At 39.1% G+C, this 144,179-nt stretch overlaps 1 protein-coding gene and 1 non-coding gene across 6 annotated transcripts; one reads left to right on the top strand and one right to left on the bottom strand.

The window, feature by feature from the left end:
* The first annotated feature begins 3,138 nt into the window (after positions 1 to 3,138).
* On the top strand, positions 3,139 to 3,222 carry Trnal-uaa (transfer RNA leucine (anticodon UAA)). The gene has a single exon. It is a non-coding gene; the product is annotated as a tRNA-Leu (tRNA).
* Positions 3,223 to 27,076: 23,854 nt separating this feature from the next.
* LOC138943573 (fibroblast growth factor 18) lies at positions 27,077 to 138,753 on the bottom strand. Of its 5 annotated transcripts, XM_070314504.1 has the most exons (6): positions 138,232 to 138,248; positions 83,313 to 83,716; positions 41,827 to 41,872; positions 38,462 to 38,594; positions 30,985 to 31,091; positions 27,077 to 30,331 (listed from the first exon to the last, which is right to left on the bottom strand). In XM_070314504.1, the coding sequence occupies exons 2-6, from the start codon at positions 83,330 to 83,332 to the stop codon at positions 29,882 to 29,884; spliced, it is 756 nt and encodes a 251-aa protein (XP_070170605.1). In that variant the 5' UTR covers positions 83,333 to 83,716; positions 138,232 to 138,248; the 3' UTR covers positions 27,077 to 29,881. The 5 variants fall into 5 exon arrangements, with proteins under 5 accessions (XP_070170605.1, XP_070170607.1, XP_070170608.1 ...); XM_070314506.1 differs by lacking the exon at positions 83,313 to 83,716 and having other exon boundaries at positions 138,232 to 138,753; XM_070314507.1 differs by lacking the exon at positions 138,232 to 138,248 and having other exon boundaries at positions 82,741 to 84,298.
* Positions 138,754 to 144,179: the final 5,426 nt, after the last annotated feature.

The following is a 144,179-nucleotide window of genomic DNA, read 5'->3' as shown; positions in this document are numbered from 1 at the left end:
AGTATCGTGAGTGTGTTGAATCGAATAGTCGGGCAAGGTGAAGTCAATCATATAGTCACTTTGAATATAATGTTAGTTTAGAAATGTCATAATTGTCGCGATAACGTTTCGCGCGCATTTCTCCCGCCAAAAATTAATCCTGTCAATATCGAGAATGTCATATACAATGTCGCGAGCGATCTTTTTTCTCGTTACGTATTCGCATCGTTATACCAATTCTGATTAGATATATTCTTGTGATCGATTTGAATCTACGTGCTGCCAAGGAGAATCGACTGACAAAATGCTCCCAATGCTTTAGAACATTTGTTAGCGGATGAGTAAATTTATTTGTTATATTCGATTAATCATTTATTTATCTCTCTGTCGCAATGTATAATCGACTGAAATGTACGCACACCCGAGAAATTTACATCGATGCAAATTTATCTGGACATGCATATACGGTTAGTTGCGATACGAATTGTGTCGCGAATTGGATCAGGGTAAGCGACCACGTCGATAAAAAAAAACAGAGCTGATAGCGCTATTAGCGCCGCGCGAGCGCTAGAGGAACGAATAATCGGGAAAGCGGGAAGTCGATCATATAATCACGTTGAATTTGGCCGCTAGACTAGAGATGTCACAATCGTCGCGGACGTTTCGCGCACGTTTCTCCCGTCAAAAATTAGTCCTGTCGAGTATCGGGAATGTCGTACACAAAGTTGCGAGCGATTATTTCTTTCGTTACGTATTTGTATCGTTAACTTACGCGATCCAAATCGACTAGATGTGATTCTTGTGATTGATTTCAATCAATTTGTGTGCGGTCAAAGTGAAACGACTGACAACGACAATGCTGCTTTTGGTGTCTACGAACATTTATTCGTGCGTGAGTAAATTTCTTATATTCGATTATCGTTTATTTATCTTTCTGTCACTGTCATTAATCATAATCGATTAAAATATGTAGATATAAATATCTTCTCTCTCACTAAAATTTTATTGTAATAACGGTCGTATAACTTTCGACAAACTTCTGTCCAGCTCTATATGGAGAACAATCGGATAACCATGAACGTACATTCTTATGCAAGAATGCATACATGTCAACGCGTCGATTTTCTCTTTTGGCACGAAAAGAAAGGCGGGAGATCAATTTATACTCGATGATAGGTAAGTGTTAATTTCGCTTTATATTCATGCATTGATATCTCTCAATCATTTTCCAAGTCATTGCACGTCATCTCGTTTATTTTCCATGCTAACAATAAACGTATAATAATTATGCCTAGAGAGGTATTTATACATATAATCTAAGTAAAAATTAATGTTCGTATTTCTTTATCCCTTCGGGAATATTCATTTCGAAAAATTTACTCCTTTTAAAAGAAGCGAGGAAAAAACTTTTGCGCACGAGATCTAAAATATAAAATTCTTAATTATATATAAACTTTTCTTAAACAATTTTTTACGAATTATTTTACAAATAATTCTATTCCCTGATGTCGTTAGAGATACATATACGTTGCATTTATATTGTATTCGAAAATAATTATGTACGTCCAGATTAGATTAAATGGGAGAGAGATAAACCAAGGCAATAGATTCAATATATTAATTAGTTAATCGGAAGGCAAAATGTTATCGAATGAAGATATTATTGCCAGACAGCAATCAGAAACGGTTGACGCTTGATCGTGACACAATGGTTACGTACTGTAAGACATGTTAGACACTAGACAACACGTGTTACGATCGAATTACGTCACGTACATGCTGCGGAGAATTAAATAATCTTCATTGCTCATAGCGGCGAATATATATATATATATATATATATATATAATATGTATACACACACACACACACACAAATATTTCATTTTATATACTAGTATATATTTTAAATCAATTTTAAATATTTTAAAGATAAATTTTTTCGTAATTCCGGCTTTTTATTTAAAGTTCTGGACATCCCACGAGATATAAAAGAAACTCTTAACATTCTTACGCTTCAACCAATATTGCAAGAGATATCGCGACTTTTTTAATCATTTTTATCTATTATTATTTATAAAAACTAAATGGTGCATTTTATAATATTTTATATATACATAATACACACATACATATAATATTCTAATAATATACCGTGAGCAGTTCTTATTCAGATATCTACTTTTAAAAAGGCGTGTTAAATTGATACTCGCAACTATTATTATCTCTTTCTGCGATGCTGATTGATTATCTCAACGCTGCGCTGTGCATTACTTTATACTTTGTATCAATAAAAGCCTGTCACAACTGAGCGATACATTTGACAGTTTAAATATTAAATGTGCGTGTAATTTTTATTTAATTTATTTTGAAAAAACGGAGAATTAGAATTAATATGTATAAATAATTATACACACAGATATACGCAAAATAAATGGCGCGCGCTTATAATGTTTTAGTGTTTAAAAAAAAAATTAAAAAGGCCATTTAAATGAAATCGGTATTATAAATGATAACGAACAATCAAAAATAAAATAAAATCTATTGAAGACAATAAAATAAAATATTATAAACAATATACGATATTATAGACAAAAATTAAGATTTTAGAAATAAAAAGGAAGAAACACTGATATATTATTTTACTGATTAAATATCATTAATAGATAATTTCTATTTGAGATTTCCAAATAATCAACATTTCATTCCTTTTCTCTCTCATGTATATTTCAGTTGTTTTATTATCTCATTTAATTTTTATTTTAATTATTTATTATTATTATCACATTATTAATATATTACTTCAATATATATGGTAAACATTGAATAAGATTTACTATAATAATTTCAAGAACAATTCAAGTAAATTTTATTTAATTAAATGTCTGAAAAATTTCTTAATATTTCTCAAAATAATTCTAGATTATAATATTTCATAATCAAGTACAATTGTTTTTTTATTTATTTCTAAATTTAAACAAAACTATGCGCTGTGTGCTAGTTTCACTAAAAAATAAGAAAAATAATATCGTTGCAACTGTATAATTAAAAAATAATTGTTATATTATAAATAATTTATTACATGACACGTAATATATACATACGATATATACATTCCACATGATTATAATACGCTGTGGAAGATTAACTAACACATCAAGCTAGGTTGGCCGAGCGGTCTAAGGCGCCAGACTTAAGTTCTGGTTCCCGTCTGGGAGCGTGGGTTCGAACCCCACACCTGGCAAAATTTTTTGTTACGGAGTATTTGAAAATGAATAAAATTGTTATTAAGTTTTATCATATTTTTATACATTATTATAATTAAATCCTAAAATATTATAATTAATTAAATTATTAAAATAATTTTTATTTGAAATTTTTAGATATTCAATATTTCATCTTGTATTTAAAATCTTATATTTTCTCATTCGTCAATATATTTCCAAGACCTTGAACTTATATAACGCATTACTAATACAAGATCAATGTGTTATCAATCTTGAACATTTTCTTTAAGAATATATGTGTGTCTATATCTTATTATTTTTTTTTTTTATATTTTATTCTTATTATATTTTTAGCATCTACTTTTTGTTTCATATACAGAGCTATTTTACAATTTGAAAATATCCATAATATATTTTATAATGTATTATAAGTGGCAAACAAAAACACTAATAACAAAAAGAATTAAATGATAAAAATAACATAAAGTGCCATCTATCTTAAAAGTACAATATCAGAAGAAAATGTTACACATCGGCAATATAGACATCTGCATGCTTATTTTACCTTGTTACCTCTAATAGATATTTCAGATATTCTCTTCAGATGAAGTCACAAGTTCCCTCATCCTGAATAGACATTGAATTCCTGCACTAGATGTCAGTTGTCTATATTTCCAATTAAATTGATATTGATTATATTGATCAAAATTATTAAATTTCTATTAATTATTTCTCTCGTTTTAAACAAAATGCATTTAATTATAAATATATATTTTGATATGCATACAACAAATATAAACAAAAGATTTAGAAATCATTGTTTCGACATTTTGTTTCGTAACAATTATTTTTTTTTACAAAACATATTATAAGTTAATATAAGCTTTAAAAACGACCAACTCTCTCTGTAAGAGATAGTAATAGAAAAAAAAAAAACGTTACACGTATTAAATTTATAAAAGCATATAGTATACTCTCTAAAAAAATTTTTTCAACAACTATTCTGCTCACAAATTGTCGCGATTTTGACGCAATTGATGTTTTTGATCTACTAATTATGACCAATTAATTTTAAAAAACACTATCCATATTACAAAGATGATTCTTTTATAATTTTCTGCTCATGATATACAGAAACCATACAAGTTGTCTAAGAAAACAAAAGATTATTTATAGTAATGTGTTTGTTTATAGCAATTGTTAATATATAATTAATTGTTGAATTCATTCCTTATGCAATTGATTCTTTAACACAGTAAAATTGATATATGCATACATGTAACATTACGAAATCGAGAAAAGAATATTCAAATTAAAAAAAAAAAAAAAAAAATCTCCCTGGCTTTTTAAAAAAAATTAATTAAATTAAATTTCAAACGAATCAATATAAGTAGAAAAAAAAGAAAGATATAATTAGAGATTAACAGAATAAGAAGTTCTTTGTACGAGATGATTAGACATTTCGCTTTCAGCAAAATAGTCGCATTGCATACTCAACATTCTTATATTCTATTTTTTAATGATAAAAGTATATTCTTTTATGCAATGCAAAATTAAAGTAATTAAATGTTTAATTGCAATAAGCAATTTAATTATAAAAAGTCTTATATATTCAATTTTTTTTATAGTTTTTAATTAACTATAACAACACAGGCGCGCGCTTTTATTTACGAACATTTTTCAATTTTTTTAACTTTTCTTTCCTAACTTTAATTTTTTCTTTCGCAAATTGTCAAACTGTCAAAATTCGCATTATTTGACAGTTGCAAATAACACGAATGAAGCAAGTCGCAGCGCACAACCGAGACAGCCAATCAGCATCGCGGAAAAGAGGCCTCAACGCTTCGATATATTCGAGTTGGAGGTTTCATGCCTTTTTTGAAAAGAAAAAAATTCAGATAAATTGTATCATTTAATTATTTTTTATCCGAAAATTATTTCAGCAATGAAATATTTCATAGAACATTTCCTCGCATTGCTCGCACACACAAATGCATGTTTTCTCTGTAATTTTCACATCTCGTCAAGGATCTTACATCGATGCAGTGGCAATCGACAACGCTTTAATAACATTTCTACATTATTCGGCGATCAAATTTTGAAAGATCATTAAACGAAACAACATAAAGCGGTCGTAAAACCGCCTTGGTCCAAGTTTCCGCGTCTCTTTCGAGCAGCCTCGCGTGTCAAGCGAGATGCGACACGACGGACGAAGCGAATACGGCAACGCGAGCATTGGCCGTAAAGGAACAGCACGCTCTTACATTAGAAAACGATGAAACTCTGGTATAATATTATCGTGCAAGACATCGGCCGCGCCGAAGTCATAAAATCACCGTTCGTACGGCGAATGATTGCGGGGATCCGCGTCAATGATCGCCGGGCGTTTTCGGGATCGCTGAATATATACGGGAAATATGACAAGGAATCGCGGAATATTAACGAGAGAAACTGGTCCGCGCCGTAAACACTCGACGTAAGTGAATCCAAGGCAGCGAGCTCTCGGACCGGGATCCGCGCTAATTTGGTTTTACGTTACACAATGATTATACGTATTCCGACGACGACGGGGTAACGCAACACGGTCGGCACCTTAATCCGAAACAAAGCATCCGTTTCGAGAGAGAGAGAGAGAGAGAGAGAGAGCATACGTAGGTGTACAACTGTGTGTGGGACCGCACACATTGTCCTGTAAGCGAGCTCTCCGTTCTCCAGCGCGATTGCGATGGATGAAACGTTCCGGGCTAGAGAGATCAGAGGGATATGGTATAATTATGTCGAACCACTTACGCGTGACCTCTTCCACTACCTTGAATCAGAAATCGATTATTCTCGCTCTTCTCTGAATTTCAGAGTCTCCTGAAAGCGCGCCTTTGCAACGGTAAGCCTCCTAGATACGAGAGTGTTTGTACTTTTTTGCTCGGACGAGATAAAATGATTGGAAGAATAAATAATGTAAACCCATTTCACATGTCAATCGATCATGAACAAATTTGCTAACTTTGCCATCGATAAGAAAAAAAAGAAATAACTTTTTTAAATATATCGTAAACCCGACGATTGATCCTTTCGTACTCGCCAAAGATATTAATATGCCATTTTTGGCAATTTAAAAGTCTCGTCACTTTATACGAGCTTAGAAATAATTTCTTACATTATCTTAACGTTCTTACTTTTTTCATAGAATAATCTATTTTATCGAATTACGCATCTTTGTAAATAACTACATCATCGATAATATTATAAACGTAATAAATGTCGTATATATTCGCGAATCGGAATACGTATATTACGCAGTTTGTTCCCGTGACTATTACGTGAGCTGGAATGAGAATAGTATATGAGTACGGCGGCATTCCAATAATAACTTACAATACGGAGAAACCTATCCTCGCACGCGAATAACAGGTAACGACGGACATTAACGAGTACGGTATAGATTCCGCGTAGGTAGGTATATACGACGTAAAGAGGTTCAGGGTTCGAGGTTCAAGTGCTGCCCGTACGCACGTTTCACGTGCGCCGTCGAGGTGTGGGTCGACGTGAATTCCGAGTACTTGACGCACGCGTCTAATAGTACGTTCAAACACAACGGTAAATTAGCGCCAGCGTGACTCCATCCCGAAGGGCAAACTCCCACATTAATCGACCATCTTGCCAACGGCAGGTCTCAAATGGCTCGTAAGACTGACTTTACGACGTAATCCGAAATTGTGTCGCTATCGCCGATTAAAATTGAGATTGCCGCTATCGCATGATAAAATACGCAATGGAATTTATTTATAATACATCCTCGTGGCTTCCTATTGGCCGGCCCGCAAAGGCAGGAGTAGCGTCGACTTAAGAGATTACACATATACTTCCTCTGTAATTTCCTGTAAATTCGTGATACGTGTCCAGCGTGTCATGCATTAAAGTGAGAAATGCTTCAACAATGTTACCACAGCATTGTAACACAAAACACATTCCTTCGATAAAAGGTGTTACTAACTAAAATCAATATACACCGATGTGCCGCGCATGACTTATGGATTCTAATCAATAAGGATCTCGCAATAGAATATTTACAGAAAGATTACTGCATGTTGATAACCATTTCGCAATAACTCATATGACAATGCACGACAATGTTAATCAATTAGCTTAAACATTTTATGATCGCGAACATATTAAATAATAATTATTATTTTTTATACATATATATATATATATATATATATATATATATATATAAAGATATAAAGATATATATACATATATAATTATTTTATTTTTAATATAAAATAAAATAAAAAGTATATTTTCTTGATAACGCAATTACATTTTACGTAAAGTACAATAGCTTGAAATAATGTTTATGTGAAATAATGTCACAAACATTTATGATGCTGCTTGTTCCATCTCCTATATAAGATGGACCTCGTTATACCGAATTTGGTAACGACCACCTTCGAAGTGGCACGACGCCACTTTCGTTTGCGTTTGACACTCTGTGTTCGCTGTGTCTACCGCCGAGTCGTTCCTCAAAGAATCATCTAAGAATCATCTGGAGAAACCCGTGTGACAAGTGTCCGTATGTGTACGTGTAAAGAGACATATAAGCCGTAGCAGCTCGTCATCGACTCAAAGCCTCATTTAATCTCCTTTTACATATTTAACTCTGTTTTAATAATTTCGTTTTCAACGAAAATTTTGCTCCATTTTAAATTGCATATTTGTGTGGAAAAATGAAAATTTGAAATGAAAATTGTAATTAAGCGTCACATATTCACATTTTGCATTTCTTCTCTCGACGTAGGCATCGCGAGAATGCTGTGTTTGCCGCCTGCTATAAAATAACGTCGAAGCGATAAAACACACGTACGACGTATGTCTGCGAGATATCGTGTACGCGCGTGGGAAGGTGGCGTCGCAGGTAGAATTGGAACATATTGATACATCGTGATTTAAGACAAGATCGCGGCTTTGATTCGCCCGCGATGTACCATACACTCGTGCCTATTAATACTACAATCGGTGCGTTATCGTCTCATAAATACGGTTGCCGATACGAAGAATCACGCGTCGCCGCGGGCTTGACGCGAAGCGTTAAATCAATCCCTCCCTTTTCTCTTCCCGCTGTTGTAAAACTCATTCATGCAAATAGAGCGCATTTGTCACGGTCGTTAAGAAACAAATCGGTCCGTTCCATCAATATCGAGAAACCGTTCGCGCTGCTATCCCGATCGAAATATTCATCGAATAATTTTCATCGAGATATTGAAGGATCATTATTGCAATATTGTATTGCAGTTATTGTAATTCTACATCTTTTCATGTTAACGCCTATACCACGTATGTACGCGTATCGTTGCGCGTACACAAACATTACATAATATACTATTTGATTGTAAGTGAAATGTAACAGCGACTGTCGTCGTAACAATGTTCGGCAAAAAAGAAAGAAATGCACGACCATTGTGGCAAGTTTTTATCATTGCGATCGTCGAGCGCACATAACACCGTAGGCCGTGTTTCTCTTTGCAGGGAATGCAAGAGTCATGTGGGTTTCGAGAAAACAAGCGAAATAATTGGACCCTAAGATTCGGCGGAACGCGCCAAGACGTATGTGACATCGTTGCTGTTTTTCTTTCGGGAGAATGCAAAGTTTTGCGGGATCTCGCGTGTAAATTCTAAATTTAGCTTCAACTCCAATCGCAATTCCGATCGCTTCCAAATCTTTCTTCATGTTTCTAACATTAAATTATATACAATTAAAATATTTCTCTTTTAATGCTAATTGACCAAAAAAAAAAAAAAAAAAAAAAATTATTATATGCCGCAAAATCAACTTGCATTTAATTTCAACCGAATATTTATATTTTTGTGTTTGAATGCACTTTGACAGTCATGTATAAATATGAAGATTAAGAAGACAAAAATGTTTATGCATATCGCATATCGGTACAGGACGGTGGCGTCATTGGGCAGTGATAAAGTTTTAAGACGCGGAAATAAAAAAATATGGTCCGCCCTTATAAGGCAGGATCTCACGTACGCGCGTATTACAAGACGGCCGAGAGTCGCAGGGGTAATTTATGACGCGGGACAAATTATGCCTCACCGAACCGGTAAGGAATTTGTGCGCTGCCGAAGGTACCAGTTGTAACTGCCTACAACGGGTGTTAATTGAAAGCCACACTCCTAAACAATTATAAATATCCTCTTATTATTATAATCTACCGAGTTTATATGCCACTTATATAACGCGTATAAAATCAAAAAAAGAAGAAAGTAAAAAAGATACGCATGTAAACATGTTCCTTTCATGGTAGATTTGTTTCGAGAGATATTAAAGATACAATATGACTATTTTTTTTAAACTACTCAAATATCGCCAATAACGCATTAACTATACATTGAATTTTATATTCGATGTGTACAATAATAAAGATATTTAGTAGATTAATTTAATAAATTCTGAAAAGAATCTACTTTTTATTAATTCTAAGTAAAATTTTTATAGGATCATAGTATTTATTTTAAAGATTTTTTCTTCAATTTCCTTTTGTTTAAATTATTTAAACGAGTAAACCAAGTTACCCGATTAATCGTGTAAATCACTCTCGTGTGTGTGTGTGATTTATATATAACAACCAATACATAAAAGAATAAATACTATCTTGAGTTGCTTCGTCGACGTCTGACGCCTCTCCTAAACCTGCACTTCCTCACAAGTTATCAGGGTCATCGGGAAAGAGATCAAGCACTTAGACACGCGACATTTTAAACGGCACTCCCGAATTCCGCGATCGCAAAGCAATATGCCGTTTCGCGTGAGAATCATACTTTGATTTTTTTTTTTAGTTTTGAATATATAATTTTTATATTAAAAAAAAAAAAATAAGTCGTTATAATTTTTTTATCACTACCGTTTTGATTTTTATTTGAAACAATACATAATATACACTTTTGATAAGGATCTATTGTCACGATTTCGTGTCATTTATAAAAATTAATTAATCATTAATTAAAATAATCATTGCGAATTATTTCCCGATACTCGTCGCGATCACGTTTCGATAAAGAATTTCACAGTATACGGAGCGTCTTGTACTATTACTTTACTACTCGAGTGTCACCGTGCGAATAATGACAAGACCATGACATGTAAACAATAGCGCCAAGTACTGTATTATTATTAATTCTCGTTGTCGAAATATATTTTACTCTTACTATATATATATATGCAAAATACTGTTTTTTAAATTAAAAAATTATTAAACAACTGATTATTATACATTATTAAACAATATCGTTGTATCACGAAATCTTTCGTTATGTTAATAATTTTATCCTGTAATTCGTGTTTTACTGAATATTCTTAATCCGAATTGTATTTACATGGTCAAAAAATCAAACGATAAACCGAACAAAATATGTTCGACTCTCTTTAAGCATTGTTAGAGAAATAATTATTGCTAACAAACAGTAAGAATCGCAACAAAAAGATAATTTGATCATTATGATGACAGTTATTTCGATTTTTACTTAAAATAATAAATGAAAATCATTAAAAATACGCGGTTTAATATCTATCATTGTAATCAATCATAATAATTATAATAAATTATATTTCCTGATATTTATTGCGATCGCATGTTGAAAAAGAATTTGATAAAATACAGATCGTCTCGTACAACTACCTTATTCACCTACTCGTTTCGAGTATCGCTGCGCGAATGACAACACGCTGAGAGCGCCTGTGATAACAATAACATATTTATACGCTGTAAAGGCCACATAATATATGTGTTATAGTTAATATTTGCTGTCGCTCCAAAATATTTAATGTCTTATATATATTATTTTATAAAATAAATTAACGCACTGAATGCTCTGTACCTTGTATTTCCAATATGATAAATAGGGTATTGCCGCAAATAAAATCGAACGTTTTTTTAAAAGAACATAATCTATTTTATTTTGATTGATAAGAAACTCTATTTACGTAAATTAATTTAGTATTGTCATTTTAGACATCACCAAATTTTCCATTTCCGAAAGGAATGATTTTACTTGTCTTAGTTTAAAAGTCAAAAGTTTTTCCCTTGATTTTGATAAATTAGTATAATAAAATTTAATTACTGCGAATAACATGACAGCGTATTTTTTAAAAAATTTTTTTTCAAAATCACGCAATTTTTTGATAATTTCTACAACGGTTCGCCTACTGCATACTATAGCCAATTTCAGATATTTCAGCACGGAACTAGCGAACAGATGCGATTATTCATTTTTCCTCCCTACTCCGGCAATATCTCTCTTCCTTCTTGAATAATGTGCATATCTTACCACTGCGGTTTATTGCAGCCAAAGCCATTACCGCTGTCATTGCGTGCTCGCACTGTGTGTTTGAGAAGAGTGTCTTTATTAAACGCGTTCTCATACGTAGCATACATAGAACATATGCACGTAACTTTATACGTTGGCTGATATATTAAATAATAATCAAATATTTTATTATAATATTATAATTATACAAAAGTTATTTAAAATTCTTCGTCGTGTAAAATATTTGTGAAATATATTATATTTATATAATATTATAATAAGAGACACATAATCTTCAGAATATAATCCTGTCAAAGTACAATAATTTCTTCTATTAACAATCTAAGCGAAAGACAATACTTTAAATTGCTTCTTTCGCCGATCGATGACCATTGAAAGACGAAGAGCGAGAACACATAACACACATTTCGTGCCTGCGATCGTCCTCTCGAAATCATCCGATCGCAGAGACCGTCTCGTCGCTTCCACTTGGTTCAATGATTTGTAATTACTGCTACTAATACGATACACGCCGGCAGTAGCTCTCATCCGAAACGGCAAGCCAATTACGGGCACGGGAGACGGGAAAGCCCCGCGAAACGTCGCGCGAAGCGAGCTGCTCGCCCGTGCAGACGGGTCCATCAGGGCCTCGGGAGCTTTACGATCTTACACGGCGCCACAGGTTAATCGTCTGAATCTTCCTCTCGCTCCTATAGTCTCCCGCTTGCGGATCTTTTACCGAATGGATCCTCGATTCGTCTTCCCGCGACCGTTCCTACCGATCGCTACTGTCTTTGCTGATTCAAACGCAGAGATTCGAGGCAGCCTCTTTCGGATTCACGGCGCCGCTGATTCGGATATGAGAAGCTCCAGGGCCAATGCACGCCCGGTCCTCTACGTGGACCACCTCCCTACGGTCCCAATCTCGTTTTCGTAAATCACAATCATCGGCGGAAAAAAATCGATTACCGGACTCCGCGCACTCCCCGCTGCCTTCTTTACTAATCGTGCAACACGATACACATCGGTAATTGGATATAAGAGCTGATATATAAATGATTAAAAATAAAAATATATAAAATATATAGAGTGGAGACGCGCTGCAAATATAGCATGTCGCAACACAGTTCTAAAGTAACCTCCTGCGTTTTAATGTATCACCGCGAATTTAATATCGAAGCTAAAATTCTTCTCGTTTCATTCGCCACATGAACCGCTCAATTTTTTGGGCACGCGCGTAATTTACTTTTTAGATTACAAAATATTATTTAAAGAATAGATTTTTTTCTATGCGATTCTTTTTCCGTTGAATTTCATAATTATATTTTCTTGTATCTTTTCCTTAAAATAACAAAAGTAAACGAGCCCTTTTTGGCTCAAATTATTAAGCAAAATCGCGTATTCGTATTCGAGTTACGTAAATGACAGACGTATCCGGCTTAATACGGCAGCGAGCGAAAAAGACGTATTTCTCGGTTTCACCACACGTGTCGCGGAAGTTGGCGTAATTTTCATGGAAGATCAGGTGTTAACTAACGTTCCAATAGGATCGACGTCATTTCTTTTCGAAATGTGCCGCATGATTCCAGGAACAAAGCCCCCGAATTCGTGACGCGCTGCCGCCGTTCTATCGATCCCCGTCATCGCGATTGAGATGACAGGGCAACGTGGCAGTTCCGTTTCGAAATCATCGGTTTCAATCTTGCGAGAGGGATCCGTGTTTCGAACGTGGTGCGAGAAGTGGCGGGGAACGTGCAAATTGATTTGCAGCCAGTCGTATGCGCGATGTACGGTCCTGGCGCCACAGGCTTGGCATTCCAGCATTTCCGGAATGGCATACCGCCTCTCATCGGGTCCAACGTCGCGTTAACGCGGCTCCAAATTAACAGGAAAGGAGATTCAATGAGCGACCGATTGCTCGTGCAATCTCGAGTGACAATCTGCGCATCAAACACGGAACGATATAAATGTGAACAATAAAAACACGGATGCACGACGTTTTAGACAATATGATATTGCGACTTGTAAATCTACGATTTGTAGATTTAAATTATTTTATAATTTAAATCATAATTTTGTTTCGTTATGTTTAATTAACACACGCGCATCTAACGCGTATATTAATTTATATAATTTTCTATAATAATAATAATAAGGTAGACAAAACTTGTCTGAATATAAAAATCAAAATCAAAAATCTTTATCCGATTGACTAAGTAATTTAATTATTATTAATAAGTTTTGTCTCACGGCTCTTCGCGAGAAAATGTAACGCCCGAGCGCCGCGAGTGCTAATTTTCTTGCCCACCGCCCATCAGGAAAACCATGCAAGGGATGGAATTTCCGGCTCGTCGTAAAATTCCGCGACGATCTAACTAACTCCTGAGCGCGCGTAAAACCACGGGTGGCATCGCGGTGTAGTCCCGTAAAGTCCCGTTTACACCCGAAACGCGAGTTGTCTTAAGCCAGGTCGAAATCATGTGTGGGAACCAGGACCGCGCGGCACAATGGCAGGCTTATTAAAATTCCTGGCTGTATTTTATGCGCGCGAGACGTTGGGCACCATCTCGCGAGGAGGCACGTTGAGAAGCTGAAACGAGATGAGAAAGAAAGAAACAGAGAGGACCCTCGGTAAAGGAAAGGGAAGGGGGATACAATTGGTAGGGGAATCGACGGGGTACGAGAGGGGGGAAAGCCACGCGACTCCTCGGGGCCCCGGCTTAATCTCGCCACATCTACACCTACGCTTACCAACCGACATGGCTATAGGTACGACTTCGGGTTTCATCCTTTCGCCGGCCTCGTTCGTTCTCCTTCTTAAGCCAGTCTCCAATCGGCTCCCAAAATTTTCCGCTTTAAAAGACGTACGGAACGAATTGTACTTTGTCAATGAGAGATATCGCACGATCTCTCACCAGTTCTGTATAAGACAGAAATAAAAAATCATATATAATATAATATAATTTATTCAAGTAATATTTATAATTGTGTATAATGTTAGAATCTTATACACTGAATCTTTTTTACATATACGCTATTCAAGTATTGTATTTAATAAAAAATAATTTAAAATTAGTTTTAATTGTATATTAATTTTAGATATATATTTAATTGTATTATTATTATTTTTTTTTTTTCCGCATTTATTGCATTATGTCGTCATTGTAGAACGCGTAATTTTATTCGTTAAAATTCAATGACCAATGCTAACAGCAATCTTTGGATTATTTCACGATCATGATATCTAACGGACAATGAGAGATAATGAGGAAATATCTGCTACGCGTTAACACCCCACCCAGTTATTGAGCAAATTGTGGAAATCCCCTTTTGGCTTATCGTACAACAAACGATAGCACATATGTTGCACCTATGCTAAAGTATCTACCGCCACAGAGAGAGAGAGAGAGAGAGAGAGAATATCGTCGAACATCCTAGTGCGACGCTGGAAGCGAGTGCGTTACCCTCGCGCATTGCGCGCTCTTATCGCGCGACGACCGCTTATCAAGCGCCAGTCTGGCCAGACTCCCTCCGGCAGGTGAATGCAGATATGCAATCTACCTGTATTCGCGTCTCCGACGAGAGTGCGCGCGGCTTAGAAAGAGGACTCTTTCCGTATGTCACCTCCTGTGCGGTCTCTTATCGCGAATTCCGGGCCGCCACGTTGCGCGCCCCGCCATTACATCCGGAGCGGTAATTGAATTCTCGGTACTCGGTACTAGCAGCGACTATTCGAGTCTTACGTTAAAGGGTAAATTTGTTTCGTCACCAGCACACACCACACAAACATACACACGTACGTCTTGTTATCGGTAACAATTCCGCAAAATCAAACAGATATAATCACTAACCGACACGAGTAAAATTGTTGTCAGATAGTAGATAGAGATCAGCGTGCTGACTTACGTATTGGAAAAAAAATATAATTATAATAAATTAAAATATATAATTATATAATTTTTATAATATAATTATAAAAATGTAATTATACAATAATAAGGCATTTTGATTCTATTATTTCATTGTACGTATAAAATTTCGAGTAATAATTGAATTAAGATATTGCCAGTATTCGAAATGATAAAACCGTTACTAGAAAACGTGTCGAGGTTGTTTTCTTGAAAAGCATAAGTCAAAAACTTAATACATAAAAATATGCACCTGCTGCTGAAGCAAAGAATCTTCTCTATTCGCGGGAGGTCGAGAGCGTTGAATGAAATTCTTAATTCGAGGAACATCCGACATCTCGTTGAGCGTTTCCTGCCCAAGGAACCTTGTCCAATTGGCCGTCGGCCAGAAAGAAATTAACCTAACGAGGAAAAGAGAGGCAGTTTCCACCGGAAATCACGCGGCAACGGCGCAGACAAAAGGAGGCAAAGAAAGACGGAGATTTCTCTCGGCGAAAGAATCCGTTGCCAATGCACCTTGGGATGCGTCTACACCCACGACCGAGTGGACAAGCTGCTGGACCGGGCAGCTCGTACCGCACCGGCAGGAGAGAGAGAGAGAGAGAGAGGAATCGAATTCAATGGGGAACCATTGTTATTTATCTTTCTAGGCGTGTTCTGGCCCCGGTCCAACGGCCCACGTGGCCGCGATTATTTATAAAATCGGTACCAAATAGGGCGCCGTGCTGGGCGTTAACGAGACCCGTGTCACGCCGTTGTGCAATCCGGAATGGAGAGGCCTCTCTTCCACGAACAACAAGTAAAAAGAACACGGCGCCTCGCTAATGACATCGATAGTCAACCCACTTGTAAACCCATCGTGCATACATGTTTTACGTTGACGACGTAAAACTTGATACGCGCAAAAGTAGTGGTACCCGACATTTTTCTTCGCGAGATATAACGTCCCTCTCATTTTTTTCTTACGATTACCTTCTTTGCGATTAGATTGTTTATAAACTTGGAAGGAGGGTATATAATTAGAAAATTTATAATATAGATTCATCCTACGAGCAGTAATATTTATCACGCGTATTCAACGATAATCGATTGACGTATTAAACTATTGATTAGCAAAAATATCTTGCTTTCTAACATTTATCGGACGCAATTTAGGATAAATCTTTTACTACGTGATACGTTATCGCTCATCAACATTTAGTATCGCGGAATAGATCAACTGGTACCGCCAAGGTGCATGCGCGACATTAAATATCAGGTGCGTGCACGCATTATCCTTATCGACACGCTATCTAATTTATCTATTCATATAATAAACTTACGTTCAATCTTTAGACTGATTTGTAACTCGCCAAAGAGTCTATACTCAAAACTGTCAGAAATCTAAGCAGCTGTGATACAAGTACCGGTTTGAAGAAAGAATAAGAGTTGGATAAAGTGATAGGTGGAAGAAGGAATGGCCTGTGTTAAGATTAACGGAAAATGAGAGTAAAGTCTGCGCGCACTCGCGCCTGAATTATTCATCAAAAAAACTATATGCTTAAAAGGTAGGCAGGAGATAAGCGGTAAGCAAAATGCATTAAAGCCGCCAATAAACTTCGCGCTCGAGTGGAATGCTAATATATTATTCGCCGCCAATCCCCTTTCCCGCTAGATATCGTCCAACGAAAACGAATATGGTACAACGACCGGGAACGTGGAACATGATAGGATTAAAGTAACCATGCAAATTTACATTGCATCCCTTTATATGTGCGTGTGCGCGCGCACGCGTGTGTATTGGTATCAACACAAGTTTACGTCTTAATCACTAAAGCGATTGATCTTAATCGGCACTCTATCGTTTTCCATAAATCTTCCAAGATCATCGAGCAACTTCCACGATCACGGAGGTCTCGTACGAAAAATAATCCACTTCTCGAACGACACGAATAATATTTACGATGCTCGTGATTCGAAAATAGCATAAAGGTAAGAGATAATTCAGAGCTATTCAGACTGCTGGACGATAGATTATATGCTATCTATAGATTTATTTGACATAGTGAATCGTATATTTTACCAGTGCGATTGACTTGATATCATTGAAAAGGATAAAATCGTTGCATCGCAAATATCATAGCTCTACCGAGTAATATTGCTAAAGCTATATCATTTTCGTTTTATCTTGAATATATATTCGCGAATTTATAAATTAATATACGAAGGTAGAAATGTTATAAATTATATTTTTTCTATTTTAATTTTTACCGAAATATACATGGATTAAAATTAAATAATATGATGCTCTATATCGAATTATTCAATCTCGCAAAAAACTGTATTTTTTGGTACATAAAAAAAAAGAATATATATATATATATATACCTATCGAAGCCTAGTACACGCTCTGTTACGTAACTCATCTTCTCTACGTGAGTTCGAGGGGGTCCCAAAGCTTACGAACGATATTCCTGCGAAGGGAAACCGTTCGGCACGCTTGGTCGGTATTGTGTACGGCTCAAAAATAACGAAAGGGTAAATATAACGAGGGGGATGAATATTTATGGCATCGCTCTCAATTGCTTCATTCGCGAGGAAATCCCGCACGTGCATCGTGTCGGTACATCGAGAACACGTTTTTAAAAAAGAAGAAAGCAGGAGAGAGAGAGAGGTGCGCAACACGAGTAAATATATTGAAAAAAAGAATGCCCTATCACGCAGCATGAACGATACAAAGGCGGAAAATTTACGCCTGTTTTACGATCTCGCTATATAATCGAGTTTCGTTTATTTTACGATTTCGCATCTCCATTCTCCATTGATCGTACTGTCGATAGCGTTATCGTCGAACAATACTTTGACAAACTCCCCGCTGATATCGGAACGTCATAGGTATCATCGTATATCTTTTATTCTTACGATCGATCGAGTAAGATGTTTGCTAAAATTTTCTCATCTTCCGCTTAATTGTTATGTAAATGTTCCTTTGTTTATTTTATTAATCTCTAATCATATCAAAATATTGAAAATTGTGTTAGAACAATGATTTATGACACTGCGGAACAGACTTTGTCGGTTAATGAATCTCTGACATAATGTAAAAAAAAAAAAAAATATTGCATTTCGAAAATAATGTCGACTTTCCGAGTATTTTTTTTTTTCAAGACGCAACGAAAAGGTTCAAGATTAAAATCACAGATTATTTTATTATTTAGCTAGGTGAATGGAAAAGAACCTTTTCTCACGCGATTTTCTTTATCCCGTTCAGGGTGACTGGCGAAAATATCGACAAAATTGGCTGACGCCAGCAGGAAATTTCGTAATACTCATTGAATTTCCGAGTCTGTTGCGGTTCCGCCATTGGAGCTCTATATAAAGTCGAGACTCTGTTGATTTCTTTTAAAATCTATTTCATGTCCCAACGTAATTTTTTAAAAATCAATTTCGATCTTTCGATCTGATCTTTGATTTGTGACGATATTATATTCTCACAAATAACGAATAATTAATCTAAACTTATAAGTTTACACATCTTTTTATCACGAATAAATTTCCATATATTTTTTTCAAACTAAAATGTTATTTAATTATACAAATTAATTAAATAGTATGTATCAATAAAAGTTAAGCAACAACGTAGTTTGATCATAACAAGGAAGTGTTAAAGTAGCGCAATCCTCGATCGATAGGAAGTAAGAGATAAAAATCGATAGCTTTCTCGCACCTTTGTATTTTCTATCGTCATTGTGAACTCCGTAACACGAGAACGTATGTCATCAATATAGCGAATGCCTCTCTACATATACTTTTACGCATGGTAGCTGTCACGTGTGCAAAAGTTGTAAAAGGCGCGAATGCATATATCATACAGGCGTAATGCAATATCAGCCGGGGCCTCTTGGCCCAGGGGCCTCACGTCCTGGCTATATACCCGTGTAAGTATAAGTAATGCCTGTTATTTGCCGGGTATTAGTTTTTGCACCGGTTTAACTTATCGTCCTCGTAAAGTAGCGCACAATTACCTGTCTCTACTGTGCGAGTGCCAACGCAGAAGCTCATGACGACCTCTCTCGTATTATCACTTCCGAGAGTGTTTCTCCGTGAAATTACATTCGCCATAAAACGACGATAAGATAAATTACGGAATCGGGAAAAAGATTCACTTGGGGAAATCAGGCGTATACTTACTCGTAGGATACGGCTTTAGTTTGAGTACCGTAAGACAGTTGGACATTGATAATTTTTTTTGCTTTTTTTTTAAATAACAAATTAAAAGAATTTTATTAGCAAATATATCAGAGAAAACATTACTATCGAAAACAAGGTACTGATGGTCAAAACAAGCTTATTATCTCCGACAGTTGAAGTAAACTTGTCACATATTACTTTGGATGAATAATGCCGGTCAACGATTTTTTTACTTATCTATTGATCATTGATATGTCATATATTAAATTTTCAACTATCGTAAACATTTCAAATAACTCATGTGATAACGATCAATAAAGCAATTCGTCATACTTACCTCATATGATGACTAATGAAGAATCGAATTTTATTGGTGCCAAATTTTTCGCATCGCGTGAATAAATGTCATAAATCATCGACGCGAATTAACAGAAATTCATTCTCATCATTTACGTCATAGATAATAATTCATATTGTTAATATAATATGTGAGACTATATATACAATTTTTTTTTAGTCGAACAATGATCGATTTTTAATTACATTGTGTAACTCTATTTTCGGTTATAAATTGTAATTATTATATACTCGATATTACACAAACAGCTGTCTCGCTCACGCGCGTAAAATAATTTTCGTCTTTCTAATTCTAAATTTAAACCGTCATTAGAATTCTTTGAGAATCATTCAGACGCCTGGAAAGCGTATCTTTTTCACGTTATCGACTTGACGGATCAACCTTTAGCGAGCATCAACGATATTGTCGGTGAGCTTTGTTCAAAATTACGAGTCGTCTTGTATTTTTTCATTTTCTATTTTTCTTCCTCTCCCCATCTTTTACCTCTACATTCGTGTAATCATTTAGGATCGACGATATTTCCGATTACGGGAGTAGCCGCCGTTACGGATAATGAGCCGATAAGGCCAATCGCCGAAAAAGGTCCAATTAAGACGAACCGGTAGCAGCAACACGATCACAAGATTCCAACGATTTTCGAAGATTTATCCGCAGTCAGTCAATGGCCACACATCAAATCGATAACAGGTTGATGAGATAAACTCTATTCGCATACGGACGTGTTTAATATTTCAGGGAAAGTGTAAATACTATAATTAATGGATACGCGCGGTGTCGTATCTCGTGGTATTTAATAATGGAATGAAAACAATTCAAACAAACCCACTCGAATGTATTTAAGCACGTTCGCTCATTGTCATTCTTGAATATGTCAATTATTGATACATTAATTGTTTCCTGTTCTATTATAATATTTATTACAATACGTACCGATATATATGTATATTTGATTTTATTCAAATAAAAAATGTAAAAGTTGTAATTAAAAAATATTAATGATAATTTAATAAATAGAATCGAGGAGAGAAAAACAATATAAAACAATATAATACGTTTTAGTAAAGATTTTCGACTATTAATTACGTTAAAATATTCTTATCTTATAGCGTATTATCTATATGTATATATCGCGTTTATATTAATATTATTGCGTATCTCAACGGGGCTGTGAAAGGATAAGGACATTTGCGATATATATTCAAAATCTCTTTTATAAATGAAATTTGAAACATATTTGAGAACGGCGTCTATAGCAGCAAAACGTATAACAAAGGATCTCGCACAGGCACGGGCAACCGTTTATTCGGATCATCCAAAGAATCGGATACTGGTCGCATTTACCCGGATGAGAATCGGGCTACACAAGGGTGGAAAACCGAGTGAAAGTCCACCTGGTGCGCATCCGTTGCTCATGTGAGTAGGAGGGGCGTAAACGCGCGAAAAATCGACATGGAATTTCCTCGATTTTCTTCGAAGGGCGTTGCGTGACCACCCGGCATGTCCGCACCATAAATCCAGGCACGACGGAAAGCGCAGCGATTAAAAGAGAGGTCGAGGTGACACAATACGGGAGGCTGCCTGTCGAATATTTACCGAGCTCTCCATTGTTACTAGAGCAATAGCAGCTCATCTCCTTTGGTTCCTCGCATTTTTTTTACTTTTTTTCTTTTTTATTTTCTATTTGGCTTCCTATGTGCGAGAACACGGGATGTAAAAAGATATATGGAAAGCGTAAAATAAATTAAGAATCTTATGTAAAAAGTAATTCAAAGATTTTAAATAATCAATACGTGGGATATTTAAATTCAATGATATCCATGGATATGTCATACACGAATTTGCGTGAAAATATAGCAGAATATAAAATTTGTATAGTTATGATCATACGTGATTAAGTATTTGTAAAAAGTATCAAACTTTTCTGCAGAGTCTGTCTAAGTCAAAACGTTTGCGCGACTGTAGATGAATTCGAGTACTTTGATTATGCGACATGCTCTTTGCATGTCCAGAAACTGCTAGATCGCCCAAGTATGGAAAATAGAATCCTTTCTCTTTCCTCTATTCCTTTTTCAGGAGTTTGATCTTCTCACACACACACACATACACACACACATACACGCATATTTGTCCCCTATACTCTCAGATTGTCACTGTTCTTTCGGACCCCCACCGTTCCCCTAGCGGTCAATTTACCGAATGGACGTCTCCAAGTCACTCCTCTTAAGAAGATCAGAACAACCGCCTTTTAAAGCTTCTCTAAATGGAGACGTTTCTCAGAAGAAAACCAGTTTATGCAAAAAGGATAAATTTATTATAATATTATACATCACGCGATAAATACTAAAAGATAACATTTAATATAATTTATATCTTTAAATAGCAAATAGAACAGCGATTATGCTTACGTGATAATTATGTATAGCATTTATGTGTTCAGATATTAGATGCTTGTTCCCGCAGCGGCAAATAATGTGTCAAGTTATGTCGGTTAATTCGACTAGGAATAACCGTTTGAAAGTGTAATAAATGCTCGACACGCAGGATAATTAAGCGTACACGCGCGTCTAATTGCGGAGATACGTCCGAGAGCGCGGCGGCGTATCTGGCTCTCCCGTGAAACCTCTTACGAAATAGTAGGGATCGCAGCTGGTAGCGGCTGAGCACGGAGGACGATCACGGATAGGATCTCTTCTAACGATCGCTGACTTAATATTCTCCCGGCGCGACGGTATTCGATTTAACGAGGGCGGCATCGCTGCGGGCCACAGAACGCACGCGTGCAAGCGGGTGAAGCAACGGCGGCCGGCAAATAGACCGACCGATCCAGGAACTGCTCCAAGGACCGGAGAAACGCGCCGTACCTACTGAAAGAAACGCACGGGAACCTGTCCAGGACAGGCCGGGCGGATAAGCAACTGCGCGATAAGATACGCTAATTGAGAGATCTTAATTGGAGGCTGCGCGCTGGACCCTCTTTCTCGCGCGGGCATACCGCCAACGGCACGCCGGTCGCTTCGCCTGCATTTGTGAATCCACGATGCCCATGTTTGACTCGTTTTCACGTCGTATACAAAGATTATAAAAAATATTGTGCATGCCAAAACCGCTAATAATAAGATAATAAGGCCATACTAACGAACTATCGCATATTTCGATATTAAAATACATTAATACTTTTTAATTTATAAACGTCTTACGATAAAAGAATTTCTATACAAATTAAAAATAAATTCATTCAAATTAAATAAATATAATAAATTATTATAGAGGTATATGATAATAATTACTTACGCACATTTATACGTATATTTATACGTAACAGTGGCTGTACTCTATGCTTCGCAAGTTTGATTAATTCTATCACTTTTATACAATACAATCGATTTCATTAATAAAATTATTATATATGAAATTTTTGTAAATAATAGAAATTTTTTACATAACAATATTAATGATATTTGGTCAATTCTAAAATTTCTTTTAAAAATATAATAGTGTATAAAGTGCAATAAAGGATACATTTCTTTTCACGCTATTTTCACTTCGAAAGATTATTAAGACGAAGAATTATCATGGATATATTTGACGATATTGATCATGCGATCGAAGTTTGGAAGTAAATGCAGTGCGTGATCGTGACCTGCGAGTATTTCAAAATAGAATAGACGTTTTTGAAGCATGATATATATATATATGGTACACGGTCATAATTAGTCATAAATGTATCTCTAATTGAAAGTTAAGGGCGCTATAAATGTGCGATGGGAATAGGACTGACTTTATTCGCGTTACAGTTTATCCGCGTCTCTAAATGTGCCGATAAATGTGAGCTCGGAATAAAAGCCATAATCGACTAACAGAGTGAGTAAAACAATAGTTGGACAAAAATTGAGATCTCTAATAAAAAATACACGGATATTATATTCAATCGCACGAATCTCATAATGTAAATTTTAAACGGTTCATTTATTGTACCGTCGACTGCGTGGCATTTCGTGTGAAATCTTGGGACAATCCGCCCCGCACCAGGACGAAAGCGGATTGCGGGCATTATCCGGTAAGATAGAGTTTCCGAAGGGGGAGCACGAAAGCCGCACGCCGAGCAAGATAATCTTGGGATCTAGATGCGGGAACTTATGCACCATAGAACATTGTCAATCTACCCGGTGACGCGTGAATGTACGTTGATATAGAGGGTCCGGAGGAAGGAAAAGGGGTATGCGAGAGAATTCGACATCGAGGAGAACGAAACGGTCGGTAGACCTTGCGTAAGAATAAGGAGGGTACGACTCACAACGGGCGTTTCGACGGGCCGATTTTAAGTTAAACACTTGAATGAGAGATAGTAAGCGCGAGATTTATGGGAAATAGCCCGAGATTTGGACAGACGAGATTCACGAACATACTTTTCTTTTTACACATCTTCTCCTTTTTCTCTGTATATGTATGTAGAAAATACTGATTCTTTCTCAATCGTCGCTGCAAATAAAGAACCTCTCGGTCGGATCGTGTCGCCGCCGTCGTCAAAACGTGTGCGATGTGTTTGATTTTAGCTTTTCGTCTCGAGACGGCTCGAGTGGATGGATGAGTGTATCGAGAGTCTCGCAAATCCATCATCGGTAAAAATTCCGTGTTCCCTGTAAAGTTGAATTTCTTTCACGACGCTGGGAGATATCCCACTTTTTCATCAAAGGATCTATAAAAATAATGTTTGCTATGCTAATATACAACGGATTTGGAGTCTATATTATGTAACACGCGTCTTTAAATAAAACTATTGGAAATAAATACAGTGATGCTTTTCCCTCCCTTAAAGAAAAACAAATTATCAAACGGCTATCGTTACCGTTAGCGTCTCGCTTTTTTTTTTTTTTTTTTGCAAATATTTCTGCAGTTTGCAATAACTCGTTGAACCAAATCATACGCCCGCTACTTTATCGCTTTGGAGACTGGTTTAGCTACCGTTCCTTCATATCGTCGTTTTGCGAGCGGACTAAGGATTATAGCCATTAGAGGGATAAGAAGTCGGTACGATAATAAATACGACGAATAGCAGTGTATGAGCGTGTATTTGACAGTGTTTTTCTCTCTCGTACGGCGGCACACATTATTAGAATTCGCAGTACGTATGCGATTTAAGTTGGAATGTTATATTATTGCTAGTTGCTGCCGGGCGTGCTGTGCTCGTTCATAATAGACTGTTGCGCATCGTAAATAAAACATGTGCGCGTGTGTGTTTGTTTGTCTTTCGTGTGCTACAGCCAAGATGATTAACGCCGAGCAGCGCGAAGACGCAATCAAAATCAATCTAATCCTAGATGAAACGCTCGTTGAACGTCGGCCAGTTACGAAAACGGCTCCCGATACTTCTCGTAGAAAAATCTCAATTCGGCTAATTGGCCATCGTCCAAAGCGCGATGCATTTGCAAATCTTTCCCCCCTCGGTCGGTCATCCCCTCGGGACGCATGCACGTGAGCACAGCACGGCCGGGATACATCGATACATCGATTTAGTGGGTAACGGGTGGGCCTCTATATTACAACGCGAATTATAATGTAGAATATCATCATCGTCGTCGTTCGTTATACAACAATCATCGTAATAATTATTATCATCGTTTCATTGTTATCGATCGTCATCGGGTGTGCCTAAGACAAGTCGGTATTAAATATCTTACAATACACATCATCTTTCATATATATATATATATATATATATATATATATATATATAATATTTATATTTTACCTTTTTCTTTTTTTCTTTTTATTTGTTATGTATACTATCTATCTATAGGGAGGGGTAGAGTCAGATTCATCTCTTGTATTTTGTTCGTTTCATACCGTTTTCTGGTTCGTCAATGGTGAAGATGTAAAAAAAAGGAGGAGGTTTGGGATAGGATGATGATGATGATGATCTGCTCGCAATCGAGTCAGGTGAATGATAAGACGATCGCAGTATCATATAGTATTAACACAGTTTAATGATCGAAGAAAATTTTTGCCAATATGTAAGAATGTATATAAACAAGCAAATGTGTCAAACCAAGAATTTGAATGGAACTTTTTTCTCAATTCCAAAAAATTATTATCAAAACGAGACTCGATTACGAATAGTTCGATGAGATCGCGAGAATGATCGATAATCACTTTTCTTGTCTTCTTTATATATATATGAAGAACGACAATCAGTGACATATCTCGCTTTCAAAGAGACTCGCAAACTCCATAAAAATTATTCTATCATTTTTTTTTTACACATCGCCATGAACGCCGCGGTGATTCTCTGCACGTCGCTACGTGACGACGCTAGGCTTACACATACAAAACGAGTTGGTTAATTTTTAGAGGTGGAGTTACAATATCCATATTAGAATACAATACATATACGTTTTTTAGCTTAGTTATCTGTTATTAAATTATAAGCGTCGGATTTTATGCCTTTCTCATGGTCAGCTGCTGGCATTTAATTTCTGTTTACACGCGACATCTTATCGTGCTTAGCTTGCACTCGCCACGTGCCGATAACGAATCACCCCGAAAGGTATAAGGCTTTAATACAATTAAAAGCAGTCTGTGATGAAAAAGACAAACATGAATTGTGTCAGAATATAAAAATTGTTGTTCCCAAAGAAATAAATGCCTAATTTATTAACAAATGCGTTGCAAAAATAAATCTTTGATTCGTTGTACGAAACGTGGCGTTACTACGTGTTTTATTGCTCCCTACTTTTTTTTTTTTTTTTTTTTTTTTTTTAAACACATACAAACATCCGTAGGAATAAGCTTTTCTATGCACTGCCACTCGTGTGCAATGAAATTAATCAGATATTGAATATTTTTCAGACATTGTCTAAAAATCGAAACAAGTGAAGAAACGCAAAGAAAAGAAAATATGTCTTTAAATAATTTAGTCATAAAAAAAAAAAAAAAAGTAATTGAAATATATCTTGATAATGTGTATGTATAATTGGAATATTACTCCTTATTAGAACTTATTAGAACGTATAAATGCAAATGTACAATTAATCATTACTTTTTTTTTTTCCACATATGGAGAGAATTTGCAATACAAAAATATCTTTTCAAGAAAAAAAGTATAAATAAGTTAAAGACCGATGAAATACTCTCGAGCAAATAATTACTGATATCGTATCAAACGATTCATAATTGTGATGAAATAATGTTGCGCGAAATGATAATTAAGGAATATGACTGATAGAAAAGAGAGAAGAATGGGAAGAGGGGAGGAAAGGGTGAAAATGATAAAAAGAGAGCAGCGCATATCTTCATATACATACATATACATACATATATATATATATATATATATATATACACACGTACAAGGTACAAGGACAACGAAGAGTCTCTCGGGCGTTTCGGCTTTCGTAGTACCTAAACATGATTTCAATAAATAAGCTACCTATAGGGAGTGATCTCCTTTTTTTTTTTTTTTTTCTTCAAAGGGGAGAGGGAACAGGCGCTCCTTATGTGGCGAATCTTCGAAAATGGATCACTCGAGGGCGCCTCTCTTGTGCCTGTAGAAGATAATAGGGCGCGACGCGCGAGGACGGCGTCCAGTCGGAAAATAGAAGCGAAAAGTAAGATGACACAAGACGTTCCCGCGCAAAGAACTCAGCGTCCCCTGATTCCCCTTCGTCGAGTCGCCACCGCGTGTCATATATTCATGTACCTAGCCTAATAATACAGTCTGCGATAGCATTCTAAAGATTAAGTTCTCATTAACGGTAATGCATTAATATATTACACGCATTCACACGCGTTCCGGAGGCGAAATACGTATGCACGCAAAATGCACGCAAATATAATATACGCTCGCGCACAAACATGCGCAGTTTCCAACCGATCGCCGTTGTCCGAATGCTCGAAAGGAAAAGTGTTTCGAGATAGTTTTCACGTGAAATTATTTAGAAAATATATATATGTCGATAGTGTTGAATCGATGTCATTTTATAGAAATATACTCTGTATCTTTTCATTGCGTATCTCATAAGAATTCTCAAAAATTACGCGTACAACAGCCTTCCGCTGTAATATATTAATATAGAGAGCTCTTATGTAAATATAAAAGTAATTTTTTGAAAACATGACTCTTGTTCATATTAAGCCTTCAAATGTCCCGCATCTGAAACATTGTGTTCCTTGTATTTCAAAAAGCCACGCAATGACATTGTTATTAATCTTGAAAAGATATCGATAAAATCTCGATATATAAAATTGATCGTCGCCGTGAAATATCACGGCGATCCAAGTAAAAGAAAAAAAAAAGAAAAATAAATAAATAAACTTGGATTATGAAAGAAAAACTCGGAGAACTGTCGTCGGTCGTCATATATACTTGGCACGTTCGTAATCGATCGTGCCACATGAGTTTGTGCGTCGGCGGCGGTAAGGCCTGCGTCGCGAGCACGCAGGCAGGCACGCACACATTATTCATACACGCGGGCAGGCACGCACGCACGCACGCACGCACGCACGCACGCACGCACGCACGCTACGTTAGGCGGCGTAATTAGCACAGCGAGCGAGAGAGTCTTGCGCGGCGTGAGCTCTAACTGCGCAGGAGGGCGTAAGAACGACGACGTACGAGCGTCCGCAACGTGACAAATATTTCTTCGCTGGACCAGCATCGACAACGTTCCCGCTTTCATTCGCGTAGGAATGAATCGTGCCCGGAAATCGTGATCCTTTTACGCACATCGCGCGTATAAATTTGTTACGGAAAAAAGAGTCGAATTAACAAATTGATGCTTCGGTGTAACACAAACAAAATTCTCTATTTGTTTTCTGCTTTTTTAATACAAGGTTCAATTATATCGAGATATTAAATATCATCCGTGAATGTCGGGCATTTCATGGAATTTTTTATATCGATATCACATATTTGAGCGAATCACAAGTTTGCGAGAATTATATTAATGTTTTGAAAAAAAATCATATATGTGTATGTATTAATAATTTAATATTTCACGATTTCCGAAAGACGGATTACACCTTTGTCGGGCAAGTCACGAGAAGACACGTCCATCGGCGTGCGTCGTCCGCGCGTCTTTTTGCGCTACCATCGCGGGCCAGTGACCGCGCTCGAAGCACAGCAGCCGTTCGGTTGCGTTTCTATACGACGTGAATTCCTTCCATTCGCATTAAACGATCGATTGGATAATAATGGCTCAAACGAATTTACATGACTGGTATCGCACAGTTTATCGCGACGCGCAGCATCGAGGGAGAAAGAAATATTACTAAACGGCCACGCTTTGACACGAGATTAAGAAAAAAAAGAAGGAAAAATTAGATAGCTAGATAGATAGATAGATAAAAGAGAGGGAATGAGTGTGAGTGTAAAAAAGAGATAAGAACAGAGAGATAACGAACGATTCATCGCGCGAATCAAACTCACACGAGGAATCAATGATTAGGGGAAAAAAAAAAAAAAAAAAAAAACGCTCTTATTGTTACGAGGTACATACTTGCCTGAAGGGGTCAGTCGGGGCAAGTGTAAATCGAACTTAACCGCGTGAAATTGAGATAGCTTCGTCGGGCGGGAACTCGCGCGCTCACCCTTCCCCACGTCGTCTCGCGTCTCGCCCGATCTTCGCGGACGCTATCTCGACGACGACACCCGTTCCCGGGCGGAAACGGAAATTGAACGGGCGCAGCTATAAGGCGTGTATGTGTGTGTGTGTGTGTGTGTGTGTTTGTTTGTTTGTTTGTATGCGAGCCGCGTCCACGCTCTCGATTCGAACGAATACGTGGTGCTTCGAGTCGCGACTCACGAGGCGCCGTTAAGCGGGCTCCTGACATCCCGACCACGAGCGGTCCACCAGCGTATTTGGCAGTCTGATCTCAGGTTCTCACGGGGTAATGGAGGAGGCAGTCTTGATCGGCGAGCTCGTACGCGGCTCAATACTTGCTGGCCTCGACGAGGAGGCGACTCTCGTGCCGTCTCCGGGGCCCCGAGTCCGCTCCGTCCTGCCGCATCTTCCAGCGATTCGAATGCCGATGGCGATGCGTGGACGTGTGCTGCGCGTGCTCCCTCGCACTGTCGGCCTGCAACAGGAAATTCTTCGTAGCCCTCATCATCGGCGATGGCTTCCTCGAGACGACGTACGGCTCCCGCGGTTCCATACCGCCCATCTCCGCGTTCACTAGGCTGTTGTGGTGGTTTATGTCGGCATGGGGGTTGTACTTGATGAAGTTGAAGCACTCCTGTCTGCCGTGGGGATTTTTCATCGGCTTGCCGAACTTGTTGAAGCCGATATACCGCGAACCGTCGACTACGCTCCTGTACCTCAGATACGAGCCGTTGTATACTTCGTAAAACTGACACATCGGTCCCTTTTGCTTCTTAGGCTGAAAGTAAACGGTCAACGATTCATCATATACCAGCTGCTTTTCAATCCTTTGCAGCTCGAGATAATATGCGTAGATATTAAATATCTTTTTTTTCCGTCGTCAAAAATATATTATCTAATGTAGTTTTATTTGAAAAATTCTATAAATTATTAATTTTATTATAATATAAAACGTAAGATTTGAAAAAGATAATGAATGTTTATGCAAATCTAAGAGTATACGAAAATCAATAGAGTTACACTTTTTTTTTAGAATTCGCCAATTGTTTCGCAGTGAAATCGATCGAAATTGAAAATTAAATATAATAGATGATGGTTAGGTTCGCACGTGATCTTCACTCGTAGCGAACAAAAGTAAACGATAATTATTGGACAGCTCGCCCTCGAGACGGATTCAGAAAATTGAGCGGTAAATTTAACGCGCAAGATGAATCGAGTAAGATTAAAGGCTCGTAACACACGTCGTAAACGTTGAAGCCTTAAATCGTCAGACTGTTAATAATCCAATTTCTAAATTAAAGCCTCGCGTATAAGCGATGAATAGAAATTTACGAACAGTGCAACGCGAGGTGTTTACCAGTGCGTGTAAATCTACTCGCTCACTCGAGATGATGAAGTATGTCTATTAATTGCGAATAGGCGAATAATTACCAGGCCGACAAGTTTCCACCGCTTATTGAAGCAAATGTATCGTTGGCTCTTCTCCGCAAAGATGTACAGCTTCCTACTGAAATCTTCCGATTGTGTGGTGAGTTTCTCTGTAATACGCAAGAAGAGAAAGAAACGTGAAACACACATCGTATACAAATTATCGTAAAGACTTTAGTGTATTATATTTTATTATTATATTACGCAAAAAATTGTGCTTAAAAATTGTTTTCAAAATTATTCTCTCTCCGTGGAAGAGAAAATAACGGGAAACGTAAGGCATAAAGCGATGAGCATTGTAAATAACTCGAATAAGAATAAGTCGGAAGAGCCCGAGGGACTTTGAAAAACCCTTGCAATTTCTACCAGCTTCGATCTTGTGGAGGACAAGCGCGACAGGATGCACAAAGCGAACCGTTTTGTGCTTCGGTATGGCGCGCTGGCATATTTCCGAGAAGAGACCTCGTCGGGATTTATGGCGCGAGTTGTACCTACAACGACGCCGGACCTCTCCTCTACCGAGGCGTTCTTCGGCATCGGGAAAAGAAGAAAAGACTCGACTAAGACCAGCGCCGCCGAGGCTAGTTGGTGCTAATGAAGGAGGCACAGACCGTCCGGTGTGTGCTTTGCCACTTAGCGGATCCTGTCGTGCCTCGACCCCGAAGTGCACGTTGCACCGTAGCCAACGCCGTCTTTCCTTCTCGCTCCGCGTCTTCGCGTCTCTTTTCCACCACCCTTCCTACCTGGTGTTACGAAATTTTGTCGAGCGAGAAGCAGGCACCCTTTGTCTGCCGGATGGAGAAAAAAAAAGGGATCGGCCGGGTACAGGTGTGCGCATCGAATATTCTTTCTTCTTCTTCTTCTTCTCCTTCTTATTTCTAATGCGAGAAACATCTGACTCAATATGCTCACATATTGCTGTAACGTCAGAACTGGGTCAGAAGCGATGGAGAAATTCGATTTCTTTCTTATTCTCGCCATTTATGAACGAGAATGTGACGGATATAATATTCTTACATTCTTCGTTTCGCGCAGATTATGGCAGATGAATTTGCTACAAGTATTTTCGTAAAAGAATTTACTCTTCGATTAAAATGAAAAATCCAGAATTTGTAATGATTTAAAAAATGTATCTCGTACATATGTTATCCGCGTAAAAGAAGATCGTAATGAGAAAATAATCAAATTGGGAAGGCGAAAGTTTTGTTTTCTTACCGATAGGTTTGTCTACAACCGATCGCAACATTTCTCGGAAACTTTATGACGGAAGGCGCAATCTTGAGATGGAGTGTTTGTCCATGGGTTAGTAGCGCGGCATGAGCTTCAGTAGTATAGAAAGAATAAAGAAGGTGAGTCTGCAGGGTGGCCCATTTGCCGGAGCCTCGTTAAATTCAAGTGCTTCTCGTCGGATACCCTCCCAACGTCCAAAATCAAGAATGTCCCCGAACTGCCTCGTAAACCCCTTCTTCGGCTCGGTCTATTTTTTTCTCTCTGTCCCTATCTCTTTCTGTTTTCTTCCTCTCGCTTATATCTCTTTCTTTTATCCGCTTTTCACTGCTCTTCGTAAACGAAAAAAGCGAGAGAGAGAGAGAGGACTTAATCTCAAACTGCTGTCTCGCTAGCCGCTTACAGTATGCAGTCTGCGCCAATTAATTGCATCATTTACAGCTAATTAATTAGGTTTACCTCGCAACGGAGCGTCAATTCCGATAGTATCGTTAAAGCGGACAAATAATTGTCTCTCTTTTTCCATCGCTTAAGATAGTCTACGTGAGAAATATCTACATGATTATATGTACCTTTAAAAAACGGCGACCGATGAGTTCTTTGGAATATTAATGCGCCGATTGATAGATGCTATAATTGAGAGACATATTTCGAAAGTGATCGATTTCAACTGATCGATTAATCATGAAATATGCAATTATTATGCAATTTAGATAGACGATAGGTATACACATTTTTTGATATTTTTGAATACATTACTTCGCATACAAGAAACTGCATTAGTAATCAAAATACTTCATAATAAAATTGATTAGGAACGAAAAATTTTATATATTTTTCCATTTATCGTTATCAATAAAAATGTTTTATAAAAGCTTAATTGAGATGAATTTTTATGAGTAAAAGACATATATTACATATATGTCATATTTTGAAATGATCTATTAATCATACGATGCAAAGATACTATGCTTAATAATATGAATGAAATATTTAACAAAAAAAAATTTTTATCTTCTCTACCGATTGATCGCGGTCAATCAAATGCTACTTAATTAACGAAAAAATAAAATCTTGAAATTATTTTTATTATTATTATGAAAAAAGATATTAATACAAATATCGATAAAATTAACAATAAATGTTGAATACTTTCTCAATTTTCTCCGAAAAGAGTTTTTATCGATCGATAAACGGTAACAAATTTTATGAAGGGCGATCGGTACTATGATAAAAGTTTGAAACATCTATATAACTACGTTACCTTAATACATTTATCGGAGCAATTGCGTGAATTATGCAGCATGCATAAAAATTTGAGCATGGCGAAACTGGCAAATCAATGCGGAACATGCGTTACATAATAATGCAAGTATGGCAATAGTTGCAAACAGGTCGGAAATTATATGAGCCGATACTCTCTCTCTCTCTCTCTCTCTTCCTTCCGGTTCAAGGCATCGGAATTTTAGATACGCGTCGCGCAATATCTGCGGTACAACGATGGAAAAAGATACGATGATAACAACCCGATATTACCGCGTTTCGCAAAGTCCGCTGTACGTATTTGCTCGCTCCAGTTACCCATTACCGAACTTTCACATTTCCGGTACTTCGTCGCCGTCGACATGGTCGTCGGCGACCGAAGCAATCGCAGCGAAACTCTGTCGCTTCGTTCCCGATGCGATGGTTATCGTTATCAAAGAAAGGAAGTGAGACCGGGCGCGCCATTCGAGCGCTGACGCGTTTGTTAGTAAAAGTTGCCAGACGCGCGGAGACAGGCGTCTACGGAGCACATCGGATTTCAATCTTCTATCTCTTGATGGATCTCTCCTTGGGCAATGAATTTTTTTTCTCGGAATTTCAAGATATAAATCGAACGAAATAAGAAAAATCTTAATATCAGCGAAGATATTTAGGATTATTTTCAATTATGAAGTACGAGTACGCAGAGAGTCATACTCTATAATTAAATTCGCAAGTTCTATGATCAGTCAAGAGTTAAAGAGATAAAATAAAATATAAAATAAATATATGGAATAAAATGTCAATAATTATATAAAGACGATTATTCTAAAAAGTATAAATTACTATAGAAACGATAAATATAAAATATACTATTATTTTATATTAAATTCATAATTATATGTATTTTCTCATAATCCTATGACGCATTGTATAAAATTCAGAGCGTGTAAGAAGCGGAGCTGCATTCTTTCGCAAGACCTATCCGCAATCGATCGATGTAATATATCTTGGCGGAAGATGCCACATTGGAATTTATTCATGGCGCGCGAGATCGCGAGCTCGGCGGCGCGTATGAGAATGAAGAGAGGAAGCCACTAAATTTTTCGCTTCAAACACCTCTGTCTTCTCTCCCTCAACCCTCCCTTCCAACCCGCCCTATTCCCTTTCGTTCCCCACCGGGTTCCGTCGCCCTCGCTCTGGTTCCCTCTGATCGGAGCCGCCGCGAGATTAGAGGCTGCCAAATGAATTAAAAGCCAATTTTAATCAAAAGCAGGCACCGGCTTTTAGGCACGATTACCCCGGATAATAACTAGTAGGATGGGCCTGCGCACGTAAGAGGAAAAGAGCGAGATAGAAGGAGAGAAGAATGGATCCCATATATTACTCCTACGTGCTCCTCGCGATATAGGAACCAATTCGCCGCTTGTTATAGGTTCGCAACTACCTGCATTTTTCTATCGTGCCGAAGCAAACCGTGCAAACGATTTCATCTCGCAATTAAGCAACGACACAATCCAAGAAATTGAGGAAACTTGAAGTCTTTTCGCTATATCTTGCTGGAGAAAAAAAAAAAAATTACGCGCGCACGCATGATTCGACGCAAGAAGTGTGATCGATGCAGCTGCATAAATAATACTGGCCTTGGTGCGAAACTGAGACGACGCGCCGCGCCGGATCGAGAACCACTGGGGCGCTACAATTTCGCGGCGTCGGCGTTATGAAAGCTATAATACAACGCGCGCGAGGGAGAGATGGTCGGTACCGACCGCGTGTAAAGCGCAAGAAAAAGTCAAAAGGGAAAGGCAGGAGGAGAGACGCGGCTCACTCGTTATGAGCGCGCGCGTATAATAGCGACCCTGTCATTAACACCTAAACGCACGATTGGCCGATGCGAACGCACATCCACTCTTCGACGATGTACAGTAGACGAATACCGGCACATGAAGACGGACGGGAATGCGATGCCGAGGTATCGCGAGATCAAAGGTGCGACAGGTGAAGAGCCTGGTTTATCGGGCTGACGCGGTAATCACAGTCCGCCGCCATTCGAATAATTAAATTCCAATCTGGACGATCGGTGCTGCTGCTGCTGCTGCTGACGCACCGCTCGCATGCCTATTCTTTTCCTTTAGTATACGGATCTCTATCGTTTCTCTCTTTTTCCCTCTATCTATCGTGTCGAAATTCGCGCGAGTATTAGCGCAAAAAGATACCCGATTTTGGGGCATTAAACGTCAAACGAGGCGCTTCGCGAGACGCTTGGGAGATTATTTACATGTGCGGGAAATATGTCGCGTCGATCATATCTGTGTGTATGAAAAGTCGATAATTATTATTTACCTTTATATTGTGGATGATAGTTATTATCGTGTTATTTCTCACGTACTTGAATTATGACTTATCGTTCTCTCTCTTTCTCGCATTTAGAGCTTCTACATTTTCTTGTCTAATAATATGAATTGCAGTTAAATCATAATTTCATATATCAAGTGCATCTAATGCGAGGAATTAATAGGAAAAAAAAAGAAAAAACGATAATGCACATTTACGCAATCTTTTTATCTCTTTATCAGTATATAAAAATGATTCAACAGATAGTTATCGCATTATTCTCACGACTGCATGACATCGCACGATATATTCGCATATTACATAACTCATTTAGTAAGTCATCGTACTTTCATTTAGTAAATCATTTAGTAAATTATCGAAATACAGGGGTTTGTGTTATTCGATAGAAAACATTGTGAGCCATATTAGCTGGCATTTAACTATAACTATTGTCTATAGCACGGCAACGAAGCTTTAAATTCTCAAAGATTCGTCGTGTCGCATTCTTTTTTAAAGCCTCATACACGAGACTCTTCAAGGACGCTCTTAGAGAGTGTCTCAATCTCCCGTTCAGCAACATACGCCGTTCTGCTTCGTGAGAGAAACTTAAGTAATCGCCGGTCAGAAGAGACTCGTCGGCAGTTGAGTGCCGTGAGAGGTGAGAGAGCAGAGTAACAGAGGGAAACGTGCGCAACAAGGCAGGAGGAGGTAAAAAGGGGCAGGAGATTGAAGAAGGAAGGAGAAGGTACGCGAAGGTGATGGATCTCTGGGGAGGTGCAGACGCGGCGCGCAGCATCCGGCGCGAAAACTGGCTCCTCTGTTTGCACAAGCAAGCCTTCTTCCCTCCTTTCGAACCTTCCTTTCGTCCCCTACCTCGACGGCAATCGTCTCGAGAGGAACCGCCTCGTACTCGCGTCGTACGTAGGGCGGACAGCCCAGCCCGGCGGAGGAATCGTTTCGTCTGGGATATCGCGCGCAAATTTCCGCGGAAAAATTCGCGAGAGTCCGAAAAAAGATCGTCGTAGGATGAGCGTTTCGACAATAGATTTCATATGGGGCATCGTAAAGTTTAGGCTATAGAATTTTATATTATATCAATAGCATGTCATATTGATAAAATTTGAGAGAAAATAAAATTATCATATCCAATCATATGAGACGAATGAATGATTCATGTCCTAATTATTCTAAATTTCTTTTAATACAGTTATATATATACGTGAAAAATAGTAATGATAGAAATGTATACTATTATATGGGGGGGGGGGGGGGGGCATAGAAATTTTTTCATTGTCTTCGAAAATTATTAATTTAAATATGTTGCTATTTGCGTCTATATCGGATAAGATTTAATTTTAAACCACTATTAAGGTCATCGACAAATTATCGTAAATGAGCGAGTTATGCAAAGCGAAGACGAGAAACGTCATCCATCATAATCCCGTGCTAACGATCCGCTCGATTTAAGTGAATCAATCAAGGATACGAAATGTCTGACAAATGTCTCGTAAATGTATCATCGTGATACATAAACAAGCGTTGGCTGCGATCATGGTAAATGTATGTCGACGATAAAATACAAGTAGAAAACAAAAGGGGGAGAGAGAGAGAGAGAGAGAGAGGGAGGACAATCATATATATAAATTTTATGTATTTCTATTAAATATCTCCTCCTAGCTTTTAAAAGAATAAAGTTGAACTCTTCGTGTATCCTGCTCGTGACAAGGATTCGAATAAATAAAGAAAGGAGAAAAAGCGCAAGTTCGATGCACGATAAAGCAAACGGCGAGAGATAAACAGTGTCTAGCCGAAAACAATCGAGACGAGGCAGAATTACGTCGTAATTCATCGAGGCTTCTAGGATGGGCTCTCCTCTTTTACCCCTTTCGCCTCTTTTCCGTTTGTGCACTTAACGCTCCATTCGCGAAAATAGAACTGCAGTTATTAGTTCGTAAAAATAAAGATTCATCTGAAAAGACTCCACACCATAGATGCATTCGCTGGTGAAAACTAGAGAGATAAAAGGTTCTCGAGAGATACAAAGTCCTCGACGGAAGTCGACTGATAAGAATCACAGTAAATTAAGTTCTTTAGTTGCATCGTGCCTGGATTTTACAATGCACAAAATCTTCTTTTTATGTACAAAACTATCGATCGGAGCGATAACGAGACGCTGCGAGATGGTAACTGAGAGCGATTTAATTAACGGATTTTGATTAAATCATCTTAGACAATTACATTAGTATGCACATATAACAAGATTTCCTTCACTTTGAAATTATATATTTATAATCGGTATCGAATATTATATTACAAATGAGAAAATTTATCGATTAATGTTAAATAATATTAATCAATAAAATTAAAAATTCAGATAGCCATTATATATTATAAGGGAAAATATTTTTCATGAAAGAGAAAAAGAAATTTATTTTAATGGATCATCATAATTTTTTTTTTTTCCCCCCAACTATAAAGATATAATGGATAAAGAGATTTTTCGCCAAATTGAAAACATTTTAATAAGAATAACAAAATATATTTGAGAGAATTGTATGCGTGTACGTAATATGTGTGCATTATGATGTAATTTTCTTCATTGAAAAAATGTTTTTATCATCATGTTTAGATAATATTGATAATAACAGACATAGCGAATCATCGCGGTCTTACTTACGGTAGGGTGCATTGTGATCGTCGCGGCCCATGGCTTTGATCGAGCGGCCTATTACGGTAACATTGCCGCTGCTGCAAGTCGAGTAGAGACTGACGGAGCGCACCATCGCCGGCACCGCCCCGCACATCACCACCTGCAATTACAAGAACCCGCTCGTGTACTCGAAATTCCTTAGTCGCGTTATTCGTGAAATTGTTTTGCCGGTACTTTGTTCCACGAGAGCCGTGACGTTTAATAAAATGCATAAAGAATCGCCCCTTTCAACGAATCGCAAACGACGTGACGTTTCATAAATGAATTACATAATCGCAAATACTTTGGATCTCGCAAGCACTTTTCATATAAAATCTGCGATTGTACTTTATGATTTGTAAAAGAATCGTATTGAAGACGCTCGTTTTACGATGATATTACTCGAGCCGAGAGCGCGTAGTTTTATTTCCGATAATTTAATGAATTATTCAAAAATGCCGGGAAAAATTCATACGCAAGCACGATTGTATATTAAAGGAAGAAGATAAGTATAAAAGTAGTTAAAAGAGAAAGCAATTCCGATCAAAATTAGAGAATCGCCGCGTTTTATATATTATCCTTCGCGTATTATGCTGATTTCTCGATTAAATAGAAGGCTCGAGAGCTTGGCGAGAGATAAGAATTCGCGTGCCGTGTTTTCAGAACAACGACCGAATCTGAGAATCGTTAAGGACGCCGAAATTCTTTCGCGACCGCCTAAGAAGAACGCTTTTACGATCGGTTCACATATCGCAACATCGAGTCACTCGTTGATTCGCTCGGACGGCGGATAACGTGCGATAAAAGTGCGCCGTGTCGTAGGAAGACGAAAAGTCATCGCGCTGGTTGTTCGAAAATAGCGTACACGTTGATGGTGGAAATCTTAACGGTTAACGAGCGGACACGAGCTACACGTTAATAGTCACCGAAACCTACGGTTTGTTTATATCAAAAGTGGCGCCGACAATGCATAAATTTTTATGTTCGATGCGATGTGTTCTAGTCAGTGAAACGTCAAAACATACTGAGATCACGCTATTTAAAATCACAACGCTGGAATATCGTATAAATCTACATATATGTATAATAAATGTGATATTAGGAAGATATCGCATATATGACGTGTGTCCTTTTACCTATATTATTGGATTCGTATATGGATCTCGTCAGTATGTATAATTGAAATTATAATATCGAATAAATTGCGAATGTGTCGTGACAATTAAATATTAATAACATTAAATTGATTATTCTTGACGCGAATTAACGTTATTTTTCACACGATTACCTCAGCATTTATCGCAAACAAACAAATATATTGTTCAATAATATTATTGTCTAATAAACGCACATTAATGAACAAATATATGTGCGAATAATCGAGTTGCGCTTATCGGTTACAGAAAGCAATTAAATTCACATTGCGGGATTTCATTGCAGTTCCATAATCCCGTAACATCCACTTTTCAATATATAGCTAAAGTGACAAGCGGAGCGTTTCTTCTCTCTATCGTTTTAACACACAATGTTAAGTAACGACTGCACTCGCCGAAACTTTTCACGACGTCACGAGCATCGCGTGCCACAAATTCTGCATAAGTGCATCGCGATACCGCTCACGTGATCATAATGATGCTTGTCCTTACATGCACGATAGAAACTCGGCACGCTGATTGATTCCGCGTCATCGCCGCGATATTCGCATTATCATTTAATCGACAGGACTCTCAGATCGTAAAAAGATGCGCGAAGGATAATGACAATCGTCAAGTGACTAGCTTTGCAATTTTATGCATCGGCCATTCATTAAATTCTCACGTAGCGAACGTATCGTCAAGGTAAGATAGTCTCGAATATGCTCGTCGCGCTATTTACCAGGCAGTTACTCGAACCGGCGACATCTAAATTTATCGCTCGCGATTCAGCCCGACCATCCATTTCATTATTTATTGGGTCGGCGAATCGTTTATTGCACCGCTCGAGACCGGTATCGACTATATATAAATCTTATTTAAATACGATTCAAGTGTTCGCGCGATGGGACTGTCGCCGTAGATTGTCCTTATCATATTAAAAAGCCGAACAACATACATCTCCATCAATTTCAAAGGTAAAATAAATAACGAATGCCATACACGCACAAGCCAAATCTGAGATAGTACTGAACAATTTATATAGTATCATCTTCAAGCTTATCAAGAACAAAAATCATGTCGATATAATAGATAAAGCAAAATTATATAAATAAATAATTATTCCATGTTCTACCAATGAAAACTATCTTTAAACGCATTAACCGAAATTGACGATAAATCTCAATCGTTAAAAATTTAAAAGTCGAAACAAATGTTTAAACATATGTTATAACACTCGGAAAAATAATTTTGAAACGAAAGAGAGCCCACAAAAAAAAAACCTCTTGATATATCGCGTGTACGCAGTTAATCAAAATGCGATGGCAAGCTAGCGGTACCGCAATATGAACGCCGGGTACTTAAACTAATTCAACGTCAAAACTTGTAGCGCTTCGCGGCGCCCACAGCGGGGGAATTAAACGTACGCCGCAATGAGTTAAGGTGAGTCGAAAGCCGGCAGCGAGAGCGCCGCCACGACCCTATATACAATAAATTGTCAGTGTTGTAAACGAGCGTAGGAGTGGAAGCGCTTGGATCATTAATGTATGGCAGGTAAGGTGCGCGCCGACGTAATCGTCGATTTACTTAAATCTTGGCACGAGTCTCCTCGAGAGCACGCGATCCTCACACAGGTCTCGACCTCTTCTTCGTGCACGAGATATCTCACATCTGACCTAGTCAACCTCGCGAGATTGCAGCCTGTGCCGTATATCTTTATATATATTCGCGAGCTATAAAGTAGGTGATTTTGCGACTTCAGCGGAATTGCGGCTGAAATTCTCGGGATATAAACGTCGTAGCGCTCGTTACTGTTCGCGAAAATTAGGCCGACTGATCATCAGATTACCTTTATGCAATTGGTTCGTGCTACAAATGTCGGACACATTCAGAGATAAGATTACAAACCAATTATAGCGCCATGAATGCATCGATCTTGAGCTCTCTGATAGTCTTCTACTACATTTCATTTCTCGATTTTTATAATATAAATATTTCAAAATCTCTTTTTTCCCGCAAGTGTTTTAAATAACGGCGTATAATTAATATATACATATTATAGTCTCATTTGTTTTTTTTTTTTTTTTTTTCTAATAGTTTAATCACAGTATAAAAATATTGTAATATAAAAAATTATACTATATCCATACATATCTCGGTAAACTATAATTTCTGTTAGTATTAAATAATATTTTACAAAAAAATTACGAAGCTACTCACCATCAGGAGGCACAAAATCTTCGCTAAAACGGCAAGCTGTGGTAACCTAGAAACAACAAGAATACATCCATTAGTTAAAAATGTCCGACCGGGAATATGAACTAGAATATGCGATAAGACCGTTTTATCGAGTGCATTCCAATTTGCAGCGATTCCAAGTGATTTCGTATGCAAATAAATTTCACATGATTATATAGTGAACTCGCGCAGTACGGTCATTACTATTGCCAACTGCACATGTCGAAAGTATAGGATGCATTTGATCGGTTATAATCGATAAGAGAAAATGACCGAGATAATCAGTGTAAAAAAAAAAAAAAAAAATTACTGCCAATAGAGTGTCGCACATTAAATTTCCCTCTAACTTGTGTGCACATTAAATTCTTTAGAATATCTTTTTAAAATAACATATATAATATTGTATGTTAAATTCATTACATTTTATAAATTACGCTAGCTGTTATTTAATTATTTATATTTAATTTCTATCAAAATATATATATTAACCATATTAATATATATATTTTGATTCCTTAAAAATTACACAGAACGATTAATGTCAATCTAAAGAAATACGTAATGGAAATAACTTTCAATATATCTTCAAACGACATTTTTTTTTAGAAATGAGAGATGAATTGCACTTTTCGCAAATTCTATAATTAATAATGTCAATAATTTTCATTAGATTTATGATTAGAAAATGTAAAAAAATATATTCATTATGTATATAATTAGATATAATATGTATACAATGTGTATATATCGTATATATATAATAGTAATAAAGCGTAAACCGCGTATTGTCTCACGTAAGATCAACGCGTGTGGCAAAGAGATATCGGAGAGAATCATAGATAATCAAGAATATAGCGTACCGCGGATAGTAAATGACCCAGTTAGACACGCGAGCTCTCTACGTGCGGCAAGCCGCCGCAAGAGCGGTTGCGTAACGCGAATGCATCTCGTGTGTTACGGTAAGCGGGTGAACAACGCGAACACCCGTGCCGGTAGGAGCCCTCTCGTTATCCGTCCGCTTTAATTCGGTTGGGTTATTGGCTCGCCTTATACTCGTGATATGGCGGGCTGGACCAAACATGCCTCTCTTTCGCTTCATCCCGCCTACTCCGTCTCAATGCACTCGATGCACCGAGCGAAATGCCATTCTCTCTCTCTCTCGGGGCGTCCCCGATCTTCTTAAAATATAATTCGCTTCATTCCGTTCAACGGAATCTTCTCGCGACGAATTACGGTGTTTATTTCTGACCTATTCGATTTTTTATCGTCCCCTGCAGTTTTCTCTTTTTTCTCCACGAGACTCCTAATCGCGTGACGAGATTCCGATTATTGGATTCAATTTTTTCGGACGGAGTATCGGTGCAATCTCCACAAGAATTATTCCTCCTATATAGGGGAGAGACACAGCGAGTTCACGTGATAAAGATTTCGCCTCGGGTCCTTTGCCATGCATTCATCATCGCAATCTCCGCGTTATATGCAATACATACATCGGGTCGTAACGTGGAGCACGATACGGCGTACGCAGTCGACTCAGGTTTCGAGGTTTAATTGCACTGGCGCGACTGCAGCAGCGACGCGGCGACTCGATTGCAAGTACGCAACTGTATTCGAAATTTGCTGCCGGACGTGTGAAGAAACGATTTATGCTTTATTAAATCGAAAGGCCTCTACGCGCGCGTAAAACATTCTTTAAAAGAAGTTTGAAAGATAAGGGCCACACAGTGGAAATTGATTTAATCGCGTATCTCGATTGATAATATAGTTATAATTTTTTAATAATGATAAATGATATTTTTCTACATTAAAAAAAAAAAAAAAAAAAAAAAAAAATCTATATAAGTAGACCACATTTATGTTCTATTGCCGTTTGATGTGACATTCCTATTCTTTGTATATTGAGAGCCACTTGCAGATTATACCTTGTAGATTATACTCCACATTCCAAAGTATCTAATTAACGTCAGCGGCGTCAATATCGATTTTTCAATTTTCACATCGACGAAGATCGCCGCCTCTACTAAACCAAGGTGTACGAGGTATCCCACTGGCCGGGATGCCGGTTTACATAATTGCAAACTTAGTCACATCGACAGTCCCGCTGACAACTACTTGCCAGCCGTTTCATTAACGGCCGTGGATCACCTCGGACGCGATAATACACGCGATGTACCGCGACGAAGGTAAACGCGTCGACATGCATCGAAAGGCATGGGATATACAATATTAACATTTCGATCTCCCGGGACGTCTGACGTAAGGAGGAAAAATGTCTGAGAGCGAGGTGTCCGTGAGAATGTTTCACGGACGGATGAGACGTGTCATCGGGATGGAAAAGAGTTCCGAAGAGACTGAGAATCTCATATCGTTAGACCATACGACATTAGTCGCGATTATCGAGCGATATTTTTTGTTCGTCTCGCAAATTATTTTACGTATCAATTTATTATATAATCACCATTTTTAATCGTTATGACGTTATCGAATTTATACATGTCTCTTTAGAATTTAAAGAGATTCGAATAAAATAAGCTAAAATAATTTTGTCCATTCGATTAGCGAGATTATTATCGCGCGTATCGATATCGATACACGTGATCGGTACCATGAGGCGGAATGCTTCGATACTGTCGCGTGAATACACGCGCTCGCGTGCCGAGTCGGAACCCCCTGTTCGGTTGGCGGTATACGCACGATCGTGTCATGGAATTCCGTAGAGTCGCGAAATTCCAGGGCGTCGTCAAATCCGACCGTGACAAAATTCCAACACGCGAGCACGGTCTGCGCACGTCACGCACGTTTCCGTGACGCAGTATCCAGTCAATGTTCGTTACTTACGTCTTGTACCGATAATAACTGTCAATAGCTGATTGTGAGTCTAAAAAAAAATACCGTTACAAAGAAAATCTGACTTGGGTTTTTTTTTTTTTTTTTGCCAAAGAAAATAAACGGTACGCGTGATTCATGTGACAGAGAGATTCATATAGAATTTTTAAGATGGAATTCTATAAAGTTTTATCATATTATGGATCTCACACGATACGTAACACAATTGCACGATGGAAGAAATTATAATCAGGAATAAAAATAACGATTCCCAAATGTTTTTTCATTATCAATTCACCGATATAAATCGGAGTCGAAATATCCTAAGGCAACGCTAGATATGTCAACAAAGTCGCCGGAACTCACCCGATAATCGCCGTAGACATAGCTGCGAATCTCCGCTTCGGCGTGTCATCTCAATCCATACATCGTAAACTACTGTACGAATTACCAGTTAGCAGAATGGCGATTTAAACACGCGGTTTTCGTTGTAGTTGCGGCGATAATATACGATCTACGAATATATATATATATGTTACGCGAAGGATATACATTCGACGGATCGACAACACTCGCACGATTCCGTTCGATTCAGTTTCGATAAATACGAGCAAGTGCAGTTTGGAAAGCAGCGTTATACGTCACACACGCATCTCAGTGAGATGGACTTTGCGAAAAATCGCCGCGCGTGCTCGAGCCAAGCCTATATACGTTATGTATATAAGCGATGAATTCGCGTCGCACACTTATCAAAGCCTAGTCCGCGAGCTTTCAAATCGGACTTAAACCTGGATTTAAGTAGATATCGTGAATCGTAACGCTGACGTAATACGCGAATCTCTGTGGTTATGACGGGGTTTCCCGGCCAATTATCCAGGCATTATTAAAGCGACGAATATCGCTCTTTGCGTCGCCATTAATTCCCGACAAAAAGATCGGATTTTAATGACGATATCACAATCCACTATCGACGAGATGTTGCAGCGTGAACTGCGAATGGAAAATTAGATTACTCTCATGCGCGATGGAGAGATTGCGGTTGATTCGTTGGCGCGCGAAATCACTTTCTCCTTGGGAGTAATTTACTCGAAACACGACGATCCGCTTGATCGCGATAATAGATCCGAAACATCACTCCGCGAGTATACACGCGACTTGGACGGGATCAGCACGGTGAATGCCGACGAGGATGCGACATCCCGGACCACGTGGGGACTCATCTAAAGGGGATTTTGGTGGGGATATTTGTCGCCTGTCGCGTGAAAAACTGCCAACACTTGAATAGGCTCCGACACGATGATGAAAAACGCGGCTACCGACCCGACGCCGATGACTCTCAGCTGGACACCGCCTGTCGTCTAGGCGGGGTACGCGAATTTCGTGCACGACTACACGACGATCCTGAGAAGGATCACGCTCATCGTCAATGTCTCGTTTAATGAGCAACCTAATCGATCATCTAGATTACCGTCCACAAAACTGCCCGACGCGAATACATCGGAACTTGTTTGCGTCACCGACTAAATGAATTACTATCGAGTGGTTTTGACATATCGCTCCGCGCTACAGCCTGCGTATGTATATCGTGTGTATATTGGCATAAACATAACAAAGTTATGAAATCGCGTCGATTGATAAATTCGGATAAACATTTTCTTTTGAAAGAAGAAATTATTTCAGCGAATTTAATTAATTAAATTACTTTTAATTACTTAACATACTCGATATTGATATATTCTCAATTATAAAAATTTATGTTTATTATTATTATTAAGTATTTATTACGTGAAATTACTTGCTAAAAAGCTGAGATAGGCAAGGAATAGGAAATAGAAATAATATTTGATAAACTGTTCTCCAAGTTTCCAGCATTATGGGAGGGGGCGTTATATGGCAGATAAACGACGACGTCTCCATTCAGAATAACCACGAGATTTACTACCTTTGTAGCGCTTTTGCAGCACGAGCCGATCTACGCAAACGCCCCGAAGGGAAAAAGTCACCTGGCATCGCGACACAAAAGCTGGCTCCGAAATGTTTCCTATATAGCCGTGGCAAATTGCGACAAATCACGCGTGTCAATGGATTCCCAGACGGTTACAGTAAATTGTCGTGACCAATCGTGGTGGCAATGCATCGCATCGCCAGCGTATCGTGATCAAGATCAACGCGCGGGTCACGATTTGATTTAGAACCCGTAAATTCGACCGCTAACTGACAAGACTTAATCGGATAATAATGGACACGATATACAATCATCGTAACCATGATAACATGCTACCAATGCATCTGCTGATCGACAAAATTTTTTTTTTTTTTTTTTTAATTGATACATACAATAAATAAAAATCAATACGTTATTTAAAAGTATAAAAATGTTTGAAATAATCATATATATGCAAGAATTATATATAAAATATATAAAATAATTGATTAAAAATATTTTAATTAATTATTTACATTTGCTAAAATTTTTCTGAAATTATCATAGCAACTTGTCGTCGTGATTGTAAATAAAAAAAAATTTTATCTTTTATATTTTCTCATCAATCGATTTATATTCTTCAAAAATAATTATGCTTAATATAAATAAAAATATATATTCATTTATTTCTCATAAAAAAAAAGAAAAAAAACTTTTATCATTATATCTTTTTCAATTATAAAACGGAGCAATCGCACCTTTTTTTAGACAATATCTAATACCAAGTATATTATAAATCTTCCACGCATCAAAGATTAAATTCGGACTTTTCCAAGTGCGTGTTTCGCTAATGATCAAGAGACCAATGAGTAATCGGAAATAGTCGCGACTATACACATTAAATTTGACTATCTAGTGCCGGATTTATGTGAGCGAGTCATTCGCACCGTTTCCATGAAAAGCATCTCTCAATCCAGCTACCTCCAAGTTCCAGGAGATTATCCGAATTATCATCGAATTCGTCATCGTAACATTTATTATGCCGCATACAATGTTACGATTGTCTTCCGCATGATTGATGCGTCAGATCATTACTTTGATTATAACATTTAAATTTTTCCGTGAAAAATTTAACTCTTTCGATTTATATACGCATACTATTATACATATACACACATACTATTTAATTTGGTTGATTAATTATGCAATTAATATTATAACTAATTAATAATCTTCTTATCAATATTTTTATCAACATTTTCACTGGTATTATTATTTTCATCAAGTAAATTAGAATTATAAAGTACATATTTTCTATGCAGTTTCTTTGCTTTAACAAAAAAAAAAAAAAAAAAAAAAAAAAAAAAAAAAAAAAAAAATATAAAAAATAAAAAAACACCATTATAGCAACGACACGATTGATTGTAATCTACGTGTAAATGATCAAGGCACGTCACTTGCGAAAACAACGCTTATTGTCCTGCGGCGTCGGAATTATGCCGGCAGACCAGGGATACAGCCCGTAAATTATCTCATTGATCGAGTCCGACTTTTTTTTCCTCCTAGCACGAGCGCACTCGGGTCTTCAGGCTGGTGCCACGTGAAGTGGTAGATAGCCAGCCGTCGACGTCGTGCGTTTATGGAGAATGGATAAGGAGACGACGAGCGACTTAAACGCGTCCTGTAACGTTACATAGAGAACTGTCGTGTGCGTCAAGTATACCGCGGCGAACGGGATGCAAGTGCAAAGGGGAGAAGGAGGAAGAGAGAAGAGGAATATATAAGAAAGGAAAGAAGAGAAGAGAAGAGCACAAACAAGAAGAGGAGCCACGCGAGAGGAGGACGCGACGTGGTTTTTGCTCGAAAGCCGCGACGTTCCGCCGGCGTCACATTCATCCTGACACGCTCCTCGTCATTCCCCTTCTTCCCCCGTTAAGAAAAAACGGTTAGCGAGTAGCGGGACGAGAGAGCGGGAGGTAGATGAAGAAATATCATCGTTGCGAAAGAAAAATCGTCCGCGACGATCTGTTAATTTTCGTAAATCGCGTATAAACAACGATAAAATGATAAAAATCTCGATGAATTTTCATAAACGATACAATGTTGTATTTTACGTAAATAAATGCTGTGTAATATTTTGTGTAATACCGATACATAATATTTTTGATTTGTCAATTATAAAAGTATATCCCTCGTGCATACGAATGTTAAATTTTGTAATAGTAATAATTCTATAACTATAATTATTTCTCTTAAAGTATCAACGATTTTCAACAGACTTTTAATTCTGATATTAAATCAAAGTTCTGACGATTTGAAAATATTTTTAATTAAGATTCAATCGACGCTCTCTTTAGACAATCGTAAAACGCGTTAATGTTGAAACGGTGTCATCTAGGAACTCACGATGACTCGCGTTGAAATTGATCTTGTACCTCGCCGATCAAGTACCATCAAGCTATCCCTTGCATTCCTTGCGTTTTACTTAGACCTACTTAAAAGGGTTGGGATCACATACGATGCTCTTAGGGCGGGTATCGGTTTCGGATGAACGTCTACGGGATAGCTTAACCCGGTTTGAAACCCAGCGCATCCCGCACTCATCTCGTCGTTCGTTAAGCCGTGGCCGTTAAAGAGGCCACGGTTAATTGAGTTTTAGGAATTCATTTCGTCGCCGATAACCCACGGTACTCTCCCTCCTCGACGTACCGTGCCCGTTGTGACCGACGTCTGACCGAAGAATTTCGAACGTGACGATAAAAAGGAAAGTCGCTATGTATATCGTCGCACGTACTTTCGTGTCTTACGATTCAATATGGGTGATGGCGATAATGAAGAACGATCTCAGTGTAAATCACACGAGACGCATCGAAAAGGTTTCACGTGCACCATTATCAAGGTTTCAATTTATATCATTTCTTATTATTAGCTGAAAAATTATATTTTTAATCAAACTACATTTTTTATTTTATTTTACATTTATTACTCTCTATATGAATACTCTTCGACGCTTCCTATTAACGTTTTACCATTACCATATTTCGATATAATTAAAATAAAATCAATTGTAAAATATGCAAATAATTTGCAATTGTAATTTACGTATACAAATATATAAAAATATATAATCTTTTTAATTTTATACCATTCGGTGTTAAATGCGAGAACTGAAAAAATGATTCGCGTATCGTTTCGACAATAGTTATCATAATACCGAGAATATGATTCATCTACGAATTCATCGTCGTAACAAAGCATCGCTATGAGAGCAATGATAAAGACGCAGCAATGTATATGGTATATGTACGTGAACGTGTGTCCGTATCATTTTACGGACATAATTGTCATAATTCGGTTATGTATTTTTAAACAGAAACAATCAAGAATAAGCTGACGTATACTATATATATATATATATATGTATACACGCATTGCTCGCGATGTGTTTGGTGCGAAATCATTTGAACCCATGCGTGCCGTCTCACGCGAGTAAAGAGGGAAAGAGAAAATATAGTGGTTGTAGAAAATCTTGTTTCGAAAAGCAACACGTATCGCAGCACCGTTCGATTTGGCTCATCCACACCGGCATTTGTTGTTGGACCGTAATCTCTAATGGCTCCTATGGGCATTTAAATAACCATCTCGCCCACCCACCATCACTTAACTCTCTCCGTGTCGTATCTCCTTCGCGTCCTTCCATCTTTCTTTTCTCGGAACCATGGGGCGCTATCAGACGCACATGCTCCGATGATGGAAGAAAAACGAATGCCCTTTCGTTGGCTTTTCATTTTTTTACGTTACGGCTGGTGGAAAAAAACTCGCTATTATTCCTCAATGCTCTGTGAAATCGTATCGTTCCTGGGAGTCCAAGCAATCGTATCCCTCCAAGTATCGTCGAGAGATTTCGATCGAAAGAGACAAACGTTACGGCCAGGACGAAAAGTCACAGATGGACAAAGACAAATGTCTGCGGTAATGTTGAATTACCGAGATGAAAATGTTGCGACGTTGGATGAAAATGGCTCTGCCAAAATCCGTCTGCGACGGATCTTTCTCGCTCGCGGTGCGAACCGGACGATGAGTCACAACGGTGGTTAGTCATACGAAACTTGGTTAGTCGACGAATCCACACAAGAGCAAAGACGCACTTTTAGGGCACTCTCCCAGCAACCCGAACCACACACCTCGAACGCGACGGTATACGTCGCGTTCGATCGATTCGGGCAACGATCCATCGATTAAATTTATATTTACAGCCGATCGTTCGCATCGCGAAGAGATAAGTCGATGCCGCGCGAAATTCCGTCAGCATCCATGAGAAGGGAAAAATCTTCTCAAGAAGGACGATTACATCGAGTCGCTGATGGAACGTACACCGACAGAAAAGATTTCCGGATCTAACGCTATTACTCTTCAATCTATCATAAAATAGGATCGATATAGCGACAATCATATTTATTATTGAAAAAGGAATATTTTAATCTTAAATGGAAAATTCTTAAATCTAGAATAAAATGCTCTTGGTGCTATCCCGTTAATTTTCTCACAAGGATGAAGATGGAAATTTCTAGCGATCTAACATCAAGTTATTCCAAATGCAAGAATATATAAGCTTAGATTTGTACATGTTACTCTTGTCTCAAGATAGTAAGACAATCTTATTTAATTCGAGAGAGAAGAAAAGGAATTATTGATTTAATTTTAAAATTGTTTTATTTTTATACCGCATAAGGTTGCGATACGATTAAATATGTCGAGAATATTTTTTGTCTCGTTATCAGAAATCCTTTCCGAGAGTGTACGCGGAAATTTGATGATCCTCGTTTAACGATCAGACGAATAGTCGTAGAGAATTGAACTTTGCTCTTGATCGGACAACTCGGAAAATAGTCCGAGATATAGCGACGCGCAAGTTGGAGAAGTAGAAATGATTGGAAAAATCATTGGACTAACAATTTCGCTATAGATACGAAGCATAGATACACACATTGGGAAAACTATATATCCGTAAATTGAAACATGATTCAATAACGAAAATGATTAATATGTCAAAGAGAAATTAGACTATTAGATTTTCCAAACAATAATGCAACGAGACAATTATTTCCGATATTTGCTCGTCTAATGAAAAATTTAGCTGGGCAAGTTTAAAATTACATTAATAATCGGTCGTAATTAATTTCAAATATCGCGATCATTTGTATATAAAAAAAAAAAAAAAAAATTCTCGATACTAAAGCAATGCTTGGGAATCGCTGATAACGAGAGCGTGGGAGTACGTGGGAGATAAGACTTGCGAAGTCGGCGATGGAATTCGTGTAATCGTTCTCGGGTATTGTATTTCGTGGAAGCGCTTTGTGGCACAAGTCCGAAATAAGTGCGTTACGTCAATGGCTCAACGTACACCGTCGCGATATCTAAGACCGATGTCGTTCTTCGCGATCAACATTGAACAATCGAATGTTTACTTACTCCAGAAAAGGGATATGATATCGAATCTTTATCAAAAGTATCCTAAGACGGCTCGCCGATGATGAGCAACGTCATGTTTGTTAGCGATCTTTTTAGCCGACGAGTATCATTTACGGCGTTATAAGACAAACTGATGGATACGCAGACAAACTAAAAAATCTCGCAAATGTATTTGAAAAAAATAACTAAAATTCTTACGCATATATTGCAAGTGTGTTTATTTGAAAATTCCATTAATAGATAAAAGATGATTAAAAATAAAAAAGAAAGAGATACATTGTCAGATAACATTAGAATAAATAATGTTATCTAATAAAATATTAATATTAATTTGATAAACATATTCTTTTTTTAAGAGACTAAAAAATTAAAGCTGATGTATCCAAAAGATATATGTCAACGCCTTTGTCGGCGAGTATTTCATTATATCGAGTTATGATAATAAGTTCTCTCTCACGATAACACTTTTTAAACACGGTTTAAATGCTAGAAAGTTAATTTACGTCTAATTATCCGAAGCGTAGATAATTACACAGTTAATAGAAGCTTATCGATACCTGCAAAAAGAAGCATTCGCGGCGATCCTTACGGACGACGAGAAGCGGTCTAGAGATATATCGAGTTAAGAAACGATTTTAAGCCGCCGTGAAATAACCGAGCGGAATCGCTCCGGTTTAATAACTCGACGTACTCGGCCGCCAGCGTGCCGTGCCGTGATAATCTTCAAATTCGCGATACACTTATTGTCTTCGCGAACGAGCCGCTTTCGAGCCATTAGCCGACCTAATTAAAACATCGCTGTAAACGTTACACCGCCGCATCCGTGAAGCGCGCTTGCGAATACGCGGCGGCCCCTTTCCCGATAACGAGTAACGCGGTTGGGTACAATTAGCGATGAAATCAATCGCCCGTATATACCGCGAATCCATCGGTATGCGTAATCGTACGAGCGCCATTAGCCGCGTCTGTATCTATACGTGTGCGCGTGTAACTGTTGGTACGCCACGTGACAAGATACGAAGGTCTCCTACTCTCCAGCTCCTTCGGCTGTCTCATACACGCATGAGTCGTTTTAGATGTAATTAGCGAGTGATTTGCACCGATTGACGATAGCGGAAAGCTGGAGAGAATGAAAGAGATATGAACGAGCGCGTACAAGAGAGAGAGAGAGAGAGAGAGAGAGAGAGAGAGAGAGAGAGAGAGAAGGGGCTTTCCCGCTTTCAGCATAGAACCAGTCCGAGGCGAACGTACCGCGGCTGTTTCTCCGCTCGCGGGAGGGACTTTGTCATGGCCGAGTGATATCCAATCGGGAATATAGTTAGCGAGAACGTGGTATCCAATCGGCGATATCGTTACTAATTGACCCCGATACTCACGGACGATCATGTAACCGCGATCAGGTGGTCTGCCATAGTTGAATAATTTCGACGCCATGAATAATATCGGCAATAATTTCGATCATGGCGTTTTCAACATGTCGGCGCAGCGTGATAATTCCGTCGTATACGTCAATATCATAAAGAGTGCGCGATTGTTGAAATTCAATTCAATTTGCAAGATGTATAAACGTTTAAAATAGTTTATTTCGTGTCGTTCAGATGTAATTCGATGGAATGTAAGCGTATTTATAGACGATTATGTAAAATAATTTTTTTTTTTTCCTCTCTCTCGATCACTTCATTCGTTTCAGTTATGTTGGTTCTGATTTCTTCGTATTCCGTTAGCTCCTTTTGATTTTCCGACGGAATAATGTTTCGGCAAAGGCCAATCGACCAATTCCCGTCTGTCGTTTTAAAAAAGCCGGTCGCAAGATGTTACGATGTCTCGGAATCTACGCGATACGATTAGTAATATTTCATATCGCGTCGTTCGATCTTCTACGTAGCGCGCAGGATGCAAATTATCTAGCGACGTTGGTGGTCCGACTTATTTCTTAATTAGCTTTACTAGCTCGAGGGCGCGCGAGGAACGGCGAACGAGGAAATATTCCCGTTGCTCCTTTTTTTATCGACAAGCTCTAACACCGCTACTCTTTAGCGGGATCTCTCGACAGGATCCTCCCGTACCATTAACAAGCGAACATTCGCCGGAGCGGCCGCCGAATCGCTCGACTCGCCGACATTCAGGCTCGTATCTTTTCTCTCCTGTCGCGGCAAACAAACCGCCCCTACTCGTCAATTCCGAGTTCTCTGTTTGCACTCGGCTTTCCGGAACAAGTGCTAAAATACCTGGCGCTACGCGTATGTTGTTAAATCACGTCGGCGATTACACGCCAGAAATAAGCGACGCCGCTTCCCTCGGTCGTAAAAGAGGAACCTCGAAATCGTGTTAATTGCAACAAATATGGGAAGAAGATACGACATCATCGGGTATATGGTAGTCCAACGGACGGCAAACAAGTACATTTCTCAATGGAATACCAAAAACAGAAAATCTGCGAATCGTATCGTCGGAAATATATCGCCGTATCGTCCCCGCCTGAGCAAACTTAATTAACTAAAACTTTACGCGCGCATGCGCATCTGCTGAAATTTACGCGTGCTCGTGAAAAGCAACTGCATACCTCGATGATATCTTTCCCCTTTTTCGGAATTTTTCCTGCAGAGTGCTTGGCAATTACATTCATGGGAATCGGACTTGACAGATGAGCGCAAGTAGATAGCGCCCGCACTAGTCAGACACAGACTTCGCGCAACTGCTTTCGTCGAATTGAATGTCTTATATTAGATCAGTCCAAGAATATAAATAACACGGTTTGAACCATTAAGTTTATTAAAAAGTATTTTGCGAATAAAATGGCAAACTCGTAAGCAGCGAAAAGAAAATGTATATCGTAGCGTGTCTCGCCTAATCTTTTTGTTTAATAAATGACATTGCGTAAACGGTGAGAACCAACAGCTTCTCCTCCGTAAAATCTTTCTTTCGTAAAATGAAAATTAACCAAGAAACTATACGCTCTTCGACTCGCGGCGCACGTTTCTAAGCCATTCTACGTAAAGTAAATCCGTCAGGCGTCGCAAACAGATATAAAAAAATCCTCGAGACGGACGTCTCGACAAAATTCGTCCGCAAAGCGGATATCCCGGAACGTATCGTTCGTCGGGGCGTTTTTATAGCGCAAGTTTGTCACGTAAGAGTCGGAGAAAGCACAAGTATCTTTCCACTCGTACGATGCATACGCACGTTTCTTCTCGCCAGCGCGTTCGTCACGCGCGATCGTACACGCGCGTGTCACTGTATGCGTCTCTCGTGGAGAGAGCGCGCATATCCCATCCACCATCCAATTCACGATGACGTTCGACGCCAACGTGAACACACCTACACGTATATCGGGAGCCGTCGAGTCGAGATACTTTTGTTTTTACGGCTTTACGAGCCGTATCGCCGATTGCTCCGTTTATTCTCAGGTTCAACGATCAGCAGCCGGATTCCAGTGGCGATTCGATCATCATCCCCGAGATCTTGTAAATAGAGGTCTCGTTTCTACTTTCGCGGCTGAATATCCTCTTTCCACCCTTCGTCCGATTCCCTTTTTCTCTCCTTCGCGTAGTACATAAAAAAATCCAAGTCATTAGAGTTCACGATCTGCTCGATCACCAAACTCTTTTCCTACACAGTCGAACGAATTTGCACGTATATTTTTAAAAGAAAATAATTTTTACAATTCCATCATAATTTTTCTGCATCTTCACTGTCCTCTTTCAAAGTCCTCGAGTAACTTTTCTATTTCATATTTTCCAAGGCAAACTACTTTTTTAAGAACGCGCATTTTTCCCTCGCATCTTCCCCCTCTTACGTGCGTAATATTCTCACGCCTTAATTATTCAACAATTTGTAAAAGTGTCTACCGAAACATTCATCTCTCTCTCTCTCTCTCGCGAGCACTAAATCTCTCTTGACGCGCGCGCGCATTCGCCAAGATTTCATGCATCGCGAGGCGAGAGGCGCGCTTGAATCACACTTTGCACGCGATTACGACTCACGCATGCGACGACGTATCCCCTGTGTGACCGCAAACATTGTGTCATTGTCACGAGAGCACGCGTAGTATCGCGCGTAGGCGGACCAGCCGGGCGGGCCAGCGCGATGAATTATACATCGCGAATGATTTCGGTCTCGAATTTGCATTGCCTGAACGGCTACCGCCCGCTATTCTTAATCGCGGGGGCACCCTTATATACGTGGTATATATATATATATATATATATATATATATATTGTATTTCTCTTTCGTTTCACCCACTCCCCCAATTCTCTCTCCGTTTGCCGGCCAAAAAAGAAGGAACAAGATGTACGCGACCTTAGAATCCGCCGGCGTGTCCTAGCTGTACTATACGCGCCTGGCGCTACGCGCAGCCGATGCAATCTCTCGTTGAAAATAGAAATTAATTATCAACAGTCGTGTCCACTAGTCACAATTAATAGTCCGTCCTCCTAACAGACTTGAAACATTTTTATAGAATTATTTGACAAGCCGAAAAAAAGATATTTACCCGATTATGTGAAAAATGACGAACCATTGATATTGCATAAAATATCTTTTCAACGAAGAAGAATACCATTTCCTTAATTTTTTTACAACATGCGAATATGAATCTTACAAAGAGTTTGCATAATTCACAAGAGTCCTTTGAATGATTTCTTTGAATTCATGCTCGCCGCGCACAGACGAACGATTCAGAAATCTAAGAATGAGGTTCCTTGTCCCAGCATCGCTCGCTCTCGGACAACAACAGGACGAAGCAGAAACGTCGTGTCTGGACAGGATGCTTATCGCGGGACACGCGCGATAATAAACTTGCCTTTTACGAGCGCGGAAAGCGCGGATACGCGTAGAACGCGCGTGGAAAAGAGCGGGCGTGGAAAGGAGTAAAGCGCGAAGGAAGAGCGAGCGTCTCGCCGTTTGTTTTGCGCGCGCCGGCGGAAACGAATCTTCCACGATAAAAGCTAGAGTTACGATCGAGCTGGGCAAGAGATTGCTGGCGTACGGGAGCACTCGGATTACGGATCGATATCGCGTTAATTGCAATGCCTTCGCGATTGTGCATTCGCGGTTGCAGAGGCAGCGATCTCTCGCCGTCGACGCGCGCAGCATTCGCTCTCCCTCAACTTCATCCCGTAATAATTTTCTAAGCTCTTAATTGACACATATTTTTTCGTATACTTTTATTCTTAAATATTATGCGGGTATCGCATGATATAAGCGTATATACATATATAAACGAATGTATTATAAAAATATTATTATTATGTATTAAAAACTAGAATATATATATATATATATATATATATATATATATATATAGATTTAAGATAGATTATTATTATTAAAATTTAGAATTTTCTTATTTCCTACCCATATTAATTTTTTTTTCTTTTTTTTTTCAATTTAATCTGTCGCGTACTTTGTGCCGCAGAATCTAATTTTATTTCAAAAATGCCATTCTCGTCTAAATCTATGAATTATTTGATATATGTCTTCTTCTTCATTAACCGTCGCGGCCTCTCTTGAGTGTGTCACCAAATTTCTTACCGACCTTAGCTTTCTCCCTTTCCCAGATATCGCTCGTAATTTATTACAGTCCGACGCGAAGTGAGTTCTGCTCGTAAAGCACGAACGAGCGGGACTTTTGGCGAGAAGGAAAACAATAGCCGCAATAGCAATCTCCTCGGCAGCAGCCGCCGCCGCCTTCTACCTTGGCGTGTCGGGCGATCGGAGAACCGGCGCGTGCACCGGGACGAGAGTCCTGGAATCGAATAGCGCAATGCGGTGTATCCTCGATGACCATTTTGCACAAAGGATTCTCGCTCTGCCGCCGATGCCGGTCTCTCGGCGCCGTGGAAAGAACCGAGAGAAACAAAAACGCGGAGAAAGAGACGCGCGCATCAGACATGCAATAGCGACGCCCCCGTTGTAAATTATCTCGCGGCTGAGACAGAGGAACGACGACATGGACAAAGCGCGAGGAACGGAGGATGTGGCGAGAGAAAGGAGCCGCGCGCGCGGCATCGCGCTGTAAAGAGAGAGAGAGAGAGAGAGAGAGAGAGAGCGGGGTCGAGCGGTCTAATTAAGAACTCAGGCTAATTCAATTATAATTTATGCCTCGAGGCTATATCCCCCGAAGGTCTTCGGCCCCTCGGGGTCCCTAGGTACGGGCCCTAATCAATTACACCGGGGCTAAACGCCACATGTCCGCGGCATGATAATTTACAACGATTTCGGGCTTTCGTCGATCCTCTCTTTCGCGAACGTCATGACGTTACACGAGAACCGGCCAGGTCATCTCGCCGGTGGGGGAGGTCGCGTTGTGAAGAGGGACGAGATAAAAGAGGAGGAGGCGACGTCCGCCGCTTGACAGGATTGAGATGTTCTAGATTATTTGTTTGGAGCGCGCCGCTCCGCCCAGCTCATCTCGCGAGATCTTCTCTCAACGTCTGCGTTCTGCCCTCCCCGCTCGTTGCCGCCGCTTTCTTCTCGTCAGCAACCACCGACGGCAACCTTTTCGCCCTCGCGGATAGCGAGAAGATACACGGTGCACGCACGAGGAGACAGCTTCGCGCGGACATGCGCTTCCGTAGATACCGATTTGAGACAGTCGACTCGCCTCATCGACTAGACACGACTGTCTCAAAAAGAGACGTAACAGTCTCTTGCGCATAGTGTCAAGGGCACTGTTCTTTCATTATTAGCGGGAGACTATTCGGACAACAACCGTCAGCTCAATCATCTGCCGAATAAAGCGAGTAAAGATTGAAGCTTATTAAAGCTTGTGGTACCACACCGAAGTAAAATGTTAATAACTGAGAATGTTATTTGCATTGTGGATTATTGTGAAAACAAATATAATAATTTCTCATGCGATCAAAATTTTTGCGCACTTTTCTTACTACTTGATTATCAAAGCGCTTATATAGGATAAATAAAGACAACGTACGGTAGATTAATTACTGTTACACGTAGCGCTAAAAAGAAAAGAAAAAAAAAAATATATTTCGATCCTGATCTTCGGACAAATCTAATGTATACAAGCTCGTTCAAAAGATATTGATACTTATTGTCAAATGTATAAAAAATTATACAAATAAAAAAGATTTTTTTAGATATAAAAAATTAATTTGTAAATATAAAATTTTTTTCTTCGACACTTGTTTCGTCTATATAGGACGAATATATATTGGCATGTTTTATGTATGACAGCATAACTAGATATAAAAACAATTTTCAATCCACGTGTCACTCAAACGATTTATGAACTAATACCTTGTCAAAATAAATCGATATCCCAAGCAAGACTATGTTTCTCCGAACGACAGTAACTTATGTTAATGATTGATAAACGCAACGTTAGAGCTGACAGCGACAGGATGATCCGATATTTCAACGTGTTTTTTTAAATATCTGGAATACTTTTACGAGATACATATATTACGTACATAAAATTACTCACGCTTTCAAAACGGGAAAATATCGATCGCAAAATAGATGTCGAAGTGGAAATTAAGAGAAAGTCCGAAATGTATTATGTGTACGGAAGCATATTCCCCTCTTCTCGTGTCACACGTCGCGTGTCATACGCGTGCACGCACCACAACCGCGGAGTTTATACGCATATGCGCTAAGCGCGATAGATACACGATGCTTCGTGGGAAAATTATGCGATCCATCGCTCGGCGATGTTTGCTACTTCCATGGAATTTCACGGACGGCGAAAGGAAATTTCCAATTTTTTTTTTTTTTTTTTTTTTATATTTATCTTCGCGATTCAAACATATAAATTACAATATTTAAAAAATTATCTAAATCCGTTCAAGATAATTATGCTGATTTATAATGCACTAGAACGGCTGTAAAATGGCGGTAAAGAGTAAATTGGATTAAAGTTAAAAGTTCAGAAAAAGTATAACGGCTGGGCATAGAAGTAACTGCTTCCCGGTAATACAACTAACTAAGTAAGTAAGATAAGGTAAAAGTAGGCAAGTAGCAACGAGTGGAAAAAAAAAAAAATAAGCGGACAAGTTTCTAATTTAAAATTCAATTCCTTCTTTCGATTCTATACACCTTCCGTTACTATCTTTTATTGAATCTGAAGATGATGGTTATAATTCGCAAAGGGCTACCCAGTTACCTTAAATGATCTGTTTAAAATTGAGAGGTCCATAGAACTTTTCGGAGGGTATTTAATAATTTTATTTTTCATTTTTTGAAAATGTAAGACTAACTATTCGAGCAGAACTGCATACGATAGTTGAAGATAATTCCCCATACTGATTCAGCAATGCGATAATTCGTAGAAAATGCGATTGAAAGGAAGGACAAGAGCGAAAGCCGCCTCGTATGTTCAAATAGCCGCTTGAATCCGTGAATGACCAGAATGTCCCGAACTCGATGATCGCGAGGTCTATACTTCGACGAGAGGGGAAGAAGCGAAGAGAACGAGCAAGAGAGATGTCGTGTACGCGTCGTTCCCTCTATAAATACATTTACCTTGTTTGCGGAGCACTTGTACTTGGCGGCCTGTACCGGTGGAATGCGACTCTCCCTCTGTTTCGATCGGTTTTCTCCAAGAGCCGTGCGATAAATTTTGGACGTGTAGGACTTTCGAAATTCTGCCATCGTCAATCTTATTTATACGTTCATTTCCAATTCTCAAATACTGGAAGATTTCTGTGATTGTTAGAGTAGATTTCATTATCTTCTAATTAGTATTTTTTTTTTTTGCATATATATATATAATATATTTATTATTGTTTATCACACGGCATTATTGTATATTAATATTTTTAAATTTATTAATTAATATTAATTAATATATTAATTTTTTTATTGTATATATTATTATTTTTGAATAGGAAAATGTTTTCTACAATTATGTGTCTTAACATTTTACATCTGTCATCGCATAGAAAGCTTTACAAAATTGTACAATATTTTATACAATGCTTTATACCGTCTGCGTATATTTTTAATCCAATATCCAGATACTCTCTACATGTTAAATATAAAGACACCGATAATTATCAACGTTTTAATTATCAACGTAATCTCAATTGTTGCGCAGGCATACTGATAACAGGTTCGATGAAAATTCCATCGTTTTCTAAGATGAAAAGATCGCGCTGATGAATCCTTTATCGCGTAGCGCGAGTCATAATCAACGATATATCGGTTAACCACACTGCTGATCGATTAACCACCAGCGTAGCTAGTTTCATCGATCTAACGTGACACATGTTTGATGAGACAAAAAATATTCTCGACATATTTAATCGTATCGCAACCTTATGCGGTATAAAAATAAAACAATTTTAAAATTAAATCCATAATTCCTTTTCTTCTCTCTCGAATTAAATAAGATTGTCTTACCATCTTGAGACAAGAGTAACATGTACAAATCTAAGCTTATATATTCTTGCATTTGGAATAACTTGATGTTAGATCGCTAGAAATTTCCATCTTCATCTTTGTGAGAAAATTAACGGGATAGCACCAAGAGCATTTTATTCTAGATTTAAGAATTTTCCATTTAAGATTAAAATATTCCTTTTTCAATAATAAATATGATTGTCGCTATATCGATCCTACTTTATGATAGATTGAAGAGTAATAGCGTTAGATCCGGAAATCTTTTCCGTGGGTGCGGGAATCGAATGGCGATTAAGTTGTAAATCACTATTCTATCGCCGATAGATTTACTGACGCTTCGCGAGCCAATAAAAATGCAACGGTAGGGAAAACTAGTCCGGAATAACGAGGCGTCGAGCGAACAGCAGTTTGGCGGATTTCAAAAATCGAGAAGCCTTGTTACATAATAAAGAAATAATTTGATTTTTTTAATGTCAGCGGTATAACACGTCGCTTACTGGAATTATTAGCGATGTCGATCGACACTATAAGGCAACGGAAGCTGACGAACGAATATGGTAAACCAAAAAGAAGAATTGAGCAGAAAATGAAAAAATTACATTTGAGAATGCTATTGTAGAAAAAATTTTAATTTTCATAATTGTCTTAAAGATTTCAAATTTAATTTTATCATATAACAAATACAAAATATTTTAAATGTTAAATGCCGTTCTGTTATTATTCCAGAGTAAAAAAAAAATATATATATACAATTAATTTTAAGGATTAGTAAGTAGTTGGCGGATAAATGCGCTTTTATCCGTAATCTATTTGCGCGTAATCTATATCTCGTTTGTTCGAGCCATAAAGTCATGTTATATATTATTATTATCGCAAACTATTATTAATTCCATCGCGCAAAACGCACCATCTACCACCGTGCGATAAAACGATAAAACGGCGGTCGCAAACGTGCGAACCGACATCACGCTCGTGATAAAAATCACAAACTGGTAACGATAACAAAGAGAAAATACATACTAACGACTTTTTTATCTCGAGAAACCGCGCAGACCGCGGTAGGCTCGTTTTGCAGAGTGTGACAATATGAATAATTCGTAATTCGTCGCATGCGCATACCTTTCACCGATTTCGCGACATCGTTAGACACAATTAGATTTTAATATCTTCTTTTTCCTGATCGCATCTGTCGAAACAATACTGCCCATAATGTATAATCATACATCGATACATCTCTAAAAGCTCGAGTCTTAATACGTTGAAAAATTTAAGGAAGAATCTTTTGTAATTTCTGACGGCACGGATTGACGACCGCGCGTGTGAACCGGTCTCGCCCCTCTCGGTGTGCTCCTTGTCCATTTACATACAAATTTATTCGCGCGTACAGGCGGCATGAATCGGTGCCGGCTTCAAAGGCAAACGACGTCGTCGATTACTTAGCCCGGAGGGCCGGGACGAGCGTCTTCTACATGAATGGAGCCGATCGGTCGGTTGGTCGCTCGCTCGCTCGCTCGCTAGTCGCGCCGCGCCACGTTTCATATATACATATGCTCTCGCTGATAATGCCTTCGGTCAATAATCATACGCGGCACGCACGCACGCACGCACGCGGCCAGCCTCGCAAGCAAGCCTTCGCGCAATGCTAACGAGCTTTTGCGGAAAAAGGAGTTGGCGCCAAAAATATTTGCCGTCCGGCTATACACGAGAGCGCTCCATCGATAGGAAACCGCCGTATATATCGTCGTTTTTTTCTATTATACCAATCCAATCCTTATTAGAATTCTTTACCCAGCTAAGATTCCCCTCGGCCTCGTTAATATACTTATGAGAATTGGAGCGGTAAAGAAAATGAAAAAATATCGACCGCATCTCTGCGTATTGTTCGCAAAAATATTTGTCGATTGTTATCGATATTTATGATACATTGATAATTAAATCGCATTTGATACGTGTAACAAGAATTACCAAGTATTTAAAAAAAAAATCCTTTTTCTAATTTCTCGTAATTCATTTCGCTATAAAATCTAAGAATTTAAAAAGCCATTTAGAAACAAAAAATAATTGTTACTATTTTTAAAAAATCCATCAATTCAAGCTTGATGTAATAGGAGATTAAAACAATGATAATGGTATAATGTAATTCAATATTCTTTTTCGATTGATCGAGCAAAGTCGAACATATATTTCTTTCTGTACTCTGTAGAATTGGTAGATTTCCAGAATTCTGTTTTTATATTTACTTTCGAAGGTAATCTCTCGGCAATCTGCTTAAATCTGTTATCTAAATCTATATATTATTGCTTATCGCTCTTCTCGATTGATTGTGAGATAATCAAGTTATATCCGTTCCATGGCGGTAGAAAATTATAATCAAAAAAAGTATATAAATAAACATATATTCTTAGCGCGATTTAAACCGTTGCATCAAAGATTATTAAACTTAGCTTCATCGAGAACGCAAAGCGATTAAAGAATACAAAATATTTATTTATCATTTTCATTGTTATGCGTCACATAATATGCATTTTACGGTAAATTACATTTGCTAATATTTTTATTATCAATCAGTTGCATTAATTGCACCGCTTTCGATAACTTCTTTAACGCGATTGCAAAAATATAAAAGCAGCGTAGAGATATAGAGAAGTTCTGCGAAACAAGCTGATTATAACTTCGCAAATACTATAAGAATTCTCTCGCCTTTATCTTATTACTTGTGTCAATTTCAAGTTTTGCTATCCAACACATTGGCGCCGTGCTATACTGGTTATAATCTAATCTCGTGATAAAGTATCGATGTACGTCTATAATTATGTATCTCAATTACGTGGAAAAACTCGCATATTCGTGCATAGATAACTATTTATATTTTTATATCAAAAATCAGATGCACAAGTATTGTAATCAAAGGCATGCGATATTTGTAATCAAAGGCATGCGAAAAAAAAAAAATCTTAACATTTTGGACTTGACACAATTTCAGATTATTCATTATATAAGCGCGATACATATTATGATCTATTTTTACCTTAACACCTTACGGTTACATCCGTAATCGAAGGAATCCTATATTATTAATAAAATTAATATAAATAAAGATTCTTATCTAGCGATATATTGTTTATATTGACTAAACGTGTCCTCATCCGAGCTTCATTGATCTTCCAAACGAGCATCATAAATCCTCTAAGCGCAAAAATAATATTTGAATATCTGATGCAAGGTAGATGTACTATGTAGCTCGTATTATTTCGAGACTATTGTCACCGGCATAATTTCACCATACGATATTACCAAAGTAGAGTGTCACTTTCAGTTATCCGTAATTTGATATTTTTATAAAATGATAAAAACAAGATTTTATTATCAATGCTTATTCTAGTATCTAAGCAGAATTCGCGATCAATTATCAAAAAATGATTAACTATTAATATAACTTTTAAAGGAACTTTAATAGCAACTTGTAACTACTAAAGGTATAGATAATTTAATCGATGATGTCCACACAGTGTGCGGACAAGAAATATTCCTGCGAGATTAAGGAGAAATTACAATTTTAAAAAAGAGAAAAGATCGTGAATATCGAGAGATATTTATTCCTATCGATAGATGAAAACTCTTGCCAGATATATCGAAGAAATATAGTGGCTAGGAGGAATAAATCAGGCCAAGAAGTCTCGAACGAAAAAGCCTGAAGGAAGTGCTCCTTGATATTCGGAATTTAATCGCTCGTATATCCACCATTACCTCTCTATCTTGAACGGCAATTATTGTCAACCGCGTCCTTTGCCTTTCGGTCGGCAGATGAATCTACTTGGACGCTATCAAGCGTGCACATTATGTGCGTGCACACGTATACGTACCAATGTACCGCCATGCATACGTGTAGTACGTTATACTGGCAGCAAACGTATATAACTCCGCTTTATCGCGGCCATTAAGGAGACATTAAGTTCCTCTGCCAAGGGAACCAGCTTGACGCTAAGGACAAAAATGGTTCGGTGGTTCGGTCGGGAAATCTGAGTACGCGAGCGCAAGGTCGACAAAACGTATCGGGGGGACGCGTAGCCGACGCGAAAGAAGTGCGTCTCTTGCGCAAATAACCGCCGTCGCTATCCACGCTATCGTTAATCGAGATTTACGCCCGGTACTTAATATTACCGTTGAAAGCGCATTGAGACAAATTTTACAAACCGCCGTCGAGTTTAGTTACGATATCGACGTTGGACACTCTTTATGATAATGGAACTGCTCGTATACCTTAAGCGGCTCTCTCTCTCTCTCTCTCTCTCTCGCGTACAAGGCATACGTGCTACGGTATACGAGAGATTAAGGAAATTGATTTCCGTTCGAAAGAGAGACAGCCACTTTCATCATTTCGTCGGACATTTAACGTATTCGTGTGGCGGTGTTTTCGAAAATCGGTCGGCGAGGACAACCAAGGAGACGAGAAGGATAAAAATCGATGGCATTAACATTCCGGACATAAATATCGGCTCGTAAGATACGTCGAAATACGATCAGCAGAAAATATTCAACAATTATAATCACTTTGCGATGTCAGCTTGTGTATTTACGAGACGATCAATGCAACGCGTATCGATCCGACTTGGAAACAAATTATCCACGAATCGGACATTATCGCGGATACACCGATTACAATGGAAATGTCAAAATTGTATATATGTCACTATTCACGTTAATATGGAAAATATGTTACGATGGTTACGTAACGATCCAAGAATCATAAATGAGCGCGTAACGAGTGTCATAAAATTTTCTGTCGGATACGAAATCGGCTTAGCTTTCGTTTCGTACCGTCTTCATCTAAGATGCTGTATATTTACATGCATTTTATTACTTTATAGACTATACAGGTGAGAGATAAGTACGCGGTAATCCGTGCAGTTGATCGATCGGGTTACATTCGTCCAATCGCAACCGAAAAAAAAAAAAGAAACAGATTATCGGTAATACGTTAATATTATGTCACTTGGCAACGTATCGCCATTCATGCATCGAGTCGCAGTTTGCTCTCGAGCAGTTTAAATTTCTAAATTACATCTAACGCCGTTGATATACAGCTTGTAAAGTTTACGCACAAGTATAATTTATTGCAAATTAAACCTTGAGACATTTCTCTTATAGCTTTTATTTAAATTTACGTGACAATATATTCCTAATTTCGAAACAAGATAATAACTAATTTTCAATAATTGCACCACCTAAGTAAGTTATATTTAAATTATATTTAAATTGAAATAAAAATATTTAAAGGCATTATCATTCAAAAGAGAATTTACAATTATCTTATGTATCAATTAACTTTGAGAAATCCACGAAAACAATGCGTACGATCGACGAAGGGTTGTGTTTTGTAACAAGCAACAAAGGCACGGTATCTGACCCAGATTAAGACTATAAACCGTCCAGCCATAACATTGGTGCACCCGCTATGTTCCGCGACACTATTATTATGATAAGTGTAAGCTGCTCACATTCGCTTTCTATTGTATATTATTAAGAACAAGTTCAAGTAACTCTGACATTTTACAAGTAAAAAGCATGCTGAGAGGAATAATAAATCTTACGACAAAATAGACGGCGTTACGCGTTACGGAAGCGCCATATTGGTGTGTACAATGCACCGTTATGTTATTAACATATTTAATCGCCGTCATATATTCTCCAACGTGTTTATTGCCTCTTTACTCATTTCGGACCATCAACCGCGATCTGCGAGTTTTATTTTGCCCCGAATAGCTCACGCTCATGCATTCGTACATCGGTGTGAAAACACCGCGCGCTCAATAGTGGGAAATGCATCTCGAAGACGAAACGGCGTACAAATTCACGTGCAAATATTAGTCACACGCCTTGGCAATTCTCAAACAAGTTCATTACCACGAAGCGATATGTGCACGGGAGTGCACTCGCGACTTGACCCACAAACCCCGAATCGCTTTATAAATAACCATGTGATAATTTATTACTCGTAATATGATAATACAATAGATTATATACAAATTTATTTAATCCACGCAGTATATAAAAAAAATTAAGACTACACAATATAAAAGGAATAATAAGAAATGCATCCAGTCTAACACCTCGCCATCACATCTAAAGTTTAAGTGGCGTTTGTTTGATAAATTATATCGTCGCGCTGGTGTAATAATTTTTGCCCAAGACCCAATGCCGTAATTACCGATTACGATGCTGATATATAGGTTCAAAAATCATGATTCTCCGATTGAATACATAATCGCATCGCGGTGAGCGCGAAATAAGAGCGCATCAGGCGTGATCCGGAGCGCGAGCTCTTTCCGTCGAGCCTAATCGATCGGGCTTTTAAGGCCTGCCAAACAGCAGGGTCGCGCCAACAGGGGCCCCGAATGCAACCTCGAATTTGTGGGGTACGTATGTGCGGACGCGAGAGAAGTACGACGAGAAAGATCCCGTCGTAGGTGGTCTCGATAACGATTTATAGACGACGTTGTATAGACGTATAAATGACTAGTATAGGTAGTGTAAAGTCGTTTTAAAAGCCTGTACTCTCTTTCTTCTTCTTCTTGCCGACGATTCTTCGCCACTCAACGACTTAACTAGCTTACGTCCTAGCGTTTTGTTTTTCTTTTTTTCCACTTCCCGCAGTATATTCATCTATTAATGGAACGATTAGCCAACTCTTCTCGCTAATTTTACATCGATCAAGCATGATCAAATATTAAAATAAAGTAATCATCTCGCTTGGAAGATACATATTAAATAATGTAACAATAATTAGATTAAAATATATAAAACGAATCTGGTAATTCAAATTAACATAGAAAACTACTAGAAAGAAATGTATATTAAAACAATAATATAATAAAATTAATATTAATACTAACGATTATTTCTCGAATAACTTTTCCTCCGATGGCACCGATTAAAGATTTAAAGAATGTAATCGTTTACGATCAATATAGATCAATAGATATCGATACATCGGACAGAGTTATTATCTAAAGTGTTTGAACTTCAACGATTGTTTTTTACGGATGTACTTACTTGAGGAAAATTAAAAGACATCATTTCTTTTATATCAGTTTCCGTTTACCTGCATTTCATCGCGACGATAATCGAGTCTCAACGATAAAACAAGTAAGCAAAAAAATTGAAAGACAAAATTTTTGCAGTATTTATGTTTACCCTAAGATAGTATAAACTCGTCCGATAATGCCTCTCTCGTTGCCTTCCCCTTTCTCTTTCTTGAATCATATATATACATGGCTATTAACGTATTGATTAGATACACGAAATTCTTATATATAATACTATTGTACACAATACTTTCGTTGCTCGTATCGCTCGATTATAAAGAGAAGCTAATAAAATTCTCCCGAGGAATACAGGGTTGGGAAAGTTACTTTATAAAAGTAACTCGTTACCGTTACAGTTACTAAAAAGTAACGAGTCGTTACAATTTCCGTTACTTTTTTACAATACAAACTAATAAATTATTTTGCATAAGAAAAACTTTTAAAAAATTGTAAGCAAGATATCATTCAAGGTTTATTACAAAATAAACGATTAAATTTTATCGAAATTCTTTATTAAATTTTAATAAAATTTGTTGCTCCATAGTATCATCATTTAAATACCCTCTTTGTGGTGTTAATATAGAGCCACCGATGCTAAACATTCTTTTTACAGATGCACCGCTTGGTAGAGCTGTATTATATTTAATAAAAAATTTTTTAAGTTTTGGATAGTCGTTTAACATTTCTATATTACAATTATTCGATTTTAAAAACCGTTGCAAATCTTCTTGTTCAGATTCATTTTGCACCGTTTTTTGCTCAAAAATGAAAAAATCATCGCGATCGTCAGATTTTCCAGCTTTTGAAGAATTTTCAGTTGATCGGATTCCCAATAAATCCTCCAAGTAATTTTCAGCACCTTTTCTTTTTTCTCCGGTTAACCAGTTTAACTTAAATTTTGGATGTAAACATGCTGCTATTATTAATTCTTTTGTTTCAAATATTGTAAGAAATTTAAAATCAAATATAGTAAATTAAGCGACATTGTTTGTTTCATTGAAATTAATACTTTTGAATCAATAGTTTAGTTTAAAATAAAATAATATTTTTCAATTAAATCTTTATTTAAAATTAAATAACATATGTATTAATCAAATTAATAAGTTACCTTTTATTTAAACCTTGCTGAATAGCTTCAACTAATGAATGGCAATCTATAAGGTCAGATTTATTGAGATTTTCTAATTTTCGTTGCAAGATACTTAGAACTGGTAGTAAATGAGATTACAACATAATAAGAATGCTAATTGGTCGATTTGCTTACGGCTTTACGGTTAAGATAAAAATTTTATCACGCACAATAGCAAGAATAATATCTTAAATAAATGAAAAAATTTGAAAAAAGTAACGATAAAAGTAACTGTTAAATTCGTTACTCGTTACCGAAAAATGTAACAAAGTTACTTTTTCCGTTAGAAATAAAATTTGTAACGCCATTACCGTTACAGTTACCGAAAAAAAGTAACTGTAACGGTAACGGCGTTACAAGTAACGCGTTACTTCCCAACCCTGGAGGAATATATCGGCAAGACTCGGCCATCGCGCGTGATCTTCTCGCCACGCAAAACGTCGTCGGCAAAGCCTCCGCGCATCTCGTTCATACTATGGTACTATACACGAATGACGCGCGGTAGATACTTGCCGGGTACTCCGTGGCTAAACCATCCAGGCCGCCCGCGTTGTGAACTGAAGATGTTTGTTTGGTTTTCCCACGAAGAATGCCATCAAGTATTCTCGAAAGAGGCGACCGTGCGCGTCGAGTGTCCGCGTGTTTCCAAGACCCGACACTTGGATCGCGTCGTCCCCAAAGCGCGTTATGCTAGACGAACATTATACTAGGCGGAGCAAAGTTGTACAACCCCAATGAGCGTATACCTGAACTTTGAGGAAAAGGCGACTTTACGCGCACATTACGTGTTTCCTCCGCCGTATATTATAGTCTGTTGACACAAAGTATTTATGGAAATAAAATAAAAGTGTATAATTCGCTTCATGTTGACGTATATGAGGAAGATTGTCTACTATATAATAATTTCCCACATAAATCAAGCAATATATAATAAATCTTTTATTTAAATAAAAATATTTTATGAGCCATGATGTTATTATATATAGAAATTATTGAATCGCTATAAGAAAGCGATTGAGTAATCTTTATAATGTCATCGCTCGACTCGCAAAATATTAGCGACCAATTGTACGCCATTCTAGTATTGTGTTATCTGTTTTCCGATTGTAATATTTGTCGACGCGCTATCGCTGCATTAAAGCAGCTGTTATGCAAAACCAGATGTCTTCTCCATATCTATCCGCTTCGGCTTCATCATCGTACGATTACATAAAATGGAGCAGACAGCGCGGCCACATACGTAATGTGTGTGTGTGTGTGTGTGTGTGTGTGCATGAAACATTTGATTATTTTAATTTTCTATTCGATATCGCCTTATAAAATTAGCCAACCTCGGAACAATACCAGGTACAAGATATTCTCTCGAGAACGGGTAGAAAATTGTGGAAAGAGCTGAGCACAATCGAACAGACGTGAGTTTATGAATTTTTCAGGAGTCTCTACGGGGTCGTCGTCGCTAAAAGTCGATATCTGCGACAGAAATGCCACTCTGTTTGGTCTCTGTCCAGATCTCTCTATCCATCTCAAAGAATGTAAAGCCATGATATAACTATATGTAGATTCTCCCATGCAGAGAGAGAGAGAGAGAGAGAGAGAGAATAAACCTTTATCTCGTATAAATTATATTTAGTGCTTACTGGTTGCCGAAGTAACTCAATAACGCATGTAAAAACTTAGGCAAACTCTTTCCCGTTACAACTCGATTGTATAAAACAAGAAACCGATAAAAGTCCAAGGGAATAAAGGTCCATATAACGATAAGTCGTTGATATTTGATAGTGTCCTTTTTTTTTTTCGTTTAATAAAGAGAAATATAGTCGCGATAGTATGTAAAATGTTACCAATTAAATGTAATATTTTCATATATATAGTACCTATTTTGTGTGCGATATCCAAAGGCATTAAATAATCTAACATAAAATACATAAAAAGATAGCACAATGATAATTTAAATGTGAATAGAATTATTAGAGAAAAATGTATCCTAATATAATGTATAAAAATTAATATTAATGTTCGTGATAATTTCAAATAATTTCTACGGATGTAATTAATCGCGATAAATTTCAGGTATGATTCATTTTATATAATCAATATCTCTTTCATTAATATAAATATTTCATAAAAAAAATTGACAACTCTCTCGATCGATAATAAATTGCTATGGCATCTCTTTATTATTTCCTATCGAGTTTACTTTGACGAATTTTTTCACGTTTTTAATTTTTGCGATCCTGCGTATAAAATTTTTTATCTAAAAACATTACCAAGGCATAAATTCATCACGAACGAATCAGTTCTCTCTTCTAATATTAATATTTCAATGAAATAATCTATGAAGACTAACGACACCTCCCTCTCAGCTGATATACGATTCTCGATAATACAAGCGGAAAGAGCAACGACACATATCGATCATCTTCTAAATATTTAGTCTCGCGATCATTGACCTGTCCCAATCATCTTGCTCATAGACGTATCATCCTGTCTTAATCACACGGTATGTCGAGGACAAGAGATCCTACGCGATGTGTGCGCGCGATAGCGATAGCCTGAACGACGCGATACGCGCATGCACTCGTCGAGAAAGGACGATAACGCATCGAGACCGTATTATCGCCCTCGTGTCCTATTACAAGCTGAGACGATTCGTGACGCAGACGCGTGTCCGAGTCATTGTATATCCCCGCGCCCTTTTATTCAGCGGCTTTACTGCTTCTCCACGTTCGATGATGCAGTAGCGCGCAATGCGTATACGAACCCTATCTAACTTGGTACGCTTATTATCCGTCTACGATAGCTAGCGATAGCGAAATCGCGAGAATATATATGTGCGTAGAAAATATCGAAGGATATTGAAGCATTTATGTGCTTTAAAAGTATCATAACTTTATTATACTCTCAAGACGCTTGAGTCATCAAATTTTATATATGACAATATATTTTTTGTAATAAAATATGTTTTCACGTGATAAAGTTGAAAAAAAAAAAAAAAGCAAACTTACCATATATATGTAATCGAAAAATAATGAGAGAGAGAATTTGGTAAAATGTATATTTTATCATTAATATTATACATTTATCTTTATTAATATTACGTTTATCAAGTATTTTTTTCGCTTCAATATATCACCGGCTGCAATATCGCAAAGATCTTTGGCCTTATTCTATAAATAGAACTTTATATGCTTTAGCTTTCTTGGCGACTTTCGTAACGTATGTTTTCGACCTGGAAACACATATGTTGCTTTCGCGAGGTGAACGCGGTACGTAATGCCGACATTTACATGAACGAATAAAATTGTCCGAGCGTAAGAACTGAACGTATATCAAGGCGCATTCCTCCCTCTCCCCTTCTTACCCTAACGGTAACTGCAAAGACCAACCAGCTTCTTCAACCCCAGCACCATCCTCCTTACAAGTTACGTGACAGGGTGCCGAGTTCGATGCCCGACCAGGAGCGAGCTAGTGGAAACGCGGACAAAACAAGACGCGCTGATCTCACGACAAGTCAGCGGAATAAAGTTTGCCCGGTGGCGGCGGCGCCCGAAAACTTGGGAAAACTCGAAGTCTTGCCTGAACCCGTTTCGAGGGGGAAGGCAGAGGGAAGTTTGAGAACGACGACGGTAATAGGAAGGGGCGGACGTCGGTGGTGGCAATACTCTAAACTAAAGTCGATGGCCGCCGCTCTTTCGGGAGTTCTGGGTGGGTCGGGGGCGCACGATCAACTCGACGAGTTCGATTTGTAAACAGAGCTCTCAATAATGGAAGATTGTTATAACCCGACCGGCACAGTCCTCACCGCGTGTTCTCCGAATAAAGAGAAGCGAGAGAATAATACGCGAGCAAACTTTAACGCCGGATGACACTCGCGAATAGAGTAGTCTTTAATCGCGAAATGTACCGCTCGATAAAAGTTATTGGCTAAACTCGTCATCAGCATCATCCAGTGATACGCACGTATAATTCAATCGTTTTGCACGTTTTATTTTTTGATATTTTTATCGTTCTCCGCTTCAATTTTCCAGTTACATTTTAATCAAATATATTAATTTTTAATTAATCTATAAATAAATTGTATCACCATGTAATACCTAGATATTCTCAACTTTCAAATCAGTAATCTATAGATCAACCTACTCTCATCCACTTGCCCTTTCAATTACGAAATATAAATGCTGTAAAAAAAAAAAAAAAAAAAAAAAAAAAAAAAAAAAAAAAATCTCCGGCGAGAGTAAGGCGATGATAGTTTTATAGCGTTCAACGTCATCAAATTAACCGCTAATCTCAAGCTCGTCCAGCCTCTCTATTTCATTCTCAGCGTACCTGTCATCAGCCGTGACGCGTCATTACGTAGCCACGGTAGAAAAGTTAATTGCCGCCGAAGCAAGCCCCCTACACCGAGACACTCATTAGGTAGCTCCAGAGACCCAAATGACGTCAGACCTCTGGTAACAAGGAGATATGGGGGCCGATGATTCCTATGTCGTCTACCCTTATATCCGCTCGCATGGTGGCGGTCGATTCATCCGGACGATCCGTAGCTTTCCGTCCTATTCACGCTACTTGGCCGTTCATTGTGATTTACACGATCATTAACGATATCGACCAAATAGAAGGAGATAGAAATTAAGAGAGACAAAGAGATAGAGAGAGAGAGAGAGAGAGAGAGAGAGAGAGAGAGAGAGAGAGCGAGAGAGAGATTTACGCCGTTTTGGTGAAGGATACAGCTGTTCCTTATATCGCCCGCTTCATAGAGGGTGCGCGACCTATCCCAGAACGAGCGAACCCTTTTACGAGCACTCTAACTCGTTATTGCGACGAAACGAAATGGAATTCAAACTCATCACGAATTGCTCTGCCAGTTAATCGTAGCCAATTAGTAAAACAACGGAAGAATTTATAGGCGCAGCCATAAATCATCCATGCAAATGTTAAATTTTACAACGCAGGATTGTTTTTGCTACAAGGGCTGTTGTGTAGTCAACTAGCCCGCGCAATTAATATAGAGAAATGTAAAGAAATTATTTAACCGGCATAATTAATCTAAAACCATTTTTTTAAATTGATTTTTCAAAATTATTGAAAATAATACTAAAACAATTTAAATTACACGATAAAATATCATTAAGAATTTCCATAAATATTTCTCATTCTTACGCGTCGCGACACGATGTTTTTCTCTCTCTCTCTCTCCCTCTCACGTTTGTCTAACGGATCACCACATCCGAGAAACGGGCTGATTGACTTTTTAATTGGAGCACCACGCCCGGTAATTACGACCGTCGAACCTCTTATCCCTCGTCCTTGTACTTGGCGCAAGCGAGCGCGAGCAGATGTCCATGCCAGTTCGATAATACGCAAACGGGAAATCGCCGTGCGTGCACGTCCACGTCGCCTGACATCATTTACTTTGGTCCGTGACGAAAAACGCTCAACCACGTCGCTTTTATCCCGCCTTGTCACTACTATGTTGGTCTCAACCAGCGAGATGAGCTCGACTTGATACGGACGCGCCGGAGCAGGTGGACGAAAACAGAGACATAAAAGACGGGGAAAAAAAAAAAACTCGAGCATACCGTACGGATGATTACGCGTATGACAAGGCCGATCGGCAGCGTGTGATGATTATAAAGAGCTCTCGGATTCTCCGAGACAGTTCGATCCTTCTTACAAACGACACGGCTCATTCCTTAATATTTATTTAAATTTGATCGAGGACCACTAGTATCAATATCGCTCCATAATTTTATAAAAAGATATTACAAAAAGATATTCTTTTTTAATGTGTAAAATCTAATTTAAAATTATCATTTTTCCCTGCGCAATGTTTTAATTTTATATAGGCAACATTTGATGTATAAGAGAATATCAAATTAAATTTCAGCTAAAAGGCCTATCCAAAATTAACCGCGTAATATTTTTTTATCTACCCGATCGATACTCAATTCGCCCCCACAAAACCCTTTAATTATCAATCGGATTCTTGATTCGGACACCCCCGCTCATCTCCGCAACTCCGTTTCGACATCGGGTATTCCCGATCGTATTAAAATTATCGTGTAAGCGACGATTTCGCCTAATTACCGTATACGCTACAAACTTTCCAAAACTTATTAGCGACAAGTTTGCGCGTAAGCAGTTTCTCACACCGTGACGAGCCGGCGAAAACATTTAATAAACAAACGCTACTCAAAATTATGCTTCATCTTGACGTGAAACTCATTATCCGTGCAATAATTTTCTTGTGTAATTTTTAACACGTCCTGTGAAAACGGAAAAAATATTGAGTCATTGAGTCATTGAGTTCTCTTTTGCGATAAAAAAATATATTATTTAATAAATTGAATGTCAAAGAATCACGTATATCGTCCGAATCATATGGAGAATGAAATGCATCGCGTATGTACAATATGTTTGATCCCCTTAAGAAAGAGAAAGAAAATATAGATTTAAAGAGATAAAAAATATAAAAATATACTTCTTCTACAGAAACGCGAACTGGAAAAGAGAAATAAAAAAAATTTTGAAAAATAAACGCTTCGTCAAAGAGGGCAGAAGCTTTATAGTAACTAATATCTCGTTTATATTAGTACAACACGTGAATCGCCGGGTGATAACTACCACGACACGTGGAGAGAATAATCGATTACGCTTCAAGTGTTTCTCTGTCACGTATCGAAGAACAAGAAGAGCGCAAATTTTCTGCCTTGCGAGCGCGTAAGCAGAAAAGACGAACAATTTTCATTAATCTTCATATATTTCGCGAGGGTAAAAGTGAAATATGCATACGACCTCTTTCGCATATTAACCGACAGAAACGCACGTGGTGAATGTATACGCACGTGGTGAACAATATACGTTTCTTCGGCGATCGAATCTTGGATATTTCCCAGAAATATCTGGGTTATCTTTTAAATCGAATTTTGTGCGAGAGGTAGCGATATAAAAAAAAAGCGCAGAGTATAGCGTGCACTCTTCGTACATGGCATGTGTCATATGAGAAGACGAATTCTGTCGCCAAAATTATTGAGCATTGAGAAAATCACGTTGAACGCGTCCGCGATCCAAGCGTGTCGACTTTTGCCTCTGCCGTAAAAGGTACGGACCGTCGCGTCCATTCGGCCACGATCATCGATCATTCTTACGACTTTATGGATTTCGATCCACGTAATTTACTTCCTCTTTCGATAATGGTGGACTTTATACTTTGTCACCGATTGCAAATTCAATTGCGGTTAAATGCTCCGAATAAATACATCGCGACCGCGATCGATTTACCAAGTCGCTTGGAAGATAGTAAAATAAAAAACAGAACGAAATATTCAAAAGGGATAAAAGAGATTATTCGCGATACTCGTATTAACCTTATCGATCCTCTAATGCATTTGGAACAGATATACATATATATAATGAGCGGGAATAATGGATTTTCCTATATTTTCTTGGAAAAACGAGATGGCGATGTTTTTATAATTATTATATGTAACTCTCAATATTATAAATATAATATATTAAAAATATTATTTCAGACATTTACTATTTATTTCATTGTACATAAAGTATAAAAATATAAATCGTTTAGATAGCCTGGTAGTTGAACTAGTTGACGAGAGAGGAGAATACGCTCGTTCCTATAAGCAAAACTCCCCGACTCTCCTTCCACGAGAACGGGGAGAATACGCAATTCCAAGGGATTAGACGTCACTTGATACCCGTTCGGCTTATGCCCCGTAACGTACACCGGATGTAGAAATGTCCTGAGCCAGCGCATTGCTTTTACCCGTAGCTACCTAATAGCGGTGGTAGCGTTCGTACGGTCGCCTTCGCCTCCGTATGTCATAGCGGGGAGAGCTCTTGAGATCTTTGCCCCGAGCCTAGAACTCAATCCGATCGTGAGGTGAGGAGGGCCTAGCGCCGACTACGCACGAAGAACGAACGAATTAACTGCCACGCGTGATCGGTTCTCTGTACGGTTCTTCAAAGCACGATACAGTGTGTGCAGTTTCTTTGCGCAAGATAAAACGCATCATAAACAATTGGGAAAAATTTTTTTCAACAGTTTACGCTAAATAAAAAGAATATTTTTAACACGACAATATTTTTAACAACTGTTTATCAATCGAGTGTTAAATTATTAATTTTCGAATGCTGTTAACTTAATACGGGGGATTTTTACACATATTTGAAATAAATAATAATATAAGAGAAATTTTTTAAGACTAACAAAAAAATCTCAAATTCGAAATTGTGCAAAGAGAGAGCTGACCTTTTTAAAATATATTTTTTATCGTTTAGAAAAAGGAATTCGTGTCAATATTTAAACTGTCAATACTTGCATAGATTCTACGATAAATGTCTCGACACAAATATACAAATGTAGTAATAATATTTCTCGTCTGTCTATTGTATAAAAAAAAAAAAAAAACGGCTTCACATATGTCGCTGACTGCAATTTCTCTTAAATATCGATTTCGATGCAAGCCATAACACGTGTTATCGCAGGTTATACACAGCGGATTGTACGTATGTATTCGATTCTGCTAGGCTTCCAAGCAATTCTCCGTACGAACCGTAAGAATGAGTACTTACGCGCGTACAGAGAAAGTAGTATCGGGGGACTTGTGTACGTAGAGGGTACGCGGGGCGTTATATTACTTTCGTGCTGTATTCGTCGTGTGGTCGGACCTGCCAGTTCAAGATTGCGGCTAATTTCCACGTCGTTAAGCCGCTGTTTGGACTTTCATCGTCAAAAGATAGCAAGATTAAATTACTGTATTAACGTAAAAGAAAGTAGACCGATCAATGAATGAATCTAATAAAAATGGCAACATTTTTTTTATATTTTATATAAATTATGATACACACGCATAAAAGATCTAAAAATGAAATGAATAAAAATCTAATATGTAACAATAAAAATTTTAAGCTTCGACTAAAAGAGGAAGTGAAAAATCTTTTATATATAAAAATGAAGAAAAAGTTTTCAGATAAAACTATAATAATAATAAGTAAAAATCGTGTCATTTCCCTCCTCCCCCCCGCAAAAAAAAAAAAAAACCTACGATGCCTCTTTTTAAAAGTAATGCGATTGTATCCATGATACCGTTATCAAGTGAAAAACTCTAATCTATATAAATAATCCGTAATATTTATTGAAATCGAAGATACACTGTATGTTGCACCTGACATAATCGCAGGGCAGTTCTGCTTGTAAAATGAATGCCTCTACTTAACGCGTTATCGCGCCTAGTAATTGACGAAATTACCGATAAGGGACTGCTAGGAAAATCACGTTCGCTCTCTTGGCCGTTAAGTAGCCTACTTATGTTAGACGCGTTAGAATGTTCGAATGTTAGAATGTCCCTCATTCGGATACGATAACATCGAACATAGATATTTTGTTAAAAGTTTTCTGACGAGTAAAAGGAATTTTGTAATTTCGAAAAATGCTTTATAAACAAGACGGAATAAGAAAAATTGATTATTCATAAAAATATATATGACAATCAATTACGGTATTAATTAATAATTAACTACAATATTGATTAATGTGTGAAAATATAATGTAACGTGTAACATAAATTGAGCCATTTAAAAAGGCCATTCTCTGGGCGAATGCGATTTTAGCATTAAACGAGTGAAAAGCTCAAAGATTTAATCGTCCAGAGATATATTCGTTTGTTCGATGAAAACCTGTCGCAATAGTATTCGATATCAAACTATGATACAAGATAGATAATATCATTACCGCGACCTTTTTTTCCTCAATGGATTGTATTCGTGCCCATATGTATATATTGTAGACGCTATTCGGTATATTATTGCTATCAAGACGCATAACAGTAATCGATACGAGAAAACATTCTGCCACTTTTACATTCTACATTCAGTTGTTCTTCGATCTGTATTAATATATAAGGACTTTACGCGAATGCAAAATTTCGACGAATCAAGATATTCTTCGCAAAAGTATTGTCAGATATTTTCTCAATGTTAATGTTTCTTATTTATATTTCTTTTCTATTACATAAATTATGAGCGATAATCCTCGCGCACGCCAAAAAAATTTTTTTCTTTTCGCAATATAAATATATCGCAATATCTATGCTTTAAAAAAATGTATCTGTATCTGATGGAAGTCTGATGGGCCAAAATGCATTGTGTGCAGTCATCGGCCCCGCTAAAATCTTTCCTATGTTCGCTCATTATTCATGTTAGCATACGCTTCGTCGGGGATTCACAATGTTTGCGCGCCGTAACGTAGGTCGAGTTTTGTTACCCGTCGTCGTGCTCCATTCGCGATGGCCATTGGTTGGTTTTTGCTTCACGAGGAAAAATTTGTAAGGATTTCTCATAAGACGTTAATGCAAATTTTCGTACGGCGATAAAATTGTCGCCATTGTTATGTCCTTTCATTTCATAAAACATATAAAGTGTCTAATTTTAACGGTGCGTTGTTAACGTGGGCAATCAAATCCGATATCGAAGCCGTTATTAAAAAAAAAAAAACACCGAAAACGAAAATGGCAGAGTAAATAAATGTAAGAGAACTATCCTCGTTAATCTAAATTCTAAATTCATTGTATGCGTTCGAGGAAGATACACGCGGACAAAAGTCGTCCATCCATTACTGGGAAATACAATAAAAGCCAACGAGTCTCTCTCGTGAAAGGTTTCAGAATCGCGAGGCGCAACGAATGCTATCATTCGGGTCGAAGGAGGGAATAATTCCCTGCAATTCATACTAACAAGAGTTCCAGCGCCGGTAATTATAAGGATCAGCAGCAGAATAAATCGGAATGCGGGTAATAAGGCTCTGTATGATAATGGCGCAAAATTCACGATATGATTTTATAAGACAGAGAAGAACATTCAAGCGCGCACGCGATTGACTCGTCGATTTATCATTGATAGAAAAAGCCTTTAATCGAGATTTGCAACGATTGGTCAAATATAAAATATAGAGATCTGTTTGGATCTCGCAACGTTACCTAATCACGCGGGGCTCATGCCGGCAAGCATTTTAATTGTGCGTTTTCCTTATCTAAAATATGCTTCGTTATCGCAGACGTGTTGTCTGATTTTCTCGTTAACAACTTGCCGCCTCCCGATAATCGTCAAAGTGACGGAATTACGAATGATCGAGTGTTTATTCGATAAAAAGCAAACGATCTCGGTCTTCCTAGACTGATCAGTTTCAATCTTGAGAATAGAACGCGATTCGTTGCGACAGTGTGTCGCCTATGAAATCGAAACCTATTCGCGCAGATCTCTGATAAGTCGGAGTGTCCCACTTAATGATTCGAAAGTCCAGTTGATATTTTTTTAGTTCGTACATTTAGGCGAATACGCGAGGTGTTTAGATTAATATCTCGAGATTTATCTCTCTCTCTCTCGTGATTTAAAATAATAGAAGTTGAGAATCACTGGGAAACGTCGCTGCGCGAAAAATATTAGCGATGGCAGTGTAATTACTATTAAAATTGAATTGATTATTTAATTAGTGTATATTTTTAATTCGTATTCAAATAATTATTAAATTTTTACGAAGACAAATTTAATTGCACGAATGTCACTAATTAAGAAATATTGTATATAGCAATGTTGATATATCATATTATAACAAAATATATATAATTACGTGTACAGAATAGAATTCAAGAACAGGATTGAGAAATAAAGATCAATGTAAAGAATAAAGTACCGAATTGAACGCGTACGCAAGCCGCAAATGGCGTGCGTGCAGCACGCGTGAAATCACGCGTGAATTCCCCTTACCCAGCGCGAACAACCGTTGGCTTGAAAGGGTATAAGCTTTTCGTTAGCCGACTGCAAATCGTGTCAAGGTCCTGTCGGTTACGCTCGTCTACAAGGGTTACTTGTCCCAATGCGACAAAGGGCTTGGTTGAGTACCGCTGTTTCAGACCGTTATACAGCGGTGCAAATAAATTAAAAGCGACGCTTCAAGAGAGACGATGGCAAGAGCTCGATTTTTTCCCCCTTTTAAACATTTCATGCGAATTGAAATAATAATCCCATTCTCAAAGATATCGAGATAATTATACAATGCACAGATTATTTATCGGGAGAACATCTATTTCTGTATACCTGTAACAGGGAAAAGAGAGGGAGGGGGGGGCCCTGTATAAAGAGAAAAGAGAGTCGATCCTCTCCCTTAAACTATCCCAGTAGCGTATACTGCTCTCGTAACAGATACCCGTTATACAAGCGTTGTCGTACCCGTCCCGTGGTACGACTCGTCTCTTACCGTATTTGAACATAACTGCGCTTTAAAATCGACATGATTTTTTTTGGGGGGGGGGGGGGCACCCACTCGTCGTTTACTGTCTGATGTTGAAAAATTCCACGAAAAATTTGTGTCTCGCGATGGAATTTTTTTTTTTTTTTTTTGGCGAGGAGGGGGGGGGGCGGAGTCTACTTCATTGGACGAACTATTTTTTTTTCAGACCGCGACGCGTTTATTCAATTCTTTATTTGAAAATCACATAAGCACGTTTTTCAGCCGAAAGAAATATTCTTTTTCACACATTAATATTATCACGAAGAGAATTCAATCGATGAACGATCAAATCCGCATATCTCGATATGTTTATAAATATATATAATCTATAAATGAAATCTTAAAACTCAAATTGTGATTATTGCGCTAAAGAGTTTACGCGAGGAACACGCGCATAACGTCGCGAGCGATAAGCTGCGAGCCGTATAAAGAGCAAAAGGAGAAGCTTATCTTCTTTAAAGAGAATTGAAACGTATAAATAATTTATTGAGTACGCAAGCATATTACAATTAATTTTCAATATTATCATTCATATGTATATATATGTGTGTGCGTGTGTATATGTATGTGTGCGTATGCGCGTGCCTGTGGGTCGATTAATAAAATCGCTTATTCGATTACTGAATCGCTACGACGATTTTCCCACACAAACGTCTACCGTTTTCACAGCTCGCATCTCGTCGTCCCGTCGTTTATCCGTCGCTAAAGCGTGAATTTTCGCAAACAAATCCGCCGCGAGCGGATACGTCAGCGTATCGTGACACGCGCGTCCTGCGTCTGTAAATAACTTACATTTGATTCCGCGTTAGACGACGTGGATTGACGAGATCGTGAAGGAATCGCGTGATCCGAAGCGGACGTCATCCCAGTATTCGTGTACGAGTACCTTGGTCAGCTCGGAAGCCAGGATCATTCACCCACCGTCGTCGTTCGCGTGCGCACTTTCGCGACTACTATTACTATCGCCCCGATAACAATAATAACAACAACAATAACACCGCCACCGTCACGGAGCACCGACGCGCTTCACCGCGCGAAACACACACAAGGGGAATAAATTTTTTTTTTCTTTTTCGCGGATTTTCGTCGCAAGCGGATGTACACGCGCGTGTCACGATCCTCGAGGATGTACGAGAGGAAGATGAGTCAAGTGTCGGTGTAGCGTGGCGGGAATGCTGAGATCGTCCTTTCGTCCGATCCCCTCGGAATCATCTTAACTCGATCGATTCGCACGCGACTCGATCGAGAGAGAGAGAGAGAGAGAGAGAGATAATCCGTTGTCGGAAAGATTTCACGCGGTAACCCTGTTATAGTTTTTATATCTCTCTGTTTTTCCCATATTATTTAGAAAGAAAAACACTCACGTGTTAAAAGTGAGACGCATCCAGGCGCGATTGCGTCAGCAGCGTCGACGCATTGCGTCGGGCTGGCCTCCGGGAACTGCTTTTAAAATCCTCGTATCTAACGACGCCGCGCTGTCCCTCTTTGTCACTTTGTCTCCTCGTGGCTCGAATCACACCGCGATCCCTCCGATCGATCGAGCCCGATCGACAACACTTGATCGTTTACACAAAGTTGTCGTTATTACACACTACTGGTCGACTTGGCTTGATATCAGGAGTAACGAATAAATTCCGAGCCGCTCTCCGAGAAGCTAAGCGTTCACCGTCGCGTCACTTATCGCGTCTGCGGCACTGCTTATATTACGCACAGGCACCGCGGCGAGTGCTATCAGCCAGCGAATCGCATGAATGGCGGAGACACAATCCTATATATCCAAGCGAATCCGATCGACTGCGCGATTCGTTATCACCGATTCCACCCCTATAACTCGACGGTAACGCGCGAGAGCGCGTTCTCGAGATTAACGATGGTCGATGACAACGTGGCCAGCGCGCCAGTATTTTATCGTCACGAGGAGCCGGCTTCGTAAGCAGCGTGCACGTTGACGGAGGTGGCGTCTACGCGCGCGAACGTAGCTGACCTCGCGACACTCTGGAAAACGCGCGGGAAGAAGGCGCTCTTGTCAGCGCGTTGCGCGATCAACCCTCCGATGAAGCGATCGCGCCCTTCTTCGCGCGAGAGTGAAAGGGACGAGAATGGCCGGCGATAAAGATGCATCCAGATCGCTCCGATAACGATGGCACAATGCAGCGACAACACGACGTAGCGACGGACACGACCGTAACGCGCGTAGCACGACGATATAATACAACAACAACAGCCGCTGTGGCTGCTCGCCGTGTATCTCGACGGCTCGAAGACGCGCAAGTCAGACCCACTAGTGTCGGCTCGACGGCTTACCTGGCCGCTGCTGCCGCTGCTGCCGCCGCTGCCGCTGCCGCCGCCGCCGCCGCCGCTCGCCTAGAGTATACCCCCACCCCTCTCGCGCCACCCCTCCACTCGTATGGTACACGAGGCTGCCCCTCCATCTCGACGTGCTCTTTTCCCTACCCCTCTCCTTTTGTCTCTCTCTCTCTCTCTCTCTCTCACGACGTGCACTCCTCGTACGAGAATTCTCCCCCTCCCCCCTCTTACCTGTGCTCGCACAACCCTACTTTTCTACCTCACCTTACGCGTCCCGTACTCTCCTTTATACAGTGAAACGATATGGAAAGGCGTTATATTGCCAGCTAAGCCGGTGAAAAGATTGCGGCGATTTCGTAGCAACACGTGGCAACGATTTTTGAGCGTTTCGCTGGTTATAGGAATATCGTCTCGCGGATAGAGAGAGAGAGAGAGAGAGAGAGAGAGAGAGAGAGAGAGAGAGAGAGAGAACTATGTATGATATTTCAATCCGTAATACGTATTCGAATAATTATTCGAGTATATTTGCAAATATTTTATTCATCTCTGACGCGAGAGAGAATTTGAAATAAATTCTGCGATAATAAAGACGGTACATTTTTTATATGTCGTTGCTTGAAAAATTCTTTTATTCCGATACATCTATAAATTCCTCGTTATTTCCTACTCATCGTTATTCGATCGTCCGTTCGCCACTTGATAGCTTCAATTCGATTCAGTTCTAATTTGCAAGTTACTATGCTTTTAAACTGTTATCAGTATATATTTTCGGCAGCTTATTATCTTCTCGATACTCTTGATAAACATAGCTTGGAAAGACGTAGTTATCGCATCCTCTCTGTGCGTATATAAACTGTGCGACATCAACGCGAATGTTGCTGGTACCAGAAATTTTTCTTCTCGAAATATTTCTCGCCAATATGGTTCCAAGTTTCTCAACATACTCCTCGCTATCTCTCGCGGAATATTCTTGCACAGCCGTGCATTGGGTTTCTCCGCAACTGCCATCGGCGTCGTCCGAACGTTTCGCACACTCGCATTTTTAAACCATCACGCAACACACTCGACGCACAATAACTTAAAGGTCACTTTATAACAGACAGACAATCCGCGGATCGAAAGTGCGGGCGCGCACGCGCGCGCGCGCGCGATAGCGGCGACGCGATTTATTTATCTCTTTTTATTACTTTCATTTTCGCCGCCGGGATGCGTGACGGCCAGGCGGTGTATAAATTACGGTACAAGGCGTGTATCGGCTGCGTGTGGTACATGTCCGTTGACGCGGTGACACGAGCGATTCGGTTGCGTAATCCACGCGAGGGGACTGAGAATCCGAGAGTTTGTTTTTCTAAGTGAGTCAACACCGTACGATTATTTTAATATGTTTCGATGAATGTCGAATGTCGCACCATTCGCGAGGCACTCGAGGATTTTCTCGCGGAATTCACGCACGCGTTTCGCGTTGTTTGCGTCCGCAGCGAAATGAACGATGATGCCGGAGAAGGTGCGCGGAGAATGAGAAAAAATTTCGCGATGGGCTCATCTCCACGGCGCGACAGAGAATGAGACACTGATGACGGTGCGTGGCAGTGTCGCGAGCGCCCGGTGGCCCGACGCAACGAGAGAGATAATTAATTATCAATCGAGCCGCGCGCCCATTATTCCTGACGCGCCGCGTACGATCGCCTTCGTTGTCATCGCATTGGCTCGCTCGTTTCGCCTCGATAGCGGCGAGGAATCAACGACTGCCAACTAAGTACGCGCGTTCCTGCGCTCTGCTTACGATGCACTATTAAACGCATGTTCAACAAGGTTTCAACATCCGAGACGATGCCCGCCGGCGTGTAGATAGCCAATGATAATGTTCGCATTGTAGAACATTTTGTATGACACGTCGTGTCATGATGACCAAAGTGTCGGCGTAAGGGATGTAAGCGATAGAATCGCGTTTTGCGTTCATTTCAAATAGCCTTTTAACGAGATTATAATTTAATTTTAGAAATTGATGTGAAAAAATATCGCACGATTAATATTAAAAAAATATTATCTCCATATCAAAAAGATAGCGCATTGTAGAATTAACATGACTATAAAAATATATATATATATATATATATGATGCGATGTAAATTTTACGAAATATTGATTATTAATATTTTTACTGGATTCAAATATTTTAGAAATATATTGATTGAAGCGACGCTGACGCATCGTGCCGATGACGAACATGATTTTAAAAGGCGGCGATTAATTTTCAAGTTGTTACTTCAATTCCTTTCGCTCGCGCTAGACGATTAACCGATAAGTGAGCATTAGGGTCTCGTCAATTTTACATTTTACGAGATTCCGTCTGCCGTCCCTTTTCAGCTATTCCTAAAGTTCCGACTACATGTCGCCAAATCTTACTCCAAGTGGCCCGATTCATCGACGAGGCATCGCGTGGGAGAATAGGCGCCTGTTAGGGCTGTATGGACAGTGGCCCTTCGATATAGGTACATATATACTGAAAGAAAAATTTTGTTTCGCACTCGTACGCATAAATAGCTTGCGACCTTGCGTAAGAAGGCCTTCAAGGCTTTTTGTGAAAATCTCTTTCCACGATTTTTTTTTTTACTTAAAAAAATAAAATACGATTTATTCGTATTTTAAAAGAGTGAATAGATAAATGAAACTTTTTTACAATTATATTAAAGTATATGTAATCTAATGCAAAAAAATTGAGATATAACGTGTCTTCTTTTAAACTAAAATCAAATTTATTCCGGAAGCATTAATATTCCGATAATAGGGAAAATTGCGATTAGCGATACCACTGATGCATACGGTCCTGATTGTCGGTAGATTTCATCTGTACAAAGCGCTTCTACCTCTGAATTAATCTGTACCATCTGTGTTGGGCTACCTACCCTTATACGTTGCATCCTTTAGAGAAGCTATTCTAAGGGAATTCACTTCATACACACGCACACACATTAACAGAAAGAGAAACGGGTGACGATCTATTGGCATATCGAGAAGGAAAAAGAGAGAGAAGGTGACTCGGGAGGCAAAGGTGAATCGGGATGTTCGCTTAATTATGAAAGGCGACAAGTGTCGGTTGCCGGTGGTACGGACAAAATTCACTAAAAACCTGGTTCAGGATACCTGAGGCCCGACGACGCTGACGTAAATCATAGAACAATGGGATACGACCTTTGTTCGTTGGTCGGGGCGGAAATCTCTCCGAGAGGCCGAGAAGATGCGCCTCTACTTCTACGGTCTACGTTTTTGAAAGGAGATCACGGTCGCGTCGACGTGAAATCTTTTACTTCAATGTAAAAGTTACGGATCATATACGCCAAGGCTTATCGCGATCTGCGCTTCGATATCTGCTCGACCTTCGCTCGATAACGAATCGATCGAATCGCGAAGCCGGAGAAAGACCAATGGTCTTTCGTTCTCGCGTGTCAATCTTTGGATAAACTGATCGGGTTAAAGCTTTGAAGCCCTCGCGAAGGCGAGGAGTGTCGATTAAGCACGACGCGCCGATGGAACGTTTCTTCGTATTTGAAACGAAGCTCACGCAACATGTAAACCAGATTGATAATCGTCACTTACGATCGTCTCGAATGACGAATCCGTCAGCAGGAGCTGCCCACATCCTCGAACTCTTCCACGCTGAGTAACCCGATGACACGGTCACGGATTGAAATATCCCCCCCCCCCCTCCCTCCTCCCTCCTCCCCTTTCCTTCCACCACTTTTTTTTTCTATTTTTAGCCGGCTCCGAAACGAATGAGTCCGCATACACGAAGTCTTTATTAGACCTGACTGCGATGAACGGCGTGTGCTTTAAAAAAAAGATCAAACGCATCCCGAATTCCGTTTGCAGGTAGTCGACGATTAATCGTTGCTAATTAACGATTATAATCACGTGAAATTCGTATTACGGAGATAACGCGAGTAACGCTTTCCTATGCGTATAAAAAAATAATGCGTCCTTATCGTTAGAGTACGCGTTTCACGCACACACACATTTTTTTTTTCTTTTTATCTATAAATTTTTCGATGTCATTTCTCTTACCTCGCGATCTAATAAATTCGTTTAAAGAATGAAAATACTTCACTGCAGATAGAATAGATTGATGAAACAGACAATGTAATGACGCCTACATCCATAAACATCACCGATGTTCTAAAACGTGCGTCGTATTTATTACATGGCTGAATAATCGATACGATAAGTCTTATGTATAGATGGAAAAGATCTTAAGCGGTTCGTTATGTCACAAACGCTTGCGCTTTCCTCTACCTCTATTTGTCACAAACTTACCAGGCTGCAGATTGCAGTCTGTGCGTGCCAATTAGTCACTCTCATGGCAATCTGCTACCTGCTTGCAACCTGCGACCAGTTTTAGAACGTAAGAAATCGCGACTTGCAATATTTCGCTCGGCATCAACTGTAAACGAAATATCAGAGAAATATTTTCTTCCCTTTCTTTTTTAGAGATAACGGATGATATTTTCATCTCTTGTCTTTTATAACTGTAAATTTACATAATCGGCAAAGAATTTATTTAATCAACGTATAATCGTTGCTTGAAAGAATTAAACCGTATTAAAAAAATACAATGAAATGCATATTAATGTAAAATTATAATATATCCGGAATGATGTGTGAAATATCTCTCTGTCGACGGATATACTTTCAACCAAAACACCCTTTATCTTCCAAGCTGTGCCTATACAGCGATCCACGAAATGTTATTATGAGTCATCGCTGTCACAGATTGTAGACTGCGTGCCAATCGTACGTTCTGACTTTAATACATTTATCTTCGCTTGATATTCGTCAGACATCTCAGTTGTCAACGTTCAAATAGTATGTAAATAAATTAAGAATTCTCCATTGTTATTTTGTCATACGTATCTGAAACGCAAAATCTACATGTTTCGATAAATATTCAAGTTTACATTCGAATTTCTTCTTCGATGCAAACAAATATATTTAAAAAATATTATATATTTATTCTAGACGCAAAAGCGTTGCGAAACTTCTCTTAATGTATAATAAGAAAATGTTACAAGACTATAACGCACGCGTGCCACGCTTCTACATCGATACGAACGAATGACATACGTATCAAGTCACAGAGACACGTGCACGAAATGAAGAATCGTACACAATTATTATAATAGTTTGCATACATGGCGCGCGATAATGATTTCTGCGTACACGTTTGCGTAAGATCGGCGCGAGATCGGCGCTTTTCGCGAATTACGAAACCGTTGGTTTTTCAATAAGGTAATAGATGCGAGAGACACAATTTCTTTCCGACTCGCTGGCGGCGCGGCGGCCGCAAAACGCGCGCGTTAAACACGAAGGGAGAGAAACTGGTTCGAAGAGGCCGAGGAGCGGAGAAGCGGAGACCACGTGGAGTGTCGTGTATAGTAGGCGCGCGCGTCATACGGGTCCCCATCGGGGCCCGTGTAGCTTACACGACGGCTCGTATTAAGTCCCGCGGCGCGGCCTGCGCAGACCGCGTTTAATCAGTTTGCGGTCGCGGCCCGCTCTCTTATGCCCTTTTAATACGTTTTCTCCTCTCCTCCGTTCCCTTTGCTCTCGCGTGCGACACCGCGACGTAACTCAACTCCCGCGTTCGCTACGCAATACCGACGGGAGTGATCCGCTCCTTTCTCCAGATGGACGCGACGAGGTTACCAGCTGGTGAGATGGTTTCTCTGATCCTTTTGTATGTACTCGTAGAAAGTAAGTCTGACGGGGCGACGAAATGATTGAATTAAAAGTTCTTTGAAAATGACGGGCGGACGGTATCCTTGCGCGAGAAGCATAGAGATTATCAAGATCGAATGCGTTGAAAAAAAAAAGAAAAAAAGTTATTTTCATTACCGTATATGAATTTAGCAGTATGTTTGTTATTTCTGTTTCACGTGATCGTAATAAATTATTATAATAGGAACATTAACGATGGCGGAAAAAATAATTAAACCTCGTATGAATATACAATAATATTGGACTGCAAACAAATGTAAATTATAGGATGATCGCGTAGGGGATGAGAACCAAGTTCGATTTCCTCGGATTTTATTTGCCTGTTAAGAGTTTCGTTTCCTTCCCTCCCGGAAAGAATTCGGGAGTACAAGAGCGAAGGTTTTTAGAAGGTTTTACGCCTGTTTCAGTGGGCCGACTGGCAATTTGGTGGAATTAAATAATAGCGTCCGTCCCATTAACGTAACGACGCACGGTCGACGGTGTCTCGCGGGATTCGTGAGAGAGGACCTGGAGGACCTGGACGGAGGCATGCCAGGTAAGCTCAACGTTTTATATCACCGTAACGTGCCAGAAGGTTTACACATACCGTGCCTACGTCTCAGAAGTCGGGACCCTCCCGAGGATACACCATACCCTGGATCCCCTGTGTGGTCTATCGCGGTTCCTCAAATTATTACCAACAATCTCCCTGAGATTCCTTCGTCGATCTTAAAATTTGTCAAGGATCGCCGCTGCTGCCAACGCCGTATACGCGTATTCGCGTTGATTTAAACGTCGCTTGAGAATTAATAAGCGGCGCTGAGGATGAAAATTCTCTCGTGCCAACTCTCAATCGACATAAAATTAATCAGACAGAAGCGAGATATACTTGAATCAATTATACAAAGTTCATAAAACTTGATGTGACCAGTGCATTATTTCCAATTTCGTGATCAAGACTTCGTTTTATTATACTACTTATAATAATTATTCCTTCAAGTAATTAATTCTCTAACTTAATAAAGCGTTATACATTGAATAACGAAAAATAACAAAGCTTAAATTAAAAACAAACAGTCTTTTCTCTTTTAGAATTTAGAATATATAAGGTAAAGAGAATTTAATCGATACTCGCGCACTATTCTATGAACGATAAGAAATATTTCTTTTATCGATTATATAAGACGGATGAACGTTATTTCCTTGTATCTTACGACATGTCTCACGATTGAATCTTCCAGCGTGCAATAAATCTTCGCTCTTTTAGTCTCTATGAACGACCCTATTCTTCCGAGAAACGGACAAACAAAGCTAGTGAAAGAGCGCGCTCGGCCGGCTGGATGGAGCCGTATGAGAGAAGCGAATGAAGACGTAGCTATAAACATAAAAAAGAAGGTGAAGCGGATAAAACGGCGCGGTTTTCAGCGTTTAATAATTCTTTTTATGTACTGGCCCCCGGGGCCACAGAAACTCGAGCTCCTCTAACAGCGTAGCCGGCCGATGTATCTCGTAGCCCGTGGCTATTTCGCGCCTTCGTGGCTACTTACGATGTTCTCGCGGCGCCATCGGGATTGATAAGACCGCCTTATCTACGGTAACGTGAGAAAGACACGTTTTACCGAATATTCGACGCGTTTTTAGAGCGGACCCACCGCAGCTTTGCGACACCGCAACGTTCCGGTGCAATAACATTCGCGCCTCTACGACAACAGCGCGTCTCGTGAGAGACGAGAGATCCACTCTGCAACAATAATACTGCATGTGTGGCCCGGACAGTGGTGCTCAGGCTTTTTCGCATTCTTAAGCGTTACTCGTACATGCGAGGCAAAAATTTCTAACCGAGAGAAACGAGCGTTGATTTTTATATTCCAGTACAATGCTATATACAAACATCATATATTCGATGACAAGTACATGGCGGAATATTATTGTTGATTTAAATCATTTCTATGTCTTTCTCGTTTTCGCTATGGAGCAATCTTTCTTTAAAGATTGCCTCCTCGCTGTCTATGAATATGCGGAAAAGATGAGGAATTCCGCGAAAAGTAGAAAATAAGCGCGAATGGCGTAAAATGTCACGGGAACGTCGCCAAGAAAACCAAGTTCTAACTTATGAAGGTAATATCTACAAACGGGTAATAGACGACGCGTTAGAACGGCGGCTTGACAAGTGGCGGATTGTCCTCTTGTTGTTTAAATTACCGCGAACGTGTGAATGGATTTTCTGCATGGATCTTCGCAGAAAGCGCGGCGAGCTCCACGAGATTTCCATTTACGTCCATGTTCAATTTTTTCGTCCATCAAAGCGTAGACTATAAACTCGTAATATCCACGAAGTTTACAACTTTCTTTACTCGAATAACTACACAATCTTGACGAAAGTCATCGCAATCTCTACGCTATCTGCCTGACATTCGAATTTGAGATTTAAGAATTTCGATACAAGATAAATACACATGTTAAATACTCGGTTTAAATTTGCATAAAATCGCGACCAATCCAAATCGCAGTAGCATACGATCTTTCGTCATACAAATCATTTCATCAATTATCATGGAATAATTATTATATACGCGAGAGAGATCGTGGTGACTTTTAAATCATATCCATATAATTATATCTATATTGCATAGAAGAAGACGCATGGTACATTTGACCGTGCATAGATGTGCACGTATAGTCTGATATTTATAATAAAAGCTACGTCGTTTATTGAAGAATATAAATAATGCGAGACATCTGCACGCTAAGATAAGATTGCGCTTTACTCCGTGTCCGCTAACCTCTGTTTCGTTATCATATGTACTTTATATAACGACTTCGAATACCCTATATTAGTGTCGCGGTACGATCGACGGAACACTCGTGCAATGTTCATCGGGCTAGTGCATTCGCTACGCGTACGTATATACACGATATGACATTCGCAATAGCGGTGCATTAGCGGTTGCTTTCCTTTCTCTCTTTTGCCACGTAGCTATGGGAAAAGCTCTAGAAATCGTATTGTCTCGAAAATTGTATCGAGAAACAGGATGAAGATGTTCATTTCATTAATAAAAAGAAATATCGCGCATGCGTTCTCTTGGCATGATGCAACAAATTGCAATCATATCTATATCCCGCGATGAAATTCAACGTTCAACGATGAGAAGAATCGCTAGAAATAACATTAGTGACGCATAGTCGCGTTATATTCATTATCAATATTTCACAAAGATATTAATTCTTTCACCGTATCAAGAATAGAAATATAATATTTTACGAAAAGAAGAAAATTAAATACATTTCTCAGTTTAAAAAAAAAAATATATATATATATTTTTTTTTACATCGTAAAATGTATCGAAATCTATTAGCAAATATTGCTAAAGATTATCAAAAAACATAATAAGAAACATCACGATGACAGTAGATATATATATATGTCTCTTTCCCTTTACTCACTATTACGTATATTTTTATTACCATATTAATTTGCGAAACGGAATGTTTATGGTCGTGTTGCGTGTAATCATTAATAAAAATAATACAATGACAATCATTTGTCAAGACGTACCGTCTCTATCAAGAAAGTACGTGCTTGACCGATGGCACTCTTGCGAGCAAGCGCCGTTGTCGCGGATTTGATTCATCATATTTGACCACGTGGTCAGTCGTGCAAAGGTTACCAAAGTCCACGTGTCGATGCGCGGTATCCCACGTGTCGACGAAGCGACCAAAGCTTCGCGCGAAGATGCGTGCGCGGTTAACGGAAAGACTTTAATATATACGCACATCATTCCGTTTTACGCAAGCGCCAGATATCTCTCTTTCTAGCATGAGACCGACATATCATGTTAATTCGCGAGTGTGTGTAAATCATGAGAGCAAGACAGAAATAAGAATCTTTTTATTGATGAGCATCCCGATCTTATTAACTGGATCGAGTAAATTAAATGATGACATCGCGAATAAATCGAAGGAATAATCGTTCAAAATTTTCAATAAAATTGTAATAATTTTTCGATAAGTTTTTCGAATGAAATAAAAATTTTACTAATTAATCGATTAATACATTTTAAATGTTTATAAATATGATTTTTTTATTATATAGAGAGAAGAAAAAGAGGCAGCAAAAGCTATTATATTAATTAATAAATAAGTATTGCGTTGTATAAATAAACGTTAGAATAGATGATGTTTGATCAGTAATCGAAATAATCTCTTGTATAGATAAAAAAACTCTCAAGATACTATTGCAATTCTTTCATAAAAATCATGCTTCTTTAGAATTCTGCACATTCGAAGAATTATTCAAGATGAACCTATGAACTAAAAAGTGATCTCATCGATTATTTCAAGTATCAATAATTATCTTGTAACAATTTCACGAATTCTTTGTATATATACATATGTTTAAAAGTTTTCTGTTACCGTATACTACATGTCTTTATAATATAACAATAAGAAATATAATAATAACAGATCTGTACTTTACGGTTATCTTTTATTTTTGATTTAAAGTATAGAAAATATTCGATTCTTCGATAAAGCCATTCTCAGATCTGTTAAAACGCTCCTTTATTGTTTATTACGTAAATTTCTGGGATCGACTGACCTAATTCCACGAAATCGATACTAATCGACATCTTATCGAGATCATTGATAATCTCATAGATAATATTTTTAAAATAACGCAGTGCATATATTCATGCGTATCGTACAATATTTTCGGCAAGGTATGATGCGCGATCATTATATTCCATCTCGAATAATAATAATAAAAATATTCTCGTTATTCGTCGATAGACCTCTCGATATTCATTCAGCGAATGAATAATATTCACCAGAACGATTCTCCTAATGTCAAGCGCCACCCAACCGTTTCATATTGTCGATAAACCAACACTCGGCCAATATCGGCCACGGCTAAGATTAAAGCTGTTATCGCTGATATTATTCTGAATTAATCCTCGATATAGAGTAGTGTCAACCGCGGCGATGTAACAGAGACTTTGTGCGACGAATCAATAAGTACACGATTGTTCACACACGCCGCGATATTACGTTTTCTAACGCCCCAATTTTCCCGACCTCCATCATATCGAAAAGAGACGATACCAGAAATACAATCGCCACTCATATTCGATAGCTATTCCAAGATGTTAAAAGTACAGAGAACTGACGCGAATAGAAGCTTTCTACATATAGCATATATATTATATAAAATCTATTTCGCTTTTACATATATAGAAAGATTTTCTTAAATATCTGTTTCTTTAAGGCACACTCTCTCTCTCTCTCTCTCTCTCTCTCTCTCTCTCTCTCTTTCTCTTTTTAATTCTTTTAGAAACGTATGCTCTACGACTAGAAAAGTAAAATACATACATAATATCGAATATCGCGTATTTTAATGATGTAAATTGGTAATTTGTTTAAATTAAAAATAAAAATGAACGGGGAAGAAATATGCCATCACAGAATTCGAATTACGAGCTCATTATTTAAGAAGCTTGCGAGTTTCTTGCCCGACGCAAATTGTCTGCGATTAGCGAAGGAGATTAGCGAATGTATCGTTAACAAAGTCGATGATTGGCGGTCAGTTAAAGAGTATCGGATGGATCCGATCTTGTCACCAAATATATGTAGACATCAAATACATAGACGGTTAGGTTCAGCAAACTGAGACCGATCCGTCTTGCGAATATTATCGCTGCCAAACGCGACAGTGAGAAATCTTAGGACATCCCCGGTTGGTTCTCTCACGCATATTCACGCACACGCAATGCGACCATGTCCGGCCAAGCGTTTGCCTCGGACAACGTGTTGCGATCTACGCGATCGGTAAAAGTGGATTTTTATTTTTTCCACCCTTTGTCAACTACAAGCTTCCTCGTGTTTCATCGCGTGTTTTAATCCAGCTTGACACATGTTCCGCACGAGTATCTACATACACGTATAAATATAAATAGAATAAATAAAATTCTCTCTTTCGCGATATATTATTATATATAATATGTGTGTTAAAAGATACGGTATAGTATTTATATTATTTTTTATTCGCAATTATTTAAATTATTAGAATTCAATAATTTATATTACGCAAAAAACACAGGAAAATTAATCGAGCTAGAACAAATAGAGATTTCGATATGATTAAACAAGGTATCTTTGGAGACAAGGATAATCTACAAAGCGCAACGATTCACCACGGCCGCTTACCGATTGCGCCGGTGCGATCGCGAGCGACAGTGGAATGCGTCGGGCAAATACGAGCGTAGACAAACACAAGGAGGCTACAACGAAGAGGCTGGGGAAAAGGAGTTCTCTCTTCGCAGAGATACAGCTCGGACGCGAGTCGACACAGCCGGCCGCGGAACGTTCGGTTAAAAGTGTTTGCGTAAGCACATTGTCCGACTTGTTCGGCGATAATCGTCATTCGTTGGTACCAAGAGAACCGGTGAAAAATATCCCTCGCCATTTTCGCGGAATCGGTCTCGCTTACTGTCATCCAGAAATGCCAAAGTCAAATTGCACGCATCGTCTATGCGAGAGGCACTAAATTCATCCATAATTGATACGCAAATAAATACATCATAACATAATTATCCTTTATCAATCTTTGAAATTTCTCACAAAATGTTTCAAGTATTTTCTTTTTTATGTAATTTCTTCTTTTCGTATTGTATTTCTTTCTATCCATTTTTTTTTTATAATTGTGTGTATCGTGTAACATTGATAGTTTTTTAAATTACAATTGATCGCAAATCTAGATAATTTTATGAATTAAGCTCTCGATGTTTAAAAATATAAAAACTTTTTATTTATTTGATAAAATAATTAAATAAAATTCATATCTCTTATTTTAGCTACTCGGATTAGGCGATTGGACGACCCCCCTCCCCCCCCCCCCTAAGTCTTATATGTAAACTCACAATTCAGTTGAGCGAAACGTTTCTTAGGCGAAATTCTCATACATTATTCATAAGTAATTCAGGATTTTCGGAGCACGCGGAGCCGGCAAAATTTCTAAGAAAGTTTCGATAACGATACTGTGCGAACGAATATATATATATATATATATATATATAGTGCAAAAAAATCGCCACAGCCGTAAATAAATGATGTCTGTGTGCTATATGAAAGGTACGCGTATATTTATTCTCCTGCGGCGACTCTATACTTTCACGTGGCGTAACAACGGCGTGCAGGCACCTGCATAAGCGCACGCTGTCGTAGGAGACTAGCCATTGGTCATCAGACTTCCGGCGACACCAATCGACATTCCATTCTTTCGCGTTTATGAGGAAAAAATGTATTTATTGATGACAGATAAACTCAAACGACGTACGTGCACAATCATCCAATAACAGATTAATCCCGTAGCTATTCTCGATAAATAGCAGATAAATACGTCCCGCTTCTTCCTTAGATTATGCTATATCGAGACGCATTTTTCACGTCAATGTTCGAGGTCTCGACGCGTTTCGCGAAAGAATTAGTCTTGGCGGAAATTTTTCGAAAAATATAAAAGTTCTATCGTTGTAATAAAAATTTTATATCAATCGGATAACGATATAGAAAAAAAAAAAAAAAAAAAAAAACGAAAGATACGAAGCGTAAAAATGTTAGGATGCAATATATCTATGTCGACGCAAATTTTTCGATAACTCGATTAAATATATTTTCTCTTTTAAATTCTCCCTCTTCCATTCTTCTTCTCTAATCTAGTGTTGGAGGAAAGAATTCAATTGTATATAAAGTCAATCGTGTATATAATCAAGATTTTATATAAATATAAACTCTTGTATAGTTTTTTCAGCGATCAGAGATACCTCGGAGTAAAGGCGCTTATTACGAGTTAAAATTAAAAATTAATTTTACCGAAGCGCGTGACAATAGATTCTCGCTTTCATATTTTTCCCTCGGCATAATATCACTTATGCATGCGAGTCTGAGCGATGAAAACATAATCGAGCGTCAATTTACAAGACGCTCGATTATGTTTTCATCGCTCATCTTTTATCATGGAGCGGCGGAACCCGGTATCAAGTAAATTCAATATTTGCGCGGAGAAGATTTCACCACGTTTTGCAGGCTGGTTGGATGAGGATTATCGCGAGATCCTCGTGTTCGTTGACATGCGGCGCCTTTGCAGACATTTATTTGCACGACGGATTCGCCACCGCAAATGCAACCGGAGGAATGCAACACTACGTTAACGCCGTGTAAAGACGTTACTCATATCGTCTACGTGTCACGTATACGACGAATCATACTCCAACGATCATTTTTCAATGACGATGAGGTAACGTGACTTTTGGTATATATCGTTGTTTTCGAATCGTCAGCATCGCGATCCTTATAAGATCGCCGGGTTAAAGTCCGTGGAATGCTTCGCGGCAATCGTTCATTCATGCCATCGCAATTAACATCCGAGCACACGACACGGATAAAGCAAGCCTTTAACGTCGATCGATGATAACGATCGTCATCGCTGCATCGACGACGATCCAGCTGAGCGCGGAAAAAAAAGAGAAGGGCCAAAAAACAGCGGGATGGAGGGAAAGAGATGGATCGATCCGACGTGTCCGACGGTCGCTCACTCGCAAAGGTGGCCGCATTCCCGACGCTTGGCGCCGCATACCCGATCGCACCGAGTCCGGTAAACATGGACGAGAGTCAATAAGTCATAAAATCCAACACCTAGGCATCAGCCATTCGCGTATCCGCGCTTCGCCACGAGGCTCGCAGATCGATTCCAGTTACTCGTGAGAGCGTATCTATGTGTCTACGGCGCTGACCGACACAGTCGGCTCCCTCTCCTTCTCACCCTCTCCCTTTGCCGCGAAGGATTATATTGACCAGTTACATGATCAATTGACATCAGATTCCCGGAACACTCGAAAAGATTCTTTTCTCTTTTCGCGAGGTTCGAAGGTGACGGCATTATATTACTGGACGGGGGAAACGCGAATGTGGCGATCAACATTCAACGACGCGACTATATACAATATCGTCGGGACGGTATAACGACTGGGTAGAAATGTACTCGTGAATTGCTCTGCCATTATAACACGTTTCCCCGCTTTGCTCGATTTTTATACTACTGTCTAAAAAATTACAATGTTTGGTTCATTTTTTTAAATTCTGACATTTCATAACACAAATGGAACTCAAGGCTATTATTAGGTGTACAACTTTGCTTCCGCCGTTTTTTTCCCCCCGAAATTCGAGGCTTTATTGTAAAAAACTGGTCATACATTTATGATTCAAAGTATTGTCCACTCCCAATGATCGTGCCAATTCTTTTTGACTTTGACTCGAGTCTTCGTTAAGTAACGCCTCCAATTCTGCATCTTCGAAAACCTCTCTTCCATCGCTATGCCGGTCTTCGACGTGAAAATCACCGTTCTTCAAGCGTCGAAACCACTCACGACACGTTCTTTCGCTAATAGCGGCTTCGCCATAAGTATCTGAGAGCATTCGATGAGCGGCCTCAGCCGCAGATTTCTTCATATTGAAGCAGAAAATTAAAACCTCCCGCAAATGACGAGAATTTGACTCGTAAACTGACACATTTTCAATCGAGAATAACTTTATGACGCAGACACAAATCGACTAACGTTTCTATGGGGTTATGTTGACGGATGCCCAAGTTTATCGCACGACGTCTATGATCTATTTATTTCGACCGTTACTTACCGCTAAAGCCATCTATAGGAAAACGGCGGAAGCAAAGTTGTACACCTAATACTATAATGTTTATGCTTCCTCAATTGTCTAGAAGCTTTGTATGTAGAAAGAGACATAGTTATTCTTATAATACATTTGTAGATAAGATATTTTCGCTGAAAAGTAGAAACGCCGGTAGAGTCATGATGTTTAATCGTTGAGAAAGTAAGACACATTCATACAATGGACCCCGCACGCAAAATGAACACGCGAAATTGGCTCATATCTTGCCCAAGGAAATATTTAGCTTTCTTTTCATCCTGTATATTATTTCAGCTAAGACCTCTCGAAACGGAGGTACTTGAAGAAAAAGGAGCAAACTCATTTCTCACGTGGTGCTCTACCTGCCTTCAAAATATTTCCAAATTCCTTCTCAACGAATTATCGATATATCCAGGTGAGAGAAATAAACGAAGCAATTAGATCGTGTAGCAAAATATCCAGCATCGTCTTAAAAATATCAGGAACTAAATTTATATGGATGAATTATTACAATCGTCCTATTCGACTCGACGCAAAAACATCCGGCTATCCCAGGCTCCCATCGCATCTCCGCGACTGTAGTACCATAAATTCTTTCAGATCAATATCGAATATGAGCGTCACTTCGTGAACGGCGACTCCGAGAACGTAGGAACACATATATAAGGCGCGAAGCAAAAGACAACGAAATCTCTCTCTCTCTCTCTCTCTCTCTCTCTTCGAGATGTTAATCCCCCGTATATACGCAAGATGAGGATATCGTCCCTTCGAGCGAAAATGCTATACCGGGAGAGCGATCGCGCATAGAGTGAGAAAGAGAAAGAGGAGAGCGACGAGAGTAGAAGCAAAAGGGGAAAACGCGAGTTATAAAATTCGTCGAATGTGGAGTACATGAGCCGTGTCGGGGGATGAACAACACATTAGTCAAAGGCAGTTTACGTGGTCGACGAGTGCGCGGCGGCGAGCGACGCGCTAGTATTTGTGAGCTGTCTACCAATTTGTTTCACCGTTTGACAAATGCATTCGGGGCCAGGACGGGCAAGTAGTTGGGCAAACTGCGCGTCTGACGGAACGAAGCGGCGCGCGCGGAGGGGCAGGGAAAAGTGGGGAAAAATAAAGTGATACGGTCGACGTTGCGTCAGTGACGGCGACTGGGTATAGGTGGCCTCTGCCTGTATAACTGCCGCCGGGCGCTTTGGTAGCGCCGCTTTTCTCTCTCTCTCTCTCTCTCTCTCTCCCCCTCTTTCTATCTATCTATCTATCTTCCTCTCTATTTCTCTGCTGGTGTGTTGGTACCACGCGTCGTAACGAGGTACGTTCGCTGGCTCGTGTTGATCGGAGACGTCGACGGCAATAGTGATGGTGCGGCCGACAAGGGGTGGGAGGGAGGGATTGGAGAGGGTTGACCGAGGATGGCGGGCCGCCGCCCTGATTTGGGTTACTAAACTGTAAACAAATTCTAACTTTTTGTTCCATCGATTATCGATCGGCGCCCCGGGTGCATGGACCTCGGCAGCACAACGACGACGACGCGGCCGCGCGATGTACACGTCGCCGCCGTGAATAATACGATCGGCGACGCTGCTTCTAACGGGTGTCCCTCCCAAGATCGTCTCGATGAGGAAAATTCGACTCGAAGAAAATTCCGGAACCGAATTGACGATTCCCTACGTTCCGTACGTTGCATTATGTCATCGGATCAACTTTGCGATATTTTCGGACGATCGTCGGCCGCGATTTTTCATTCGATCTAGTATATTATATTTGAAAAAAGGATCTTTATTACAGCGACGCGTCGTATCAGTGTTTTTCATGATAATGGTCAATGCATCAAACGATGTATCTTTGATGCGAGATTATTTTTTATATTTTACGCAAGATCGCATTTTTTCGTTTCGCTTATAGTTTCTGGTAATCGCTTATATATACATATTTTTGAAGTTATATTTCCGTGTCTTAAAATATTTCAACGATTCTACACTGGTCCATTGACTCTCGAAAGTGAGTGACGTAAACGATCCTTGCCGAACTCTTCATACAGGATTTTTGTTACGACATTTTCCTCACCGTGCCCAAATAAACATGCTCGTAAAGACCCGGTTATTAGCATTTCGACTGTTTTGGCTGGACTCTATCCGAGTTGTCCTCCTTTCCTCTTTTTTCTCTTCTTCATTTCTCTTCCATCATATTTTTGTCTCTCTTTTTTGTCAAGTTTCATTCTCGAGGCGCTTTTCGACTTGAACGGATTATTTAACGAAAGAAAAATCAATCGAAAGAATTTTTGTTATAAGTGAAATAAATTTCGATTCAAACCTTTTGATACTTTAATCTGAAAAAGCTTGAAAGAAATAAGAATCTGACATCATGATTGAGATTGTCTCAATTGCAAAAAAAAAAAAAAAAAAAAAAAAAAACATGTTTTCTCAGTACAGAATTTTTTGAAAAATAAAATTAACATAATGCAGGATTTACAAAAGAAATATCTATTTTGCACTTTTTTTCTTATTTCTTTCTTATCATCCTCCAATTTTCTTTTCGATTATCTTCTCACGGTATGCCAATGAAGAAGAAGAAGAAGAAGAAGAAGAAGAGGAAGAAGAAGGAAAACCAACGAGCAAGAATTTTTTGGTCAAAATAAAAAAAGAAAAAAAACCGATTATTCGTCGATGACACAAGGCACAAAACAAACGTGCCGTATTCGTTTGCGATAAATATAAAAATGCAAATGTGAAGAGAACGAAGAGGGTGCGGGAGGACGAGGGATGTGACTCGTAAACCGGCGCGACGCCAACGGAGATGCGCGTGAATCGTTTTCGAACGTAACGAGAGCAACGACGAGGGAAGAACAGAAATCGATTTGATATTGACTATTGTTAAATTATTGTATCGTCGATTAAAGTCTGATTAATGTACATCAAAATTGTTTAACTAGATATTCCCGACCAATCACTCGTAATACCGTTCGTGCGACATCGTAAATCAGACAGCTTTGAGATACGTGATCCGGAGCTTGACACGGTACGTGACGTCTCGTTGAATTTATATTGTCACTCTAATATAACGTGAGTTATCTAGAATATCTGTTGTTCTCTGTATTGATTATGCTATTACTGGAACTGCGCTAGATAAGATATATTTTTTCTGATGTTACCGACGCGAAAGTATATAGCTTGCTATGATTCAACCAATGCTCTGTGTCGTAGTAGACGAGTTAAAGTTTTACAGAGAGAAAAGATAGAGATTTATCGAAAAATAATATATATATATATATGTAAGAAACTAATTTGTTCATAATGATTATTGCGATTTTGCGATTATTATCGTCTGATTTGATATATTCAAATATATGCTTCGTTTTCGAATCTCTTATTTGGCTTTCGTCTTAAGAAAACCTAAAACGTGAAATAAAATATATTCCACTATCGTATAATCGAAACCGGATTGGACAAGGAGAATGTGCCACCGTATTAAAAAAACCTCACGCCGCGGAGGAGAAGCTCGGTGTATCTTAATCGTCTAGACGAAGGCGCGCTATCAGATTCGCCATTTGTTCCAACTAGGATAAGCGAGATAAGGATACGGCATCGATTAAAGCGAGACATATAATTGCGAAATCCCACCAACAAATCATCATATACATACGCTAACGAATGACCGATCGAATGTTTTCAGATGCCTCGAGCATCCTTCATCTCCGACGATCGATTATTTAATCATTTTTATCTTTAGTTGACTGTCGTACAGAATGTGCGAGCGGTACCAACAGTTTATAGAATCGTAAATGTTTTCGACCACGCGTTTCGTAACGTGTAGCTATCGCATTAATAATGATTACAGTTGCACAGTAAATCATTGTATTCAGGTAGTCTAAAGCCTCGAGCGCACACAAATGATACAAGATCGAGCACCGAGCAAAGGCTCCCCTTTGCGGTCGTTGCATCCTTTGGCGCAGCGTGAGGTACATTGTCACGCATTCGAGGCCCTACCGCTCACTTTCGCTCTCTTTGAAAATTGAGCCATTCTCGCAGTCCGAAGGACCAAAATACCTTCCCTCCCCCCCACGCCGCCACCTTCTCTTTTCTCTTCAATGGGACTGTGTCTAAATGACTATTCAAATGAGGCCTACAATCGTAAGGCTTTGACGTTTGTTTTCTATTCGGCTTACATCAGAGTGTGATGGCCGTTGGTCGCACAAATCGGATTAACGTTTGCTCATCTCTTCCTGACGGTTTGTGCGATTGTGAGACGCGGTCGTCGCTCTTTTCGCTTACCATTGTGCGTAACGCATCAAAATCCGCTCGACCACTGCTACGCGAATGTCTCGAGATGCACGCGAGCTGACACAAAGCTGACTCAGGTTCCTCGACGAAACTCTACGAAATGGATAAATAAAGAACTTTCTAGAGACGAGTGTCGCAAACAATTTTCTCAATTTTTAAACACAGAGATCGATGAACTTTATAAAATAGCTAATATTACATTAAATATAACATTCGTTATATTTTTTTACTTTTAAAATATATGATTATTTTAATTTTTATTCAATATAATAAAATGATCTGTTCACAGATCGACCGAGCAAACCATTTTCCGATAATATTGTCTAATTCGTATAATCTTATTTACTGTTTTATTTATTATAATCTTTTCCTCCATTCGCAAATAATAAACGCGTATACATACGTAGCATATATGGTTTTGACAGTCTTATGCCTATTAATATTGAACCTTCAACGAATAATCTTTGTCACGCTTGTCAATGTGGTTTTTGGAAACGTACAATCCAGTCAGGGTAAAGTGCGAGAACGGAAAAGGAGAGAAGAGATTTCGTCGATGTAAGCTGATTAACTCGACCACCGTTTAGCCGATGATTGAGACTCTACGAGAATATTGTGCCGACGTAAAGAATCAATCCTTGGACGATCAAGTTTGCTCAGCTGTACAAACTCGATTAATCTAATCCTTTTATTTAAACGCATATATAATATCGTAATCTAATACGGAATATTTGTCATTGAAAGAAAATGCGATACTTTTATTTCGTCTACTTTTTTTTCATTTTACATCCGAAAGCAAATCTATTTGAATATCGCAGCTAGCGTAGACTACGATTACGAGCCATTATTGTCGTAAGTTTACGATGCGATCGCGCATAATGTGTCGGACAAGCGAGAGACAAAGCGTGTTCATTAATACGCATCATTCTTTCCTGACTGTTGGCGATGAAGATGAAATTATGGAAAGGTACGTACTTCTTACGAAACGTTTCCGAATAATGTTACGAGATAATAGAACGAGCTAAGCGACAATGACGACGCTCATACGTTGCATAACGAAATCGCCGAAAGCTCCTAGCGTGCCATCGAGGTCATTCACACTCAATGTACTTTGTAAAATTTCCCAAGTGCTTCAAGACTTCTTGCACTGGATAAGTGCATCGTTAAATTATAGCGCGCATTTCCGTAATAACCTTGTTTGTGCAAAGAATCTACATAGTAATTATTTTTGCGTTCAAAGGAAATTATATTTTTTTTCGTGAAATATATATATATAGATTCCTTAATAAATTATTATAAAGAATAAAAATCATCTCTCTGTTATATATGACGTCTTTTTTCCAATTTCTTTAACTACTGTTTCACGCACACGTATCGTTAAAATTGTGTTCAAGACAGAGATATATTTGGAGATCTCTCGCATTTATAGAAATAAAATATAAAACAATTCTGTTAAATCCATATAGTGACAGAATAACTTTACGTTTGTCACAAAATTTATTGTCGCATGGCTAAAAAATTTGAGAACGGCACGTTTCATCCATCCGGCAAACCGGAGGAATGCGTTCCTCTCACGTAAACTAACTTAGGAAACGGTCGGCGATGACTAAAGGTCAACGAAACAATCGAATCTTTCCACCTTGAGCCCTACCGCAAGGTAAGTTGCTCTACGAGAATTTGCCGTTAACCTTGCTAACGAAGGATCAGCACGAATTTATGCGTCGGGGCGGGAGCGATTCGCGAAAAATGGATGGACACATTCGTCTGTCCGCGTTCACCGATGCAGAGGAAACACGCACAGTTCCCGATTTCCGCTTCGCAAAAAGTCACATGCGACAAAAAACCAGGGTTGGGAGCGTTACTCTATAAAAGTAACGCGTTACCGTTACCGTTACTTGGAAAGTAACGATTCGTTACTTTTTCGTTACATTTTTGTTTTTTCTAATGCTAAAACAATCTGTTAGATTATAAAATTATTTAATAATCAATATTAAATATAATAATGTATGTTACAATTAAAAATTCTAAATTAGTCTCTATATATAGCAAGCGTTTTTTATATTAAACTTATTTAATGATTCTAATCTTTTATGTTAATAGCTTTACTTTTTAATACACTTATCTTTATAGGAATTTAAATTGTAATTTAGAAATTTCAATTTTGTCGAAAATTTTTATCGAACATTGTTTTTAAATATTGATAAGAGAAATATTGATATTATTAAGAGTGTGATTCCAATATTCACTATCAGTAAAATCTATAATTTACGTTACTATAGATTTTCAGTACTGGCAGTGACTATCGGAATGCAGCCTATGATAAAAGGCTACAAAATATTTTTCAAAAAATACATCTATCGAATAGATATAAGATAACAAGGAAGCAAAAAGTAACGATAAAAGTAACGGCCAATTCGTTACCGTTACAAACAGAAAAAAGTAACGATCGTTACCGAAAAAAGGTAACGGTAACGGTAACGACGTTACAAGTAACGCGTTACTTCCCAACCCTGCAAAAAACAAAATCTTAAGAGCCATAAGTTCGCGAAACGAGGCGGCCTCGCGACACACCTACGCCAGTGCGTCGTAATTAAAGGAGAATCTCGTCCTATTATCGCGTTCCGATAATCTCTCCTTCCACCTTACTTAGCCGAAAATAAATACCACGCCAGGGAACTGTAATTACTTCTTGTACAGAAATCCGCAGACGCCCCTTGGTCCGTGGCCTCGTGGGTACGAAAATACCATTTTTTGTCTGGCCGTCGAGGGGGGCGTCGAAAGATATTAGCGAGCGTGTATGCCGCCCCCTTCTGCATTCCCTAATATAAGCAACGAACCGAGGCGACGAATATAAAACCTGCCGACCGTACCGTGTGCGTTCGGATCCCTCGTTTCCCCCCACGTTACGACTAATGGCCGGCACAGGTTTTGCAAAGTGAAAAGCGACGGCGACGCGGCCGAATCGTCCAACGTCAGTCCGCGTAAATTGCCTAATTTAGGACGCGGGGGTCGGACGGATCGTCGTTTCTTAGAGGCGACGATCGGCGGACTTGACGACGGAGAACAAGGATCGCATTTGTCTCATTAAGCTACCGCGAGAAGGTCGGCGTCTTTTTCGAGAAAAAAAACAGACGCGCCGGACATAAAATTAAGCGGTGCGGAAATATATACAGAACACGCGATGACACGGAACGACGATATATCGCCGTGTGTAACCCGGTCGATGTAAAAGGCGCGCGATCGAAATCGTGTGCGCAGTATGCGCAGTGTGAAATCATAATGCATTACCCCGGAATTGTTACATCTCGTAAAACGTACCGTGTTTTCATTTTGCCCGGGAGTGAAAGACGGGGAACAAGATTTTCAAATTTCGCAACGCGTATTATTCTGTCACAGATATTATTCTCGCGTCTAACCAGACTTTGCCGCGAATTGTCGGAAAATATTACAAGAGCGAAGACACGCTCTTTATAAGCGTAAAAAATCATCCGTACATCCATCGAAAATAGCGCACCCATATATACAATATATATGGTAAGATTGTGTTCCTTTTCGTTTCATCTCGTAGAGAAAAGCGGGATAACGATGCGGCGGCTAACAAAGATATTATTATATCCGTCGTGGATATAATCGAATAGACAAAGCCAGGGAAAGAAGCGAGGGAGTAGCGCAAGCGGATGTAGCGGAGATGGTAAATTTATTGACGGGAAGAGTAGCATCGCCTTTTGCATACGGCGTCCATGTCTTGGTAAACGGCATAAATATGTAGATTTTAGCGCGTTTACCGTACGTACGCGGCACGAGCGAGCAAATGAGTGAGAGTGTGCGAACGCGCGGATTGCCGTACCCTGACCGGTAGCCGGAGCAATTTGTGGCACGCGAGGTTTGCATCGGCCTCGGGCCCTCGCCACGCGCCACTCGCACGGGGAGCACGGTGTCTCGATTTGCGCATCAATCGTCTCTACGCTCGCCAACTGTGTGAATTTTTGGGAAAGAACGTTGGTTCGAAGGGACGGACAATGGGGCGCGAATATAAAAAATTAATAATTGAAATTTTACTTGTCAGCGAATAACGATGGAAATCATAAACAAAAAAATCAAATTATTAGCACACGACACATACATACATCTAGATATTTATAAAATTTATTTTCTATTATTTATGTGCATACTATTATAGTTAAATTATATAATTCGGCTTACTGAGAATTTTTTTGTGTCTTAATGCGTAACGTACAATATTTGCCAGCGCAAATTTCATTCATTGTTATGCATCCCGGTCATATACAAATATATGAATGCAACGATAATTACGACGAGTCAATTCGCTCCCCTAGCCACAACGGGGCTTCTCCTCCCTCGGTTTATTATTGAATGTCACAGGGGTTGCCGAGCATCGGCAAGATCTAATCCATGGCGGAAGGATCAGCAGCTTCGGGAATCAGGAGGGCGTTGACGTGCGAGGCTTTGGAGGGTAAACAGTTTGACAGGACACCGTAGTATTTCTATGAGAGTTCTTGGTAAGCAAAGGACAACCTCATAAATATGTACGAATGCGCGCGTATATCAAGCGGAAAGGGTTAAGGTCTTTGTGGCCATCGTCTCTTGCAGCAGGACGAGTCGTATATCGATCGTTGTATCCAATAAATACTGTGTTTTATTCTCACACTTATTCTATTTGTTCCTTTATTGTACAAACGTATATATTATATTATATATATATTTTTTTCCCCCCTTCTATAAATAAATATTTAATAAATATAACCAGTATAAGATTATAAATAAATATGATATCGAAATTAATCTATGTATGATTTACGATGATAAAGATAGCGATAACGATATAAGTTATATATTGTAGCACAGCACATATATTTTAGAACATAGTATATCTGAAAATAGGATCTCGCTCAGACTTTAGACTCGATTTTTATATTTTACACGTATCAAAGCTTTCTCATCGATATCCAGAGCGTTGAAATCGGATGAAAACCACTGCGCGACTGCACGAGTCGCGTGGTCGCGGAAGATAACTGACGGAGCTTAATTGTTTCTGGTCTGACGAGTCTCAATGCAGTCTGCAATACGCAGCAATCGGAAGGTGTGCCTTTGTTCGTCGGATCGAAAGCAAAATTTGCATGCACCGTCGACTGCGAGAGTTCTCCCCCCCCCCCCGCCCTTCTCGGAATTTCGTCCTCTGGCAAATCCATTCGTCGCGCGAAAACACTCGTTCGGTCTCGTTCCTTAAATTTCGATCCGTTCGCGCTAATGAGCCTTAATGAGTCATTTCGTGCGCGTTCATTTGCGTCACTTCGTTCCGATGTAGAAATTCCTGAGATCCGGGAGAGGATCGTCTCATCCATCAATCTCAGTCGCCTTTTTCGCCGATATCGCGAGGCGTTCCTTCTTCTGGCCGCATTTTACAGAATATCGTCGAGCACCGCGCGAGTGAATCCTCCCCCTCTTGTGGGAGGATTTAATTATCGTGGTATAGAAACAGAATATTCCTGAATTCCCTCCTTTTTACTCTCTCGATAAAACCGTATGTACGTGATACGCGCGCCAAGTAACTGTCGAAATTATCGCACTCCAAGATGCATTCGCTAAATGCGCTGAATACCCGGTTCGCTATGTCATCCAGCAGCACAATGATTTAGTTAATCGCGAATGTATCCGAGTATATGATAATATATAATCCCGCGCGATTGCTTCAAGTAATCGAGCTAACAAAATTATATTGTATATGTATTGGATGATTGCATAAGTTCGCGCCCGATTTTCATAGATGGCATTAAGTTACCGCATGGCGAAGTTCTATTGTTTTCGTGTGGTAATTGTTGCTTACACCGAATAGATAAGACGTTGTCTTATGTCAATTTAGCGTCAGACATTGTTCGGATAAGTCCATTTGTGCATAAGAGAAATCGTTAAAAATGGAGAACGAAAGGTGCATTTGCGGCATGTAACGCTATATGAATTTCGAAAAGGCGTGAGTGTTGGGATTGCGCGAAAAAATATTCAAAGCGTTTATTCGGACCGCGCTCCTGCTCTCCGAACAGTCAAAAGGTGGTTTGGCAGATTTCGAAATGGTGATTTCAACATGGAGGATCAACCCCGCTCTGGACGGCCTTCTGGCATCGACGATGACATTGTGCATGCCTTAGTGGAAAGAAACCCAAGGATTACAACTGAGGATATTGCTGAGAGGCTAAACATCGATAATTCAACCGCTTTTCGTCATTTAAAAAAGCTTGGATACATTTCCAAGCTTGATACGTGGGTGCCGCATCTCCTAACTAAAAGGAATAAACTGCAGAAGTTGCAATGGGAAATTCTGCAGCATCCGCCATATTCTCCAGATATTGCGCCTCCAGATTTTTATCTGTTCCGGTCTTTGCAGAATAATTTAAATGGCGAGAATCTCAATTCCGAGGAAGCTGTCGAAAACCACCTTAGAAACTTTTTTCAAGAAAAACCAAGTTCTTTCTTCAAAAATGGAATCGACAAGCTTATAGATGGTTGGAAAACTATTGTAGAAAAGAATGGAGACTATATAATTGATTAATAAAAGTGTTATCTCTAAAATATAATCTATTGAAGTTTATATTTAAATCGGGCACGAGAACTTATGCGATCACCCAATATGTACGTAAGTAGACTTCAGAATCCATGTATTTAATCCTCCTTTTTATTTCTCCTCATTATATAGGATTAATACTATTTCTGTCGTTTTATCGGATCACTACGTTGTTTTCACATTAAAATCTAACATTATTTCCAATAATAAAAATCAAAACTAATACACTCTTCTTTTTACGATTTTACTTAGAATATCTTAATATTAAAAAATATAATGTTTTCTGCGCTCGCTTAAGTTTCAACGATTACTTTCCTGTTACACGTACATAATAAAATATTGTTGCAGTTACCAAGTCTCTTCGAACCAAGAAAGTCTATTAAGCTTCCCGCTTCTCTCCTACTGACCGATCATTACGAACGAAACTATAGTGTTTCGAACATTGTGATTATCTGGATTTAATTCGCGATATAATGGAGATGTTTAGGACATGCATTACCAGGCCGGTGAGCCGTGGATGCTGTCGTAATTACTATACATATAAATTGCCGAAACACCTCAATTATGAGCGAATAATAAGAAGATGTTCGCCGATAGCGGCTCAACATTTTGGCGCCTATAACAATCATCCTACAATAATCTTTCTCTTCCTCGATTTCTTTTCTCTGCTTAAATCGCGATTTTCTAACGCCATTTCCATAATCGCTCTCAAAGTCCTATACTGCATCAGAAAAATTATCAATCTTCTTTTACCATACTCTATATACGCGATATGCATATAACACGCAGACGTATAAAACCTCGCATCGTAGATTCTTCGAGTACTAGAAAATGACGCCGATAAGAATACGTTGGAAAGTTTCGCGTCAAGAGAGCATATCGTATAATATACGACACGAAACTTTATGATTTTTTTATAGATATATCCGCGTGCATATCCATGCGCGTGTAACTACGAGAGATATGTACGTGGCGCTTATTTTATAGTGGCGCGTCGGCGCCATTTCTTTCTTCCCTTGAGGGAGCAGGGTCGCGGGGTCAGTTGAACGTGGATCCGAGTCCCCTTTTCTTGTCCGCCCTTCTAAAAGAGCCAAGCCGGATCGCGTGTCTTTAACGAGAATGAATACGTACTTTCGAGTAAATGACCACGTGTAGTGATTCACCGCGTTTATCCGCATGCAAAGATTTACCTAAATATTACCGCAAATATTTTTAATTTATCCAACATTGTCAAACATTGAACGGAAAGAAATGTTGTCGGAAAAAATTTAGAAATTTTTTAGCGTTCAAGTTTTGAGAGAAATAGATGGCAAAATTTCTTCAATTTTAAATATCAATTTTACTCGAACAGAATTTTTATTTAAAAAATATGAAGATATTTGATCGTTAAAAATTAAAATAATTCTTTTATTTAAGAAAAATGAACATCATATTGTTCGAGGATAGTTTTGGGACACTCTGTATATTACGCCAGCGAGCGATATAAGATAAAAGGCAAACATAACACAGAGGAAAAAAAATCAAGTGAAATTTGGAGGCACAATAACCGAGTAACAACCCTTGTCAAGCGGAATATCGGGGATTAAAATACGAGGGAGTAAAATTCAGGGGGAACCGGGAAGAATTCCAATTCAGATAACGTACTTCTGACATCAACGATATGATGCTGAATTTTCTCCGACCGAGAGTAAGCCTGTCTATAATATGGAGAATTTACAGAGCGAGAAAGAGAGAAAGATAATATAAGGGGCAACTGCAGTGATACTGAAACGACTCTACCGTATCTGCGAATGAGAGCAAACGATGTTTATAGCGCGCTACTCGTAACGTGGGAAAAGCAATATAAAGGAAACTACGCCGCAGTATAGATAGGGATATACGCTAACGTAACTGTATCAACGACTTTTTCACTACTTGGTTAGATCTGACGGTAATCTCGCGAGTTTACAATCGATAAGACGTCAGAATTGTAGGAGCGAACGACGATGGCGAAGACTATGAAATAATATAAGTTAAGAGAATGTAGGATCACAATATCTCTACTGGTCTTCCTCGCGTAATTTCCTTTCGCTATTTAAATATTTGTAAATACACACATTATATTATCAAACATTATCAAGCGCAACACGATCTTAAAATAATATTCACATCTGGTTTCACGTATCATTACCATTATATACTATTGTTATATAAGGACAGTAAAAGGACAGTATCCATTAAATCATTATTATAACCGACACGTTTGAGGGATAATCTCTCCGTAGTGTGAACCGAGCATCGATATCCGATTGGCCGCTATTGATTTTATCGCATAACCCATTTCACTTTTATTATTCGCTCGCGGTTCGATAACGCGTTCGTCTTATACGAGATGCGCACCAACTGCCATCGTGCCGAGGAATAAAATCTGAGATAGGTAGATAGGTAGGTAAAAAGTAGCCACGAGGCACACAGACGTGGCTTTCTTCGAAGAAGGCGGCTCTTCTTAGCTCAGTCGTAACTAACCGAGGCTGAGCATTGCCTCCTCCAGCTCCTTCTCCACCTTCTTGGCGCTCATACCCTCGCCGTGCTAAGGCTGTAAACATTTTGGCACCGCGATGCAAGAACAATAATTTAGTAGGCTCATGGGTCTGCTCGTTGCAACCGGGTCCTTTTTACCGGTATGACAACCGACTACGGATGTATACGACGTGGATACGTCGGGATGCTTGTAACGCGCCGCGAAACCTGCGTGCGAGTTGTCGATTTTTGCGAAACGGCGCGTCCCCGGCCACCAAGAGGTCATTGACTTGGCCGATTCTCACCGGGAAGGCGTAAGGCTATTCGGCCAGGACGATAATTAGCAGTAAATCACGAGAGTGATGACTCATGCGCGAGTGTATAGCACGTGGCCCTTTATACTCCGTAAAACACAAGGGTGGCGAAATTATAATAATCGCTTCGCGAGAGAAATGTCGGCATTGCGTATTTAAATCTTAATAGATGAGAATCGTCGGAGAATTATCGCCGATTCCCTTTAATTTTCCTTTAACTCTTCGTTTCTTGGAAATTTTACTTCCAATCAATAATTGATAAGGAAATAATAAATTTTTCATTGTTTTTCTTATAATTAAATATTGTAGATTATAATGTATTTATCTAATGTTGTCTTATGAGAGAGAAAAATATATGAATTAATATATTCTACATACGTATCTGTTCTATTATTATTTTACAGATGAAGCATACATACACTGTGAATAAGATGATTTTAATGTTGCAATACGAGTGAAAAAGTTAAAGCGAGAAATAAAGCCGATGCTTTTTTCCAAAAATTTTAAAAATCTAACGTAACATGGTATCCTAAAATATTACACACACAAAATAACACACATTAATATCCGTATAAAATATTTAATTATATATATGTGTGTGTGTTAAATATATAAATTCATTATTACATTACAATTGTTGCAAATGAATAGGGATTAAAATTCAACTGATTAAAAATAAATAATAATTTTCAAAGTTAGATTAAAATACGATTTTTTGCAGTAAGCTAATGCTCCGAATTTAATTAACACTAGAAAGAAATAAGCGATTTCCCGTTAATTGCGCTACAACAAAACCACTTACGATTCTCGGGACCGCAAAGGGAACCGGTGACGACGAGGAAGCAAAACGTCTGGCAGAACCGCATGCCCGATGCAGGTAGGTAGGTAGGTAGGCAGGTATATACGCGTATCCATATGTCTGCGCGTTATGGGACCCCGTATAGGCCAGCGATGCGTTATAATTTTTAAGACTTGCGTGGATTGAATTTTTATAGGGTTGTTGGCATACGCTTAGCGGGTCAGTGGTGCTCAAACCGCGACGGTCCTACCGAATTTTTACCGCATCGTTAAAAGATCTCGACAAGTTTGAACACCATTGACAACGTAACGAGAGACTCACGGACAACCCTGTGTTAGCATATGAATACCGGGGTGGTGAAACGCGTTGCGAGGTACGAAACACAAACGATAAAAAGAAATAGCTTTGAAAGAGGGGCGCCACGACACACGGATCGGTTTCGTATAATAAGTCCCTCCGTCGATGCCGAAGGGTGTTAACGTCCCCGCAAAAAAAAAAAAAAAAAAAAAAAAAGGGTAGAAGCTCACGACCTCGTTATGAGGATTGTGCGAACGACTCTGAACTTACAGTTCCGCGCCAATCGCAGAAGGAGGATAAAATATTTCGCATTTAAATCTACGCTAATTTTGCATCCGTGACTAATTAGTAATAAAATTTATTTACAACGCCAGAGAGTTATTTAAATTATCTAAATTATCTTATCTAAATAAACGTCAATCATTTTTTTTTTATGAAAGACCCTGTCTGTAACTAATCCATTAACTTCTAATGCCTAAAAATGATTTATGTTTGATGTTAATAATTTATAGAAAAGCAATATATATATATATATGTGTGTATATAATAGATTGCAGGCAATGAACTCGTAGCGTGTGTGTCGTAATAAACACCTAATCGATTCATTCGAAAAAATCTATCTAGACAGTCGTAGCGTAGGATCGGCCGGATTATTTATCGTAGGTCAAAGTTCACACGGGTCAGGGTCGTCTTAATTGGCATATTTAGATATCGCCTATCATGTCATGTTTTCCGATCCACTGCGGAGTGTCGGAGAATTCTCCGAGACAGATCTTCTATCGAATAATTACCTTGCTCAATTATTATTACTCTGCCATAACACGCGGAAAGAATTATAGTTGAAAATATTATGGAAAAAAATGACGCGTATATACTATACACATTTTGTTAATTAGCCTAACAAGCATTGAAAATTTGATTAATGACAACGATGCACCTTTCGGTTGAAAGAACAAGCGGAAGAACGCGTTCGTAATTGGAAGCTATCATCGTTGGTTCAAAACAACTCGTAATAAAATACATTATAAGATATCAACAAAAATTCCGTCAATTTTTATCGTTTTATATTTCGCCATAAATTATACACGCGGACAGCTGTGTTTCCCATAGTTGAGGCAATGCGTGATTGATTTAAACCGTCAAAGGGTTGGCCCGACGGGTTGGCGAAACGACGGCAGAGAATAGGTGGAGGATAGAAAGGGAAAGTAAAAGGATAATCGGGAATTTCGGGCGCGCGCGTATGTGCGTTTCGAGATGAAAAAGGAAAGGGTGCGCGCTGCGCATCAGGATACGAGATATATAGCGGAAACTAGGACACGTTTCTCGGGAACGCGGTAAGGTGAAGAGGAAGAATACCGAGAAGGGAGGAGAAAAACAGAAATTATGGAGAGCAAGCTCCGCTGTAATAACATCAGCGGGTCTTAATGGAGGCATCAGCCGATACTTGCGGCACAATTTCATGGGGTTTACGATGGCGTATATCAGGGGGATCCCGCCGAGCGGATCAGCCCCCGGGGGACCCACACGTGTCCCACTGAGACATTCGTAAATACCTCGTCTTCGTCCCGCTCGTTGATCTTCTTAGTCACCCCTCTCTCTTTTCGCCGAACGCGTCCCCTTTACCCCTTTTCTCTCCCGCGACTCCATATGTTTTCCTTCACCTTCTCTCGAATGGGAACAACGCTCTAGTTGGTGTTTTTTGATACATCCGTAAAAGTTACGAGTGTGCCACTAGTCCAACCATCGAGTGCTTCGGCATTTCGAGAGATTAAACCGATAACGATAATCTCCGCTATTCTTATGTACTTTTATATAATAATATTTTTTTTCTACATCTCTCATTGTGTATTTAAAAATATATTTTAATTGACGGAATAAAAATTATCCGCTCAATTGCAAACGATTATATACAATGTATATGTTTCTCTATTTATCGAAGTTTTTGGTAGATGCAGATGTGGCGTTAAGTTTATAGGACAATATATTTATAAAAATAGAATTTTTTTTCGCGCATCCATCTATATGGTAAACCGAACGCTCCGGGGTGTCTTGACGTTTTTCAATACGACTTCCGTAGATGCATTTTTTACATCTCTATCCGATAGCTCCGATTCGACCCCCTCGCGACGAGTGACGAATGTCGCTTGGCAGGCGCGTGTAACGCGATTCCAAGTTACTCCATTTTGCGTCTTTCGCGACTTTCTTCTCGGCGATGATTACGATATCAATCTCGTCGCTATGCGACAAACAAGAATACGTTCGATATCGATTTACCGAAGCAGACATAATCGACATTTCACGCTTCTTATCCCCTGAAGAAAACAATATCTCATGTAAGATGAAAAATCTATGAAAGTTATAAAGCGCAAGGCTGTATGGAGGAAGGAGAATTGTCAAAATAATGTTTCACCTCACATATATCGTATGCCATTATACCCAAGTCATCTTCGTATCTTTTCGTTGGTCAATCAGTTTTTTAATCCAGATTATATCGAACAACATGAATTAATGATAATTAGTATTGGATATTTATGTTCTTCTTATTAAGTAATAAAAATTATTAATAACGAAAATATAAATATTAAACGCGTAAAGAGATGCTAGCTTAGGCTTACGTTAGTGACGTATTGAAATAATACATTAAGTCAACACCGATCGATTAAGAAGTGCCGACTCGACCCGATACAAGAGATACGATCCAATGAGTGGGAGGATCCGCTTTGAAAGAGCCAAGCAGGTGATGGGTACTATTGTCTCGAGTCACTAAGGCTATTGCTGCGGCCTATAATTTCGTCGAGATAGCGCGGATGAAACGCCGATTGAGATCGATATACGCCCGCGAGGAGCATGTTAGCTGACAACTTGACCCCGCTGCGGTAGGGTCGAATTGAGAGAGGTCAAGATCTTCTGGACAAATGCCACAGACACGTACGTGATGAAGGAAGCTGGGGCATTCATCTCGACAGCAACGTCGGCTACTATTACGAGAAAAACCGTAAATTCTGAATCAGCGCGCGCGTTGGATTTAATTTTATTTTCACATTTTTTTATATTCTACAATATATGAACAGAATCGAGACTTTTTTTACGCACATAATTGATTAATCGATTATTTTAATTTCCTCCTGCAATGTTACGGATTTTATTGTACTTCATTATCTTCAACATGTAATAATCATCTGCAATTATTTTCAATATTATTTTACCTATTATTAGGTGTAAAAAGTCAAAAAAGAGGAAAGAATATAATTTATATAGTATTTAATTTTGATAGTTTCTATTGGATGATTGCATAAGTTCGTGCCCGATTTTCATAGATGGCATTAAGTTACCGCATGGCGGAGTTCTATTGTTTTCGTGTGGTAATTGTTGCTTACACCGAATAGATAAGACTTATGTCTTATGTCAATTTAGCGTCAGACATTGTTCGGATAAGTCCATTTGTGCATAAGAGAAATCGTTAAAAATGGAGAACGAAAGGTGCATTTGCGGCATGTAACGCTATATGAATTTCGGAAAGGCGTGAGTGTTGGGATTGCACGAAAAAATATTCAAAGCGTTTATTCGGACCGCGCTCCTGCTCTCCGAACAGTCAAAAAGTGGTTTGGCAGATTTCGAAATGGTGATTTCAACATGGAGGATCAACCCCGCTCTGGACGGCCTTCTGGCATCGACGATGACATTGTGCATGCCTTAGTGGAAAGAAACCCAAGGATTACAATTGAGGATATTGCTGAGAGGCTGAACATCGATAATTCAACCGCTTTTCGTCATTTAAAAAAGCTTGGATACATTTCCAAGCTTGATACGTGGGTGCCGCATCTCCTGACTAAAAGGAATAAACTGCAGAAGTTGCAATGGGAAATTCTGCAGCACCCGCCATATTCTCCAGATATTGCGCCTTCAGATTTTTATCTGTTCCGGTCTTTGCAGAATAGTTTAAATGGCGAGAATCTCAATTCCGAGGAAGCTGTCGAAAACCACCTTAGAAACTTTTTTCAAGAAAAACCAAGTTCTTTCTTCAAAAATGGAATCGACAAGCTTATAGATGGTTGGAAAAGCATTGTAGAAAAGAATGGAGACTATATAATTGATTAATAAAAGTGTTATCTCTAAAATATAATCTATTGAAGTTTATATTTAAATCGGGCACAAAAACTTATGCAATCACCCAATATTTATCGTAAAGTTTAAATTTCAGTATACGTAGACATAATTAAAAAACGCTTGGTATACAACATATGTTAATAATAGAACATGCGCGCATTTAATATTCTTTCGTATGTAATCGATGTATTGTGAAGTTTCCATCTCGTGCAACGCATTAGGATCGATATGATGATAAGAGTGAACTGAGAAGAAAAAACTTTGAAAGGCAAGACAAAAAGCAACGGCATGAGAGACGAACGAGTTTACGATTTCGTCTTGTCATTGTCTGGCACTCGTCTCAGAGTAATTTGTCGATCTCGAATAGCGGTTTGTCCACAATACCATCAATATTCTTGCACACATAAGTCTTACTCAATCTCCGTGAGAATTGAGATAAATTGTTATATTAAATCTAATATAAATTTCCATTATATTCTTCAATTAAACAATCAATATAAATTAGTAGATTTAGCAATACGTTTGCATAATGATTATGTAAGAAATTGAAACCGCGTAATGCAGATTTATCTAATTCAAAGTTTCGTTAATCTAATTTCTTTTTAATTACATTAATCTCTTATCAATTGCAATTTGTGCAAACTTTGCAGATAATTCAAAAATTACAAGTACTTATTAAATATTTATCTTTTCGTGTGCGAAAAATAACGATACTAACTATGAAAAGTAACTACAACAAGATTAAGAATATGTATTAAATGCGTGAAAAATTTTCAAAAATAAACATATATGTATACGATTCGGACCAAGATCTCAAAGCAGATACCATTCGACCGAGAGTGAATCCGATATAAGACGCGCTTGAAATACTTTCGATGATCGATGCTTCGTCATTGAATGTTTCTAGGAGAGCGTCAGGTTGTCAAACGATTATGGGACACCATGTAGGCCTACGAGGGAAAGAGTACAGGAACGGAGAGGATCGGAGAGTCCTGTTCTTTACGGACAGCCGGTATCACGACTGCTCTCTATTAATCACCGCTCGATGACGGGTACCCGTTCGGTTTCTCGGGTACGAGTTCGATTCATCGAACCCGCATTCTGTTATCTAGACTTGGGACTACTTCGGGCCCCCTTTGATTGGACGGCGCTACCGCCGTGGGGTTTCTCACGGGACAGGGTGTCGAGGTACGATCGAAAATTGATATAACGAGACAGATTATCCAATTGAAAATTGTATCTCCTTTAATGTCAATGCGAACGGCATCGACCAGCAATCATCAATTACCCGTCGATACTTACTTCACTTTTATCCATTATATTGCTGAATATTATTAATATTATCAAAAATAAACGTATAAAATATATATCATCGTCGCTTCTTACTCTCGCCGAATCATTAAAATTCCATCCATATATACATACAAGTATGAAAACCCTGAAAGATGTTTTCTTACAGTAATTACCATGGCAATTTTATAATTTACAATGTAAGTCGCGATAATCTCACGTGTCGCTTTCTGTGTTGCGTCCTGCAACTGTCGAGAGGAAAAAAGATAAAGTTGAAAGATAGACAATTCTCGCGAGGCGCGCCGACTCTCGCGAAAGAGAGTATGAGATTTAATTTATAATTTCGGAAGTGCTTGTAAGAGAGGAACCGACTGACTGTCGGGACGTCGCTCTGGGGTACAACCTGTCACCCCTTTGGACAAGCAACCCCTACGACAGACACGGATACATACGATAACGATATTATACGTGTGCGTACACGCACGCGTGTTAACCCATAACCCATGTCCCATCGGCTGGCAGGCACGAGAGTCTCGTACAGGGCTACGAATTGAATTTCACAGCTCGTGAACAGCTCGTCAGCTTTGTCCGATAAAATAGACGCCGCTGATATCATTTCTCTTACGAGTTATTTGTGACGCTATTTTAATTTTAATTTATATTGATTAATTGATTAAATATATGAAATATAGCCAAATATATACGAAAATCGTTTGAAAGAAAATCTCTTGATATTTTTTGACCTCACAGAACAGACCGCAATATGAATTTATTTGTCGCTGAATCACAACGAAGAGAAGAGACTATCTCGGATCGTAAAACCGTGAGGGCTTTCTCGGCATTGTCTTAAGTTTCGAGTTTCGCGCGGACCTTTTAAAATTAGGCCCGCGGCAAATATGACGAGGGCAAGAGGGTACGTAAGATACCCACCGGGGCCCGCGATACGAAGAGAGAGGCCGAGGTAGGAGGGAAAGGAGAAGGAGGATCTCGCATCGAAAGGTCCCGAGTGTCGTATTATTTCAGGTTTGCATACGTTTCGTGTTTCAGCCCATTATACTCACGAAATCCAGTGCTCGTCTCACTCCCTTTCATTCGGCTGAAAATGCTCGCGCATTCAAAAAAATACTCTCGTCCAAAAAAATACTCTTGCCCGAAAAGATTCCCGAGGGACATAAAAGGAGAACTACAATATATAGGGCCAGAGGCGAGGAGAACTGAGAAGGAGGGAGGCGCGGTAGGAGGAGAAGAACGGTCCCCTCGTCACGGATATCTATCGCGAATCGCGTAATATCCTGTTATTAACGCGTCGCGGTTATCGGTCCAAAATATATGATCGCTTTTATCGATAAAATTATCGGGCGTGTCGCGGAGAAAAATTATCGAACATTGAGGGTGGTGCGCGCGCGCGCAACTCCGCGCCCAATTCTCACGACGAAGGATTCTCGTTTTCCTCGAAAAGGATTAAAGGCAAAACGATCGAGAGAATGGCGAAGGACGTGTCGGAGCTAACCCGTCTTCGGAGTGCGCGACCAGTTTGGCTGCCTATCGTCCAATCGGACAGAAAACTTGGCGGACAAATACCGCGAAAGAACTTTGTAAACGCGCGTCTACTCTTTCCGCCGCGTCTCCATCTCGCGTCTCATTCTCCCATTCCCGCATCTTCTCTCCTGTTCTTTTTCCCTCCCATGTTTGTTGGTTCAACGCGCGAAATGTCATTTTCCAGCCAGGAGCAAACCCGGGATTGTCTCGCGTCAACTTTACGTTCGGCAGCAAGGATAACGAGCTTCCAACTTATATTTTTCGCCGGTAGTCGAGCGATTTTACGATCCTCCTATATATAGCAAAATGGGTAATAATAAAGGGATGCGCGGCCCCCGCATCGCATTCTAAGAGATTCTTCTTTGTCGCGCGTCGAGTCGCGATCGCGCGATCGAGATCTGATTATAAAATATTATTTCCGCTTAAGAAATTTCAACGATTACGTGATAGGTAGCTGAAGTAGTCGGCTGCATACGGCCAGCTTTAATGGAGGAGGTCGTGATAGAGGAGACCAAGAATAGGGTGGCACCGTTACACGCTAACACGATTACCGGATACCGAACGTTCCCGAGGCGCGATTCGCCTACAACACCCTCTGCGAGCCCGTGTCCGAGAGAGGCGCGGGATGACATAGGGTTATTGCCGCACTGGCTACTATCTGCTCTCGAGCATCAGCCCGAGATAATTGTTACAAATCGTCGGACGTCCTCGCAAACATTGATCCGCGCTCTAGGTTCAAGAGTCGTTATCGAAAAAGAACAGACCGCGGTCGCTGGGCAAATTCAATTTTCAAAAACTATTAAATTAGCGCTTGTGAAAAAAGGATGGAGCTATTTTCACAAGTTTAATAATTTAAATACCGCTATATATATATATATATATATATATATATATATATATATATATATATATACATACAGGGTGTCCCATTTTAATCTCCTCAGGCAAATATCTCAAAAACCAAGCCCGAATTAAATATCTCGTAAAATATTTAGTTTTCGATAATCCTACCGTAATACTTCTATGTACAGAATAATGAGACAAATCAATTAGTATTAAAAAAAAAAATTGTTTTTAAGAAAATTATTTACAATGTATTTTTTTAAACAATTATTTGTTTGTTTTTTTTGGCACTAATTAATTTGTAAAAGTATTACAGTAAGATTATCGAGAACTGAATATTTTACGAAATATTTTATTGTTTATATTAAAATATGTCAGATTAAAATATAAAATAACTCAAAAAGTACTTAATGAAAAAATACTTTATTATAGCGTTTTGGAAAGCTCTCGATGTCAGCTACAAGAATACTAAATAAAAAATGGGGGTTTCCGTTTAAGATTTTAAAGTTGACCTTCACATGACCTTCAAATGATTTTCCAATGTCAAACCAATGTGGTTCTAGCCGTATATAAAAAAAAATCATAAATATTATATAATAATTTTCCAGTATATCAAATTTTAATTTATAAACAGTATATCTAATAATCTCTCGTTACTTTGACTTGAATAAGAATTTACTTGAATAAAAAGCAAAGCGAATATATATTGGTATATAAGAAGAAATTAAAATTAAAATTATGTTCAAGATCACAGTGGCATGTACAATAATATTTAAAGAGATACAATGCACGTTTCGCTATATGACGCATGAGTGAAAAGAAATGTAAGAAACTCCCTTAAGCTTGAGTCAACTCGCTAATGCAACTGTACAAAGTTACCTCAGGCTAATGATTAGACCGAAGCGTTAAAGTTACTAATTGAATTTCATTCGCAGCGCGAGGAGTTGATTGAAATATCTCCCTTTCTCGACAACTCAGTTATCATTTTTTGTCACGCAATTACCAACACGAGTATGCGAAATGATCATGGAACGTATCTCGGATAATTGTATCTTAAATGTACATTTATGCATCGCGGAATCCGGTTGTTGGATCGCGTAATCGCACGGCTACGGATAATCATATTAAATTTATTAAAACGACCGCAAAGGTAGAAACGAAGAGCTCTCAAGCTATCGCCATGGTGAAGTAATGAAGAGATGTCGTCGTCGTCATCGTCGTTATTACTTAGTAAGGGGAATTTAGCATGCGTGTAAAGGATAATCGCTCGCGCGCGCGCGCAGAGGAGAGATAAGGTCGAAAATGTTAGTAATATAAGAGAGTATCGGGGATGATCGAGTGGGACTAGGATTTCATTAGCACGAGACGGTTATAAAGATACGTTAGAGTGCTGTGATTCTAATAAACATCATCGGTCAAGCGTGTGGCGCTGAATAAGTATTACTCTTATTATTATCGATAATCGAATCGACTCGCGGCGACGTTACCTAAAGCGTTCCGAGTACGTGAATTTTATCACTAACATCATTGATACGCGGCGCGACCCGTCTTCGCGACAAAATATATTCAACGTAGTTGGCAACGTACACAGTTTGCGCTTCTCCGGTTCATTGAGTTTCCCCGATGGACGACGATAGAGTTACATTATTTTCAAATTCTCATCCAATGTATCATATTTATATATGTATAAATGGTACTGCTGTTCAATCACCCGACTTCCATCACAGGCTATCTCTTCTCGCGTGAAACTTGTGAGACCGGGGTACCGGTTCCCGCCTCGCAGATCTTATCGAATGCCGCTACACCGCTTCTACCTTCGCCATTGTAAAACAGACGCTCCTGTAGCGCTACTATCGATAGATATCATTATTGTAATTCTGTTAGGAGCTGCGCAAGTTGTAACAGCGAATGACATCTCTTTTTAACGCGCGAAGAGTATGTAGAAGAAATTTTAATGAAATTTGCAGAGCCTGGTCTCGATAAGACCCGCTTTATTAATGACGTGTCTTTCTTATAAAAATTTAAAATACATTGTGCAAAATAATTTCAATTAATCTGAATATCTTATGTATTTAAGCTCAAAAGCATATAATACAAATATATCGTATAAACTGCTCCAAACTATCGCTTTGTCAAAAATTGAAATACTTATTATATTCTCGCGAAAAAGTTGAGTTTTATTTTTTATTTAGTAAAAATCGTCTATCTCTAGATTAAAAATCATTAAAAACGCATACATATCTTGCGTTCTTTTGTGTGCGCTTATAAAGCCGATAAAGAATTGAACGTCCGCATCGCGTTAATTTTTTTCCTCTAATAAAAATATTGAGCACCCGCAATCTCTACGCTGTTGACGTTTATTAGGTATCTTAATTTGCATAAAAAAATATTTCGTTCGTACACGCATTCGTATTACAATGTTGACGACACCGATTTACTGTGATGTCAATAAAAGAAAAAAAAAAAAAAAAAAAAAAAAAACGAAAGACGAGCCTCGTTCGGAAAGTTTCGAAACGCGTGTACGTTTAATGGCACGCGTAAAGGATCTGGAAAGGTGAGAACGGAATGCGGGGACGTTGCTCATTAGCCATCGAGAGACTTCAATCAGATTATAAAAGCTATCCTGGGCTATCCGAGGCTGGTGGCAGCCTGTTTGGTATCACGCTCGTCTGATTAGCAGCCGACTTGGACGCTCTTTGCGAGACGCATGCTTTATCCAAAATATTTTATCGGATATGGCGCTCGTCAGGCGCCTATCCGGATGATTTTATTATTTCTCACCCTGAATACCAACATGCCGTATGTCATCGCGCGGTGTTGGTCAACGAACTTTTTATGCAAAATAATTCATCCAGTGTATATGTGAAGATTATATTTAAAAAAAAATATAGAAAAAGATGATATTGTCTCTTGTAAAAATAAGACATGATCTTATATTTTTTTTTTTTTAAATAGATTTCATCGTTAAAAATATAGAGATGAAATATTTTGTGACATTTCTTTATCGAGCTCTTTTCGTTATCAAACTTGTATAACTTTCAATATAGTATTTGATAATGAATACGAGACGAGACCAGGCCTCATGTACACGTAACTCGATGGCTATTCTAAATCATAATGACACGTCTATGATTGTCGGTCTCTATTTAACGACGGACCACTTACCGATAATACGGAAAGGCAAGTTGCAAAGAGAGATGAGTCTATAAATCTAACCCGATTATCGGCAGGTAGCACGTAACCGTATGCTACGTTTATGACAAATTAATAGACTACCTGTCCTCGTCGGTAACCTGCAATCGCGCGCGCGCGCCTACCAACTACGCAACTTTGCCGGATTTAAGGGCATTTTAACACATTAGCGTCCTGACATCCGGCGCGCGATCGTAAGGATTTATCTCGCCGCTCGCTGCCCCACGGACCGCCATAAAGCGGCTCTCACTTCGTCGTTAGTTTACGGCTCTGTCATGCCAGTAACGCATCGTAATTCCTGATAATCCTCGCGTGTTGTCGTATCTAAGCTTCCATAAGCGCGACACCGATCGGCGGTATTACACAGGTGCTTCGGTATGATGTCGAATGACGATCCTCCAACGGAAGATAGCGTGTCGTATTTATGGCGATTTAGGATCATTCTAGAATAGACTTCGTCTCGTACATCACGAATTTCATCCACCGAAAGAATTTTACAACGTGATAATTTAAAGTTAACGCGATATTTAATTGAAATAAACTTTCTCGAAAAGTCGCCATCGTTATTATAGCAGTCTTTTTCGCTAGCTTAAGATCACTTCCTAAACGATGCCAGTACGTATTATATTACGAATATTTGTGATTATTTGTGATTTTACAGCAGGGTTGGGAACGTTACTCTATAAAAGTAACGCGTTACCGTTACCGTTACTTAAAAAGCTATTAGATATTAGATTATAAAATTATTTAGTAATCAATATTAAATGTAATAATCTATGTTACAATTAAAAACTCTAAATTAGTCACTATATAGCAAGCGCTTTTTATATTAAACTTATTTAATGATTCTAATTTTTTATATTAATATCTTTACTTTTTAATACACTTATCTTTATAGGAATTTAAATTGTAATTTACAAATTTCAATTTTGTCGAAAATTTTTATCGAACATTATTTTTAAATATTGATAAGAGAAATATTGATATTATTAAGAGTGTGATTCCAACATTCACTATCAGTATTGTAAAATCTATAATTTACGTTACTATAGATTTTCAGTACTGGCAGTGACTATCGGAATGCAGCCTATGATAGAAGGCTACAAAATATTTTTCAAAAAATACATCTATCGAATAGAATAAGATAATAAAAACCAAAAAATAACGATAAAAGTAACGGCTAATTCGTTACCGTTACTGTAAAAATGTAACGACGTTACCGTTATCGTTACAGACAGAAAAAAGTAACGATCGTTAACGAGAAAAAGTAACTGTAACGATAACGACGTTACAAGTAACGCGTTACTTCCCAAGCCTGCTTTACAGCTCATAAACTTACATCTAACTAGCGCATTGATCAGAATTATTAATATTCTAGCACGTGCGTATTTTTTTTCAACCGCGTTTCGATTACTATAGCTTATTATAATATAATTATATATCTAAATACTTGTAGCTAATAAATTATGGATTATAACGAGAGCCTCGTAAAATAAATATATGAAAGACTTGAAATAATAAAAAAAATTATTCATTAATACAAAATTTAATATTTTTTTATAAATTTCTCTCCAAGTGATTTATTCTTTTCAGTTAGTAAAATGAAACTATGAAGAGAAAAACGTGTAAAAATTAATATCATCGTATCATTAATTTGTAGCCGTTCAAACGTAAGATCGAAGGAGCCCGTGAATATAGCTCGTTACAAGCTGTTAAAATGAACCGCGATCCCGTTGGTTCAGTTTCGGGCGTATCGATTCATCAAGTACATCTTTAGTCAGTCTCCGCCGTTCGTATATGAAATTAGTGAGACTACGTAGGATGCGAGAAGCGTACGCGTGTAAGCGAAACGATGATAAAGGGAACAAGAGGCTCGAAGACGAGAAGAAAGAGGGACGCGGAGGAGGTTGAGGTTCTCGAGCGAAGAAGCGAGAATCGATCAATCGAGGCCGAGTGACAGGTAACCGGTGGTATCGCGGGCATCGACACGACGACAAGTGCCCTCGCACACCGCCGTTCTCAGTTTTACCTATTGCCTGGAAGGATCTTTGTCCCGATGACGTAGCTTTAGTCACAAGGTGCAACAAGCACGCGTTACAATCGTATGAACGATGATAACTTTATATCGTCGCATGGCTCTCCATCGTGTCGACACGAATCCGAAAGTCGAGCGAAATAAGATTTCAATCCTTTTGTTTCATGGCGTATCAATCTCTTTTTTTTTTTTTTTTTTTTATATCATAAATCGCTACAGTTTATAAAAAATGTTTCAATCTAAAAATATATTCTACAGTTAAGTTAAATTCCATTATACCGAACAATCGGCGCAATTGAGTTTGAAACATTACAACGGCATTGGGTTGCTTGAAAAAAAGTTTACTCATCTCTGTCCGTTGAAACAGTGTCTTATATATACACAGCGTATATTAGAAACAATGTTTGCGTTCGTTAAAGTGAAATCGCGGAAGAAAAATACTGTACGATGAGAAAAGAATTCTTTGTTTGTTGAAAAGTCGAAAATAGATATAAACATAATACATATTAAACGCGGTAAATTGAGACGGCGGTTATTCGTTTCGAAGCACGGTGCCGCCAAAAGGACCTGTTGTTTCCGTGCGCAAAGAGGCAGTTACGCGAGACAAGCCGCGAGCAGATGGATTAATGTAAAGGCGCACGACCCTAACAAGCGAATTATCTCCGAGATATATTGTGCCGCTTCACGGGTGGTTAACTTGGCGCGAACGGTTCCCAAGAGAGAACGAGAGGCAATCTGTACAGTGCCGCTGAAGACACGGAGAGTGGGAATAGAATGGGTGGGAAATAGCGAAACGCGAGAAAAGAGTAAGAGAGGAAAGAGAGACGAAAGGAGACTGCGGCTTGTCTCCTTCCTTCCGTCTCACTCCCATAGTAATGCCTTGTAAGCTCTACTAATCTGCTTACCGGTCGTCTCTCCTGATTTACCGAGATGTTTTCATTGTCTTTGCTGACTTTAGCAGCGGACCATAAAGATCCTCGGGCTAACTTCTCTTTCCGCGCGATTTATCTGTATCTAGGCGTCAAGGTGCTTCTTATAAGAAAGCAATCCGATTCTCCGACACGCATCGACGAGACGCTCCGTTTTCGAAATGCCACTTTCCTCTTAAAAGGCTTCTTTAACCAACAACTTTATACCAATCGTATCGTATTACTTTATCGCAATCATATTGCAAGCTCCGTTAAGGATGAAAGATCGTCCTCGCGCTTTTAAGTTTTCAAAACATTTAGTTGAATGAAATATCGATAAAAAATTTTACACATATTAAATTTTAAATATTAGATAAATTTATTATATCCAATAGTAATATCCGCGATTCGTCGGATCACATTTAACTGCGAATGAAAAGTTTCAATTGTGAGTAAAAGTCACACCGAGACGGCGAGTTTAGTGAACCTTCTCTCGGCAGCGAGATTTTCGGAGGCTGAAAGACACCGCGGGGAATTTGAAATCCGGCCACGACACAAACCGGCCGACTTTTTCTTCGAAGAATAATATTTTCTTACGACGAAGGGGAGAGAAAGGGAGGAAAACACTTCTCTCCTTCTCTCGAGCTATCCGCGCCGATCAATGGTGGAAGAAGCGAATCCGCCCGCGAGTCTCCGCGATGAATTTTTCCGCGGCACGCACCGACGAGCACGGGATTTAATGGCGGGTACGTTGCACCCCGGACATAAATTTCGCGATCAAAGTGCATCGCGTCGTATCGAGGCGAACTTTAAGGATTTTATGTGATTAAGTTCTCCGCCGTTACTCTCCCTAGCTTTTATTCCTCTTCGCTCTCGCTCTCTCTCTCTCTCTCTCTCTCTCTCTATTTTCGTCCCCCGAAAACGCGCCATTCTTCCGCCGCGATCCCTTTCCCTTTTTGCCTCAACCCGCACTTCCTTCGCATGACTTTTTCCACGATTCTTGCGCCCGCATCGATTGCGCTCCCTCTACTATCTTTTAAGCGCGCGCCGCTTCCTAAGTCAGTCGGATGCGACGCCATGGATACCCAGGGCTTTATCGAGTTCGACTCGGGCACAGACGATAAATCCTCCAAGTTTCAAGTATTTTCAAAAAGAATCTATCCTACAAAAATATCTCCGTCGCGCGTCCTCGGTAATAGCGGTACAGGCACTACCGGCAAAGAACGACCGAAAGAGCTGGCTATAAAATACACGTGCGTACCAAGTCTTCGGATCCGTAGCAAACGGGAATTCGAAAAGAGCACGAGGGATGAGAGATGAGAATGCAGCGGCATGCGGATGGCGATGGACGAGAGAGTGAGACTTGGCGAGGGAAGAGAAAGAGAGATAAAACGTCATTTCTCGTAGCCAAGTTGCTGCCAGTTGTTTTCTCGAGGGACAAATTTATCACTGCGTCTCTTGCACGGGCAATTTTGAGAGGTCAAAATCAAAAGTCTCAATGTGACATCTCGTATCGGTATTTCAGCGGTGAATTCAGCGGTCGTCGTTCGAAATCCCGTGGGCATATATGTATATATATATATATATCGCTCAATTAGCGCGGGTCGTCCGATTCCCGCTCTCAACTCGACCTACTTTGGGCAAGGATCTTGACCAAGTTTCTCGTATCCGGAATATCGGAGGCTTCCAACGGCGAAGGGAACGAAGCTCCCGCCGTGAACGACGACGAGAGTACCGCGTAACGAGCACCGTTGTTCCGAATCGAGAGATGTTTTTTTTTTACAACACGGAACGTATTTTTAGTACGCTCATTTTATAGTACCTTTTATATATTTTCAACAATCAACAATTGCAAGGCGAACGTGAGGGAATGCGGAAAAGCTAGCTCTAAGATGAAAATAGTTTGGAAAGCATAAAAAGCTCTCGTATTACAGAATGAGCTTCATATTTTACAGCTTGACATGTACTTTTTTATTTAATAAGCTCAGCTTTTCCCACATTGTACAATATAACAATGTTTTAAATCTCGTTTCATAGAGATCTTAATTAGATCCGAATATACGTGATCTAATAAAATATCGTGTGCGTATAAATTTGGATCTGATTATCTAAGAATATCGAGGATTAAAAAAAAAAAAACATAAGCTGACACATAGAATAATGTATAGCGCTTGTCTTGTCGCGCCTTGCCTTCCATTCGTTTAAGAATTGCGGTTGTTTTAATTTCAAACGTGTGATATATTGTATTTATGTCAGCTCCGAACTTGTCCGAACAGCTCCGATAAAAAAGACAAAACCGTTCACGTACGATAATTCAAGAGACATAAATTTGTAGAATATTGTATAAATTCTTTAGCTGTTTTTTTTTTTCGTAAAATAAACACGAAGTAGATATCTTTAAGCGGCACTATTTATGAACCAACCAGCTATTTATGTATTTCGTTAACGCACAGAAAATATAAGCAATATTTAAATATATAATATAGTAATATATACATGTTAAATACAATATAAATCAATGTCGCGTCTCTTTTTACATATATTTATATAGGAAATTCTCTGTCATTTAACAAGCGTCGAAAATTTCATGAGATCTTCATTTTCTACGAAATTTTCTCAAATTTAATAAGCCCTCAAAATTTAATAAATCACCGATCGAATATTGACTCTAAACGTATTCAAACTAGTATACTTTAGAAAGATTTCCGTAAAGAACGAGTCGATGAGAAATACTGCTCGAAAATTTCCAGGATATGAAATGAGAGGTGCGGGGAAAAACGTAAAAGAGGCAGACCTGTAATTTTTTCGCCTCCGCAAGGGCGACGACGAAAGGACCACGACGCGTATTGTAATTTTCACACGGCCACGAGTCATTCAGAGGCTTCGGAGCGTCCGGCGTCGCGGTCGAAAATTGTGCTAATCCCTTTAAAAACGACCCCCGCCCGCGTCCCGGCAAGTGTGATCGGCCGCCGAGGCGTAAGTAACACAACAGGTAGGTAGGTAGGTAGGTAGGTAGGTAGGTAGGTAGATAGGTAGGTAGGTAGAACGGTGGAGGCCACCGGCAACGCGCACAGGAAGAAGCGAGAAGGAGAGAACGGATGGAAGAACAAAAGCAGCAGCGGAGTCACAGGCTCCACAGGTGCTCTTGCGAGCGGGTTTCCGTCCGTTTGGATAACCGCAGACCAGTCGCCAAGGCGTTAGAGCAAACACCGACCGAGGCGAACTTTCTAACGTTATATCGCCGCCGCTGGTGAATCCCTCTCTATATTCTAGTCCCCTTAAGACTACGTTTTTTCGAGCCGCTCTCTACCTGCCGAGTCGCGTAAAACTGTCTGTAATCTGAAAACGCCACCCTCCCGAAAAGTTTCCTTCTACCTACAACGCGGCTCGTTGAAAATTGTCTAGGCTGGAAGAACAAAGTAGCTATCGCTTTTAGAAAATGCATCTCGATAAAAGTTGATTCCTTTGCCTCTATTATATACTCGGAATAAAGTTGCGCTCTCAAAATAACTGTCATTATTAGCCGAAAAGTTAGTATCTCGAAGAGGTAGTCGTATACGCGAGCATCAGTCCTTCGAGTTTTATCACGCATTGGCATTTATATCTACGAAGGGAGATAGAATATTTTACGCTGCTACTAAAAGGATGCGCCTCGAGGCGGCTTTAAGCATTTTTTTCACTCCGCGTCGCGTTTACCGCTCGACGGCCATTAGCAAGGATTGCCTGGTGGCGCAAGTTCATACAACATCACTTATTAGGAAAAAGAAATTAATTAATAAATAATTTTCGACGCGTAACGGATAACTATTAATTTGTTTGTATTAAATTAATTTTATGACTTTAGTAATAGAGACTTTCGTATAAAATTTTCAAACTCGAAGATAAAATTAAAATAATAAATTAAGAATTAAAAATAGAAAGTAAGTATACGATGTGTAATCTATAACTCACAGAAATTGATAACATTCAGCTTTGAATGAATGGTCATACGTACATTATTTAAAAAATTAAATTCATACACATCCTTTTTTCTAGGTTTAAAAGCGTATTTCTTTGTAATTCTTTATTCGTATTGTTCAAGAGTTCTGTAAAATGGCGCGTGCCGCTCTTCCTGTTCCCTTTTACGCGCTCCGTATTAAGTATGATGCTGGTCCACATCGGAGAAAGGCGGTTATTATCGGACTTTTAACGCGCAACTTAACGATAAGACAAGTATCCAGACGAGAAAGGAGGATGAGAATCGCGACGAGGATCGTTTTACGAGCTCCGATGAACACGGATCAACAATCGGAAGATGATAGCCGTCTCGATGAGCGACAATAAACCGACTTTATTGGGGGGAGAGAGAGAGAGTTACGGAGTAGAATGTCTATCCGAGGAAGTGCGAATGCGTCTCTCGTATAACGGCACCCGCGGCTCTCCTCCACCAGGGTATACCTCGAATCGATGCAGCCGAATAATGCTGGTGGACCAACGCGTCGTCGGAATCTGATTTACAACAAGCTACCCACGACGCCAACGTAAACAGGTACCGGCGCGCGAGCGTGTCGTCGATATATAAATCGCGAGACGTCCTAAGTTTCCGAACGAAAATGGTAATGGCAGTTATGCAATTCGGACACGGCCTGTTCAACGCGATCTACGAATTATACGCGCGCCACTACAATAACGTTTGTCAATTTCGGTGCGAATTTTTCGCAAAGTTTCTCTCGCTCTCGACGTAACAGTAGAACACCGCATTCGCGGCCGTGATATATAGGAGAATTTTCCAACTGGAGTAAACTCGCGCGATATACAGTATTTATCGATCCCCGCTATCGATAAGCTACAATATCTGCACCCACGGAAAAGATTTCCGGATCTAACGCTATTACTCTTCAATCTATCGTAAAATAGGATCGATATAGCGACAATCATATTTATTATTGAAAAAGGAATATTTTAATCTTAAATGGAAAATTCTTAAATCTAGAATAAAATGCTCTTGGTGCTATCCCGTTAATTTTCTCACAAGGATGAAGATGGAAATTTCTAGCGATCTAACATCAAGTTATTCCAAATGCAAGAATATACAAGCTTAGATTTGTACATGTTACTCTTGTCTCAAGATGGTAAGACAATCTTATTTAATTCGAGAGAGAAGAAAAGGAATTATTGATTTAATTTTAAAATTGTTTTTGTTTTATATCGCGTAAGGTTGCGATACGATTAAATATGTGAAGAATATTTTTTGTCTCGTTATCAGAAATACTTTCTGAGAGCATGATGTGTAAAATCAATATAAAAAAACCTTATTGCGATTCATACAGACACTGCGCATTGTTAATTTATTACAATATATGGCAAACAATCTTTTAGATATTGATAACAAATTATTAATCAACAATCAAATCTATCGATAGAAAATTATGACAATGTGAAATGTTGTATCGTCGTGACGAGGAAGGTGAGCGAGAGCATTATTTTGTCGCACAATGCTTGTTATATACAATACATATATTCAATTAATATTTCGACATATGCATTTTTTAAATAAAAAATATATCAGATGAATAATCTATATTTCTGCAGTTTATTTTTTTACACTCATTTTTTTTCACCTACGAAAATATTAGTTGCACCGAAATCGATTGCAAGGATTCACGGAGGTGCGCTTACCATATTTGCATCGTGGATTGTAATTCTGATCGGCGAGATTAAATTTAAATTCGGTGAATTGACCATCGTCAGTGACGCGAGCTGCAACGTCAGGCATCTCGCGTTCGCACGCGAGGCGCGAACGTCGCATTATTTTACATTCCTTGTCGATTTTTACGACGAGACCGCATGTTGTAAAAATCAATAAGGGGGATTCGCATGCGGCGGGGAATCGCGTAGGAGCTATAGGTTCTCTCGCCGTTTTCTCTCTATTACTATTTCGTTATATTATTGACGATAAAATATCCGCGGAAAACAAGGTACCAAGTTTTTACGGTCCGGAACGGCGTGTGCTTATTTACGCCGAAGTAAATTGCACGCAACGCCGTTTGCGATGCCGTTTGTTCGAGATCTTTAATCGAGGACCGAATGCGCGAGCCAACGCGAAAGCATTTCGCGTCATTAATAGTCGCGGGCACGCGGATCGTAAGGAAATGCGTAAATTCATCCGCGATCGTTCCGCGAGTCGCATCGGTCGGCAAATTATGCAAATTATTCTCGGCGCAAGCGTAAACCTCGCTAAACTAGGGTCAAATGCACCGCTTTGGAGGAGCCACACATATATGCGCTTACTCTGGCACTCCGCGAATAAATAACGTACGCCACGACGTCCCGTAAACGTCAATCTCCGTAAAAAGAAATGCACCTTGTCAGCCGGGGTGCCGCAACAACGGCCAACATTTCGGCAAGCGGCCTTTATACGCGGCCGTATCGGGTATTTACGGCCGTAGGTGGAGTAAGTAAGGAGGCCCGCAAGCTTCTACACCATCGTGGCGACAATAGCCGCGACAATACAACCTGTCTCTCCGTCTTGGTACGCGCGAGAATATGGCGTATCCCGTAACGCACGAGGGCCAACGCCGGCCGTTCGCGACGCAGATAAGCGGTGAATCGTATGCGGAGGCACGGAGTGTCGGTGACACTCGAAACTTCAGGGTGACTGAGTCAAGGCTCCCGGCACTTGAGCGCCGGACCGGCCCGGCCTTTCGAGAACCCCATCGCATTGTAAGACTCTCGCCGTCGCTATAGAAAATATAAAACGACTCGTAATTCGCAACGTGAATTTGGAAACCCCTAGTTGACGACAGAAATAAAATATCAATCTTTTAAATTGTTCCATCGCGGGAGATCATCTTCATTTTCTGCATCCTCCCTTCGATAGTTGTTCAATTTTCAGAGCTACAATAATTTTTCTTACAAACGTTAACAAAAGCTGAGTAACACGCGGAATAGAATTTGCAATAAAATCATATCACGCATGCTTTTCTAATTCAATCAGCGAAGCTTCACGATCCGCTTAGTCACGACGAAATGACAACCCGAGAAAAAAGAACGGACGAAGAAGTATGAGCAGGTAAGCCGTTCGAATCGCGATTGGAACGGCGCCAATTCTCCTGCCGTGGGATACGTGGATTTAAAATTCAACTCGATGAAAGACGTTCACCTCCCTCGCGCGCTTTCGGCCGCATCCGACTCGCTAAACTAGTTCGACTCTGTAATATACGCGAGGGCCAAGGTATACATATATCCCAGTTCGCTAACCCAGAGACTTGCCCGTAAGCACTGGCACCCTTTCAAGTTTCGCAGGTTCGGTATCCGTTTAATTTAGCTTCAGCTTTCAATCGGAGTAAGAGTATATTTTTTGATCAAATTTCATTATCACCGGAATAAGACGAGAATAATCAACGAATTCTTAATTCGCGAAAAGGAAAATGAAAAATCTATTATTTTCGTTATACTAATTTCTTACAAAATAATCCATACAATTATGGCAATTTTTAATTTTTCTTTTCTCGAAATTGTCACGTTTACATTCGTTTCATTCGCACAAACAATTAAAGATCATCAATACGCTTAGACATTTATATCAAAGTATGAACGATTCTTTAATAAAATGCAATTTTATATAATAATTTGCGAGACAAGATTTTGAAGTCTCGCTACGATGTATCGAAATTTCTAATTGTCTTTATAATAAACAATTTGTAATGCCGTTAAAATTCTCGCAATTAACTCTACATTTTACGTACGGGATGCAAGTGAGTCAACATTGAAAAAGATCTTCGAAAAACGAAACGTTGAATTATAATTCAGTTTCTAAAGAAATTCGCGATAAACCCGATCGATCCGGAGCCATTTTCTCAGGAAGATACACGACCGGAAGAAATCGCGGACAGCCCGTACGGGGTACGGACGGATGTTTGTTTCCACCAGTATCGAACGCGAGAATCGCCCGCGGGTCGACAAACGGAAGCAGATCGATGGGGCGCAATGGGGCGAGATGACGGGTTAATCGCGAGTTCCTTCGGAAAGCGTCCCCTAGCAATGTCGAGTTCAGTTCACGGATCTTTGTACTGTCGGGGGACACTGTAGGAAGGGGCAAGCGAGGACGTAGTTGACGCGGAAATATCGCCGAGGGTTTCGCTTTTGACAAGACCCCGCGAGGCGTTAAGGACCATCGCTGCGAGTACGAATGCGGATCGCGAGGGTTCCGGATCCTTCCGGTGATCCTGGACAAAATTCATCCTGAACGGTAGACCGGATAACCGGAAACTATACCTAGTTTTTCAAAATCTTCCATAATGTAAATCAACCGTAAGAATATAATTTAATTAATTAAGTTGGAACCAGAAATTCCTTCATTAGCGATAAATTGACAATTGTACACTATATATCTCTCATCTCATAATTTTTCATAAAGATATACAAAATTAGTAGAAAAAAAGATCACACGAGTTATTCGAACGTATGATAATAAGATTTATAATTTGCGGTCACTAAAAATACGCAATTATTATACTACGCTATATTAGGTAATAATTTTAAAGGTATCGATTTTAGATAATTTTAGACTGTGTAATATGTAATAAATTTGATGGTTTATATTACATATGCATGTAATATAGGTGTAGGATGTAGCGTAGAGAGTAATATATTATAAATTTAAGAATATATTAAAGATTACGTAATGTTATCTTCATTTTTTCAAAATTTGTATTTATATCATCGAACCAAAGTATATAATCAATTTTATGAAGTGGAATATCAACGGTATTTAAAAAGTAAAATTTTCTTTATTCCAGAATCACCGTATCAGCAATATCGCATTATTTCACATACGTAAACGATTGAAAAATACCAGAGAAATTAAATATACAAGTGTATCTCGTGTCATTTACAATATTAGTCCCTTCGATATGTCTACTCTTCGATAAATGATGCATTTATTTTTCGTATTATCGGCGCTCCAACAGTACGTCCAATTGCATTAATGCATCCGTATAATCTCTCTACGAAGCTTGGGCTAAATAGAAGGTCGAGCAATATATCTCCGCGCCGTAAATGCCGTGCATTTCGCCCGATTCGTTAACAATTCGAGCAGCTAGTTGCGCGGAAAATAAAGAGATCGCCAAAATATTGTATATGGAAGGAAGATACGCGAAATATCCGAGAGTAAAGCTGTTCGCGAAGAACGAAACGGATCTATCCCTTTAATCTAGCCTTGGACCCAAGTGGTTGCGTCTAACGACGAAGAAATTCTCGCCCTCTTCTCCTTCGTCCCCACTGCAGTCGCCGACTCGAAATGGAACGCGCGAAGAGAGACGTCGCGATTTTAGGAAACCGGAGACGATAAATCTGCGCGCGCGATGTCGCTTTCGCGACTTCCTCCTCGCGAGTTGCAAAAATTCCAAGCGATCGCGGGGGCGGTCGAGAAGCGTCCGTTTATCGACATATCCGTTTGCCTTAACGCACTTATTCGGAAATTCTAAAGGTCAGCCGGAATGAATTGTCTGCATTTGTATAGAAGCCACCATAAATTCGCGCCAAGGAGAACGCGCGAATTTCCGGCATTATTTTTCCTCGGCCATGAGAGACTTCTCAGAGAATATCATCTCTACGTAATCTTTTGGCGAAGTTATCAAACTGGAATTTGGAGACGCGAACGAAATTTCGCGCCGTGCTCCCAATTGTATAAGTTTACCCATAATGACGCAAATTATCCGCAAAAATACCCCCATGAAACGAAAAACGATTCGTGGCTCATTCCCTCGCGATTCTTTCGCGATCTTCCTTCGTAGAGAAAAAAAAAAAGAAGAGAAAAGGGCGTTACGAGAGGGGTGGCAGCAAGGCAGACAGCGCGGCTCGTACACTGACCTTATAACGAACATGTGTGTCCCGTGGTCCCTGGATGGACAGTCATTGGGTCTTACACGGGATGGCTCGTAGTACTCGGACGACGAAGCTTCGAATACGTATGCACGCACGCACGTAACGTTTTTTTTGCACGATCCTGACGCGGTTATCTCGCGACGGTCACGCGTGCGGATTACACGCGTGCGCGCGCCGTGCCGTCGTATGATCCTCGTGGCGTCCGGTCTTGCGATCCTCACCAAAAACTGAACCGATCTCACCGATTCCCGCGATACCTCACGATTTCGCGATCGTCTCGGGTTTCATGCCGATATAACTTTTCCCTTTGTCTCTTCTTCCTCTTCGTCTATATCTCCGTTCGGGGGATACCGTTTGCGCGCAATCGCTTCCTTTCGCGCCGCGTATTGCCGATAAAATAAACTGCCGCGACTCGCGAAGAAACTATCGGAAAGTATCGGAGGACGATGTTGGAAGACGACAATGACGATGACGACAATGATGACGAAAACGAAGATGATGACGACGACGACGGTGTCTCGTGGCGGTGGTCGATAGCGCGGCGCTCTACTGACGTCGCGACGCCTCGTCGTGTCGTGGCCCGCGGCTCCTGCCCGCCCGACCCCCGTGGCGCTCCACGACGCCCTCACTCACTCCGGAACAACCCGGAAACTGACGAACCACCGCCTCCGCCCCCGCAAACTACCCTTATTTCATGCCCCCACTTGCGACACTGCCACCACTACTGCCATCAGCGTCGCCGCCGTCGCCACCGACATCATCGTCGTCGTCGTCGTCGTCGTCGTCGTCGAGACCGCCGCCATCCGAAGGACGATTTCGACTTTTCCATACGAACAAGGCATCCACCGACAATATCTCCTTTTCTCTTTCCTCGTCTGTTCTTCTTCCTTTTCTCGATATTTCGGAATGACTTCGATTCGATCGCGTTCGACGCCGAAGGGTGAGATGAAATTCCGACAACGACATTCTACGATCGCGACTTTGTTACGATCTTGCATCATGCGCGATAACGAGTTTGAGCAAAAAGACATTTCGACTCGTTCTATCCTTAATGCGATCGTTGCGCAAAAATAGAAAGCAGTTTTCATTTAAACGATTATCGCTAGTTTCGTTCTAATTGATATCTCATAAGTATTCACTGAAAGTTAACTTTCATAATGTTTACGATTGAGTTAAAAAAAAAAAAAAAGTAAACCGTGTATGCTTTCGCACGGCAATAAGATTGTCTGATACTGAACATTTTTTCCACTGTCTTTCATTGTAATATAAATATTAATAATAATATTAAAACTGTCGAGTTTATAAATTACATCGCTATAAGATAAATATTCTATAGAAATGATCGGGCCTGCTTTTCTATCCCTTCACTCTCGGTAAGAGTAATAATATTTCCGCGCGATAGAGCCATAAAGCCAAAGGGATGCGGCAAAAAGCCACCCTTCGCGTCACTTTGGAGAAGTTTTTTCGTTGCCTGTGCATCGCCCGCACGCAAATTCGCGCAAGAGCGCGGAACGAAGAAGGAAAAACCATCGAAGAAGTATGGTGGGAAGCAAGAGAGGGGGCAAAAATCCCGCGGGCAGTCGGCCGAGCACGTGGGTGCCGTCACCGTTACCCCCCGGTGGGCCACGTGCCAAATAACTCACTTGGCACGCGTAAACAATTACTCCGAAACTCGTATTATCGCGTTACATTATCGCGTTACGTATCTGACGCGTGCGTCGCCGCGGGACGCGCCTTCGGTGTCGTCTTGTAGTTTTACAACTTGGTTGGATGATCCAACACTTGGGCAACGAAAAGCTTCTCGCTCGAATTTGAAATAGTAAGAATAGAATGTACGCGCGATAAAATCAATCTCGTAGAATGAAAGAAACAGAGAGAAACGTTGAGAGAATGTAATTTTAATATCTATGTCTCTCATATAAGTATATGAGAGTAGAAAAAAAATGTGGATTGTTATTAAATTTATTATTGAATCAATATTCATGAAGGTGTATAAATATATCTCGCTTTCAATCATTATTCGCAAACTCGTTATTATATAATCGTTCAATCTTCTCGGTTAACGTTCTTTCTATGCCTGCGACTCACCGGTCGGGCGCTCCGTATCCGCGGATCCATTTGGGCAATCGCCAAACTCGATTGCCGATATCGAGGGTCAAGATCCGCGAGACGGCCCAATGTACGTTTCAAGTAAACTCGATAGGTTTTTAGGGATTGGCCAAAACGTATCTTCCACGGACAAAGAAAGACACGGACATATTCTGCACGTGTATGGTATCTGTAGATACTCGCGGGTCACTGTGCCACAAAGTTTACAGGAGTTAAGTCCGAAAGAATGCAAACCACGTGCCTTACACTTATATACGCGCGCATCACGTTAGAGTTATTTATGACGATACCTGTACGCGAATATCGCATTTGATTTACGTCTTCAACTCGACAGTAGTATTTTCAGAAACAACGTGTAATGCCAGCGGCATAGTGTATTTGTTCATTGACTTATTCCTACTTTTAACCGAACGACTCGTAAATTATTAACTATGTCAGAAACGTGACGGTAATAAAAATAAAATCTGTAATTTTACATGTGAAATAAACAATTTTAATCGACCAATATCGATAAGAATATCGGGAATTCTTAATATTATCTGTTATTTGGCTGCAGAGCTGCAACTTGTATCTATCGATTGCATAATAAACAGTCACTATGCGCATCACATAAATTATGCGGATGATTTAATCGATAAACTGGATCGAGCGTTGGGGACCGCACACGACGCGCGGCTCGCGCCTCCGATCGAAATTGTACGTTACATCGTTGTTATTCCGCGAAGTAAATTTTTACAATGACGCCGCGAATGATTTACGAGTTGATTAATATATTCGAACGTTGATTAAAGACTGAGGAATCTCTCTTAAGGTCCAATATCAAGTCTAAAATAACATGCATAATATGGATTTTAATTGCCTCGCGTTTGCGACTATGACAAAAAAAAATAGAAAAATTTACAACACAAGCGTAACGTATTATACGAAACACAACAATGTGTATAAAAAAAAAAAAAAAAAATTAATAATTTTATAACAAACGCGGTCGCTGCGAAAGGCTTCTCAAATAAAATCTTCTATCGACAAGAAAGATTTTATTAAAATTACACGGACGTTACAAGTTTCTTTCGTTACCGCAAATTTGATATTTCTTCGTTTCGTCCATATTTATTTTTCCGCATTTATTTTTCATACCGAATTATTTAGAGCTATTCAAGCTTTTACGTGAAAAAATAATTAATTAATAATAAGATAATTATATCCATTACAACACAAAAAAAAATATACTTTACATTAATATAAAAAAAATATCAATAAATTACATATCTGATATCTCAAGCCGTATATCAAAAAATTCGCGTACAAAATCGATAATGAAATGATATATATTTGCGTGTACGAATTTATACGTCTACATACCATATACGTTGTAAATCAATAAAATTCGTCATAGCGTTATACTTATATCTCTCTGTGATCGCATTTCTTCTTTATTAAATGGCGCTCGGTTAGTTTTGCGCGAAGAATGCGCGATATATTCACGATCTCGCGAAACCCTCTTCGTGAATTTTTCTTATTTTTCGCCGAGGCACGCTATTGTCATCGGCATTCTATTTCTGGCCGTCGAATTGTAATTTCGCGAGGGCGCCAGTTGGGAAGAAAAAAGTACGTAGAGAAAAGCGTAGGCGGACGGTTCATTCGTTTCATCGTGTCTTCTCGTTCCATCCTGCTCTTCCTTAAAGATTCAGGCCGCGTGTATGAATAACGACGTAAAAGAGGATCACGGTAAAGTCTGGCATCCCCCTGTTCTTCGAATTTTACGCGACATACCAATTTGTTAACGCACAGAGCACTTTCAAGCATCCATAAAATTCATACGGCGCCATTGCGCGGTTTACTTAGCAGAATTCTTGCGGTTACTACGTTTTTATTTTCTTCCGGATCACACGTTTATCTCTTAGAATTTAAATATCTATGAACAGTGTCCTCGTATTTAAATAATATGCAAAACCGCGTGTCAATTATCTTTTTTCCCCTAAACGTCCGTGCCTGATGTAATTGTTGCATGCAAGAATGCAAAAACATATCATAGAAAACTATCACCTTTTTAAATTATAAGAAATTTGTTAAACGATTTGTACAATCGATGAAATTAACTCTTGTGAGAACGGATATTGCGAAAGAGATAATAAGCGAGATCAAATGTGATCATCAGACATTATTTACCGACGCGTAAGAGTTTATCTTCATAATGCCCAGTGTCCGATAACCACTGTGCTGTGACCTTCCTCGAGTGACCTATGACCTTCATTGCCGAATGACCAACGAGATTCGACTAATTTCACGAATCGCCAGCGACAGACGGCGGATACTGATATCGCTCCGCAGACGGTATTCCTATCGCGATACTCCCCATCATCGGCTCGACAATGCAAAGGTTATCGGCAATGGCATAGAGCCAGAAATAGCAGACGGTGTATTGTGTTTAGTAGTGTGTAGGATATCCGGACGATTCGATTTCTAAAGATGGGGAAGTTGAGTTCGTGGGTAGGAGTTTCAAAGAAGTGATAAATATTCATAATGTTATATATAATATCGATGAAGGAATGGCACTCACTCGCATTAGTCTGATTTTAATCTAGAAATTTTTCAGGCCTAAGTAAGCGTTTTTAATTGTACATTGAAAAAAAAGATCAATTCCAGTTCACGGGGTTTTTATTTCGATGTGATTTTTTTGCATCGCCAATCATCATTGTTTCTCAGCAAATAATAATTGCAAAAATTTTACGTCTTATTATAATTATGATGATTAATATTTCGATAAATTGTCATTATCGATTTTGACAAATAATCATTTATATTATTCGTACAAAATCGCAAGTATTTACTTTGGAATATGGAGAGTTACAAAGAAGCAAATATATTATATTGAAGTCGCCACGTGTAGAGGATTTACGTCAGACGAGAAATTCTTCCCAGACATATCGACGTGGGTTTCATCTCGTAGTATGCGAATGCATCACGAGCCAATAATATAGTTTAGGATAGTATTGGATTAAAATAAGTTTTGCATAATATTGCACAATGCAAATTAAACCAAAGTACGTTGATATAAAACAAAATTTCACATCGGAACAGTTAATTCTGTAAAATTAAATGTTTCGAAAGAAAGTATTTTCAAAACTCTTTAGTAACTCACAAATATAACGTTTATAAAATCCCCGTTACGGCAAGTAATTACTTTTATATATCTTCAATAATTAAAAAAAAAAAAAAAAAAAAAAAGAGAGAGAGACACTATTCCATTCCAAAATTGCGTATGCTGGTGCAATCGCAGCCCGCTTTACATTAAATAAGCGGTAAACATAAGAGCTTATGCTTTTACAAACAAAATTTTTCAGTTCCAGACGCTTACCTATATAATAATACGTATAGTATGGTCGACATCCTGTACCCCCGGTCTATCATGTAGTTTGGCGTATTTCTTTCACAGCGATTAATATAATCCTCTGAAGGCACGATAGTATCCTTGCACGAATAAACTCGTTGCAATGCGACGCGTTTTCACTCCCGAGGGAAGATACGCCGGGAAGAGCGCCGAAAGCTCGCTAAGGAAGTCGCGGGTAACATTGTTCGTAACGGTGGTGGACGCGGGTGAGGGGATATCCCAAAAGAATCTTAACGTTTTATCCTATCCGTGATAGGGGGAAGGATCTCCGTTGTACACAAAGAGAGAGAGAGAGAAAGAGAGAAAAAGAGAAGACGCGAGAACGCGTCAGCGGCAACCCTTACGCTCTTACGCCCACGCTTATGAATCAGTGGATGAATGAATCGACTTTGCCCCACTTTTCGGCGCGTGGGTGTAACGTATCAGTCGGTTAGTC

Source organism: Polyergus mexicanus, unplaced genomic scaffold, assembly GCF_030449975.1.
Source record: "Polyergus mexicanus isolate NDT 795.1 unplaced genomic scaffold, iyPolMexi1.0 SCAF_27, whole genome shotgun sequence".
NCBI classification, from domain to species: Eukaryota; Metazoa; Arthropoda; class Insecta; order Hymenoptera; family Formicidae; genus Polyergus; species Polyergus mexicanus.
Note: the sequence above shows the minus strand (reverse complement) of the source record. Positions and strands in the feature narration are given on the sequence as shown.

Coding starts and splice junctions, on each gene's coding strand:
- LOC138943573 (XM_070314504.1), bottom strand. CDS start 83,332: ATGCGTCTCACTTTTAACAC. Junction 38,595..41,826: donor AGATTTTGTGCCTCCTGATG/GTGAGTAGCTTC, acceptor TTGTAATTGCAG/GTGGTGATGTGCGGGGCGGT. Junction 30,332..30,984: donor GGTGGAAACTTGTCGGCCTG/GTAATTATTCGC, acceptor GTTTACTTTCAG/CCTAAGAAGCAAAAGGGACC.